Source organism: Stegodyphus dumicola, chromosome 1 (genome assembly GCF_044657685.1).
Source record: "Stegodyphus dumicola isolate Sdum_Otavi_A_Nest chromosome 1, ASM4465768v1".
Classification (NCBI taxonomy): Eukaryota; Metazoa; Arthropoda; class Arachnida; order Araneae; family Eresidae; genus Stegodyphus; species Stegodyphus dumicola.
In genome coordinates, this window is record NC_140768.1 from 261,759,285 (window position 1) to 261,903,463 (window position 144,179).

The 144,179-nt window shown below is 31.9% G+C and overlaps 2 protein-coding genes across 3 annotated transcripts; one reads left to right on the plus strand and one right to left on the minus strand.

Moving 5' to 3' along the window:
• Positions 1-390: 390 nt before the first annotated feature.
• Positions 391-32,840, minus strand: tral (LSM14 family protein trailer hitch). Its single transcript, XM_035370028.2, has 8 exons — positions 32,438-32,840; positions 31,777-31,940; positions 14,219-14,360; positions 8,557-8,760; positions 8,316-8,450; positions 2,969-3,077; positions 2,720-2,892; positions 391-1,145 (listed from the first exon to the last, which is right to left on the minus strand). The coding sequence occupies exons 1-8, from the start codon at positions 32,553-32,555 to the stop codon at positions 997-999; spliced, it is 1,194 nt and encodes a 397-aa protein (XP_035225919.2). The 5' UTR covers positions 32,556-32,840; the 3' UTR covers positions 391-996.
• Positions 32,841-33,118: 278 nt separating this feature from the next.
• LOC118198363 (transcription initiation factor TFIID subunit 4-like) lies at positions 33,119-120,820 on the plus strand. Of its 2 annotated transcripts, XM_035370026.2 has the most exons (18): positions 33,119-34,294; positions 60,517-60,630; positions 71,353-71,496; positions 74,631-74,714; positions 80,653-80,772; positions 85,509-85,589; positions 85,700-85,819; positions 90,678-90,767; positions 92,119-92,244; positions 97,790-97,915; positions 98,012-98,196; positions 98,278-98,447; positions 99,411-99,541; positions 99,767-99,892; positions 101,248-101,304; positions 111,117-111,233; positions 111,360-111,404; positions 117,578-120,820. In XM_035370026.2, the coding sequence occupies exons 1-18, from the start codon at positions 33,143-33,145 to the stop codon at positions 117,683-117,685; spliced, it is 3,096 nt and encodes a 1,031-aa protein (XP_035225917.1). In that variant the 5' UTR covers positions 33,119-33,142; the 3' UTR covers positions 117,686-120,820. The 2 variants fall into 2 exon arrangements, with proteins under 2 accessions (XP_035225917.1, XP_035225918.1); XM_035370027.2 differs by lacking the exon at positions 60,517-60,630.
• The last annotated feature ends 23,359 nt before the right edge of the window (positions 120,821-144,179 follow it).

Consider the following 144,179-nt stretch of genomic DNA (forward strand, 5'->3'; position numbering starts at 1 on the left):
GATTAATTTACATAATCACAGAAGATGATATTTAATAGAATATCGGCAATGCTTGTCCATTCCAAATTAATAATAATGTATAAATTTACATCAATTGAACCTGTTAATAGTTAAACAAATGCCCATTACTCTACAGAAGTGTCAATCAAGATTTATCAAAAATAAATCATAGCCAAGGAAAAGGATTGAGTAATTTTTTGAAGTGATAATCAATATCTTTCTAACTAAGCAAAACTGCTAATCATTGTATATTGAAATATAATACCAGCTGAAAACTGAATTAATATGCTTATGTAATACTATACTTCAGTAAAATATGCAACTGAATACGTATTCAAACATACCTCTCATCAAAAATGTATATATACATTGACATGAATGACAAAATCATAATTGCATAAATAATTTATTTAACAATAGAAAACAAATCTTGGTCATTCTGTGCACTTCTATTTTACATTAATTTTACATGCACAATATCTATGCAATTCAATCATATACAAAATAGTTGAGCAGATGCTTACTCTTATTTCTCAGCATCTCATTCCATTAATTGATGCTTATTATTCTCAGCATCAAGTTAAGTTTAATGATAAAAATTTATAGACATTTTTAAACATTTTGTATTTAAAGAACAGAATGCTCAAATAGCATTTAATGACTGAAATTTTTTTCAAATATTTCCATTTAGGGAAAAAGCCAACTAAAAAAATTTCGTTGTAAGAACTGTTTAAATTTTTAGTAGTCATTCTTGACCACTCAAAGAAAGCTTATTTAAAACTTTGAAGGGCTAATGATAACAAACAAGTCTCAAAAGTATTTACAAATATATATATATATATATATATATTCCATAAATCTGCACATAAAAATCTAAAGCTCATGCATTATGCAAAAAAGTTTCAAAACCAGGAAAACTAAAATATTCCATAATGATTTTTAAAGACTAAATGTTCTTAAATTTTATACAAGAGAAACTTGTTCATGCAAAATATGTTAACCCCAGACATTTACTGATTTTACATCAGGCCAATCATTTTCTTTCTCTTTTTCTACAATTAATTCTATAACTGGGATTCCTTCACTTTTGCTATCTTCAGTTATCAGACTCACTTCTTTAATTTCAGGAATTTCATCAAAGGTAACTAAAAAAAAAAATAGAGTACATGAATTTCTTCATTTAATGAAAAAAAGAATTAGTCATTCATATTACAGATCTCTGACAAAACAAATGCTTGTATAAATTAATTATCACAGTAGTGGGAAAAAAACCACCATTTACAGTACTTACATTATACCATATTTTCTCCTTTAAGCAATTTTATAGTCTGAAAATTGAAAGGGAAAATTATGCCAATCATTTAATTTCTGAAGGATGTGGTTACAGCAAGAACATAAATGAAAAGTAGTCATGGATAAACTACACATAACTACCACAATATTATGTCTTTAAAAGAAACCTATATTCCAATAAGAATATAAAATAATATTAACATTATAATAGCTAATTAAATCTTCATTTAGACTTCCTTGAGACATGAATCTCATCCATTCTTCTAGTTGTCTCCTATACTTTATGCTTCAAATCATAAACAGAGAAGGTAAATGTGCTGACGAGTCAGAAATCAATGACAAGGTCAGATTGTGTTTGCTTCACTGTGAGTAATCGGTTTTCATATTAGGCTGGCAAATAAAGTTTAATGCACTAAACCCATGCTAAACATGGACATGCAGGATGAGGTTTTGTACATAAGCATTATCTAATTGTCTTCATTTAATTTGTCCAACACAGGAAGCATTCACTCAAGTTAAATATTGCTTAGAACAGCAAAACTCAAGTTTTAAGGTTCATGGACCTCTTACAAATTGCAAAAGCAACACATTGAAGAATTTACAGATACGGAAGGGAAAAAAATTAAACAACAAGTCAAAAATGATGATTGTGAAATGACACAGAACTGGATGATTTTATTAAGCAGCCAACGGTGAAAGCAACGATAGTGAAGAAGAGTCTTCAAGATATAAGAAGTTAAACGAATTTTTAAGAAAGGTGCAGGTACCATCTAATTTTGTAATCAAGATTCACACAAATGAAGAAAGAAGGCATGATAGACATTGAAAACTTCGCACTCCTTACCATGAAACTTTTAAAGAGTTGCATTAGTCATTGTTCAAAGCTAAAATCAATTACAATATTTCTTTAATTTATACTTTTATAATAATATACTTCTATATATTCATATACTTTTATATTATAATTTGTACTTTTATAATAAATTGAGTAATAAACCTTTTTCCCCCCATAGAAAGTTAACTTTGTAGAAAGAAATTTTACGTACACATAATGTGTTAATGACAATCATTTTATATAATTGCAGTAAATTAAACCATTTTATAAAACTGCAGCAAATATTAAGTCTGCATTAACATACAAAGCTTTTAATATAATTGATCTCAGTAAATCCCTTCTAAAACAAACTATTTTTAAATCAATAAATTTAAAAGTTTAGTATTAATTGTCAATACATATAATTAGACTAATTATTCTTAAAAAAGGATAATATATATCACAACTTGCACGCTTAAATACAATCAAAAATTAAAACTGTACTTTTGCAAATCGAAGAAAAACAATTAAAAATTCTATATAAAAAATATTTTTGAACCATAGTTATTAAATAAATATAAAATTTCTATTTAAAAATAAACATAAACTTACCAGTTTTTTGCTGCCCTTCATTAGATCTATTTGAAACTGGAACACCACGTCCTCTAAGCCCTCGACGCATCCCTCCTCTAAAACGACGCCGTCGGAACCACGAATTGCTTGCTAAAGTACCAAACGTCTCAACATTTAATTTCCGTTCATTCCTCCAATCATATCGAGGCAAACTGTAATAAAATGAAATATTTATATTTCAAAACTTTTATCAAAAGAATTTCTTAACACAATAAATTACAGTCTTACCCCTTAATTCGCTGAGTAGCTTCACAGCTAATATCATCAAAGAAAGATTTATTTTTGTCGTATCCAGGAATATTTTCTTCAAATGCTGAGAGAGGTTCTATTGTATCATCTAATAAAACATGAAAAAAGTTAATGATTTTAAAGACAATTGAGAAAACTAATCTTTTATAGTAATGTCAAACAAGTCATATTATAAACACAAGGCTATCCAAATATCAAACACACACTTTTAAAAATTGGGAAAATTCCAAAAGGAACATCAATGGAAAATTATTTCAATGGATAACATCTCTGTACAATTAATTTATCACTTAAAATTTCAATTGTAGTTTATGTTGTTAGCTTTAAAAGCCATTTATTTTCTACAAGATAAAAATAAATTTTTCCAAAAGGGGGAAAAAAGAAGATTCAGCATTACTTCACAAGGCATTCTTATGGAAACGCTATTAAATCACTCAAAAAGACCTTAAATGTTTGTGAACCAAACAAGTCCATGATTTTACTTTTGCTAACCTGACTGACAAACTGTAAACCATAAAAAATTATGCAATGTCTCCACATGCCTCTTCCAAGCCCCGACAAAAATGGACAAAGTCGGGAATAAACATTAGCAATCACCAACAAAGAATATGAGAAAGATGGTATCACAATCAAATTTACACATTGCAAAGTTATGCTCGATCATAAAATTTCATTTTGCTTGGTAGAAACTGTTCTCAGTCTTGCACCAAGCAAATTTTTTTTTAAGCTAACAGCATAGATTACAATTGATATTTCAAGAGATATTAAATCCTATCCATTAAATCCAAGAGGATCCTATCCATTAAAACAACTGGCCATTAATATCCATTTTGAAAGTGATATATACAACTTTTGGATTATCCTGTAATAAATCCAAAAGGTTAACATGAATGTATAATATCGAAGAAAATCATGAAAAACTGAACCTATGTTTTCAACAACGATTTTTCATACCATATATATATATTTGATCAGCTACATCAATAAGAGAAAATGAACATTCTAAAATTAATCCAATTTTTTCATATTTAATGCATCAAATACCAACTTGAAGCAATAAGTTTCAGTACTAAATGACAAATGAAATACTTTTATATTGCATAGTATAAATACAACAGTAATTTTATCACAAAAAAAAAAAATGATAAAATTCACATAGCAACTGTGGGACAAATCTTAATTTTTAAAATATTCAAGATATGTATATGAATAATGACTAAAAATTTCCTGGCTACTGGGTATTCACATTAGCATTTCCTAAAATATGCATTACATAGCATAGATTTGCAATTTAGCAATAAAAATTAAATGTAATGTAATTTAATATACATAGTTATTAATAAATTACATTTTTATAATTATAAAATTTTATATAATTCCATTATAATTAAATTACATTTTTAATCAATTAAATTTTTGTACTGTAATTAATGACATTTGAGATCAAACTTTCAATTAACATGGTAACTGGATATGCATGTAAATTCAATGTCTAATAAAAAATTAATTCATTTAAACATATACCGATGTTCTATGAAGAATATCAGTGAATGTTTAAATGTGTAACATGTTTGCAATTAATAGCATGTTTTAAAATTTAGAAAAGTAGACATGCTGCTGCTCATTGGCATTAAAAAGTACTTTTAGAACACATTTTCTAATATTTAAGGAACTCTAGCGTAACGGAAAATAAAAAGTTTAATTTCCAATTTGGATTTTAGAACAGAATTATTTTACAGAGCACTTTTCGCATAAACTTTAAAGGGAGACATAATTTAAATTTGAAAAATAAACCAAGAACATAAATAAACAAAAAATCCTAATTTGTTAGTATGTTCAATATTCACATAAAATGTCAAAAAGTTTAAAATTGTGGAAATTTTTGCTGTGATAAAGTATTATATTTTTAGAGAGCATTTAATATTTTTCAGTATATACACTTTAGTGCAACTTACAAGACATTAAGAATGATATATTTATTATGCCATGTATTGTATTTTTTTCCTTTTAATTGTTGTATTTTTATACAAGGGAAAATATTAAATCTAACCTTTGAAAAGCCAGCCATATTTATTGAATTAACTGAACTTATTATTCATCAAAATCATTAGAGATTACTAGAATGGACTTTTATAGTAACTGTAATCTGAAATTAGACAATTTTTATACACATATGTATGGAATCTATTCTGCATTATTTTACAGTTATAAGAACTACATGGTTAAGCTTTTGTAATAATAGATATCGATTTCGCAGGTTCATCAATTGTTGATTCTTCATTAAGCAACTGAACAACCATAGTTGTCAGGATGTATTTTGTTCAAGGATCAGAGTTATAAAGAAAATGCAGGAGGAGAGGAAGAATAGAGAATACCGTGTTTGATTGCAGAACATTTAACAGTTAAAAAGGATGGATTTTATTTCTAGAAATTAAGTTTTAAATAAAGAGCATAGAAAAGAATGGCTAGTTCATACAGCTTTTGCACCTGAAACAGAAATGAGAAGCGATGGCGTATTTATGGTAAATACTGAGCGTGGAGATGCAATTCATAACACACAAATTAGTGTTTAAAATTTGAATAACCAGCATTTAAAATGAACTATGTGTGAAAGATGGCTATAATATGAAAGAGACAATGTTATTGTTGTATGCATTTTAAACTGAACAATAAAAAAATTAATACTTACTCAATTTTAAAATAACAGACAAAATGAGCGAATCTTAACATAACGTTCCCTTCTTTTTAATGCATGTTTATAATCATTTCTTTATCCATATGCTAACAGAGATTTCTATTACTGTTTCTAAAATAATTATTGGGTCATATTAAAAGTCTCTGCGGTTTTTGGTACAATTTTTAACAAACATTTTTCTTTATTGGAAAATCAAGTACATATTGATCATTATATGCGAGGTACGGGCAGAGATTTTTTTTTTTTTTTTTTTTTTTTTTTTTTTTTTTTTGTCGCCAAGAAAGATGCCTGCTGCAGTCATTCACCAGCAGATTTGTGAAGTTTACAGAGCTACTACCATAGCGAAGTGTATAAGTGAGTCAGACTTCAAAGCTGGCCGCAACAATGTTCATGACGAGTCCTGTCGTCCATCTGTTATCACATATGATGGAATGGCTTCAGTTGAAGTGAAAATTCTCGAGAACAGACTGTTCACCATAAGCACTCTTTCAAACGAATTTCCTAAACTGTCCAACTCAGTGCTGTACAAGATTGTTTCTGTTAAGATTTAAGAAACTGAGTTTCCGTTGGGTCCCTAAACTCCTAACTAAGGACCACAAAAACAAAAGATTTGAGTGTTTGCTGAATTTTCTGACTCGTATCAGGAAAAAGGTGGCGCATGTTGAGTCGGATCATAACAGGAGACAAAACGCGGGTTTCACATGTCACGCCCAAATAGAAACGACAGAGCATGGAGTGGAGACGCACACATTCTCCTGTAAGGATCAAGGCCAAACAGACTCTGTCCCAGTGAAAGATCATAACGTCCATGTTTTAAGTTAGGCATGGCGTTTTGTTGGTCGACTTCATGCAATGTGGAACCACCATAGATGTGGTAGCCTACTGTCAAAACCTGCGAAAGCTACGCAGAGCGATTCGAAACAAAAGACTCTGCATGCTGACAGAAGGAATTTTGCTGCTCCATGATAATGCAAGGCTTCACACTACACTTCAAACCACAGCTTTATTGGATTCTTTTGGCTGGGAAGTTTTTGACCACGCCCCCTACAGCCCAGACCTTACACTGAGTGATTTTCATCTTTTCCGCTATCTCTAACATCATATCGGTGGCAACCACTACAACGATGACAAAGACATGAAAACTGCTGTGACCTTGGTTATCGGAGCAGGCGGCAAGTTTCTATGAAAACAGTATTCAAAATCTAGTTATTAAGATATGATATGCGATTTTAAACGAACTTGGCAACTATGTTCAAAAATAGATAAACGTATATAGAATCTTGTTTTAAAATAAAACCAGCTTGGGCTTGTTTTAAAAAAAAAATTTGGTTTTTGAAAATTTTCTTCCATTTGGTTTTTATTATCAAACGGCCTTTACTTAAAAATATCCCCCCCATCATAGATTATTTAAAAAATAATTTTGTAACTTATACTTACACCTATATTATATTTAAATAAATATATGCAAGTTTGTTATCTTAATTTTGACAAAACAACTTCACTCTCAGTACTTAAAAATTAATTATTTTTATTTTCCCTTCTCTAGCAATGCATTAATTTGAAAATACGCTTTAAATGTTTTTCCGGACTCTCTGACCTATGCTTTTTTTTCTAAATTTCACCAATTGATATTTTAGTTTCTATTACAAATTTCTTTCTAGATGTCGTCCACCTTCTTTGTTGTTGAGCAAACGCACTAAAATTTTTCTATTCTTTATTTTTCAATACTTTAATGCAATCTTCCAAAGATATTTTGTTCTTCAAAATATCAATGCGTTCTTGTTTATCTTTACACTTAGGGCATTCAGGGATATTGTCATTTAAGTCATTTACATTGTCAGTTTTATTTCAAAATCATTCACATTTGATTTATTGTAATCAATTTCGTTCTTTGAGCTTAATTTGTATAGTCTTTCAAAAGCACTTTGCATCAGTTTTCTCTTCTCTTGCCTCTGATTTCTTGGTGTTAGTTTTCTGCACATGATAAATTTATTTTCTGCACAGCATTACATTTAAACAGCTTCTTTTGCAGCAATCCAAATAAGCAATTTTTCATGTTATCTTCATACTCACTGCATAGAAAATGTTTACTCCAAATTCCTTTTCAATCTTTTTTTATACTTGCTGGCAAAGTCTGCAAAATATACATTTGAAGCTTGTTTTAACAGTTGCCTCTAAGTGCACCAGAACTGTAACCTCAATCCAAATTGTTTACTTGTGGTTTACATAATAATGAATATAAAAAAGGCAAATTATTTTAAAGCCCACTATATTTTTCCACACCTTATTGCTAGATTAACAAGATTAGCTTATAATTCTAAAAGCTTCATGAACATTCATAAGCTACAGTTAATTTTAAATTTAATTGCTCTCAACATTATCCTTCAAAGTGATGATTTTTACAAGAACTTTGATATTTTTCTTAAATAGTTTTAGAAAAATAAACGTGAAAATTAATTTTTTGTAAATATTTAAAGATAAACTGGATGCATAACAATTGAGATATAATTAAAGAAAATACTAAATGGCTAATATAAAAATTATAAAATTCTGTATGCTTTAGAGATTATATTTAAGCAATTTTAAGCATGCTTATCGGAAACATTGAAAGAAAACTTTTATACCATTTACCTATCTTATGCCTAGCCAATTTGCTTTCAAGTTCTTGAAATTCTGCATTAGCTTGTTCAAAATCAAATTCTCCATCAAATTTTAAAGTATCTATATTGGTAGAGCCATTTCTGCTTCTGGTATTACGTGGGATATCTATATAATAAATTAAAAAATTTACAGTTTTAAAACAATTCATAATATACTAAAATAAATCATTATTAGACTTTTAGAATAATAAAAAATATTATGCAATCTTTACTTCGTCTACTGCTTTGTTGACGACGGTTTCCTGGTGGTAATCTTCTTTGCTGTTGAAACTGCACTCTATTATCACGGTTTCTCTGCTTTTCTTGATTTCTAGGATCTCTGTACGACTGATTCTCATCTGTAGAACCTACAGATACTTGAACACCTGCATCTATTGTTGGACTTTTCCTCTGAGAAGGTGTTGCAGATCGAGATCCTTTTAAAATTACAATTATTCTTAACTGAAAATTTAAGTTTGTAACAGCTATTGTTTGGTTTCAAAAAGAATTTAAGAATACAGAATGGCAATTCCAATGTAATTTAAACTTCAAAGGTAAATTTTGTAACACATTAAAAATATTAGATACATTTAATTGATAATCAATATAAGGAGATGAAATATATTATAGCAAGTAGCAACATAATTAGCATTAGAAAATTTTTAAAAAATTCTCGATATATTTTGCTTTGTGAAAGTAATGGATTAAATTTTTACTTCATCAAGTTAAATTATTTAAAATTTTACACATTACCTTCTTTATAATAAAATACTTAAAAAATTAAAATAAAAAAAATCAATCAAAATTACAAATTTTAAACTGTTATATGCAAATATTATTTAATAACAAGTATCGTTTTAAACATTTTCGGACAAAGACATTTATATCCTCTTACGACATAAAAAAGCTGGTATTTTTCTATCAAGTACTTGCTATACAGTTTAGCAGGTTTTTAAAATGTAAGCACAGAATTAAATGTGTTAAATGAAATGCACACATACACATATATACTTCTAGTTTAGTAAAGCAGTTAACCTCTTGATTAATATATACCATTTAAACTAAAACTGAAAAACTTTAGTACCGTCACTACATATTACAGTGAATATTTTGCCATTTGCACAACCCATTAGCTATTTGTATTAAATACACACACATAAAAAATGTTAGATCAAAAATTGGGCATTTTAATTATCAAAATTTAAGTTACAATATTTTAATTCTAAAATTTAATGCAACATTTGTGCCTGTTTAAGAGAGATCGTTTCCTTATGTCTAGTCTTATTTCACTTGATTTTAACCATAAATTACAATAACTTAACTTTGTTCTGTCTTTATTTTTCAAATAAATCCTTGTTAGCATAAATAGGTTAGGCAAAAAGGAAATAAAAATTTAATAGCTTTATTTTAAATGCCTTTAATTTTTTTTTTTTTTTTTTTTTTTTTTTTTTTTTTTGGGTTCAGACAAAAGTTAACAAATGTTACTTTTTAAATCTTCAGTTTGGAGTTTGATTACAGGAAATTTCTATCAACTGTTCTTTTTCTTTGCGAGAAAATTTCAGGTACATTTGAACAAAATAGATTTCTATTCCAATTTCCTTTTTCATTATTCTTGGGAAAATGCATATTGAAATTATTTATTAACGAAAACCAATGATTTTTAATGTCAGATGCTAATTCTTTTATTTTCAAATTATTTTCAATCAGAAAATTTTCTAAAAGTAGTAAAAAGCTTAAAATACTATCTAGAGCTAATAAAATTTATTATTAGCTCGGGTTTTCTTATCATTGCATTTAATTTACCTGTAATTATAAACAAATTAACACTTTGTCCTTGTAATCCTAAATTTAACTTTCCAAAAATATCAGCTAAATATGATAAACATGCCAACTACACTGCTGGTAATTAAAATTGCAACACCAGGAAGGAATGATCTGAGAAACATCAAAATTACAAGAAAGGAAGAAGAGGTTGGGATATGCCAATGATTAGCATTTCAGCGCATTTAGATGACGCAGGAAGGGGAAATGAGATCTGAAGCACTGCATAAAAGAAAAGTTGTGCAGTAGATTTCTTATTCGGAAAGCACTACGCAAGGTTGGAGTTTGCTAAGAATATAGTGTTATGCCTCAAATAAAAAGAAATGGTTACCACCAAGTGTCAAAATTTGATACAGGCAGGATTGTTGCCTATTGAAAGTGTAGACTGTAGTTCTGTGATATCGCTTGTTGCAATGGTAAACATCCAACCACTGTCATGCGAATATGGAATCAGTGGGTTGCTGAGTGTTGTACTGAACGCCATGCAAAATCTGAACGTCCAAGAGGTCAGATTATTGCAAGGTCAGCACTGGGAAAAAAAAAAAAAAAAAACACATTCACATCACTGACGATTAGTCAGAAAATAGGCATATTTGCAGCACACCCAGTATCTGCTCGTATGGTGTGGATGTTTACAGCAGCATAGACTAACAGAACGACGACCATTACTTTGGCTTCCTTTGACAATGCAGCACAGAGATGGCTACTCTGGTACTGCGTGGCACAATGTCGTCTTTTAAGACAAGTCCTAGTTTTGCATGCAATATTCTGATGGCCATATACAAGTCTAGATTCTACAAGGAGAACACACATCGCCTGCTCGCATTTGATATCGGCATAGGGGCCATGCACCTGGTGTGATGGTTTGGGCAGCCATTCGATACACGACACGCACATCTCTAGTTCGGATCGATGGTAATTTGAACACAAATTGGTACACTTCTGATGTCCTGTGGTTGTACGCTATCTTAGAAACCATCTGGCCATTGATTGCGGAGAGACTGGCCCCCACCCCTCTGCACCTAATATGGTTGATGAAGTGTGGCATAGACTTGAAGCAGCATGAAATGAGTTGCCCGTTTCTGTCACCCAAGCTCAGTTTCATTCCATGCCTAACCAAGTAAGGGCTGTTTTAGCTTCCAGGTATGGCAACTGTTTCTACTAATTTTGCACCCATGTAAACCTCCAAAATGCTTACAAATTTAATAATTTTATCTTCATGCCATAATGATTACATACAATAAATACCTTTTTTGTATTTGCTTTCCTTGCACAGGAATATTTTCCTGTAAAGCCTGAGCTCCATCACTGCATAAGGCAATGCATTTATTCCAAGGAATATCATTCCCAGACATAAAATTGTCAATTACTTTGAAAACTTCATTTGTAATTATTTTATCATAAAGTTATTTACAAAATAAATACTCTTTGGCTATTTTAGTTTGAAGTTTATCTTCTTCGAAAGGTATGTAAACTAATAATGAACAAAGTTCATAATATCAGTACTTTTATCCACTAGCAATGAAAAATACTCACTGTGTTTTATTTTTTAAATAAGTATCTAATTTTATTAAATTTGTCATTTCATCAATTCATCGACTTACCATATCATTTGATAATGGAATGCGATTAAGTTCATTAACCACTTTTTTGTTGAATAACGTTAAAATAATATCTTTGATAATGTTTTCTCCAACACCGTGAGCCTGCCCAGTCTTGGCAATTCTTAGGCTCACTAGGTAACTAGCTTTCAGAGCTTTTTAAATTGAAGTAACAAAAACCTTTTAGTACTTATTTACCATTTTGAATGCTGACAATTTGCTCTAAAATATTCTTCAGGTTTATTTTTTTAAATTGGCATGCTTAGATTCAAGATGTCTTAAAGAAACAATGTTTCATATTTTGATTGGATAATTCACCACAAACTAAACACACAGGTTGAGGGTCATTCCAAGTAAACCCAAATGATAACTTTCATTATCTTTTCTATAAACAATTTTTCTTTTCAGTATTCTTAGTTCTAGTAGATAGTCCTGGATTCATCATCTGTGAATCATCACTTTTTCACTTAAACAGTCCTAGCAATTTTTCCATTTTGTAAAATTTAGGTTGGTTTTATTTTTTCACAAATATTTAAATGCACAGTATATTAAGAGTTCTTAAAAAACAAATGATGATATTCTCAAATCATGTAGAAAAGCAAGGAGCACAAAACAGGAAAACAAAATACCTGCTGTTAGAGATAACAAACAGATGTAAAGAAAAAAAGATTCCAATTCAAAATAGAGCAATACGAGCCCAAAAATGGTGACATCATAAAGTGTCAGTGTGCTAATAAATTGATCAACTCTAAAAAAATTAATGAGATACTATTATCTTTTATAGGAACTTATTTTCATTTCCTATTAAATACAACATCCATTTCTATAACACCTTTTAAAAACATTTACAACAAATTTTGTTATGTCTATGACTAAAGGAGTATTTAAGAAAATTTTGCTGGAATCTGAGCGACTGTTGACCTTGAACAAAGCATAGATCGCATAAATTTACGAGTCTTGGAGAAAAAACTTAAAAAAAGATGTTGGGGTATTTAATTTTTTAATTTAATATTTTTAAATATTTTGTTCCTTTGCCACCTATTTTCTTCTTAGATGCCACCAGTAGTATGCATACCACTGATTGAGAATCGCTGATTTAGTCCCTAGATGACAATATCATTGGGCCTTGCAATGTGTTCCGTTTCTCTTTCACAAGCACCAAAAAGTGTGCATAACAGAAAAGAACCCCAAAAGACTTTAAAAGATTACATAATTTACCAGAATTTTACGTGAAAAATTCTTAGAAATGTTATGTATCTAATTAAAAAAGAAGTCATTACTTTCATTATGTTATACAAAATTTATTGCTAGTTAATATAAAGAATTTTTCTCAAGAATATACTCAATATCTAACAAAATTTTAAATGTTTAAAAAACAGCTTAAATTTTAAATGTACTTCCAAGTAACTGGCAAGCCCTGAAGTTATCAGTTGTAATAATTAATACTTATAGTACCCGCTCGATGCATTTATTTTAATACACTTTTAAAGCCCACCAGCAGCCAAGCAGTAAAGTCTCTGAACACTGGTAATTTGGTCAGAGGTTCAAATCCAGCGAATGGGCTGGCTTCATACGATTTTTTGTGGGTTTTTCCCATGTGCATATGATTTAGTTTCCCTTAGAATGTTCTCAACAAAGGCATCCCACCCCTTAGGCAGATAACACTCGGCTTTGCCATAATCAAATAAACCAAATATACTTTTACATATTCCAGTTATTATCCCAGGAAATGATTAGATTTGGATATTTGAATATGGCAAAGGACTTTAGGGCTATCTGCATAATAGGAGAGATGCCTTCATAATTGATTTTCAAGTGAAAAACTTGCTCTTATTCATATTACACAGAGGAAAACCACAAAACCCAACCATGCAATAAGCTCATTCACCTGGACTTAAAACTACCAGGTTCAGCTGTCTTTAAACACTCAGCTGTAGGCCTTTCAGAAGAACCTCTTAATACATTCAATTAAGTTCACTTACAGATTATTAGAATGGTTAAAAAATTCTTAACCAATTTATATATATTCTCAATACCTCCTGCCTAATAAATGTCTCCTAAATTACATGCATTTCCTTATTTCAAGAGCTTTTCATAACTTAGTCATACTTGCAATGGGATTTCAACCTGTCACACACTTACAATAATGCCCAGTTCAAGTTATTACTACTATTTTTATGCATGGTTAATAAATATCCATGCTAATTCTTCTGAAAAGTTAATTTTTATGAATTAATCTGCAAGAGTTATGAAAAACATGAAAATCTTAAATCATTCAAAATTAAAATATAATCTTAAGATACATTCTTTAAATTTACAAAGTAAAATTAGACATTTATAATATATAGCTTTACAATCAGTTTAGCAAAAGGTTCTCGAGGAAGATATACGAGGAAATGAAAAAATAAGCTTATTTTCAAATATGCATTACAGAAATTATAAATCAAGACTTAAAAATTTTTTTAGTTGTTACCTGTATAATGACTTTGAGTCAAAATTGAAGATATATGAGGAAAATTTGCTTGCGAAGGAAAGTGCTGAAATGGAGGTATACCACATAGCGTTCCAAAGGGTTGTCCAAATGATAGAGAATATGGGGATATAGGTGGGGAATGCTATGGAAATTTACAACACTTATTTTAATGTTCAAAAACAAAACATATTTATAAAGCTTGATTTATTGTACATAGATATTTAAAGTTATTAATTGCTTAAAATTTATTTCCAGCAAAAATAAAATTGATAGTGCAAAATTTGATGTGCACTTATGCGATATATGAAGCTATATCATTTGTTAATCAACATACAAAATCATACCACAAAATACATGAAAGCAATTCAACTAGATTTAACAATGCAATATGTTTTTACTTTGAAATAACAGAAGATATTTTACTCAGAAAATATTTACTCTGATTTACTTATTCAAAAATCCATAAACAAGATCTAAAAGCTTAATATTAAATTTCATTCAAGGTGATTTCTTTGAAATTTAAATCAGCTTGTATTTCAAGAATTCTACAAATCCAATCTAATGAACATTTCTGCCCCAATATCATCTTCCAAAACCAAAGAAAGCTTATATTTTCAAACTCAAAGCTGACATAAAATGTTTCTAAAGTTCAATACAAACATGAATTATAACAAAAAATTGGAATTCTTGGCACAGAAATCCAATCTTGGAAAAACATCAGTTTTTTTAGGGAACATGGATTCTAATAAAACAATGCGTCCTTTCCTAGCTGCACTACATTGGTGGCAGCAATGTTCCATGATGTCAATTAAATTGTCGGTCAGTGAAATGGGAAGCAATGACCAGATACGAAGTAATCCTTGTTTGAGATCATATAACGACCTTGGAGGAGGACTTAAAGCAGCATCACGTCTCCCAAGGTAGTCCCAAATATGCTTTATCAGATTCTGGTCTGGAGATTCAGCTGGCCATTCCCTCTGCTCCATAAGGTGACCCTCAAGATATTCTTCAGCAACCTGAGCTCGGTGTGGTCACACATTGTCATCCATCAGAAGAAGTCCAGCACAGCAGCATATGGGCAGACATATTGATCAAGGATCTCATCTTGACATCTCACATCAGTCAAAGTTTCTCCATGAAACACATGCAGGTCAGTATGACCAGAGAGAGATCCCAGCCCAAAACGTCATTCCACCACCTCTGTAACTGTCTTTCCACAATGTGGGATTAATTTCATCTGGTGAGTTGTTCCTTCCAGATCAGCAGACTACCTGAATCACTCTCCTATGTAATCTGGACTCGTCTGTGAAGAGAACAAACACCCATTATTGACTGGTCCTGGAAACGTGTTCTCTTGTCCAACATTAAACGGGAACCTCTGTGTCTTCAGGTCAAGGGGACACAAACAACTAGTTGTCTTACATACAAACCTACATTGTACAGGCATCTGCACACTGTAATAGCTGCCCACAAAACTGTAATAATTGAAGATCAACCCTCGTGAAGAAAAATTGTAATTTTTGCATTTCTCTCCAATTCCTACATGAGTATTCATTTTTATAAAATAAAATTTGTACTTTGTTACTGTCATGCATATAAACTGTGAATTGAAATGTTGCTGACATTTTTGTATTGGTGAGCTTTAAAAAACATGCTGTTTCTTAACTTTTAAAAGAGAGTGTATATTGAATTTTATAGTTTTTCATGAATTCGTACAACTTTAAAATGAACATATTTCAGTATTAAAAATATTAAATATAGAAATAAATCCAGAATTGAACATTTTACTATAGAATTCTAAAAATTTTCAATAAAGGATATATAGGAAGTTATTTAAGAAGCAGTACAAGTATGTATAACATTTAATGTTTTCTGTAAAGAAAAGAATTATTAAATATATGCATTTTGAGCCTATAGAAAATTTCATTATTACAGTCAAAAGTCGTTAATTCGGACACCCATAATCCGGAATGATCTATAATCCGGCCATCAAAGCTAAAAACTTTCTGCGCATGCACCGCGTTGACACATGCGCATAGGCGTTTACGCGTGCGCGTAAGACCTTTTACGTCTGCGCATATGCGTGTGCGCAAGCGCAGAATACATTTTCGCGTGCGCGTTTTATGTATAACGGACGGTATATGCTAAAATTATCCAATTATCTATTTCAGTTAATGTTGATGATTGCGTTGTTCCTTAATTTTCGAACTGGACCCGGCTTATTTTTTGCAGACTGTAAGAACAATACTATAAAAGTAAACTTGAACTTTCGATTATGTCAAATAGAATTTCCGATTCTGGAGCTCCCAAAGGATCGTACAAAATGAAAGTATGTTTCCATGTCCATCAAACAAAAAGTGGAATTGCTGCAAAAAATGGATAAAGACATGAAGAATATGACAGAGAGGTTAGTGACAACGAAAAAATTTCGATTGACAAGTTAGTCGGTATTCTCGGCACAGCAATTAACGGGACTTGAACAGCGGAACTTTGTAACTGAACAAGAAATTATGTCTGTTTATAGAATTAAAGAGAAAGTATTATCACATAAAACGAAGCAAATTAAACAACTTACATTGAAAGAAATGTTTAATAAAGTAAACAAATAAATATTAAGCTCTTTTTGTAAATTTTGATACCCTTTAGATCATAATTGTTCTTTATTTCATAAATTACGGTTTCATATTTTTAATTTTATAATTTCTGCATGCCATCTTACGAGATTTAAACTGATGATCTATAATCCGGAATCGCCGAAGTCCCGACAAGTCCGGATTAACGACTTTTGACTGTATTACAATTTGAAAGATATGATATCCATAATTTGTTGAAATACAGAATACTGGAATGTCTTAACATTTTACCGACCACTAGCGGTTCAACAGCATATGCACGTCTGTCTGGCTTCAGATTCTCCCTAATAATAAAATGCAGATGATATAGCAAAGGGCAATTGTTTATTGCCATGGCTACCAATTGGTAGGCTATTTTTAGATAGCCCAGAAAAAAAAAAAAAAAAAAAAAAAATAAAGTAAATAGGCTATAGGTCGGTAGTCGTTGGTGAAAAAAAGCAGATTAATAGGCTATCAGTCAGTAGGCATTTGTGATAAAAAGCCGATTAATAGGCTATCGGTCTGTAGGCATTGGCGTAAAAAAGCCGATTAATAGGCTATCGGTCTGTAGGCATTGGCGTAAAAAAGCCGATTAATAGGCTATCGGTCTGTAGGCATTGGCGTAAAAAAGCCGATTAATAGGCTATCGGTCTGTAGGCATTGGCGTAAAAAAGCAGATTAATAGGCTATCGGTCTGTAGGCATTGGCGTAAAAAAGCAGATTAATAGGCTATCGGTCTGTAGGCATTGGCGTAAAAAAGCAGATTAATAGGCTATCGGTCTGTAGGCATTGGCGTAAAAAAGCAGATTAATAGGCTATCGGTCTGTAGGCATTGGCGTAAAAAAGCAGATTAATAGGCTATCGGTCTGTAGGCATTGGCGTAAAAAAGCAGATTAATAGGCTATCGGTCTGTAGGCATTGGCGTAAAAAAGCAGATTAATAGGCTATCGGTCTGTAGGCATTGGCGTAAAAAAGCAGATTAATAGGCTATCGGTCTGTAGGCATTGGCGTAAAAAAGCAGATTAATAGGCTATCGGTCTGTAGGCATTGGCGTAAAAAAGCAGATTAATAGGCGATTAGTCAGTAAAGTGTTAAAATCAAATTTGAAAAGTAGAATTAGATAAAATATTAATGTTAAAAAGTAAATTTTATAGCTTAGTCTCCCTAGCTAAATTTAAAAAGTAAGCATTCTAAGGATACATTTCCCCTTTACTAATTAAAAAATACCAAAAAAAGCTTCTAGAAATTGAAACTAAATAGGCAATAAAAATTAAGAAATATAGCTTTAAAATAATACTGATTGATAAATTTGTGAATATTTATGGACAAATAAGTAAATTTAATTTATTGTAAAAATTATTTTATTTAATGATTGCAGTAAAATGTACAAGTATCAGACTTGGAAAGGATACTAGCCTGTATTCACGTTACACAGGAAGAAACATGGAAATATTATATACAGGGGTTTGTATATATTTCTGCATACTGAAATTAAGTACTTTTAAGGACCATTAATGAAAAATTAAGGACCTACGAGTGAATGGGAACTGAATAAATTCAATTAAAAATATAATTTATGCCTGAACTTCACTTTTGTAATTTCATCCTAAAACAAAATAGATAAGTAGGATGCATTGTTATTAAACATGACTTAATTAACATAATTATTAAGTCTGAAGATAATATATATGAAATTTATCAAGGAGCATTATATATTTTACACTTATAAGAATTGAACATATTTGAAAGGAGATAAGCGACATTTTATTTACGTTTTACTAACAGTTTTATGTTGATTTTATTTTATATCTCATTTTGTCACATACTTGCTCAGTCTAGAGCTTTAGTAAATAGTAAGCAGATCTTATGTCAAGCGGCATAGGTTAAAATGAGAACTAAAATCATAATCAGCATGATTCACAACAAAAGCATGGCTGTTGTCACTGCTGCTGCTTACCTAGAGAAAGACCTACTAATCAGAACAAACCTGAAAGGCCTGATGTAGGCACTGTTGGCAAATTTTGAAAGTTAGCTGGGCTCTGTCCGACACCATTAGTGCCGTAGCTTCGTGTAGAATTCTAGGGGTTTGCGACTCGGTTAATACACATTAAGGTTCTAATAACCAGAGGTGATAAGTTGTTTTGCATTATTTTAAGTCTCGCTAGATGCGAAGACTAAGTTTTACATGAATTTTTACGTTTTATCTTGTGGCTACGATAAGGGTTAATGAAAGGCAATAACTTGCTTTAATATGCAGAGATAATTTTTAAGGGCAAGCAGTTAGTTATAAGTAATTAAATTAGGTATAAGATAGCCTTAGTCATTACGGATTTACATGGCCACTATTAAATTAAATTTATTTTTTAATAATATTTGTTAAAAAAGGCCCTATTAAAATCCCAATCTAATAAAATTTCAGTTTAAAATACATGCAATTTATGACATTGATTCTTAAACGATATTTAAATAATTACACATTAAAAGCTACAAAACATTTGTTTTGTAGCAACAATACTCAACAAAATATTTATGCATCTTTTTAATTTAAAGCCTTCCCAGACATTTTGGCTAATTTATACAGATTTGGTTCTCTTTAAGCACCTTTTCTAACAATTAAAAATTTGTCTCAATACTCAAAAGAATGTTCTCACTAGTTTCTGCTTGTTTTTATCTCCTAACTTGTCCACAATGTACCTATGAGGGTTTATTTGATCTGCAAAAGTTAAATAGTCCAAAACACATCAACAGATATAAAGCAAATGATCATTATGCCTGAAAGTAACTACAATATCCACAAAGGTTTAAATAAGATTCTTATTTAAAAAGAACTTGAAAAATAAAGGCATGTCCTTATGCTAAAATCAATTACAGCTCCTAGTGATGTAATAAAACAAGAAGAGTCAAATTCAAACTAAAAATATAGATTAGTGATCAATATTTTAAGACTATACAATTTAATTTCATTTTAGGCTGGCTCAATAACTATCATCATAAACTCAAATCCGGCAACGGTAATCCAAGACAAATAATTACAAATTATTAGAGCTAGCAGGAACTAATGCAGGGAGCAAGTGGAGATCAGAAACACACTTTTGCCTTACACTCCAAAAATCTCCGTTTAAAAGCTAAGTGATTTACATTCTGGTGAGAAAATGGAAATGGGAAATTATAGTAAGGGCTGAAATTGTAAACAATTGGGTAATTTAAATAATAACTGTACATATCTTTGAAGAATAATTCTGCTTTTCTTTATGTATTCAGTTTCTTTCTTCCACTTTTCCTTTTCACTTTAGAATTTTTGGATTTAATTAAAGATTTCTGATATTCTAAATAAACTAAATGTATTTAAAATGTATAGAAAAAGCTGCTAATTTTATTTTATTTTTTAGTAATATGAACAGCTGGATCTTCTGTTCTAACCCATGGCCTTACATTGAAAACTTCAGCCTGAAATTCCATAGATAAATTTTTCTAACATACACTGAAGTGACAAAAGTCATAGTCGCTTCTTAATATTTTGTCAGTCCTCCTTTTGCCCAGCGAAGTGCAGCAACTCAACGTGGCATGGACTCAAGTCGTTGGAAGTCAACTGCAGGAATATTGAGCCATGCTGCCTCTACAGACGTTCAGAATTGTGAAAGTGTTGACGGTGCAGGGTTTTGGGCATGAACTGATGTCTTGATGATGTCCCATAAATGTTCGATGGGATTCATGTCGGGCGATCTAGGTGGCCAGATCATTCGCTGGAATTGTCCAGAGTGTTCTCCTAACCAGTCGCAAACAATTGTGGCCAATGACATGGCGCATTGTCATTCATAAAAATCCCATCGTTGTTTGAGTACGTGAAGTCCATGAATGGCTGTAAGCGATCTCCAAGTAGTTGAAGGTATCCATTTCCAGTCAATGATCAGTTCAGTTGCACCAGAGGACCGAGTCAATGCCATGTAAAACCACCACCAGCTTGAACAGTGCCTTGTTAACAACTTGGGTCCATGACTTCATGGGGTCTGCACCACACTTGAACCCTATAATCATCAGCTCTTAACTGAAAGCTCATAACTGAAATCGTGACTAACCCATCAGCTCTTAACTGAAATCGTGACTCATCTGACCAAGCCAAGGTTTTCCATTCGTTTAGGGACCAATCGATATGCTCACGAGCCCACGAGAGTCGCTGCAGGCGATGTCGTGCTGTCAGTAAAGGCACTCGAGTCTGTCTTCTGCTGGCATAGCCCAAGGAAGACAAATTTCGCCGCACTGTCCTATCTGACACGTCCCTCGTACGTCCCACATTCATTTCTGCGGTTATTTGATGCAGCGTTGCTTGTCTGTGAACATTGATAACTCTATGCAGACGTCGCTGGTCTTGGTCGTTAAGTGCAGGTGGTCGGCCACTGCACTGTCCATTGTGGGATGTTATGCCTGAAATTAGATACTCTCGGCACATTCTTGACACTGTGGATTGAATTCCCTAACGATATCCGAAATGGAATGACCCATGCGTCTAGTGCCAACTACCATTCCACGTTCAAAGCCTGTTAATTCTCGTCGTGCGGCCATAATCACTTCAAAGCCTCTTCACATGAATAACTTGAACACAAATGAAAGCCCTGCCAAAGCACTTTGCATTTATACATTTTTTACACGATACTACTGCCATCTGTATATTTGCATATTGCTATCCCAGGACTTTTGTCACTTTATTGTATATGGTTAAAGCATTAAAGACTAATATATATATAATATACATATTGTATTTACTTGTGTAATAGTCTCACTTTTTTGCCAATTTTTCATTGTGAAAGTCTAGCTGCGACCACTAAGCAGGAGAAATCTACTACACAATGTGGTCCACTTTTGACTTTTTTCTGCTTGAAATGGGGGCGCAAGTATTACGCAAGTAAATACGGTATATTAGTTAACAAAGCTACTGGCAGAAAATACTACAACTATGCAACCACCCAAGAATCATATGTTCAAATAATAGATTCAATATTAAGTTCACCTTGATGTAATTGTATAACTTAAACTGAATAGTCATTTGATATTTTCCCACATTCAAGATTTAATTACAATAAATTAATCATAAATCTAATAAAATACAAGATTCAAGTTATCATTTAATAACAAATATTAAAAACAAAACTGACAATGCCCTAAATATAAAATGAAAGAAAGCCGAATCAAAATTCAGCACAACAGCAGATTATGAAAATTATCAAGTAACTAGTAAATATTTTATAGAAAGGTTTACAATAATTACTTAAAATAAAGGTAGATACAATGTTCACTACTTACTAAACTCGCTGCTTAACTCTTTTTAAACAGGCATCCCATACATGCATTCCCTATGAACGTCTTGCAGCCAGGCATCGCACCTATACATCACTGGAGAATGAGCTTAGGGGATGGATGAAGAATCCCTGCATTTTAAGCTGAACCATTTTTTTAAAGACCACTAGATGGTATCCTGTGTTCATTACTTTTTAAATGAACATAGTTTAAAAATCCTGACCCTTAATTTCATCCCATTCTGCTCAACTTCGGTGTCAGCTGTTGTGGGGAAAAAGGGAAAGTAGTATACTTAAACAGAGCTCTGTTCTAACTCACCATGTGATATAAACATTTGCGTTTCCGATATCCCTTCAAATCTTTTTTTTTTTTTTTTTAATTACTGTGCAAGGTCTTTTAAGATTACTATGTATGGCTCTGTTACGTTGTACATTGCTTTTGGATATATTTTGCATATTTTTTTTTTTACTTTGGAAAGCCTTGACTTTGATTTATCATGAGAAAGTCTTATTTAATCAGAGGAAGGATAAACTCACATGGTAAATGAGCCAATTAATGACATTGATGAGAGCGGTGATTTATTTTCTAAAGAGTTAAGAGAGCACTAGCTCTAGAGGTTCCGATACAGACATTTTATAAAAGACCAAGCTCACCGAGTGCCTTTCCACTTCCAGTGAAAAATTTTGTTACTACTTGTCTTTCCTATACACTGTTTTTATTAATTTTAAATTTTATTAGAGTATTTTGTCAATTAAAAGTTTGAAATAATTGGAATAACACTTCTGAAAATTAATTCTCAAAGTAAGCCCTTTTTTAACATATTTTCATGTAAAAGAAAGGTTATTAAATGCTAATTTTAAAAAGTACAATAGTTTAAATAATAATCTAAAGCGGAAGCACAAATTAAGACATTAGGACTTGAAACTTTTGTGCGTTTGTTTTTCTAAAGTTAAGCTCAGTGACACATAACTCCAGTTTTAAGGAACAATTCCTTTCAGCTCCCATCCACCCTGAGCGAACGCCTGGATTAATTAACTCAGTTGCTTATTACATTCAAATTTCCAGGAGCAAAATTAAATACATACTAATAAATAGAAAAATCGCCATTATTAAATTCAAATTGGCAAAAGACTGATCCTTCAGCACAAGAATATCTTACTTGCACCTATCAAAGCATTTTCTAGTGCAGGAGTTTAATATATTGCAGACTGAAATTTTATCATTCAGATACGCAGGACTTCAATAAAATGGGTTTGACCAAACTTTTCCCATTCCCCGGTCTTTGTACCAGTGTGTTTAGTTTCTTATGAAGTTTCATTGGCAATATTGAGACAGTTATATGAAAGTGTTAAAACAAAACAAAGAACAAAAGTAATGAAGTGGCAACTTGTTTCAAATTCTAAGGAAAACTTTTGAAATGAAAGGTTGCTGATCATGAAAGCTACTAGGAGTTCTATGAAACTGAGATGAAAAACTGTTGTTGAATGATATAAAACAAAGAGAATAGTTCTTTGTTAGAAAATTTCATCAAAAATTTAAATGGAATATTTTTATAAACAATTAAAACTGAATTTCATAATTGCATACTTTAATTTTAGCATATATTTTTAATTATTTTAAGATTAATGATCGAGTTAGTAGTTAGTTATTTTACTTAATAAGTTTAACACTGATGTCACAATTTGTAATATAGAAATCAGTCGCCTAAACTCGTATGTTTAGAAGAGAAGTGATTTTAACAAGAGGCGAGTATTAAAAAGAAAAGATCCAAAGGTGTCTAAAAAGAAATAAAGAAACTCCTAGTAGCTTTCATGATCAGCAACCTTTCATTTCAAAAGTTTTCCTTAGAATTTGAAACAAGTTGCCACTTCATTACTTTTGTTCTTTGTTTTGTTTTTAACACTTTCATATAACTGTCTCAATATTGCCAATGAAACTTCATAAGAAACTAAACACGCTGGTACAAAGACCGGGGAATGGGAAAAGTTTGGTCAAACCCATTTTATTGAAGTCCTGCGTATCTGAATGATAAAATTTCAGTCTGCAATATATTAAACTCCTGCACTAGAAAATGCTTTGATAGGTGCAAGTAAGATATTCTTGTGCTGAAGGATCAGTCTTTTGTCAATTTAAATAAATACTAATAAAAAATACTAATAAAAAATTTTATTTGAATTATTATGCAGGAAAAAAATCCATATAATAAGAGATTAAACTTATTAGAATTTATACTCTCATTAATTTGGCTTCCAACATGACAAAATTCAAAATTAAAAAAGATAAACTTATGCATTACCATTAAACTGAAGAACTTTTGAAAATTTAAATAGTAGTAATTTAATTTCTTCATAAAAGTAATTTAATTCTTTTCATGCTTAAGTTATACAGTACAAAGTCTCCAATCCAGACATCCATTATCCGGAATGATCTATAATCTGGACCTCAAAGCCAGAAACTTACGCATGCACATAAAGCCAGTAAAGCGTTTACCCATGCGCGCTTCCGATAGTGAAGAAAGTAACAGAGAACATTATTGAAAACGAAAAAATTTATTAACAAGATAGTCGGTATTCTCAACACAGCAATTACAGGACTTGAACAGTGAAACTTTGTAACTGAACAAGAAATTATGTCTGTTTACAAAATTAAAGAGAAAGTATTAGCACAAAAAACAAAGCAACTTAAATAACTCGCATTGACAGAAATGTTTACTAAAGCAAACAAATAATTATTCAGCTTTTTGTAAATTTTGATATTTTTTAGATCATGATTGCTCTTTATTTCATAAATTACAGTTTCATATTTTTAATTGTATTATTTCTGCATGCCATCTTACCAGATTTAAATTGATAATCTATAATCTGGAAAAAACCCTAATCCAAAATCGCCGAAGTCCCGAGGAGTCCGGATTACGGACTTTGTGTATATAAATATATCCAGAAATAATTTTCTTAAATTGTTTTTGTATTCAACAGATTTAAGACTTATGCATGATTAAGTAATTGCTGATAACCTGAAAATTGTTCAAATTGCTTACATATTTACATATCTAGTAAATATTTTATGGGTATGATACTGATGCTTATTTCAAGTCAGAATTACTTATATGATAAGTTAATGCTTACTGCATGCCAAAATTTGAAATAGTTTTAAGAGTTATAATAATTGGATATTATTGATTTTTCAGATTATTTTGCAGATTCTTTTTGTATGATCATTAAAAAATGAATCTTTAGTGAAATTTCATCCACAATAACTTATCTTTTCATATTGTTTATATTAGTTTTTGCTTTTGATATTTTAAACGTGAAGAACAGTATGCAGTCCGATATCCAGACTTGTCTGGACTTCACAAGATTCTGGATTTTGGATCATTGGTTTAAATTTAGGATGATAATACACAGAAATTATAAAATCAAATATTAAATAATTGTTTATAAAATAATGAAGCATTTATGACTTTGGGAATCAAGATTTAATAAAAAAAAGCTTTGATTTATAGATGGAAATAATTTCTAGTTCAGTTGCGAAATTCCCCTGTTCAAGTCCTAAAATTGACGTGTTGAGAATTCCCATTAAACTGCCAAATGATACCTTTTCATTTTCAAAAACGTCTTCAAAAACAAAAAACTAAAACCTCCAGTGATGCAATTGTAAACTAGAATGCCGATAGTTCTAAAAATCCATTAAGTTACCAATTGACATGGAAAAAAACTTATTAATGACTATAATGGCATATGTTTGTAATTCGGAAAAAAAAAAAAAAAAAAGTCCAGTTTGCATTATTATTGATAACAGCAAATCCATGGATGCAAACTCTCACTTTCAAATGTCACTAGATACACCTGCAAAAGTAGCTAAAAAGTCTCTAAATTTAGAAGGAATTTTGCTAAAATTAAAATATATATATATAACACATTTGCTTTTGTTACTCATCACTTTTTAAACTAAATCTTCATAAAAATATAAAAGTCCCAATTTTTCTGCGGACCATCAAAAAGTGTTTGCGGACCACTGATTAGCGACCGCCGCTTTAATTAGTAACGAGTATTCTGTAATCAGTATAACAGCAAACAAATTTCTATTGTAAGATTATTCCTATTATTTGTTCAATGTATGAAGTTGTATATATACATCAATTTATTGTATCAGTATCATACCATAAAATATTTACTCAAGATGTAAATATGCAAGGAATTTGAACAATTTTCAGGTGACCAGCAATTACTCTAGAAATGTAATAAGCACCCACAACTTCTAAGTTAATTTATGACGAGCATCCTTTTTAACCATGTTAATAAAATAAATATTAAATTTACTTCAAGGTAAAACATTAAAACAGCAGTCAAAAAATTAAAAGAACGTCTCATCTGATAATTCGGGAAAGAGTGCATGCATTAAATTTTTAACTAAAATAACAAATTTAACACAAGAAAAATTTACTTATAAACTTATTTTAGTCAGTTGTTATAAAACAACTGACTAAAAGAATTTTATAACATTATTTCACCATTTATCAAAGAGATCAATATATTTCCTGCCTGAAAATATCTGGTTGTAATAAAAGTTTTCTGATAAGGAAACATTCTTAATAAAGTTAGGGGGAAACACGAAAGCAATACCTTCAGTACAGGCAGCAATTAACACCCAAATCTAACTTTCTGCCAAAGTTTGGGTAGTTTTTTTTAAAGGTTTTTGGTCCCGAAACTTGGAACACTACTCCAAAAAACAAATCAACCTCATTTTGGACATCCTGAGCAGAATGGAAGATCACATCAGCAAGACATAACTGCAGGCGGGAAAAACATAGAAGTTCGAGGAACCAATATTGGAGATATGTGGTGGGTGTAGCAAAGGATCCTATTCAAGTCCATACAGAGTCCAACTGGTGAAAGTAGACACATTCCATCTTGCATTACCTTGATAGAACCTTATCTTTTTACACCATAACTCAGTTCGATGTTTTTCCTTGACAGCAGCATCAACATGGACTAGCATCTCGCTATACATCTTACTGTCAAGAATTTTACCTTTTTCCATATACCATTTGTTTACAATACCACAGCAATCCCATCAGATACAAAGCCTGATCTTTTTAGTCAAATTGTGCCTTGCAATGCTGCCAATGGGTTTACTGGGCTGCGACCAACACCTCTTTCAGCCTGTGTTGTTGAAGTAAATCCACTTTTCATCACCAGTGACGATCGGATCCAGAATTTCATCCTTGCATCGATATTCAAGCAGATTAGTACAGGCTTGAAAATAACGTCTGTACTTATCTGTTTGAGTCAGTTTACACAGCCCCCAGTGGTTGAATTTATACATTAAGTTTACGAGATGCATAGTACAATAGACATGGCACTAACATTTAACTCCTTGGCAAGCTCTCGAGTGATCACAGGCGAGCCTCAACAAAATGTGTAGGACGGCCTTAGCGTTAATATCATAATCTTTGTTTTTTAACTTTCGGAACCAAACCTTCACAGTGTCATATGATATAACATTAGTGCCTCAAGCTGTACGCGTGATTTGGTAACATTCTGTTGTGAACGTTTTGCAACAGAACTGGAAAAAAATGACTGTTCTAATCTGGTAGTGTGATAGTTTCATTTCGGACAACTTGTACTTAACGATATTTTTTTTACAAATTTCACAATACAAATTTTTAAAGCAAGTCTCTTTCAAATGCCGAAAATCATTAGACAAAATATTATTATTAAACACACCAATACAAAATGTTTATGCAGACTATATTTGAGGTGGCAGGAAACACTTATTAAAATGCAATATAGTACAAAATCCGAAATCCGAGCGTCCATTATCCAGACCTCAAAGCCACAAACTTATGCATGCGCATTTAATGTGCGTGTCCGCTACGCATGTGCGCTTCCGATAGTGAAGAAAGTGACAGAGGTTATTGAAAATGAAAAAATTTCAATTGACAAGTTAGTCGGTATTCTCGACACAGCAATTGCAGGACTTCAACAGTGGAACTTTGCAACTGAACAAAAAATTACGTCTGTTTATAGAATTAAAGAGGAAGTATTACCACCAAAAAAACGAAGCAACTTAAACAACTTACATTGACAAATGTTTACTAAAGCAAATAAATATAAGGCTTTTTTTTTTTTGTAAATTTTGATATCCTTTAAATCACGATTGCTCTTTATTTCATAAATTACAGTTTCATACTTTAATTGTATTATTTCTGCATGTTATCTTACCAGATTTAAATTGATCTACAATCCGGAAAAAAACCCCCAATTCGGAATCGCCGAAGTCCAGATGAGTCCGGATTACAGACTTTGTACTATACATTATACATCAAATTTTTTCCATTTTCACTCACTTATGCAAAAAGATGTTTCTAGCATAACTTTCAAAAAGTTCTATACAAAGTTCACTGTTTTATAGTTTGCCATCCCAACAAATATATATCATAATTTATACCATAACCGTTTTATTGTATTACCTTTTTTTTAACACCTATTTTAGCATTATACAATGAAACAATGTTTTATTGTTCAGGTTGAATAACTTATATTCACAGTATATGATCAGTTCTAAATCGTACGTTGCTATTTCATTAATGGCCGATTTATAAATCCTTCTCTTTTCCTTAATAACAGACTTTACATAACAGTTTCTAAGTAAAATACTACAGATGTGTTGAATATTTCCTCAATAGATCTTTGAAAGATGGCTACCATAATTAGAAAAATGTTAGAAACCATCCGAAATCAATGCTTTTATTGAAAAACCCTCATTTTTCAGAATGAAATCTTCGAGATGAAGCATGGAAAACACATTACACCAATTAAAAGATTTTACAAAATTAAAGTTGAAATAAAAGGGGTAAATACAATAAAATGGTATTGACCAAGAGCTGTCCTATTAATGCTCTGTTAATAGGACAACTCTTGGTCAATACCATTTTATTGTATTTATCCCTTTAGGTGTATGGAACCCTGTAGTTGTATGGAACTTACCCTGTAGATGTATGGAAATTCTAAGTATAGGCTCATTTTAAAATTATTTTGCCACATTGCTGTTGAACTGAATTTTATGGTTCAAGTGCAAAGGGCATGATAATAAATAAAGGTAACATACAAAACGTTAAAAAAAACGCCTTTCTGGACGTAATTTAAAATCTGAAAACTTTCAGATTATTTTTTTAAAATTTTTAATTTAATTTATTATTTTTTTGGTATTCTTTTAGCAGTAAAACATGTTAATTTTTCCTCGTACGATTTTTACTTTCTATGAAACATGAAGAAAAAAAAATAGCCCTAAAAATTCTGAGTTGTTGATATTATTTTGATCTAGAAAACTTAGTACTTCTATTCTTATCTGCACCCTAGATGGATTAATTACAACTGGGAATGAATATACATGCTGAACAGGCAGTAATGTGCTGAATAGAAGTGTAAATAAGAAATTAAATCGGAAGTGAAATGAGAAACGTGTCATGAAAAATATTATAATTTAAATTTGTGACAATACTTTATATGGCACTTATAGTTGTATTGTCTATTTCTTGAACTTTTCTCACAACTTTTAATATATAACAATCTAATATTAATGCATGAGTATTTGATAAAACATTACTTCTTAGTATTAAATAATATTAAATATAACATACTTTAAGCCGTTAATTGTGTTATTTAACGCCAACTCTAACAAAATATATAAATGAATGAAATAAGGTCTTTTTGTGCCCGGGAACAACTGACAATCTCGTGTCCCTTCTGTTTGCCAAGAGTGGAAAATATTTCAATCTAAAAATCAATTGGGCGTCCACTGGATGGTGTCCCCTCTTGCCCCCTCTAGCTATGACCCACACTAATAACTGCAAATTATTTCACAAATATGAAACATTTCTGGAAACAGACATAAAAGAAAATTTTAATAACTATAGTAGTTACAAATTATTACAAAAAGATTAAAATGACAACTATTGCAACATGTAAAAATGAAAGCCAATGTTATTTTTCATAACCAAGTGGTAAAGAGAAAAATTCACAATTCTAATTTTAACGATTGAACCATATACTGCAAAGTAAAAGATCTGAAACATTTTTTTTTTTTTTCTTACAATCCGTTGAAGCATTTTTTTAATACAGAAAGCAAATACGACCATAAATTCCACACGACCCTATTCTCAAAAACTTGATTAATAAATAAAATATATAAATAACCTTATACATATTTTATTTCTATTAGTCAAATTTTTGACAATAAGGTTTAATATGTACTGACAAAAAAATTTAATATTTATGAAGCATTATTTACTATTATTATAAAAGTTCATCACATGTTTTTCTATATATAAAATAAAGGGGGAAGTGCAGAATCGCCCACTGCTTGGCGCGTTTTTAAGAATTACACACACTTGGTAACCATGTACACATCGACCTATTTTCACTAAAAAAAAAAAAATCCCAGAAATGCACAAAAATAGCATTGCGCACTCTCTTGACTTCATCCATGTACATATTGACCTATTTAAAAAGTCAAAGAAAATTGACAAAAATCTATTTCTTCTTACTCTTGTAAAAAGCACCAAACAAACACCAATCAAATATGTGGGCGATCCTGCACTTTAGCCAAATAAAGTTTTAATGCGATATCAAGTCAAAAACACTTCACTTGTCTGAAAAGTCAGGGTTTTTTTTTTTTTTTTTTTTTAAGGTCATTTATGAGAAGCCATGTTTACATTTATTAGCTTGATATATATAATTAATTCATTTATCAAATGCTGATTAAATTGTTAAAGAAAATAAATATTTCAAGCAACAAAATACAAATTGCTTACAAATTTCACAAGATTAACAGAGCATCACGGAAACAAAAATTCATAGTTCATATTCCAGAAAGCATAAAACTACGACAATAAAAATAACTGAATACATGCTTTACCATTTTCAGGAATTCATACTCCAATTTATAAACATGCAAGAAAGAATTCTTACGAAATTTCCTACTTTAGATCATCCGAGGAACTAAAGGACTTAAAGACAAGACCTAGATGAATATTTTTCAAGCATTCCAGCAACTCTTAAAATTAAATGATCAAAAACATTCTTAGAATGTCCCATAATCAATCCTAGCATCATTATTAAATTACCTGCTTATGTAAAAGAGAAATAAATATTTTTGCTCTGCAGCATAATAAAGATATTGAAATAAAATTATATTTTAGAAACACAGACATCTGAAAATGGACATTTAAGAAATTCCTTCCTAATTACCAGATTCTTTTCTTCAGAATTTCCAATAAAATACAATTTTAAATAAAAAGCAAGAAATATACTTTAAGTACATTTAGTTCATTAAAAATTAATCTTTAAATAAAATTTAAATATTAAATACAGGAAAAATTGAACTATTAATTACAATATGCAATAGATTTAAAACAACATACATAAATGCTACATTGAAAACCATCACAAAATATTAAAAGAATTAAATAAAATCATTTAAAGGCAGTCAACTGAAGACCTAGTTCCTCAGTAAAATAAAATTTCGACTGAAGATATCGTACGCAAATGCATACTAAAAGTGATTTCAAACACGAGATTTGATTGTTTGGTTGTTTAGGTATTTTATCTATTATCATACTATAATTACAGATAAAATAAAGCTTCTACTTACCTGGACAATCGCTGGATCATGAGGGAGGGTATGGTGAGATTTTGGTGCCTCACAAACATGAAGGTCTTTAATATCACTGGCACGAAAGATAATATACTCATAAATTTCATCTCTTGGAGCCACTGGCCTATCAGTAGGGCGACCTTCTGTACCAAATGACCTTACTAAATAAAATTTTAAAAAAAGGAAGGGGAGATATCTCAAAATTCAGTTTCCACACTAATGGTAAAGGTACGAAAAATAAAAAGTACGTTTGAAAAAAAGATAGAACAGTTTCAAATTAAATTATATTCCCAAAGAAACAAAAAGGAAGGGAGTCATGTAAGAAAATCAAGAACATGTACTTTCGTTTTTTTTTTTTTTTTTTTTTTTAAGACTGACTGAAAGTCCACGTGTTTAAAAAAAACTACTGAATACTTATGCGTTTATATACAATTTTAGAAATTATTTAGTATCAATATTCACGTTAGTTATCACGTTAGTTCATTACATGTTAACTGTTAGTGAAGTCAAGCTTAAGCAGTAATACGGATAAACATCATTGAAAATTACCAACAAAGAATTCTTAAAACATCCCAGAAGAGAGAGAATATAACTCATCATTACATGTTCTAATTTATTAAAAAAAAAAAAAAAAAAAAAAAAAAAAATTAAAGGTTACCTTTAGCTAAAGCGACAGTGGACTCTTTGGTATCGATAGTATATAGTATGCCTTCATATCGAATTTCCGACTTCGAAATTAAACTTATTTTACTTCCCAGGTATGGAACTGTAGTCATGTCGGAAGAAATAAACTAGCTATTATTTCAGCACAATTACCGCACTCCAAATCTATTGAAAACAATTTGAGACGTCTGAGCCAGCCTTTTTACGTTGTTATTGCAGTTTTTGCTGCAGTATTATGCAAATTTCGTTTATGAACATTCAGCAAAAATTTAATATGTGAACTTGTTACACATATAAGCATGTATTAAGGTTTTAAAATTTAAAAAAACATTTTTTTTCCTAAAGTAGTACAGTAAGTAAACTCAAAAACTACATTCGAATACCGAACCAGAATGACGCAATTTTGACGTATTGCCAATCCGATCGTACAATTTGATGCCATGCGATTTAAAAAACATTGTTTTTAAAAGACAGCTTCATCTTATTTACAACTCTTCTAAAATATTTAAGGTAGAAAAAGTTTTAATATTTTTATTTAGAGAACAAAGTAATGAATTTTTTACCTTCATTACACTCCTTTACTTTAGCGCTTGTTTCTCTGTCTTGAAAACAAACTTTAACTGCACAAATTTAACTGTAAGCCCATGATGCTTTGCGAAAGCGCATGCGCTTCTTATTTATTACTTTAGTGCTGTGGAAAATGGCGACTGTGAATTCAGTGGAAGATATGCTGACTTCCGCAGTGGATGAATCAGCTGTTACTGCGCTTGTCGGCTCATTAGAATCCCAATTAGCATCCTCAAACATTCAGTTGTCTAGTCAAGATGTAAATACAACTTCTGTAACTGTAAATCATGTTAATAATGCTGTACTAGTCGATGACAATGTAACACGGTTGCTTGATGGACAAAAACAAGGTGTCATTGCTGTAAGTCAGGCCGTATCTTTGATAAATGTGGGCAAATCTGCTGTTTCTGCGTCTCAAATCGGAGATGCAAGTGCTTCTTCTACTGTTACAACTAATACAAGCAATGTTCTTGCTACTTTACCTGGTGCATTACCAGCAAGTGGTTATATTACACAAGTTACAGGATCTCAGCAATCTTTCTTTTCTCCTGTTAGTGGAAACATTACTGTAAACAGGTCTACGAACAGTCAAGAGATAAAAGTGGTGTATACATCTCAGTCTGTCGTTTCTCAAATAAATTCCACTTGCACAATAAATACACGGAGTAAAACTGCTGCAGCAGCAGCTGCTTCGATGCCAAACGATAGCCCCAGTAATATGGGATTGATCAATGTTAGACCAAACCAGACACCTTCCATGAGTGCAATATATGACTTAGCTAATGTAGCATCACAGCAGTCTCCGATAGTTACTTCCAATACGTGTAATACTACTAGTACCGCAACTACTTCACAGGTTCAAGTAACCATTGCCAATGGTAAGCAAAATGCCACAAAATCTGTGCCAGATTCCAAACTGACTGACAAAAGTGGGAAACCACCTGTAAGCACACGTTCTCAGGATACTATATCTGTACCAAATACTGTTGTTCAAACTACTGTGATGCATCAAATGGGCACAAATGTGATACAAGTAAACAATCCGACAGTTGTATCAAAAGGTCTTGTAACAACTAGTCAGCCTGTTAGTGTTGTTTCACAAGTTGTTACTAATCCAAGTCTTCTCACACCTGGTGTTCAAATTGTAAATGTAAATCCTAGATTGGGAGTTCAAGGATTAGCTGGCCAAAAAACATTAGCACCTCGGGTGATGCTTGCTACAAATCCTGTTAGGATAGCAGCTGCCCCACAGATTCTAACAGCTCGAGCTGGTGTGGCAGGACAGGTAAGATGTTGCATTTATGATTATGTATATTGCTATCTGAGGGAGCTTTATCGTAACTTTCTATTCTTTTCTGTGCTGCTGAAGAGCAGCTGAATGAAGAAATGCATTGATCTTGCAAGACCTACTCTCCTTTTATATTTCCATTTCGGTGTTTCTGTTTTGGCATTAATTTAAAAGAAATTCGTATTTTGGTGTTCTCACATTTAGTTATATTGTTAATAATAATATTCTGCATTGTGCTTACATTCATATATGTCTGCATTCTGTATCCATATTCCCTTTGCAACACATATTGAGTAAAATGCTTAATTTTACTGAATATTTTGAAGTTAAAATTTGAAAAATATGTGAATCTGTATAGTGTTCTGTAACAGTATAATCACTTTACGAATGCATACCTGAAATGTGCATGTGGGCAAAAAATGTGCTGCGATAAATGTAAAAAAATATTGCTAACATTGTATTTGCCCAGGGATTATGTCCACATATGCGCCAGACATTATTGGATCTGCTGGATGAATATCTGTATTGATGTTCCATCAACATTGTGTTTTGTTTACTTGTGTTATTTCATAAACAAAAATTATAGGTGATATTCTAAAAAGAGGGCTACAGGCTTTGTTTCCATAAATTTACATTACTGGTCTTGCAGATACTTTCAGCTATAAGTTTTTCAAAATAAAATCAAGAATTTTGTTGTTTGCAAATGTTGAGTTCTTGGACTATTATATCAGCTCTCGAGCTTTCTTGTCTTTTTGAGTAGTTTAGCTATATTTCTGAAGTGCAATGCATATGTGCAAAATTTCAGCTTTAAAAGTTTATTTAGATGTACACAAAACTAAAAGATAAGAATAGACTATAATAGTATAAAAGATAAGAATAGACTAAGCTGAATGAATGATCTGGTAGATTTTTGTGTCCTTTCAAAAATAATCACTGCAGAATGAAAGCATTCGAAAGCAGTGTCTTTTCCTGCAACGAGTAGGCTCCATTTTTTTCTACGACCCTATTATCACTTATCTTGTGCAAGGAATCTGGTAGAGTTAAGAGATAGATCTTTGAAAACTGGTAGTGGCTCTTTTTGCCAAGAAGTTGGCTATATCGTTTCAGCACAAATGCAGCATACAGGACTCGTTATAAACTCTATTCTTATTTTATTTAAGATAGTTCTGCAATGCATAATTTTAGAGTTGTATGTAGAAATGATTTTCAGAGCAAATTTTAAATCTACGAAAATAATGGCTGTTATGAACTCTACTAAAGTGAATTTGTGTTGATGACTATGCATCTGTTGAAAGACAATGTGAATAATATCAATCTTATTATCAAAATCAATACAGGGAAACCTTAGATCATTATTCATTCTTGAATATAATTCATAAACTGAAAAAAATTTTCTTCATAGTATAGTTAATTGGTTATGGCAAAGCAACTCGAGGGCTATCGAGTTACCTCTGCATATGGAAGGGCATGACTTTTTAAAGTAAACTGGCTTCTTTCCACCTTGAAGCCAAGAGAAGTTCACTGGGATATGAACTGGTTTTCCTCATAGAAATTAATATAAAATTAATTAATCTGTCTCTAGAAGATTGTATTGCAAAACCAATGAAATTCATTAAATCTAAACTTATAGACAAAATTTTACACAGTACTAAAGATATAAAAAATAGAAAACTTGAATTAAATTTTACTGTATCTCTATGAAGTTAATGGCATAAGTAGAAAAAAGTGAGAAAGTTGAAGATACATAAGCTGCTGTTTAAATAAGCTGCTTGCTTGATACATAAGCTGCTGTTTAAATAAGCTGCTTGCTTGATACATAAGCTGCTTGCTGTTTTAAAGGGAAATCCTATTTCATAAAAATTTTAGGCAGCTGCTGCCTTTCTGTAGTTTTTTCTCTTTCTCTTAACACCACTCTCCTCTACTTAAGAACCACTGGGCATTAGTTGTTTTAAATATTTGTCTTCTGTGATATGTTTTTTTTTTTTAAGGAAGCCATGGCATTATTGCAAATATTTGTGCTACTGTTTACTACACCAGGATGATAATATTCTATAAAACTTTGCACAAATTTCACAAATCATGTTACTAAAAACATTCCCCTTTCTTTATTCTTCTGATACTTCCTCCATTACATTAACTGTATTTTGGAATGAAATTTGTTGCCAGATTACTTGTTTGTATCTAAAGAAATTGCTTTTCATTTCGGAAATTTGTTCACGAGGGTTCCACTGTAGTATGTATTCCATGTGGAATGGGAAAAAAAAAAAAAAAAAAGCTAAAAATACCTGTACCAATTTCATCTTTAATAAATAGTCATGTTTAAAAACACTGAAGCCATAGATGACCTGACCGACCAGCGTTTGTGTAGTAAAGTTGTTGAATGCTAGTAGTTTGGCTAGGTTTGATTCCAAAGCTATTCATGGCTGTTTTCAGCATGGACATTTTCATGGTTGTTTTCATGTGTAATGTGGATACAGGCCTTCTGTGAAGACATCTCTCACTTTAGACAGCTTTTGAATGGTTTGCCGTAATCAAATAAACCAAATTAGCTTAGATAATCTGGGTGAAGATTTCTAGTCGCCATTAATATGTCACAGATTTATTCAGAATTTATTTCCTTTTCATTGATGTATAAATTAAAATCTAAGGAAAAAACTTAAATTTCATAAATGATATTCATGAGGAGCAGCAGAATCTGATTCAACAATACTTTGTCATTTTTGGCAATCAAAGCATCCTGAATCCCATCACTAGAAGTTTTAGCAAGTTTCTGATAAAGTAAAACTCTTCTTTTCATCTCGGGTGATATGTAGCAGGCAGGTGTGTATTTTTTACAACTGTAGTGAAGAGTTTAGTTTTGAACATTTTCATATTTTCTTATTACTATTCATATAGCTAGTAAGTCATCTGTAAATCCTAATTATACCTATAGTGCAAAACAAAATAAGTAACTTTTCTGAAAAATGAGTTGCTTTTGTAAGTGTATTATAGAGGAAAAGAATCTTTCTCTCATTTCTCTTTTTGATCTATGAAAAATAGAGATTCAGCACAGTTTTTTCTCTAGTATTATAAATATTGTAAGTGTATATACTCTAAATAAATTAAAGAATGCATTTTGTGGGAAAAATTCCGAATTGCATTTTGTCGCTGTAGGTCAGATAACGAACCAGCCGTATTCTTCACAAATCATTCCTTTTCCATTCTGATTGTTATATGCTTAATATGCCAGTTTAGACAAGATTCGACTTACACTGTGGCCTTCATAACAGTTTAATCGCCTAATCTTTGGAATATGGTAACAGGTAGTTTGGCGACATTTTGGTAAGGCGATAAAGGTTACTAGCTAGGACTTTAGCAGTGTACATGGATAAAGTCAAGCGTGTGCACAATGCCATTTTTGTGCAATTCTGGGATGTTTTTTTAAGTGAAAATAGGTCGACGTGTACATGGATGATACCGTGTATGTGCAATTCTTAAACACGCGGCAAGCAGTGGGCAATTCTGCACTTTCTCCCAATTTCGCACCTAATCTTCGTCATGATTAAGCACTTTTGTGCCATAAAAGTTCTAGCATAAACGTAATTCGGCTAGTAGATTGGGTTAATCTTTGGATTATGGTAACTTGGCGAACATTTGGCGACCAACTCTGCTACAGCAACCCTCTATTTTTTTTCGCCGCCATTTTGTCTTCACGAAGTAAAGACATGTTTCTTTTCTTTTTATTTACTCAACACTTTTTCCAGCAATCTGCTAGCTGAATTACACTTATGCTAGAAATTTTATGAAACAAAACTGCTTAATCATGACAAATATTAACTGCAAAATTGGGAAAAAGTGCAGAATCGCCAACTCCTTACCGCGTTTTTCAAAATCTCGCATACACAGTAACCATGTACACGTCGACTTATTTTTACTTAAAAAACCATCCTAGAATTGCAAAAAAATGGCATTGTGCACACTCTTGACTTAATCCGCGATGTTTTCGGCTGTAACTTTGTTTATGGTCATTTCATTGTCTGTACTTCAGTTCTGTAAACAGTAAGTGCTCTGCATTAAGAATTATTCAGACCGCCTTAATATTACTCCTTCCAATAAGAATCATCTGTAAACAGAATAAACTTGATTCTTTACTCAAGATTGCACCTGAAAAAAATTTTGAATTGTCATTCTTTGAAGAAGTCATGTCTAAGCCAAGAAAAACTTAATCCAAGAAACCCTGTTACCATTTACTTCAGCTATTAGCAATATTTATCCACTATACCTTTCATATGTTTAAAATCTACAAAAGTAGCCTAAACTGAAATTAAGTTATCTAAATCATCTGTGGTTAAACTATTTATTGGACCCATGAAGCAACTGCTTAAAGCCAGTTCGTCGTATAAGAAACAGATTGTTTCAAAATGTCATTAAATTCTGTGACTATTATTCTTTTTATAATTATAGCTAAATTGCTTGAGGATACTTGCTCAAGAGCTTTTTGTAGAATTTCCTGATTTTCCTTTTGTACCATTTCAGCTTTATGCCAGTGACATTAGTTTATCATATAGTATTATTAACCCTTTGAAGGGCACCGGTATATAATATATACCGGTTGTTTGTCAATTTTTTAACCTCTGAAAAAATGCTAATTTTTCTACACCAAAAGTTATAATCGTAAGTGTCTAGTGTTTTCTTTCGATTCTAAATGGCAACATCACCTATGAATGCTCAATATTTTACAGTTATGAAATTAATATACCTCGTTCCAAGGTATCATGTTGGAAGATTGATAAATTCTATTTAAGGGAAAGAAAAAATTCAAAATCTGCAAATATATCACGTACACATGCTGAATCTTATATATTTAGTTCATTTCAGTCAGAAGTGATAATTAACAGATTATGCGATTTTAAAATCGGTATATAACATATACCGGCGCCCACACTGAGGGTACCATGCCAATAGATGGCAGCACCAGTCTTCTCCTTTTCTACTCTGTGACATAACAGAATTCCTTTATTATTATAACAGTTTATGATATAATAATTTTTCATGATTAATTTATAAGTCTTTTAGGATTAAATATTATGATGTTCATGGAGGAATGGGGAGTTTACTGACCCTGCGCTAGGACTGAATACAAGTATATTTATTTCATTTATTCTTTGTGTTCTCAGCTCAAGTTTCATTCGTCTGTGTTTAGCTAAAATTTTTATTTCAGAACTTATCCCTTTCCCAAAAGAAAGAGTCATCCATTTCAAAATTGCCCTCTGGAGTCAAAACTTTACACAATTGTGGGGATTAAACCTGGCATGCTAGCCCCCAAAAGACACCTGTTGCTTCCTGTTTTCCAAAATCCTAGAATGCAAGAAAATGAAAAGAGGTGATTGACAACTAGTTTGTCAGGAGTCAGGCCTTCTTCCCTTTGTGAGGTGTGATAAGATCACACAAAGGGAAAGCTCACTTAAAATGAAAATGTACTTAAGGTCCATCTCATAGTGTAATCACAAAATCTGCTGGTTTGAAAGCATGCTTTTATTCTTTAGGGAAATTCTTTTTAATTCTTTGTTAATCCCAGATGAAAGACTAGAGAACACAAGAGAAATTTGCCCTCTGGTTGATACAAATAGGTTGTTTCTGAAATAAATTTTCACAGTTGGTGAAAGGAGAAAAAATATTTATAAGGCCCGTTTTAGATGCAAACTAAAATTTATCCAAAAGTTGGAAAGGAGCCCCTATGAAGCCAAAGGGGTTGAAAATCAGAATAAGAGCTTTGTGGTGTATCAAATAATAAAATTGTTTAACGCCACTTCTTCCTGAACAAAAAGATATATTACAACCTATATTTACAAAAAATAAAAAGAGGACCCTTACGGTCCTCTATGATCTAAAGTGTATGTGTGTAGAGGGGAGGGCGATTCTTCGTATCATAGTATGAAGCATGGTTTTTTTTCACATATTATCTAAAGCATAAAATACAACTTTAAAAATGCAACATACTTTCTCAGCTGAGTCGGTCGTAGTGCTTCATTTTTCAATTTTTTTAATTTCCGGCTGAGTTACATCTGCTTGTGATATTATACTAGTTCGGTTACAGCATGATACGATTTACACATGCAGTGTTATATTTGCTAAATTTTTTTTATAAAATAATATTGAATTTAAATCAAGTTGAAAAGCTTTTTACCCATATTTTATATAAGTATGTTCAGCTGGGTTGCATCATCAAAGTGCATAAAAACATAAATTTTATTTTTAAAATTTTAAATTTCTGCCGAAATTAAAAAAAAAAAAAATTGTCTTTAGATTTACATAACTATATTCAAGCACTCATCACTACAGACGCACATCAAAAGTACCCAAAATTTTTTAAAAAAACAAAGATTAACAATTGGCAGCTACCTGGAAAAAAATGTCCTAGAGGGGCACCGGTATAAAATATATACCGGCTCTCAAAATTCAGGATTTCGCTCTAGATTTTTTTAAAGTCTCAATTTTGTGTTCTTAGGGCCCATAAGTTATAGTTCATGCAAAATTTTACCACAGTTTAAATTGTTTTATATACCACCCCTCAAAGGGTTAAAAGTCTTACAGAAACATGATCACTGTTTCTTAGATTTTTTAGAACTTTAGGCATTTGATGTCAAGATGGCCCTTTAAATTTTGCAAAGCTGTGTTATGTTTGGTTATGGTAAAACTAGAAATAAAAATCTACTACTTTACTACTCTTTGTTATAGGAAGCAGATTCAGAAATATATGTATATGTATGTATGTTAAATGTACATATGTATTTTTGTGTATACACACACAAATGTATACATAAGTGCATACTTACATTTCTGAATCTGATCCTGATAACTTAAGAATACCAAAAATCATTTTAAAAAATTTGGTTGTTCATTACTGTACGGGTAGCCGTTGGTTTGTGTGAGAAAAAATTGCCAAGTGGTATTGGTTGTTCATGTAATGTGGAAGTCCGCTGCATGAAATGAGTTAGTTAATCTTTGAATTATGGTAGTTTGGCAACCAACCCTGCTACCGCAACCTGCTAGTTTTGTTTTGGACGCCATTTTGTTTTCATGAAGTAAAGGCTTTTTTTTTTAACTCAACATTTTTTCCAACGATCTGCTAGCCGAATTACGCTTATACTAGAACTTTTATGGAGCAAAAATGCTTAATCATGATGAAGATTAGATGCAAAATTGGGAGAAAGTGCAGAATCGCCAACTGCTTGCCGTGTTTTTAAGAATTGCACATACGTGGTATCATCCATGTACACGTAGACCTATTTTCACTTTAAAAAACGTCCCAGAATAGCACAAAAAATGGCATTGCGCACATTCTTGACTTTATCCATTTACACTGCTAAAGTCCTAGCTAGTAACCTTTATCGCCTTACCAAAATGTCGCCAAACTACCTGTTACCATATTCCAAAGATTAGCCAATAAGTTTTTACAGTAACCCTAATGTTGGCAACACTAGCCGTGAGGAAAATTGTGTGATGTCACCAAATGTGTTGTGATAAATTGAGATTTTGGCTATTTGTAATAGTAACCCTTTGGTATGGACCAGGGTTTTTTTTATTCTTATCATTCTTCAATTGCTTTATTATCTTAATAAGATAATTGCAATTATTATCTTCAATTGCTGTGTTTGGTTGCCCATGCATTGCTGGTTGTATTTTGACGTGTGTACCATAATTTAAGTATGTCTAACGTTACGACTATAATTTTTTACTACTGGAAGGCATACAATTGCCTTTCAGATGAATGCTTTGGATACCTAACGGTAAATCATAGTCTGCAATTTAAGGAACGTGGAGTGCAGTTAAACGCAGTTTAGCCAGGAGGAAAACAAAGGATGGCTTGGACTATTATTTGGCCGATTATGTGTGGCACAAAAAGGTCCATAGGGGAAAAAATCTATGGCTTCCTTGGATGCTATTATACATATTTATCTGCTATTAACAGCAGATGAGCCGAAGCAACCAAAAATTTGAGTTGCTTATGTAGAGGATGGAGGAGATGGTGGTGGAGAGCATGAACATATGGACATGAAAAAAGGTGTGCTAAAAAGTTGATGTTTGATTTATTTATTCGTCTCTTTATGTTAATTTTTTATAAAAGATTTGTTGTTTAATTTTTTATATTAGGAAATATGTATTTTGGTTATTTATTACTCTCTGTTTCTGTATTTCTGGTTATTTGTCTTTGTGTTAAGACAGCAGCAAATTTTTTCTGGTTAATATGATAGTTTCAACTTCGTTTTAGCTTCCTTATTTTGTTTAAGTGAAAATAGATTTATATGTACATGGACAAAGTTAAGGCAGTGTGCAATACCTATTTTGTGCAGTTCTCTGATTTTTTTTAAAGTTAAAATAGGTCGATGTGTACATGGACACCGAGTTTGTGGAAGTCTTTGACTTATTTTGGTTTTGTGTGGTGGGCAAAAGAACTAGCACCATCTTGAAATTGGTGCCAATCCTTCCTGGCCCCAGCATTGGCGTCAAAAATGATGCGATTCGCAGAGGGGTATTGTAAATTTTAACCAAAAAGTTTTTAAAGAAAGAGATTACACAAAAGCTGGCCAGACTAACTTTTATTTATTTTTTTTTTTTTTTTTTTTTTTTTTTTTTTTTTTTATGTTTAAAAGTGCTTTCAAGTCTGAATCTCCCATTGGTGAAATCCCATTTTGTTATTTGCTAAGATTCCTTTTGAACTTCAGTCTTCCTTCATACCAGTAGAACTCAGTTCTTCAAGTTATTAAACTTAAAGAGCTTTTCACTATTTATTCTATAATTAGTGCATTAAAATAGTTATGTTGTTTATTTTATTTTATTTGAAATGACTGCCATGCATTTTTCCATGTCTTAATATCTTCAGCATTGCTTTGATTCTTGCTCAAAACTGAAATTCGGGGCTAACCTATGCAATTAGTGATGGTTGGTTCTTTAATTTTAATATAAATTAGGAAGCATAACTTGCTGATTTTGGCAATTTATAATTCCATATTAGCTGAGTACCTATTATCTAGTAGCTGACTTGATACTGTCTCTTTGTGTGTAAAGTATGAATTCATTTGCTTATCAAAATATAATAAACACTTTGCTATTTGGGTTTCTTGCTCTAATAAGATCATACAAAATTTTAGAAATATTTAGGAAACCCTGTAGTCTCCAGTATTGAAATTGATTTCATAGATTTGTGGAATCTAGTTCTCTTCACTGTCATAAAATGTAAGTGGATTAACTTAAGTGTTAAACTTTATAACTTCTCGTGAAGTCTTGAAGATGAACACAAAAAGGAAAGGGTATATAAGACACTTTTATTGAATATAATATAATTTACAGATGGCATGGACTTACATGCTTACAAGCACCGACCACTTACAGTGAGAACTCAAAAAATACGTATAGTACAGGACTACAGAGTTCAATTTAAAGTTAAGCGTGCAAGAATGCAAAGCTGATATTCAAGGTTAATGGCTGGAAAAAATAACAGCATACGTTCACAATAGTGAAACCATACTCTGACTAAACTTTTTGCTACATCAGTTTAAACACACTCGTTCATTCTAGTTAATTTACATCTTGGCGAGGAAACATATAGGAAATAAAAGAAGACAGAAAAGACTAATAAATTTAAATAGCTATTAGTAAAAATAATTGAAACCCTCCTGATTATTCTACCTTATTTTTAGAAACTTTATGATTGGAAGTTTGTGTTTCACATATTTAAGGAAATAAAGCCTATAATCCTTTTTTTCGTAAAGGTCAATATAAATTTAAAATTGGACAAAAGTCAACCCTAGATTGACATAAGTTTTTGTAGTTATGAGCATTTCAAGGCAAACAACTATGGTCTCATATCTTCAAGAAGCAGAATAAAATAATTCATTAACTCACTTTTCAAAAATATGTACGAATTAATTAGGTAAGCACGAATCTGTCTTAAAAAAGGTACAGTACAGAGGGTGTTTACACATCTTTAGAATGATTTTGAAGGCGTTTAAAGAGTCGACCCCCCCTGGTCTGATAGCCTCTCTCTTTTTTTTTTTTTCAACTATAAGTCTGCGTTGTGATTTCCATAATAGCGGCTTTTCTTGAAATTTCCAGGGTATTGATTTCCATTTCTCTTCTATTACTTTTCCTCACCACTTATGGGTTTGTGCTTAGGAAGAGCTCTTTTCAAAAAGCTAAAGGCACAATAGTCCTTAGGTGAAATGTGAAAGCACTTCACAGGAATGTGTTGAAAATGTATGTATGCAATACTTGTGTTACTCTTCTTTTCAGGGAATGCAGTAGTACTTTTCAAAGTATAAATTGTTGCTTTGTCTTGATGAAGTTTCAGTCTTCTCTCACCGAGTTCTTTAAAAGTTGGGTTAAAAAAAATTGAATTTCTTCTGTGAATATTGGATTTACAACTTTCTCTTGATACAGTCAAAAGTCGTTAATTCGGACACCCATAATCCAGAATGATCTATAATCCGGACCTCAAAGCTACAAACTTTCTGCGCTTGACGCATGCGCAGAAGACCTTTATGACTGCGAATATGCGTGTGCGCAAAATATGTTTACAAATGCTTGTTTAATGTATAACGGACGGTATAAGCTAAGCTAAAATTATCTAATTCAGTTAATGTTGCAGATTGCGTTGTTCCTTAATCTTCAAATTGGATTTGGGTTATTATTTTTTGCAGACTGTTAGAGCAATTTTATAAAAGTAAGCTTGAACTTTCGATTATGTCAAATAGAATTTCTGATATATATTTACTAATATGTAAAGGATCTACAAAGTGAAAGTATGTTTCGAAGTCCATTAAACAAAAAGTGGAATTGCTGCAAAAAATGCATAAAGGCATATCCTTTGTTTATCTAAACTTTGTTTATCTTTAACGCCGCAGCGCGCAATGAATTGGAAGTTGATCTGTCAGCACTATCCTTATTTTCAGGGCAGATGTTTTTATTTTATTTGGCTTATAATTTCTTACTAAATGTAGTATTTCATCTCGTTGTACTCCGTCTTTGATATGATATAAATCAAATTCCTCGTCATTATAATTCGCTTCCAACAGCGAAGAAAGTGACACAGAGGTTATTGAAAACGAAAAAATTTCGATTGACAAATTAGTCGGTATTCTCGACACAGCAATTATAGGACCTGAACAGCGGGACTTTGTAACTGAACAAGAAATTATGTCTGTTTATAGAATTAAAGAGAATGTATTATCACGTAAACATTGAAAGAAATGTTTAATAAATTAACAAATAAATATTAAGCCTTTTTTTTTGTAAATGTTGATACCCTTTAGATCATAATTGTTCTTTATTTAATAAATTACGATTTCATATTTTTAATTTTACAATTTCTGCATGCCATCTTACCAGATTTAAACTGATGATCTATTATCCGGAAAAATCGATAATCCGGAATCGCCGAAGTGCCAACGAGTCTGGAGTAACGACTTTTGACTGTAGTACTTAAGAGTAGATTTTAACATTTTTTTCTCATTCTTAATTTTAATTTCTCACTGTAACAGAATCCTACAATAATACTTAACTGACATTTTCTTTGCATTGATGAAAGTAAATGTGTACATTTTTTTCTTTTTTTTCAATAATAAATATACCTTTTAAAAAAAAAATTCCAACCATATAGGTAAATCTGTGCTTCAACAAGAGTCGGAAAGTATTTCCATTTATCTCCTGCTAATAAGTTTTCGTACAGGGTTCTACAAATTATTCTCTGTTGAGCCACAAGCCTCAGCAAAAGCTAGTGAACATTGTATATTTAGCTTTTTTAAGTTGTAAATCTTGATTTATAATTTTATTTATTGTTTCTATAGATGCATTTAGAGACTTTGCAATTGATTCCCGAGTCGGACAGATTTTCTCTTGTTGCTTAATAATGTTGCTTATTTTGCTCTTTGAAATTTTAATACTGTGCATTTCATAACATTTTTAAATTATGGATGGAAATATTTCTCTTTGGAAAGTGTAAAAATATGTCCTTCAATCCACAGCTTGTTTACATCTCACGTTTTGAAAGAAGAATTTATTTATTTTACAAATGCCAAACATTAGTGTTTAAACCATTAGTTCATTTTAACAATGTCCTCATACTGACAAGGTGCAATACTGTTATTTAAATGTTCAAAAATCATAGGCTGATTAGAGTCGCATTAAAATACAGTTTGGGGAATCCACCACTCATTCTGTAGAGGTAGTTAAATTTTAAAATAACAGTCGATATTTCTCATTTCAAATAATAAGTTGTTGCCAGAAGTATTTTTCTTAAGACATTTGCTTTTTTAAAATTCTTTTATTAAATCATTCTAAAATTGTGTAAACATCCTCTGTGTTAATTATGTATATGTTATCGGCAAAGTATGAAATGTATACAATGGCCGACAATAGGCAAAGTTTGAAATATGAAAATTATTACATACTTTCCCTAGGCATTGTATATAATACTTAGGCATTCTATAGAATGATAAATGCTCTTTAGGCTAAGTATGAAAAAAAAAAAAAAAGGTTATGGTAAGGCTATCATTTAAAAGATGTTCATTCCTCAAAAATACAAATGTTATTTTGAAAAATTTATGAAAGAGTGGCATTAAAAACTATTATTTGAAGTATGTAAAAAAACGATAGTGGGATGATCTTGATACAACATAATAAATGGCTCTAGTGTAGAATTCGGTGCCCCTTTGATTTGCGACAATTTTTTATTATTATTATTTTTTTTTTTTTTTTTATTTTGGCGATGAAACCTGGTTACCATGATAGTTTTAAGTTTTAGCTTCCTGATTTTATTTAAATGAAAATAGATTGATGTGTACATGGACAAATTTAAGGCAGTGCGCAATGCCTAGTTTGTGCAATTCTAGGATGTTTTTTTAAGTGAACACAGATCGATGTTTACACGGACACAGAGGTTGTGCAATTCTTTGACTTCTTATTTTGGTTTTGTGTAGCGGCCATCTTTAAATTGTACCTTCCTGGCGTCCATCTTGGCGTCAAAAAAGAATCTCCAAAAAACAAGGGGCACCCAGGTGTAAACTTTTACTTAATAAATTTGTACTGAGACTGGGAATCAGTAAGATCTACCTGACAATGAAAATTGAATTCAGAAACAGTCGTAAGTTTCACAACAGTACCTTTTTTAATACCTTTCGTTTTTTCTGACGGGCTCACAAAGGTGTTCAATTTCATTACGTGTAGCGTTTTTGTATATGGATGAAAGTTGTTTCATCATCATCTGTATCCTGTACTCAAATGAGTTTTGTGACATAATACTGTATAGTATTGAGGCTTTCTTTTAACAGGATAAATTAATGTAATTTTATTTTCCCTAAACATCACATCCTGGCGATTCAGTAGCCCCGTAGTTCCCTCTTAGTAAACATTTTGCCCTTTTTACATACATCATTTATCAACTTCTAGTAAGTAGTTGGGTTCTTCGAAATGAAACAGAAATAAATGTATTTTATACTTTGCTGGTTTGTCATTTGGCATTCTATAGAATGCCTAGGAAATCTGTGAAATATGAATCGTTTCATATGTTGCTGGCTAGTTTTAGGCATTATATACAATGCCTAGGTATTCTATAGAATGCCGGATTTCAAACTTTGCAATAACATATATAGTCAAAAGTCGTTAATCCGGACTCGTCGGGACTTCGGCGATTCCGGATTATCGATTTTTCCGGATTATAGATCATCAGTTTAAATCTGGTAAGATGGCATGCAGAAATTATAAAATTAAAAATATGAAACCGTAATTTATGAAATAAAGAACAATTATGATCTAAAGGGTATCAAAATTTACAAAAAAAAAGCTTAATATTTACTTATTTACTTTATAAAACATTTTTTTCAATGTAAGTTGTTTAAGTTGCTTCGTTTTTTTATGTGATAATACTTTCTCTTTAATTCTATAAACAGACATAATTTCTTGTTCAGTTACAAAGTTCCGCTCTTCAAGTCCTATAATTGCTGTGTCGAGAATACCGACTAATTTGTCAATCGAAAATTTTTCCTTTCCAATAACTTCTGTGTCACTTTCTTCGCTGTCGGAAGCGAATTATAATGACGAGGAATTTGATTTAAATCATATTAAAGATGGAGTACATCGAGATGAAATACTACATTTAGTAAGGAATTATAAGCCATATAAAATAAAAACATCTGCCCTGAAGATAAGGATAGTGCTGACAGATCAGCTTCCAGTTCATTGCATGCTGCGACGTTCCCTCTCCCCCCCTCGTAGAGCAGCGTGAAATTGATAAACAGATTTCGGAATGTTAGAACAAAAGTTATGCCTTTATCCATTTTTTGCAGCAATTCCATATTTTGTTTGATGGACATCAAAACATGCTTTCGCTTTGTAGATCCTTTGTTAGCTCCAGAATTAGAAATTCTTTTTGACATAATCGAAAGTTCAAGCTTACTTTTATAAAATTGCTCTAACAGTCTACAAAAAATAATAAGCCGGATCCAATTAGATGATTAAGGAACAATGCAATCTGCAACATTAACTGAAATAGATAATTAGATAATTTTAGCTTAGCTTATACCGTCCGTTATACATTACACGCATGCGTGGACGCATGTGCAGAAAGTTTGTATCTTTGAGGTCCGGATTAACGACTTTTGACTGTAGTGTATTTCTATTTATTACAGGTTTTTTATAGAAATTTGCGATCTCGTTGTAGATATCAGATGCACATACCTTTTGATATGTGCTTGCTATACACTCAAACCTTTTTTTTTTTTTTTTTTTTTTTATGTGTGTGTGTGCAGTATATGAAAATTTCAATCAAATTGGAACATAATTATACGATTATATGACAGCAAGTAAAATCTATGCAGGACTGTAACTTTGCTATAAATTCGAATGTCATTTTCTTGCAATCAATGCCAATTCTGAAAGAACCTCAAAATTCCAAAAGGATCTTCAGTCTTGCATATCTGGCTACTGACACATATACGAGAGTCTAGTGAAACAACAGTCATTGCAAAAACTGATCACCGACTACATGGTAATTGAAAAAAAAAAAGGCTACTCTAAATAAGTGCGAGCTAGCGTCTTCATGTGACAAAAGCGATTTTGTACTAGTTTGCGTATTGTTGGAGTATGAAGGATAATGCTTTTATGTTTTGAAAATTTTTGTATGTGTAAAATGAGTACTTATGTAAATAAAATATTTTAAAATGTTCAAATGTCTATTTTCTAAATCAAATTTTAAAAGGTTTGGTGAGAATCCAAGTAGCTGCCAAGCCTCGTGTCTTGATTTTGCTTGAAAAAGCAATTTCTAGTTATTTCGTTAGCTTTTGATTTATTTTCTACATGAGACTTTTTTTTTTTTTTTTAGTGTGGCCTATATTAACTGCACAAAAACAGGTTTGGGTATACAGTCAAAAGTCTTTAATCCGGACTCGTCAGGACTTCGGCGATTCCGGATGATCTGTTTTTCCGGTTTATAGATCATCAGTTTAAATCTGGTAAGATGGCATGCAGAAATTATAAAATTAAAAATATGAAACTATAATTTATGAAATAAAGAGCAATTATAATCTAAAAGGTATCAAAATTTACAAAAAAAAAAAAAAAAAAAAAAAAAAGCTTAATATTTGTTTACTTTATTAAACATTTCTTTCAACGTGCGCATGTGTAAAGCATACATTATGCATAGTTGAAATTAGAAAATTGCAATCAGAAAACTATTTGTGTATTCGTGATATTTATAATGAGGAGGAATTTTATTTAAATCATATCAAAGACGGAGTACATCGAGATGAAATACTACATTTAGTAAGGAATTATAAGCCGAATAAAATAAAAACATCTGCTCTGAAGATAAGGATAATGCTGACAGATCAACTTCCAGTTCATTGCGCGCCGCGACGCCCCCCCCCCACACACACCCGCAGAGCAGAGTGGAATTGATAAACATATTTCGGAATGGTTAGAGAATTAAAGGATATGCCTTTATCCATTTTTTGCAGCAATTCCATATTTTGTTTGATGGACATCAAAACATGCTTTCGCTTTGTAGATCCTTTGTTAGCTCCAGAATTAGAAATTCTTTTTGACATAATCGAAAGTTCAAGCTTACTTTTATAAAATTGCTCTAACAGTCTACAAAAAATAATAAGCCGGATCCAATTAGAAGATTAAGGAACAATGCAATCTGCAACATTAACTGAAATAGATAATTAGATAATTTTAGCTTAGCTTATACCGTCCGTTATACATAAAACACGCATGCGTTGACGAATGTGCAGAAAGTTTGTAGCTTTGATGTCCGGATTATAGATCATTCCAGATTATGGACACCCGAATTAAAAGACTTTTGACTGTACTACTTTTATGCATCCACGAAATCTTCAGTTGCTTCAGACTTTCTCCCTTTTATGTTTTAGATATCTTACATACAGCATTCTCATTCTGTGTAGGTTTTTATAATGTATGTATACACATAGATACATTATTTTGGTTATAGTCTTGTGTAAGAGCCAGTTTTCCATAGAAAGTCTTCGAAGAAGCATTGAGTGCTTTACCATAATCAAATAAACCAGACTTGCTTGTAGTTGCCATTTAAGTTTCAATTTGAAAAAATTTAAAGTAAATCTTAACGAAAGCATTTTTCATTAGGTATGTTTATATGCATGTTAAGAAATAAGATTGAGTAAAAAAACTATCATTAAGATAGATGGCTTATCACAATATATCTTTTTTTATTTCTAACAATTCATAAATGAATGCCTGTATGTTCTTCAGGGTTAAGCTCTGATGCATTATTTAGATATTTCACAACAGCTCATTGTGAAATATCTTAATAGTACTATAACATAGAAGTAAACATTGGTTAGCTGTAGGTGGCCTTACGTGAGCCCTTTTTAAATATGTGTTTGGTTTATAAGCCCTCGGCCCAACCTTTTTTTTTTTTTTTTTTTTTCTTCGTTATTTATTTATTCCAAGAATAGGACGAGTTTTGCAAGTCACTAGGTATGTTAATTGTTCTCTTTCTGAAAATTATGGTTTCATCTGGTTTTGTTTTAGTTCAATCCAACAATTTGTAGGTAGCGTAAAATTTAAAGTGTTGAAAAATGCTATCTATTTTCAATAAACTTGTTGTTAGGTTGCAAATTATTTAACAAGACAATGGCAAGAAGTCTTGTTATTTAGTTTTCCATTGGAAAATGAAAGATACAGGGTCTTTGACCATACAACATAGTTTAGATTTAATGATAATCTCTTTGAGTGGGAAATCTTGAAGATAGTTTATATAAAACTAGATGTTATATAAAAACTATTTTCAAAAATCATTTCACGGCTTTAGAATCTCCTAGAACAGGACTGGTGAACCTTTATGGATCAACATGCCATTTTTCCTAAAGAAATGTTTAATGAGGCCATAGACGTACCATCAAATAATTTTGACTTAATGATTATTGGGAAAATAAACTAATTACCAGCAACTCAAAATCTTTATTTACTATAAAAAATACAATTATATGTGTAATTTAAATTAAAGTAACATTAGTGTGACTTCTGTTGTTGCAGATTAGATGGCAAATAACTTTAATTTAAGGTTGTAAGTTGTTACTTTTAGCAGAATGCATGCTGAACTCAAATCATCTGCCAAATGGTTTCTAAGTGAGTTTTTAATGTTATTTATCTCTGAAAATAATGACTCGCATTCATGAGTAAATGAAAATATGGTTAAAATAGCATGAGTCAGCTTCTTCAAACAGTTAAATGTGTCTGGAATCGAATTACATGTTGCCAAAATTTCATTATTGGCATTTTTACTTATAATGCTTGTTAATCTTTCTGTTTCAATCAACCAACTTTTTCCTTGTTTCAATATCAATAAATTTTTGAATTGATATTGAACTAGACTGGAAATCAATCAGCTGCATTTCAGATTCTTCAATAAAAAAAAAAAAAAAAAAAGATGAATGAGGACAAGTTCAGTTTATCAAATGAAATCACATCAAGGTACATAATAAACTTGAGCATTTCCGACAATTCTTTGAACTGAGAAAATCTCACTGAAAATTCCTTGATTGAAGAATCAGTTACGGAAATAAATTCTTCAATAACTTTTTCTTCCTCCATTTTGTCATGTACATTTAAATCTTTTATATATATATATTATATATATATATTTTCAAGTTTGGGAAATATTTTCAGTTTTTGTAATAATATTGTTCCTGAAAACATGCAGTTTAGCGTCAAAAGCGAGAATGAGATCCATCATGACAATTAATCGCTTTATTTGTACCTTGAAACTTTATATTCAATTCATTGAAATGTTGGCATAATGTCTTTAAAAAACATCAGTTTTGAAAGCCACATAATATCTAACAACTGTGGGTATTGATCAATTTTCCTCGCATTTTGCAGAAACAGTCTGATTTCTTCCAAGCAGTCAACAAAGTACGTTCCCACGGCTCAACCAGAAAACATTATTATACATCAGTAAGCCATTATACACCAAGTTGACTTCATCCAACAAAGCATCAAACTTTCACTTATGTAAAGCCTGCGATGATATGACACTGGCTATTTTTGTGACTAACGCCTTTACATTATCAAAAGATGTTAAATCAATCTTAGCGCATAAGACTTGTTGGGGAATGATGCAATGGAATTCAAGAATCGAATGTCCTACATCTATTTGAAATAAACAAATGAAACCGTTTTTCCCACCACCACCACCATACTTGAAGCACCATCAATTGTTACTGAAACAGTTTTTTTCAAATCAATTTCTTTCTCACCAAGAGAATTTTTAACTGCTGTACAAATAATTGAGCCCTTTGTAGTTGTTAGCAATGATATTATCGTCTTCAATGACGTTACGTATGCAATATTAAACAAAAACTGCTAAGCATGCAAATTTAATGACATCAGTACTTTCATAAGGACATAGCGATATGAAAGGAGCAGAGTTAATGTCATTTTTTTGTTGATCTGTTACATTTTTGGCCAGTTTGAAGATTCTTTCTTTTATTGTTTTTCTAGGTAAAAGAGTATCTTTGATGCGCTGAATTATTTTCAACAAAACGTCAAAAAGTGAGAATGTGCATGTTCTAACCAGGTGTCCCGTGGATTGTCGCCAAGTTGTTTCATTTATGGTAATTTATTATGACGTGATTGGTTGCGTGATTACGGTGAATTTGACTGATGAAAAAATATTTGTAAGGGCTTCTTTCTGAATTGGATGTCAGGAAGTACATTGCGTATTGCGTGCTTTTCATTGAAATCACTGCCAGTGGTAAACTGGGTCTTTGATGGTATAGAACGAGAGAGCAGAAGGTGTTTTTTTTTTTTTTTTAAGTGGTTGAGGACAGAAGGAAAGAAATTTTGTTGAATGTAATGTAACAGAATTATTTGTAGTGTTTGTATAAACATACCTGCCAACTTTTACGAATTTTTCGTAATTTTTACGAAAATGCGTTTGTCTTTACGATTTTACGATCATATTCCATTTTTTACGATTTTTTTCCTTTTTCAAGTGTCTTTAGTAATTTTTGTCGAAATTTTAGAATCTTTAGCGATTTTCGCCAATTGCATCGTGTTTTACCGACTACTTCGAATCCAGTAACCTGCAGTTTCTCCCAACTCGCCGCTTAACCAGCCAATCCAATGCGCTGAACTTGTTTCTCCCACTCTTTTCTTTGTGGGCGCCAGATTATTTTTTTCGCGTTTGCTTCAGCAGCAAGGGAATTACTCAGCGAGCGTGGATTGTCGCATTCTGCTTTTTTTTTTTTTTTTTTTTTTTTTTTTTGTTTGTTTGTTTGCACGTGCTACGAATTTTCTTAATACGTCGTCGTTACGAAATGAGTTCAAAAAAACCGTATTTTCAATATTTTCGGCTTGCCTGCAAAGCCGAATTTCCAACAATTAAAGAATCCTTCAAAGGAAATAACTATGCATTTTGCAACGTGTGCGTGTGTGACTTCATAATAAGTCACGGTGGAAGAAACGACATTGTGAAGTATGTTAAGTCTAAAAAGCATGAAGTTAATGCTTCGGCTATGACAACGTCAAAGAAAGTGGATGATTTTTTTTTGAATTTGGATGCCGATGTCTTTTTGGCAGAGTGTTTGTTTACTGCATTCCTCATCAAACACAACGTGCCGCTAAGCGCTGCCGATCACGCCGGTCAACTTTTCAGACGGATGTTTCCTGACTCCAAGATTGCTCAGAAATACGCTTGTGCTCGCACGAAAACATCTTCTATTGTGAACGAAATTGCTTGCGATGCACAAAGTAAAACGATAGCTGCACTCCAGAATTCAGCATTTTCGGTCTCAATCGATGGCAGATGGTAAAATCTCCCCTGCTTATCCAAATTCTTAATGATCTTTTGAAAGAACTTTATACTAAGTTTGTAAAACCGTCCATTGTAAAAAACAGTGTGTTGATTCGTGTTGCCTATAACAGTTTGGCAAATCAAAAGGATGGCAATGATCTTATAATTGGAAATCAAACCAGGGAACTTGTAAATTCTTTGAAAGATCATGAGAAAAAAGAATTTTTTCAATGTGTTAGAAAGTACTTTTCCTCAGCCTGTGATTACATTGTAAGGAAGTTTCCTTTGCAAAATGAAGTTCTTTTAAATGCTGAAGTGGCAAATTTGAAACAAATTGAAAATTCATCTTTTGAAAAGATTCGTTTTTTTATTGATAAATTTCCATTTTTGTTAACAATTAAAGAAAATGAATGCCATAATGATGCTTTAGATGAACTACAGAACCACTTTTCTGCTGCACAGTTTGAAGACTTTGCCAGTTCTGGAGAATATAGACTTGATGTCCTCGTTGGTACCTTAAAAAGAATAAAAAGAGCTGATGGAACACCAAAATATGATAGACTAGCAAGAGTTTTATGTGTTATTCTCGTAATTCCACACAGTAATGCTGAGTGCAAGAGAGTCTTCAGTGTTGTTAAGAAAAACAAAACTATGTTTCGTTCTTCAATTTCACCAAAAACTCTAGAAAACATTTTAATTGCTAAATGTTATGAGGAAACTAATTGTTATGACAGGAAATTTTCCAAAGAATTTTTGGCTAAAGCCAAAAAAATGCACTATAAATTCATTGCAATAATTTTTTTGTGTAACATTAAGTTCTTGTTTTATGTTTCCTAATAAATTTTTTAGTTACTACTTAATTGAGATTTACTAATGTAAGTACAATTTTCTTTTTTCTATTTGTATAAATTGTCATTTTTTTAATATCAAAGCATGATATTAATTCTTCGTGTTCTTCTGAATTTTGGAGAAATCTTCTGAATTTTTATCTTTAGAGGTTGGCAGGTATGGTATAAAGGAAATGTGTATGGTTGAACATAAAGATCGTTCAGATGGCTCTGAATGGGTTTGTTGCAAGAAAGGTTTAAATGCTCACGATATAAAGCATTCCATTAGAAAATGAACATGGCTTGAGAAAAGTTTTTGGATGCTATTAAGGGATTTTGTGTGGTACAGACTGAAGACACTGAAATTTCTAAATAGGGTAAGTGGATATTTCCTTTGTGTAGTGCGTAGATGCATTTCCTTTTTTGTGTTCTTTCATTATTTGATTTAAAATGCAGTTTATTGAGATTATATATTTTTTGTTTCGCTGATAGTGTAGAATTAGGTGTTCCTTCGATTTTTAAGTGAAAGTCGATCGATCTGTACATGGACAAAGTCAAGTCAGTGCACAATCCCAAGCTTATGCAATTCTCCTATTTTCTTTCTAAGCGAAAATATATTGATGTGTACATGAACACCGAGTTTGTGCAATTCTTTGACTTGTTATTTTGGGTCTGTGTAGTGGCGATTGTCCAGTAAAGCGGATTCCGCCTTACTGGCCAACTGCCAATTTTCACCGAGGGGCTACCGTCTTTTACAGCCGAGTAACTTGCTGGGTTCATATGACAATTTTGGCCAACATATTTAATCATAGACGTTGACTGTTTATTTTTATCTTAATTCCTTTTGCTCTGGTTCGCTTTTTTTCACAAACAAATTTGTGATACATTTCAAAATGCCATTTTACAGACGATGTTGTACATATCACTGTTCCAGGGCATAAAACACACACCACTTTGTCGCCTTTACTAATCATGCCATATTTCTTGGTCCACCAAGTTTAAAATTCTCTGTTACACTTACTATCTAGCACTTTTTTTTTTCTTTCTGAACTAGCCATGTTAAATAACTGTTAAAAAATCTTAAATGTAATACAAATAAACTAGATAAACTTTTTAAATTATTAGATGTGACGAAGTAAGCGTAAAGAAACTATGCATTATTAACAATTGTAGTCCGCGACGTAACTAAGGCAAGACAATAACAAATAAGTGCACTTTCCACCTGCTGCCCTGCACCCGATGATTCCATAGTGCAGGCTCATTCTTGTCTGATAGCATTACTTCATAATGAACTTTTTTATTCTTAATTAAAATGCAAACCATTTTGATCGGTGACATGCCCAAAATATTGTGTAGCTTGCTATTCGTTCACCATCCCCATCTTAGAAGATAAATTGAAGTGACCGAAGAAAAAAATAATATATGGCAACTTCTGTCATAAATTGGGCTGCATAATTAAATTTACATGTTTTTTAATGTATTTTATATATTTTGTGATTTAAAAAAAATTAACTTCATAGCATTTTTTAACATTTCTTTCCTGTACAGTTATTTGTATTTTTCATTTTTATAAAAAGTAAAACATTTAATTAGACATTGTTATTTTTTCTTTAAAAGATAAAAGTACTATTCTTGAGTGGTTTATAATAAATAGGGCATGCTCCCCATTGAGTGGTATATAATAAATAGCGCATCAACTTACACAACATGCCTAATTAATATCTGTTTCATACTCACTAGTGCTCTATATCTTAGATAAGATTTGCTCATTATCGCTCAGTAATTTTTGAAAGCTGAAGAATTTTGTATTCAAATACAAATACAAAAATTCCTTTTTTATATATGAAAATACATTTTAATGTAAGGCAGGAGTAATACCTAATATATGTATAATTTCAAAATATGTTGAACTAGGTATGTTGTCTGAAACCTGAACGTGTTTATGTATTTTTGTAATGCATATTTAATTCAAAGCATGTTTTCTTTGTTATTAATGATGTGTGTTGCACCTCAAATCAATTTATTTGGTTCTTTTCGATTTTTTTTTTTTTTTTTTTTTTTTTTAAAGTTTTGTTTTGCTGTTAAGCTTGCTGTGTTTAAAAATCGTTTAGCTGCTTTGCTAATTTTAAGCTTTTGTAGCATAAAGTATTTGTTAAAAATATATAGATATGCATATAATAAAAGTAATGCCATAGTAATCTGATAGTTGCTTTTTCTCTGTTGCTGTAACATAAATGCTTTTTAATTTGTTTGTTCACTGAAAGTCAATAAATTACTAAAACATTTAATTTTTCCATTTAATATTTCTTATTCTAACATTTATCCTAAATTGCCATCTTTATTGTTTATGTTTAGTCCTGTATCTGCTAGTTAAAGAGTAAAGAAAATGGCAGTTAATGTAAATGGGAATCTTTCATTTACATTATATTTCTTCTCTTTTTATGCCATTGATTTCAGAGGACAACAACAAATTAATCCCGAAGTAAATAAAATAGTGAAATACCAGTAGTTAGATCTGGGTCAAGATTTCTTTGAATGGGTCATTTGTATGTAATTTTTGAAGTTTTCCTCATATATTTAGTAATTGCAAGCCAGAGATTCTTTGAAGGTCTTCTACAGAGGTATGCGGTATTTATAAATTAGTGTAATCATCTTGGCATTTTCTTGCAGAAGGGGGGGGACATACGAGGGCTATCCAGAAAGTAGATTACGTTTTGGAATAAAAAAATAAACAAAGTATAGGAAACAAATTTTATTATATACAGATGAAAGCCACACTCAAATACTACTTTTCTACATAGTCACCATACAAATTAAGGCATTTATCGTAGCGATGTACGAGCTTGGAAATTCCTTCGTCGAAAAATTCGGCCGCCTGCGCCTTCAACCACTTCGTTACCTCTTCTTGCAGCTGTGCGTCGTCATCAAAACGCTGCATAGCCAGCCACTTCTTCATTGCTGGGAATAGGTGGAAGTCGCTCGGTGCCAGGTCGGGACTGTACGGCGGATGAGGAAACAACTCCCACTTAAAAGATTCAAGAACTTTACGAGTGACATTTGCCGTGTGGGGCCGGGCGTTGTCGTGAATCAACAAGATCTTAGAGCTCAACATTCCTCTGCGCTTGTTTTGAATTGCTCTTCTGAGTTTTTGGAGAGTTTGGCAATACCTTTGAGAAGTTATTGTAGTGCCTCTTTCCAGGAAGTCCACCAAAATTACACCTTTTCTGTCCCAAAAAACAGTCGCCATCATCTTCCTTGCCGACATTGTTTGCATGCATTTCTTGGGTTTTTGGGGAGAACTTGTGTGCCCCCACTGCATTGATTGCAATTTCGTTTCACAGTTCACATGTTTCACCCATGTTTCGTCACCAGTAACGATGCGATCGAGTAAAGAGTCACCATCCTTATGGTAAGCGTCCAAAAAGTTCAACGCTGCAGCCATTCGCTGATTTTTGTGGTCCTCTGTCAAGATTTTTGGAATCCATCTTGCACAAAACTTGTGGTAACCAAGCTTTTCGCTGATGATTTCGTGCAACAAACTTCGCGAAATTTGTGGAAAACTCAAAGAAAGTTCCGTTATTGTGAAATTTTGATTTTCACGGACTTTAGCATCGACGTTTTCGAGAAGTTCGGCGGTCACTATGCTGGGTCTCCCACTTCGATCTTCGTCGTGAACATTGGTTCGGCCATTTTGAAATCTTATGACCCACTGACGCACTCCACCTTCAGTGATAATGTTGTCCCCATACACTTCACGAAGCTGCCGATAGATTTCTATCGGTTTACAGTTTTTTGCAGTCAGAAACCTTATTACTGAGCGCACCTCGCAGCTCGCGGGATTTTCAATTAACGCAGACATTTCAAACCGTCACAGTATCTGAACGGAGCACAGCACGAACCTCTCACTAGCACGGCTAGATGCAGACTGAGCTGCGCAACGCTCTGACCCCAAGATGGCCGCGCTAGCCCCGCCCCTAGCGGACACAGACGGAAACGTAATCTACTTCCTGGATGGCCCTCGTATAAATGGAAAAATGATTCATTGCATATATGTATGCTGTTACAAACTATTTTGCATACTATAATTTTTCCACAAAATCAGGTGATGAACCTACTTACAAATAACTAGCAGAAGTTTTGTGGCAATCATTTTAAAAATTGATTCAAAGCATTTGCTCTTATTAGCAATTTTGTGACAAAACATTACATTTATTAAGAAATTTTTCTGCATATTTTTTTTTCCTAGCCAAATTCAAGTAACAATTAAGTTTTAGAAAAACTATATTGTGATTTGTCTTTCAACTCTCCTGGTTTTACTAGGAGACTCTTTTTTTAATGATACCTCCTGGTATCTTCCAGTTCTTAATTTTTATCCTTTGTTAAGGAACATGTTTTTTTAGCAAAGAGTGAAATTTATTGAATTGATGAAACTTAAAATTGTGTGAATTCCACGCCCTTAATTATTTTGAGCGTAAGTTTTCTTATTCAGTTTTATGTAATCTTAATTTACCATAGATATTTGTAGAACCTTTTTTTTTTTTATGATTCAACCAATGTTTATAAGTTAATATTCATATTTAATTTTGTTTTCATCAACATATGGTATATTATTAAAGTTTAGCCATAATATAGTACATTGTACAGCTACTGCATAGTATTTTTAAAATAAATTTAGAAAGCAACTGTAAAGCAAAAATTGCTAGTTCTGGTATTTAATACTTTTTTTCTTGGATAAAAAAAACATTTATTATAAAATTTAATAGCTAAATTCCTAAGTTTTGGTAAGAAAGCTGAAGGAATTTCTGCAAATTTTCCACATGTTAATTCTGCCTGCAGAACATTCACGAATTCGAAATTTTATACCCAATCTTTATTTTTCTTAAACTCTGGCAAGTTGAATTTATTATATTTTGTTTCAATTATATTTCAAATATTTTGTTATTGTGCATATAATATTTACATTTGACCTAATGCTTTTGCATGTTTTTATTTTATTTATTTTATTTTCATTATTATTTCTGCATGCTTAACTGTGTTATTTTGTGCATGTGTATTTTATTATTTGTTACCCTTTATCATAGAGGTGCATCACACAAAATAATGCTCAAATTAAAGTTGATTACCAACAAAGAGTTGCCACACCCAAAGGTGGCCAGGTGACAGTGCCAAAAGTCATTCCACTTTCAGCAAATAAGGTAAGGAAATGCCATACTGTGTGTGCAACTGTTTTTTTTTTTTTTTTTTTTTTTTTTTTTTAATCTATTTATTTGCATGTTTTCAAGTTAATTTTTAAAAACTGAGGGTTGGTGTGTGCACAAATTGTCACAGAAAAGTAATGGGGACTGGCTTTGTGAAATATGTTTTCATTTATTTCGAGTTACATGGTTTTCTATCTCCATAATTCTTCTGAAATACTTAAAGCAAAATCAGTTTTCATTAGTTCATTATTTTTCTGAATGTCATGGTCTTCATGGTGTCAAAAAAACATTTCATGTGAATTTTCAGTTTGGAAAGTAGGAAAAATTTGCATAGATCTGTAGAATGTGATGGTTGAGCAATTTCTGTGTGAGAGGCATTCTTGTGGTGCAAGACAGTAATCTTGATTCACATTTGCCCTTAAAGAAGGAAATCCTTATGACTAATACTCTGACTGGCAAAAGCAAATCAGTGTGTGATTATAGGGTCCTAACTGTGTAATATTATCTCAAAGTCTTTCTGATCCTTTTAAACTGCCAGACAAGTTATTGCTGTTCTGAAAATGTGTGACAAAGTCTTATAAATATATTATCTTTTAAATAAACCTTTTTATTTGCAATTGAATTTAACAAAAAATACAACTTATGCAAACATTCAGAACTCTGCCACTTGTAGGTATTACAGAAACATAAAGTTGCATTTACAATTTTAAAAGGGATAACACCTAAATTTTGCACAAATCTGGCCTAACTGAGCTGGCTGAAACTTTATTAGCACAATTTAACTTCGGGTAGCAAATGGCTATTGCCAGAATACAGAGCTGGGCGATAAAAAGTAAAGCTGAGAGTGTTGCTGCCAAAAGTTGTTTCTAAAACATTCAAAACCCTTACTTTAACTCATGTGCATCCTGGTGAGCATTAACAAAAAGGAGAATTAATAATATACTGACCCAAATCATAAAAATTGATTAATTAGCATAAAGTAACTTATAGTTTGATTTGCTTTTTTGAGAGGAGTATGTGATGAGCTGTTAATGTGCCATTTCTGGCTTTGACATTTTATTTCGAGATAATATTGGGATATTCAGAATTTGTGTCTGGTTGTCATTTTCTCAAAGAAAATAATTTGTCATTCTATAGGCTTATCAAAATAAATTACTTTCTGTAGGCCTATTCTAGCAATAGCCATTTGCTACCCAAAGTTAAAATGTGCCATTAAAGTTTCAGCCAGCTCAGTTAAGCCAAATTTGTGCAAAATTTAGGTATTATTCCTTTTTTAAATTGTCTTCTCTTCTTAAAAGGAAATAAAGTAAAAGTAAAAAAAGACCTAGTACGCATCTTATGCAGGCTTGATTTTTTAATTAAAATGTCATGATGCAAGTTTAATTCATTGCTAATATTTTTTTTTAATCCTTTGATAATGGTTACTTGAGAACTATTACATTTTCATGTAATTTGCATGTATAATTCTTCCAAAACAGCTGCTGTGTGTCTTTATTGCTGTCTGAAAACATGTACTTCCACAAAACATGGTCTTCAATTGCCCATTTTATTTTTCACTTGCATATTCCATGTGTTTTTCATCAAGCTTAATTACATAGCATCATTTCAAACTAATATTACATTCCCATGTTACAATGAGGGTAAAAAAACTTATACTTACAGTATGTTAATTGAACAGAAAGTGCACATGGCAAGAAGTAAAAGCATATTCTGAAATGTAAGGGAGGTATTATCAACTTTCTCCTCTTGAAAAGTAAGCTGTAGATTTGAAAGCTCATGCACAATAGAGTACAATATCAAAAATCCAGATGCTCAATATCCAAAATAATCTAAAATCTAGACCTCCAGACTACAAGCAAACTTTTTTTTTTTTTTTTTTTTTTTTTTTTTTTTTTTTTTTTTTTTTTTTTAAGAAATATTTTTCTATGCACATTGATATTTTTTCAGTATAAAACACATGGAGAGTCTCTATTCTTAACTTCAGTTTGGCATTTATTAGAATTGAAGAAATAGTAATTTATTAGCAAAAATTTCTATAATCAATAATTTGGCTCTATAATTGCTTTTTTGTTTTACATGCATCTCAAACATTCTACATTGAAATATCACAAATGATTGCATGTTATGTTTTGCTTTCATTTGGACATAACTGTCAAGATGCAGACATGGCTCACACAGTGATGTCTAAACTTTTTTTATAGTATATATTTGTAATTGAATACCAAAGAGCATTGTAATCTTTTATGTTGACTCTATGCTTAGGTATGATTACAGATTTCGGCTAACTGCTCTGCGAAATGTTGAATGTGTTGACGAGGAGAAATTTAACAGAAATTTCTTTCCATGTGCAAAAAATGGATTTTGTAAATGATATTTCAATAGCCATAGATATTTGTAGAAAGATTACATTTAGTGCTATTTGAATTAAGAATAACATAGTTTTTCAGATAAGCCAAGGATCAGCGAGCTAGGACGGCTACACTAGACATAAGACTATAGGGAAGGTGAAATTTTTAGAATTTTGGAGAGATGCTTGTCAGCAGAATTTATGACCTGTTGAGGTCGCATCGGGCCACAAAATGTTTAGCTCCTGCCCTGCATAAGCCTTAAAGCATATATGCGAATTTATTTATTCAGGACTCGGACAAGTCTTAGTATGTGTGAAAAATAGGCGTAAGTATACTAAATAAGTAAACTAGTATAATTCAAGCTGAACTTCGTGAACTTGTGATAGAAGCAAGACAAGATTTAGTGGAATGAGAAACAACTATCTTAAATTGCCAATTTCATGATGCATCACTAACAGTGTATAGCAGATGCTGTACTTCCTTCTTATAGTGACCCCTGAGACTGAATCACTAATAAATCAAGATATCTCGCCACCTGTTCTAATATTAGCATCAAATTTCATTTTTGCTAAGATTTTTTGTATTTGCATTTTTTTTAGTATGTGCTCTCTCTCTCTCTTTTTTTTTTTTTTCTTTTTTTTTTAATATGTGGTTAATTTTTAATTAGTAAATAAAGAGATGATTGCCATATCATCTTCTCAAGAAAGCGGTCTTTATCTGACAAACAAGTATGCAAAAATAGCCACAGCAGGGAATTATGTGTTAATGACTAAACCATTTTGAGGTGCAATGTTTAAAATCATAAAAAGAAGGGCCTCTGTGTTAGAAGTTGGTTTAGTAGTTCCAAAATCTTGTTGGTCAACTGCTATTAGATTTATGTATCCTTGGGCAAAGGAGCTTACATTCATCAAATGATGTGACAAAACAGCTAAATATGTGTGAAAATTCTGCAGTTGAATAGAGCAATTAAATGCAAGAAATGTTCCATACAACTGTTACACGAATATCAGATCAGAACTTTCTGATAAAAGCTTGTTTTCATCAGGTGATGACCATAATACTCACATTAAACATGTAGAAAGTACATCCGAGAAAAAACTTAATAATGCATTGTTTAATGCAAGTGATACTGACATTATCAACTTTTTTCATGGCTATATTATTATGGATAATGACATATTGTTTCCATTTTTGAAAGAGAATGTAATGTGCTAATTGTGTTGTAATTCTGTAAATATTTCTGAGAGAAAACACTTTGGATTATTTTCAGCAATTTCTGTGAAATGTGAAAAGTGCAGCTTTGAAACAGAATTCAATAATTCAAAGTTGATTGGTGAACACAAAAATGTTCCTGAATTAAACAGATGAATTGTATATGCTATGTGATGCATTGGTCAAGGTCTGGAACCTCTGGAACATTTTGTGGTGTAATGGATATAGTTAAACCTGTGACACAGAATGCTTATGACAGAATCTGCAATCATATAAATGCAGCTTCCAAGACTGTCACCAGAGCATGTTCTGTAATAGGTGCTGAAACAGGGTAAGTTTTAGATGTTGAAGTTCTCTCGTCCACTTGTAAAGAATGTGTATATGAAAGCAAAAAATAGCTGGAAAGCTTTCGAAGCGTGGTAAATGAAAATTTTGCTAATTTGTCAGAAAAATCATGTTGGCTCTTCTGGAAAAATGGAAGTTGATGGTAAGATAAAAATTTTTCACAGATCAGAAGCTGAAAGAGGTCTCAAATGTATTAATTATATTGATGACGATGATTCTAGAACATTCTGTTATACATGATAGCAAACCATATGGTGATGAAATTGTTTCAAAACTTGAATGTGTTGGTCGCATACAAAAGAGAATGGGAACTTGACTAAGAAAGCTAAAACTAGACTAAAGATCTAAAATGCTGGAGGATGATAAACCTTTATCAGGCAAAGGAGGACATGTCGTTCATGACGTGATGAACAGACGTGATGAAAAGCTGACTCAATACTATGGGAATGCAATTCTCTCAAAGGCTTTGTCAGTTGATGAAATGCGTAAGGATATTTAGGTGGTTTATTTTCATACGAGTTCAACTGATGCTGAGCCATTATGCATTTTGTCCTGCTGGTGCAGACTCATAGTGTAAATATAAACAGGCAGTTTCAAATGGCTCTGTAGGTAAATTTCATCATAAAGCAACTTTGCCTTCTTCAGTCATGGAAACCTGTTTTAAAAGCTTTATCATGTCCAGATCTTTTGAAATGATACCTTGGTAGCTTTACTCAGAATCCGAATGAATCTTTTAATTCCCTCATATGGCAGCTATGTCCAAAAACTTCTGGGAAACGAATTGCAGAAATTGCTGTATATGAAGCAGCAATTTTATTTAACATGGGTAAAAAGGATAGGGTACCTGTCATGAGACAAATGGGTATCCATCCAGGTATGAATGCAATAAAATCTCAACTTTGCAGTGATATGAAACGTGTAAATACTGCTAAGAGAGCAGTGCAAAACACTATAGAAGCACGAAAACCAAGGAAAAGATCTAACAAGTTTAGAACATCAGCAAATGGATCCAGAAGGAATAGTGTATGAGCCTGGAAGTTTTTAATTTGTGTATATAAATATTATAAACAGTGACAGTGTTTTGTGATAATATTGAAATTATGGCTGTTGACAAAAGTTGTATCTTGTTCAAGAAACTGATTGTTAATATATTTTTATTCTCAGAAATATTTAGAGGATTATAAAACAGTTTGCACATTGCATTCTTTTTCATATATGTGAACAATGTATCTTTATGTGCAAAAATGTATCCTTGAAAACAGTTGACTGTGTCATTATCACTTTCATTAAACAATGCATTGTTCATTTTTTCTCAGATGAAATTTCCTTATTATAAATATAATTCATAATAATTTTGGTTATATTCTGTCAATAACTGTGTTCAAAACGTAAAAAGCATGAAATAGAAATTAGGTACCAAGTAGTATGAGTTAGACTCATAAAGTCAGAGTGTTACGTATTTTTATAGCGATGAAAACTTTATAGGCCTTTATCTCAAAAGTTTTTTTTTTTTTTTTTTTTTTTTTTTTTAATGCTTCGCGCATTGATATTTCAAAACTTTTCAATGTATCTTTATGAAATTTGTACCATAGTATTATCATGTTACTCCAAATTAATTGAACTAATATTGTGGTATTTTAATGAAATGATTTGATTTTATAAGGTATGTAAATATCAAAATATAGCAAAAAATTTAGATTAAATATATATATATATATATATATATATATATATAATAAGGTTACTAGGTTATATTACTAGGTTGTAAATACAATACTAAAAAGACCAATTTTGGTCAAAAACGTTTACGCAATATGCTGCAAAATTAAGGAAATGAAAAAAGAAATTGTAGTTAGCTCAGCAAAAAGTTACCAGGAGCTGTGGCTCCAAGAAAAAGTTCAACACAGTTTAAAAAAAAAAAAAAAAAAAAAAAAAAAAAATGACATTGAAGGGTGAAATATTAGGCTACATGCGAAATAAAATGTAAATTATAAAACAGTAAAAAACCAATCGATGGAACAAGTTAAAACATATAAAAACCAATCAATGGAACAAATTAAAACATATAAAAACCAATCGATTAGAACAAGTTAAAACATATAAAAAGATAAAACATATAAAAATTAAAAAGAGAAAAATGGTAAATTAGTTCAATTCGAGGTCCACCCTGGCTTTTCAAGGGAAATTTCTGGTTGAACGTTGAACCAAGCTAACTCCATTAGTGTTTCGTCGAAACAGACAATTTGCGTTACAAAATTTTTTAATTAATTAACAAATATATATATATATATATATCATAGGAAAATTAAAACTGCATGAATTGCCTAATATTTTTAGTTCAGTTATATTCTCAGACATTCTTCTGCATAAAAAAAGAAAACATTTTTGTACAAAACATCTTGTATATGTGCACACAGATTAATCAGATGTGAGAAACATCATATAATTTAATGTTTATTCTTAAATTTTTTTATTATAATTTCCAAATTTCAAGTATATTTAATTATAGACATAAAATTAATAAATAAAAATGTTGAGTATTTTTGATAAGAATTAGAAAAGTCGCACAAGTTTGAAAAAGGTAAAACAATCGACTTTTGACTCATTCAAGGGTTGTGTGACCCTTAAACAACTTACATTGAAAACAATATTAAATAAGCAACATTTTTGGGAGTAAATTTTGAAATGTTAAAAATGCTTCATTATTTCATAAACCACGATTTCATTTTTTAATTTTATAAATGCTGCATGTCGTGTTATTAGATTTAACCCGGCGGAAGTCGCACCAAGAAAAGTTACTAGAGTGGGCGCGTGGGGTATCACATACCCCAATATTTAAGATGCAATAAAAATAGTATTATTTAGTTTTAAAACTGCTTTTTTTTTTTTTTTTTTTTTTTTTTTGTTGTTGTTGTTGTTGTTGTTCTCGTGTATTGTAAATAGGTGAATAATAATTGGGTTTCAAAAAATTAATTTCCGAAATAATCTTAGAGTTAAAATTAAGATAAATGAAAATAATAAACATCATGCCTCTAAGTTTCTAAGTTTCATTGCATCTCTAATACACCATGCTTATTTTATTTCTTCACACTTTGAATGAAATACATTCATGTGTTCTTGGCACAGAATGTTTTCAACATTGCATTCACGTTCTTCTGTCCTTGGCGTGAGGGAAAAAAAATTTTAACAAATCTTTCATACTTAGTTGTTTCGAATTTCATGTATCCGTTTTAATTCTTCCTCGAAACTTCTGCTTTTGTTTTGCATGCAGTACGTCAATTTTTTGGAAAAGTATTAATCTCTGATCTTTGTTCAATACTTTTTTTCATTAATTGTAATGCTAAGTCCTTCAAAAACAGACTTCTGTTTCTGGTTGGTGGATTAGCAGTTGAATGTAATATAATTCAAGCATTTATTACAGCAACATTCAGTGCAGGAAAGAAAATTACCATTGGCCACCTTCTTGTTATTCTGGCAATTGAATAATTGGCTGACATTTCATCCCCCATATCCACTGCTCCTTTAGTCATATTATTAAAACATATAATTCCTGACGTTTTATTTTCTCCAATAGTATCATCTATAGTATTATCGTTATATAATTTTGAAAGCATAAGAACAGTTTTTCCTTTTTTAGAAAATCAGGAATTAATGTTTTATCTTTTTCGAAACAGAAACAGTGTAGAAAATATTCTTAGTTTCATCTTCAGTTTCCGAAATGCAATCTTCATCGCTTTCAAATATTTCTGTTCGTAGAATCTCCAGTTCGTAGGGACTCATTGTTTTTACCATAATGCTGTTAGAAATGTTTAAGAATTTAATGTCAAGTACTTTAAAATCACTTGCGAGTAGAAATATTTACTGTTACCTTCTAGAAATAAATTTCTGGACTAAATATTCAGTCAGAAAAACACTTACACGGACAGGCGCGTGGGGTGTGTCATACCCCAATTCCAACAAAATACCTATAAATCTTTTTCTGAAACACACAGGCAAAGAAAAAGCGGTTCTGAAAGTCAACCACAACTAGAAACTCAGCTACTGAAAGCAGCACAGAATTTCAGTTTCGCAAGTTAGGAATATTCCACTTTTATGTAGGGTTGGGGTATGATACACCCCACGCGCTTTCCCGCGGGTTAAACCGATGATCCAATACCCTGAAACATCTCAAATCTAGATTTGCTGAAGTTCTGATGAGTCCAGATCTCGAACCTTGTACTGTATCTCATTGCTTTTGCCATACTTTGTAATTGTTAATTTATGTTATTTGTTGCCATATTTGCCAGCGTATAAGACGCACTTTTTTTCCCTTTGAAAATAGGTTTGAAAAACGGGGTACTTCTTATATGCCGATGCTACGTCTTATATGTTGTTTGTGAATGGGTCAAAGTTTCATGAGATGCTGTGAAAACAGAGACAGTGGTTAAATCATATCAAAAGTGTGGCATTTGTAATGCACTGGATGACACAGAGGACAATTTGTTGTATGAGGACTCGGAAGATGATTTAGAAAAGTGACTTCATTTAGTTCTGGAAATGAGTGTCTGTGTTTTGACGAAGGAAATTAAAAGGTGTTCTTTCCCAGATAGATTGGCTATTTGCAGAAAGTATTACTTTGTAATTGTATTACTTTATATTTAAAATACTGTAAATTCATTATAATGATCAGTAATCAAGTTTTATCTTTAAAAATGTGCATTAAAAAGGGTGTGCGTCTTATGTACTGGCAAATATGGTAATTTGAAATGATGGCATTATTCAAATAAATTAAATTTGAAATTATGGCATTCATATTCTCCATAAAACTAAAATATTGTGAAAGTATTTTTTAAATGAGTATGAAAGCTGTGTTTTTGAGATGGTCTTTGTTGAAATAAATTTCAAAGTAATAGGAATTGAATCTTGTTTATTTTGTATGCATTTCAGTATTTTATGTTTTATCAAATTTGTTATATGTGAGGTGAATAACCACAAATCTCTGTTTTATGGTAATGCCACGTTAGGTTTATTAATAGATTTTATTGTCATAAGCTTAATTTGATGGATGCAGTCTTAGTATCTATTCAAGAAAGAAAATTAAATCATTCTCACAAGTGTATCTGAATTATTCGCTTTTCGTATGATCGAATTATTATACTTTAGAGAACAATTTTATATGAATATCCAGCTCATGCTATTATGCAGCTGTAGCTGAAAGTGTTGTTGTGTTCAACAGTGCTACGTTTTGGTTATACGTTCCTTGTTCTTTTCAATTATCTCGCTTATTTGATTCTAAAATAAATCTTAGCTCATTAGAGAAAGTACATCATATGCTTATGATGTCAGGAAAAGCATTTCTCTGGCCATGTCATCAGATACAAATCTGAGATATGTGGACATAAAGTTTTTTATATTTAGCTTCCAGTCTTTTTAAACTGTGTTCCTTTTTTATTATTATATTTTGCCTAATAATGACTTCTGATTACATGAAAGAGAATGTTTGAACTTAACAATTCTTTGATTATATTGTAAAATGCCTTACATGGGGAAAACATTTATGCATTTCGGACTTGTCTTTCTTCCTGTGATTTCTCAGCTCTTGAAGTGTTAGTATCCTCTTGGCTCATGATAAAGAAAACGTAAAGTTACAAAGTTATAGTATTAAAGATCTTTTTGAACTAGAATACACAGTTGATTATATGCACAAATGTTACTGAAAATATTGTTAAAAATATATGACAGACCACTTTCACCCCCACCCCCTCCAAAAAAAAGAATGTTGATTTTGGACTTGGGTAAATTTTTATAATGTAAAAAATATCTCAAAAATTAGTATTTGGATGCTTAGTTCCCTATAGAAATAATGTAATTCCCAGAAATTTGCCTTTTTGGTTTTAATTAATTTGGCTATATCAAATTTATTTTCACATTAAGAGTTGTTCTCTTATGCAGACATACAAAATTTTAATTTCATAAATTTTTATTGAAAAATATAAAACTAAAATTGTCAAGGTTAAGGTCATCATTTTTAATTTGTTTTTTAAACTGCAGCCGTAGGTATATAATCAAGCTACTACGAAATATGATATAAATTTAATCATGCAGTATTTTTCAAACATATGTCATGTGATATAAAGGTAATTAACATGTTGAGCCCAGTGCCTGGGGACTGGCAGTGAACTTTCCATGTGGCCAGCATCAGCCCCCCGGGACCGGCACTGGAAGTTTCATTTGGCTGACGTCAGCCGGCAGGGCCGACAGTATTAAAGTTAAAAAATAAATATAGTCTCAATGAAATGTGATCAAATGTAGTTTTGATGAAATTTATTGAAACATTCTAAAGAAAAATACAGCTTATCTTTACACATATTACAATACATAACAACTTTTTTTTTTTTTTTAACATTTTGTTATCAACCTGTATTAAGCCGATTTTGTTACTAAGATAACCGGCTGAACGAAAAGGACAGCAGATTCAGCGACGGGCTCAACATGTTAAACCTAGTTAATGAAAACATAAAGGTTTAAATTGAATGAGATATGTGTGTAAAAACATAGATACTCATTTAGAAGGTATAATATAATATAGCTAATTTTGAAAGGAAAGTCCATTTTTCATAAAAGGGAATGTTTGCACTAAGATGCTTAATAAGTAGAGGCTGTAATATGTGAGATAAAAAATAAAGAAATTGTTCAGTTAATTAAGGTTCTTGGTAATTGTAGTGAAGCCTTGAATTAAAGCTATGCATAAAATTTATATCATAGAATTTGTTTCTGTTTTATGTTTCTGCTTTGCAAATGCATGTGTGATGGCATTTAATTTTGTTATTTTTAGGGCACAATTACTCTGTCTTCCGGAATGGTCAGAGGTGCAGTATTATTGAAGACAGAAAATGGCCAATATCAAGTTGTTAACATTGCTGGATCATCGAGTAGCCCAATTCCTGGTGCAGCTACGTATCGTCTACAGTCGCTTCCAGTAATAAAGAATTTTCTTGATTTTGTAAACACGTCTAAGTTAATTTACTTTTATCAATGGTATAAGATGAAATGTCAAGGAACTGATGAACTATGTAGTGACTTATGGCTGAGTTCAAACAACTAAGATGTAGACTCAAGAAAGGTTAAAATACCCTTTTATTCACTCAAATAAGAATAAAAGTCAGCCCCTTTTTGGGCTTACAGGAAAGCCACTACTTGGGCTTTAGCTCAGAATAAGAAAATAGAAACTAAACTATCATTAACTAAATGAGACTTAGCCGAAGCTAGACACAGTTAACTAGCGTAGTTGGCATTAGGCAGATATAATATGAGCATAACAGCTTCAAGAGTGACTTAGCCAGCAGGTAAACACATGCTACTAAGGACTCCTAGCACTCTAACAAAGTTAATTGAACCTTCCTTAAAAACTCATTCTAGTAGGGAGTTGTAACTGGAAACACGAATTGATGAGAAAGGATTTCAAAATTAAAATAACTGTTATAAAATTAAAATATACCGTACAATAGTATTGTGCAAGATGGGAATAGATAAAAAAATACACTAAGTAAGTAAAATGATAATGAACGAATTGATTTCGTTAAAACATAAATGCAATAATATAAGTACATCTATTTCTGTGTACTACAATAGCATCACAAGTATCCAAGCATCAATTATCCTATTTATTGGTGGCGCACAAACGGCCAGGTGGTATAATTATTGAACACTGGTAGCTTGGACTAAGTAATTGTTCTCTGTGTAGAAGAACCATTTAATTTTTTTTTTTTTTTTTTAAATTCTGTGTGTTGCTACCTACCTAGAGTGCCTAGCTTACTAAACAACTGCGCTGCTATAATGTGAGACGATTTTCTTTTTTTACATTCTTGGAATGTTCAAGTAACATGCTGCTTGAATCAACAGTGACAGCACACCTTTGAATGTGCGGGGAGCTGCTGTCTTACGATGACAATGGACTGACTGCATCGGTATTTTCATGGTTTTTACTATGTGTAGTGTGAATATGAGCCAGTTTTCCTTTAAAAAAAATTCCCAAAGAAACATTTCTCTCTTCCGGTAGGTAGCTCTTGAGTGCTTTGCTGCAATCTAAATATTCTCTTCCCACCCTCCCGAAAGAAATCCAAACAGTTGATTCAAATTCATTCATATTAAAAAAAAATGGTTGAACAGATATTGAAGAAGATTCTGGGACATGTCCAAAAATAAAAAGAAATTTAAAAGGGAAAAAGTTAGCAGATTAAAAAGTATATATGAATAAAGTTTACCAGTGTTATCATATTCTAAATTTTGAAGAAGTCAGTTGTAGTTATCACTTTTAAAGCTTTTTTATACAACCAGAATGTATTTTATTAAGAATTAATGTCTTATACATTGCCAGCAATATAATATTTTCTAAATCATAGGTTGAAAAACCCATGACGAAATTATTCGAGAAAGAGACTGTGCAGTAAATATGGTTTGTTGAGAAAAATTATTTGAAATCTTCCAGTTTTTCTCTTCCTAGTAATTGATAATATACATAGATCTTATTAACTATTACCCTACCTTGTTTCTGTCTTTTTATCCATGACAGTAAATTATCTGAACCTGCTATGGTTCCACTAAGTGTGGATAATCAAAGTTGTACTATGAAAAATATAGTATTAGTAAAATTATTGTATCAATCTGATTTTTTTACCTTACCCCCACTATTTTTTAAATTATGATTTGAATTTTTTTTTAGCCTTGAGAAAATCTTTGTTTTAAAAAAGGATTAATTGTAAAGTCGCTGGAATTGATCTAATTATCATGTAGAGTAATCAAACTGAAATAGTGCTATTTTTTTATATTAAAATACAAGCTAAGATTTAAATAATATTAATAATTATAATTTAAATAATATTAATTAATATATTAAATAATAATTATTAATGGTTAAACTATACATTATTGCAACCATTAAGCCCCCCGAGCAGAGGTGAAAAAAGAAAGCCTGTCCAAGAAAGTTGTTTTTGTAGATGTGTTCTCTTTCTCCTCCCCCCCTCAGGTTAGGTTAGCTAGCTGCAAGTAAATTAAAATTAAGCATTTAAAAAATAACTATTTTTCCCCCTCTGTAAAGATTTCACAATGAATTTTATGAACATTGATTAAAAAGCAGTATATTTTATGTAAGGTATGATAACTCCAAGTAGGATAATTTATATAATAAATGCAGTTGTAAGAATGATTTGAAAATTTTCCAGCTTTGTATCAGAGAATGTATCCAACAGAAACATACTATTTTAATTTTGGATACCAAGCAATAAAAATTGCTGAAATGGAAGCATATTTATAATTAACACCTTAGCATTAAAAAAAGGAAGCAGAGTTAGCAAGTTAAAAATACATAGAGCATGAATATTTATGTGTACTGAAAGAACTCGGTACTACTATGTTATTAATTGATTTAAAAATCCATAGTTAATCATAGTATGTTTTTATAAAGCTTTAAATTGTTGCAAATTGACTGAGTTAAAACATCTAAGACAAGTTAAACATCAAGTTAATAAGCAGCTACTAAATGCATAAATAGAGTAAGTTTCATATCCATATCTGTTTAGTTCAATCAGTGAATAATCTAAATCAGAAATTGGCATGTATGCCCGATAAGTAGACTATACAATGCTTGTGGCTTGTCTAGCATACATCTTTGTTTGTCTATAGCAATTAGGCAAATGGCTGTCTCTTTTTTTATTTTATTTTATTTATTTTGTATCCTGCTGTAAATAATATAAAGGGTCGCAAAAAAAAAATTTTGGAAAACACAGAATTTTTATATTAAAAAAAAATTATCGTTTTATCCACAAAAAATTTTCTAGAATAAAAGAAATGCTTTTAAATTCAGGATCTGCTCTTTAAATATTAAAAAATTGCCAATTAAACATATATTTTACTATTTCTCTCATCTGATAACATTCATTTGATATATTTATTTTATTTGAGGTCTGGTTTTAATATCCTGTAAAATCATTGCCTACTTTTGATGACTATCCCACAAATTTGTAAATAATACTTATATTTTGCTATATTTAAGGTATTCAAAATCTGCACCTTCTGTAAAATTCAGATGTTTTTATTAGTATTATCTTTTTATAGCCTGGTGCAACAGGTGTTAGAGCTGTCACTCCACAGCAAATTGTTACAGTTCCCGTAAGTGCAAGTGGTTTAAAAGCCAGTCAGGTAATTTTTTTTTCAATTTATTTAATTGCTAATAATTTAAATTTTGAAATTTTACTTTTTTTGTCTTGCAGTAGATTATGTGAGCAAAATGAATAATAAGTTTTATCCAGTTCTTCAGGTGCAGATTTTCTGGGGGGAGATTGTCTTCTTTTGGTGCTGGAATTATCTGAAAAATTAGATAATTTCTGAATTACACTTGCTGTATTTCATGAAAATATATCATCAACATCACACCAAAACTATTATTTTGAAAAGATTCAGCATTTCATTACAAATTAAATATTCTCTAAATAATAGTTCTCTTATATATATTCTCCTCTTGTTTTGATGTAACATAAGACTGTGAGGTGGGGGAAAACGATAAAACAACAAAAAATGCAAACTTGTGGTAATGATGTTTCAAGTAGTGATTATTTATTATACTTTATAATTCATCCATTTTGTTTAAAAAAAAAAATTCTTTAGTAAAGGAAGGTGATATATTCCATATCAGTTTTTAATCCTTAGGCAAATGCATTGAAATAAAAAAAAATAAAAAAAAAAATTCCTAATCAGGAAGAATTCTGAGTAAACAGATTAACACATTTTCTCATTTTTCAGGTTATTGTATATTTTGTGGTCTTTTACCACGTGATATAACTGAAAAGTATGTCCAGGATCATTTTGTCTACATTTTTAAGGGGTGAATTAAAAGTATGGAGAATTTTTACTCTGTGCTTAGTATTTTTCTGTATGAAGTATAATGATTCTAAGCTCCAGAATCAAGACAAGGCTAAGGCAAGTGAAGCATTTGCCTCAGCCTTGTGAACGGCTAGGTTTGCCAGGTTAGCAAAAAAAAATTTTAATTTATAATAAAATGGAAATATAATTTTTCTCTACTTTGAAACATATTAATAAGCATCTTTTAGAAGTATTTTAGATAATAAGGTTATTGTAGTTTTATTTATTAAATTATATACAAAATTTTTAAAGGCATAATATTTTTATATTCCTGAATAAGCATTTTGTTCGCAATGCTACATGAATGACAATCTGTCTTCCATTTATTTTCTGTTGTAATCATCTGCTCTGTCAACTTAGCTCTTCTTAGTTTGCATCTGGCCAGCTTAGTATCAAAATAATAAACAGTAAATTAACTCATAGGTACAAAATTCAGAAGAACAGAGCATTTAATTCAAATGAAATCATAAACTGATGATAAAATAATGATTTCTGTGTTAATGTACCGCAAAGTTTAAATTCCAACATGATAAAGAGTTATTGAGCAATATTTGAAATCAGTGGTGAACATGCTATTCACAAATTTCCTGGTCTAGGAATTCAAGGAATTAAATGAAGGTATTGAACCATGAAGTAACCCAGATAAATAATGTGTATTTGAATTAATCACATCAGCTGATTCTGAACAATTCTGCAATTTGTTTTTTATAACGTTGAGGTGAACAGGAATTTTTAACATGAAAGTTTATTGTTAGAACTGACATTTGTGGATTTATGTTTATCTATGATCCATATAATCGGAGTTTAGTGTAACAACCTGCATAAATGGAATGAGTTAGGGAGTGTCTGTTTTGCTTAGCCTTACTCTAGCTCTTTCCCAAAAGGCATGGTGAAATGCAAATTAGTCCAATTTATGCAGTGCAGTTACTAAAAACAAAATTTCTGAATGCTATTCTCTGAATGAGGAGCTGTCGAGTGTCCTCTTTGATAGACTAAATGCATGAACGCCATTTGAAAGTGGCATTGAGAGGTTAAATAATAGTGTTTGGAAAGGAGATGCATTATATAACTAAGTTTTTACTCCATATTTTGTATAAAATCTGCTGCTTAATGGATGACTCGAAGTTTTGTCCAAAAGTTTCCTCGTTTTGCTCGCTTGAGAATAATATTTATGGATCTGTATTTTGAGAAATGGGCACAGAATTTCTCTATGATACTAAATAGAGGTTTGGTTCTTTTTCCAGCTTCGCAACAGGCATTACTCCATGGGAAATTTTTTTCTGTGTTTGGAGGGAATATTGGGTAATAATAAACAGACCAAGTTTTTGTGCTATTGAGATGTACCTAAAATTTATCTTAATTGCCTACCGTTGTTCATTTTCAAACACTGACACTTCTCTTGGCAATATTTCTAGACTAGATCATGATAATACAAGACTTGTGTATTTTCCGAAGGAATAAGTTTGTATACAAAATGTGATTAATTGTAGGCTGGGATATAACTATATACTTAAAATTGTTTCATTGGGTTGTTGAAATTTCTTCTAAAATCCAACAGATTGGAAAATAGTTTGCTGTAAAATTCTTGATTCTGACATTCAAAATATTTGTGATCAAAGATATGATAAAGGAACAAATATGGCTGGAGTCTAGAAGTCATTATTTGATAACGAAATGATCAGGCCGAATGCATACCTTGTTTGGCGTATTGTCTAAAATGTTATATGAAAAATACTGTTTCTATAAACTCAAGAAGGATTTCCTTCTTACTCTCTCTTTTTTTTCTTTTTTTCTTTCATTTTATTGAGGATCTGTATGTTTTTCATAATTCAGTAAGTAGACGTCTTGTAAAGCACTTATGTTCTTTTTTTAAAACCAGCATGAAATAAACACGAGGATTCGCAATGGATATCAAATGCAAATACTGTCAAGGAATTAAATCCAAAACTTATTGGTAACCGAAATGTATTGATTATTAAGAGTTATCTTATCAAATGATAAGTCATAGCAATGTATTGGAAGTATCTTCAAAAAAGTTATTCCCCCCCCCTCAGGTTATATGCATGAAATTAACCCATTAGTCGCTGGTGTTGCATTGACGCAACGATCAAAATAAATGCATATATAAATATAACTACCTAAGATATTTTATACCAGCAGGTAATTTTGCGTAGGGAATATTATGAAGATTTTTTCTGTTAAAAACTATTTGCCTTCAACAATCATCTTGTTTATAATAATTAATGTCATACTTTAAGCAAAATTTTCGACCGGGTATTTTTGCTGAAAATATTTAACGAAGGAATCGCCATCTTTATGAGTGATCTATTTTTAGTCAAGGTCACCATTTATCAGAACATTACATCAATCAGATGTTTATATTTGTCTTGGGAAAGAAGGGAAAACAGGTGTTGTGCTGATGCAACGTCAGCAGGAAACGGATAATCAATCTCCTTTTTTACTCATTCTTTTCGATGTTCTGTTTCGTGTTCTGGCTGCTTTAAAAATGCCTAGAACAAGGTATCTTACATTAGAAGCCCTTCAAAGATTTTTTGATGAAGAAACAGATGATGATAATGTTAATAATGACCAGAATGAAATTGATATTGTTGTTCTTCCCTCAAAAATTGCAGAAGCAAGTGATGAAGAAGAAGAAAGGGTATGACAATGTTTTGAATAATGATAATGATATTTTACCAAATGATACTGCTGGGGAAGTTGAAATTCACGTAAGAAGTATTCACGTAAGACAGCCTTCTAAAAGCAGTTGAAGTCATACTAAAAAGTTTAAAAAGCAGAAGACTGAAAACTTGAAGTGGACAAAAAAGAAACTATCAGTTATGTCTCAGGAAGAACATGAAGAAAGTAATAGAAGAGAAACTATAAAAGACAAAATACAAGGTAAAACTAGTGCACAGATTTTCGATTTTCTTTTTGGTTTAGGCATTTACTTTCTTCTCGTTGAACAGACAAATATATATGCTCAGCAAAAAAATTGCCCAGAATTTATTGCATCTGAAGCCTATATGAGAAGATTTATTGGAATATTGCTAACAGGATATCATTCCTTACCTCAAGAAAAAAATGTATTGGTCTTTTGATAAGGACATTTCTGTTCCTGTTATACAAGAATCGATATCACGTTTGCAGTACAGGAATATGAAGCAGAATTTGCATTTGACAATAATCTAATTGACAATACTTATAAATATATCACCACATTTTACTAATGTAAATATAAAGTCTCTTTTGGATTTCAGACGAGAAATTGCATTATTCCTTTTGCAAACTCCTATTAAAATAATATAATCTTTGAAAAAAGCCGATTATAACTTTTCATGAAAAAATTGTAGAATGTGCCAGAAATAGATCAGCAACAGGAAGACCTAGTAAATTCAGCATTCAAAAACCATTGCATGGAGATGGTAGACACTTTATCGTAAAGTCCGATGATAACAAAAGACTTCGTTGTAAAGAGTGCTAAAGCCAGACTGTTTATAGATGCAAAGTATGTAATGTAGCTTTATATCATGATTACAATGAAGCTTTTCATGCTTGAATCTTTCAATTGAAATAATCTGTATTTGTAAAAGAAATATAATGTATATTTTAATATTAAATTAATTAGTAGTAAAGTGATTTGTAGATTTATAAAACGTTATACAGCTAAAAATTAATCCTGCGCTCCACTCAAAGGAAACATCACACGAGTACAATCCTACACACTTAAACATCTGTAGTATTATTCCGCTGACGTTGCGCGAATGCAACACTTGCTTTTCCACAGGTAAGAGCTTTTTTTTTTTTTAATTTTATTTTCAATTTAAATTTATGTTATAAATGCTTAATTTAATATTTGTTTTTATTTTCATGAGAAAAGAATCATTCTTTGTAGTTTTGGCGGTTAATGGGTTAAGCATGCATGACAGAGGAGGGGGGTAGATCCTTAGAATAAAAAAATTTAACTAAATGTTAAGTTGCAGCTTGTGATTTTGCATTTCTTTGCAATACCAATGCAACTAAAAAATTACAGATTTTGAGATATGACCATTCCTGACATTGTAAAACTGTCCTCTTCGTAGAAGAGCAGTGGCACCTGTTTTAGTTCAGTACCGCACTAACAGATGAAGTAGTGTCTCAATTACATTCTTTGGCTTTTATGAGTTTCTCAGTCTTTTTTAAGGCACATTGTGACAGACATCATCAATTGCAAGAGTTTTTCCTCTCCCTCTCAGCTGTGTGTGTTTAAGACGTAATGAAAATTACCCTTTGTAAATAATATAATCTTTGAAAAAGCTGATTATAACTTTTCATGAAGAAATTTGTCAGATCAATTTGTCATGCTGCAAATAGCTATGCTTAAATTGCTCTCATTCAGCTAATTAAAAAAGGTTGGTAAAGTTGTATACATTTGTTATTAATTTGCATTTTAAAAATTATGATTTCTGATGCTTCTGAAAGGTTCTGGCAGCTTTAATTACTTTTATGAAGAACATTACAAAGTTCTTTACATTACAAATCTTAGTTCTCCAAAATTCTTCGAATGGTTTAATTGAGAGAAAAGTTCTATGTTAATAAGTCATACACAAATCAGCAGCTGAAAGGGAACACTCTAATGTGTACTAGCAGCCATAATCAGGTGACTGAGGTATGTACAAATGTGGAGTGTAACATTGTGAAAGATGATGGTGTAATGAAATATATCTGCAGCTGTATGCAGCCAGAATTGCTTGAAGTATATACGCAGAAAGGGTTAATTGTCATTATAAAAAAGTGAGTCATGAGTGGTCATTATAAAAAATGGATTTAATATTTTCTCATCAGTGGAAGATTTATTGCAATAGATTTTGTAATGGGACAACCGTTTTGAGGAGTGATCACTGTAGTAAAGGTAGCTTGACGTTTCTCGTGAGTGAAACAAATGCGAGTCTATAATTTAGTTATTTTTATTAATCATCAGCAGATATATGGAAATATATATCTTCTCTTATAAGAATTATTTCAAAGAAGCTAGTAAAAAATGTTAAAATAACAAACTTTAAACAAGTTAAAATATTTTAAATATCATTTTTGACTTAATAAGTAGCTAATTTTTTGTGGAAGTTGCACAGTATTGAAATAAAAGGCTGCTGTAAATTTTACACTTAGGAAATAAGTATTGTTTCTTTTATTTCTTTAGCCTGATATTTTTTTAATGTAAAATTGTTTTTTCCCTTAGGTATCAGTAACAGTCCCACAAACGATTGTTGGTACAATTCTGCAGCAGGGATCTTCACCTTTAAGTGGTGTCAATTCTCGTCTCTCTACTCCTAATTCTGCAAAAACTGGTGTCATAAAGGTATGCTCAATTCTTACATCTGTTTGCTCTAACTTTTGATGAAATTATTTCATTGTTGAAAATCTAAAGTGTAGAAAGAGTATTTTCTGTGTAATAAATCTATAATGAGAATAAGATTATAGGACATGAAAATTATAACCTTTTTTTTTCCCAATATCTATAGAAATCATCAATAATTTTTTAAATTTCCCAATTTTTACTTTTTGTCCACACAGTGGGTTTTAACATGCTGATTTGGTACCTTCATTTGGAAAGAACTTGTCTGATATGAATCACGTAATAGATAAGTGAAGGAAACATTTTAATTTCTTTTAGGAATTCTTGGTACCAGATTTGGCGTGTAATTGTTGATATAGATTTATTTTATTTTGTGTTGACTGAGTATTATCTGAAACAGAGGTCGGCAGTGCAGTGTCCTCGAAGCAATTTTAAAGTGGCTACCATTCAAATATCTTAATTTTAGTAAAAATTCTTATTTTATCTTTGCTTTGTGCAATTAAACTTGATAAAAACTGAGTCTTAATAACATCTAATACTACATAACTAGATGAATGAATTTTCAACTAATAGAAACATTTGGTTCAACACAGAGTGAATCATTTTCTGCCACCATTATCCTCATATGTCTTCAACCATAGCATGTTGCACTCTACGTCCATAACATCTGTTGTCATAAACTTGTCATTTCATGAATTTATATTTCAAGTTGTAACCTGGGTACTCATTCTTCTCTTCGGAATGAATGATAATGAAAAACTAACAATATAGCTTTTGTAACAGGTGGTACTAAAATAATTTCATTTTAGCTGCTTCTTGTGTATTCATAACTCATTTCAGTTGAACAACAATATGCAGTTTTTGTGTGTGTGTGTGTGTGTGTGTGTGTGTGTGCTTACTTAGCTAGCAACATGTTTTCACAAATGTTTTTGCTGTGTAAACAGTAGAGGAATTACTGTGTCACCAGAAAAGAGTTGCTTACCATAGTTAAAGCTATTCAACATTTTTATTATTGTCTTTATGGCAGAAAATTTCATGATTTCAAATGCAAGAGCTGTGCACAAATCATGCATCATTGACCTTTCTTTTAAATTTCAAGAATCCTGAAGGCTAAATAGGTAGATGGCTGCAGAGATTCCAGAATATGATTTCAGGATATGTCATCGGAAGGGATTATCACATGGAAACACCGACGCACTATCATGAAGACTCTGTCCAGAAAGCTGCTGATGTTGTTTCAAGGCCAAAGTGAGTTACAAGCTTTTTATTCTAGTTGTACGTCAAGCTACAACCTCAGCATCAGCTGATGGAGACCCATGGATTGATGAAGAATTCAGAAAAAGCCAAGTGGAAGGTGGCAACATTAAGCCTTTAATCGATTTAATGGAATCTTCAAATAAGAAACCTACACAGGACATTTTGATATGTAGTCCTACAACAAAACAATATTGGTTTTTCTAGGACTGATATTCAAATCCCAAAATCTGGATGTCCTTAGAATTACATAGCAGTCCAACAGAAGGCCACTTCAGAATAATGAAGACCTTGCATAGAATCCAAAAGTACTTCTTGTGGAGTAATGCAAGGGTTGATATACAGAAGTGGTGCCAATCTTGCGATGCATGTGTGGGCGAAATGGACCGAAGAAACGCAGCCAGGAGAAGCTGTAGCAGTATAGTGTAGGAGTGCCTTCTAAATGCATTGCATTCGACATCCTGAGGCTTCTGCCGTGATATGCTGACAGTAACATTCACGTCATTGCTGTCTTGATGTGGCCTGAAGCGTATCCTATCTGTGGTCAAGAGCTGTCACGGAGCAGAGGTAATGAATGATACAGCATTGGATTTCTAGGTTTGGAGTTCCTCTTCAGTTACATTCAAATCAAGGAAGGAATTTTATCTCAGCTGTAATTAAAGAATTCTGCAAGCTACTCAGCATCAGCGAAACCAAAATGACACCTTTACATCCCCAATCAGACAACATGGTAGAAAGGTTTATGCCTTTAAAATGTTCCCTTGGAATGGATGGGAGTTGAAAGGAATTGTCCTACAGGACAGAGATTTTGCATATGTTAAGCCTAACTTTAGAAGGAAAAAAACAATCTTTTTCCTTCACTTTGCATGAAAATATATTTTTAAAAAAATACTTTGAGAAATAATTTTCAGAGCTGCTGTTCAAATTATTGCAAAGTTTTAATTGATAAAAAAAGGGCAAGATTATTTACAAGAAAGAGTAACAAAATCTTTCATGTGAACTGGAAGACAGACACTCAGTGAGCTCAGTCTTTAACAAAATGTTATATGAGAATCTTTAGAAATATCATTCTGTAATTCTGCAGAAAATGAGTCATCACTCTTACTAATGTCACTAATTTGCTCATTTTTCATGTGAGTATATCCTTCATCTGATAAATAATGCTTGTGCTCGCCTCAATAAACTGAAGTTGAGGTTTTCCAAAATAAAAAGGGAAATACATGAAATAAAAGCAATGCAAAACGTAATAGAATCCCATAGAGTAGCCCTAAAAGACCCTGAATAGTAGCAGAAAAATAATTTTAAAAAAAGGATTCAAAGGGATACCAGAAATGCGAATGTTTATATCATCTCGCAAGTTAAAAAGCTGAGTTGTGTTTGTTTACGTTATGCTTTCCTTCCTCCCCCGACACCAACATTATACAGAGCGGGATCAAATTGAAAGTCAGAATCCTTAAACTATATTCTGTTCAAAAGTAATAGACACAGGATGTGATCTAAGGTTAAAAGTTTTAAATGTTCCAGGATACTGGCACAAATATATGACAGCTATGGTGAATGAGCCAGCTGTTGCACCAGTGTGCTATCTGAGAAATGAGTGTGTTTCTAGCTGGCATGTATATGTGATAATCGGCATAAAAGGGTTAATCAAACCAACGCTTAATAACATCTAGCTGGTGGTTTCCAGAATCCAGCAGTACTTGAACGAGAAGTTACACCACTTCTTACTTCCCTGTCACAGTGTTGCCCCCAAGACTGCGGGCCACTCCCTGTCACGGATACTCTTCAGTCATGCACTTCATCTGCTTTGTGATTTCTTATTATTCGCCCTCCAGATGAACCTTCATCACCTGGGGAGTACATTCAAGATCTGTATTCATGATTTGAAGTGATGCTTAATTTTGTCTGAGAGCAAGTCAGTTTGGCAACGGAGAAGATAAAGACCCAATATAACACCAAAGCTACAGGACATCAATTCAACGAAGGTGACAAGGTGTGGTTTTGAAATCTGACTTGATTTGACTTGATTGAAAGGACTTTCTCCCAAACTACAGTCACCTTGGAATGGTTCTTACAGAGTCCTAAACTGGCTGAATGATATTGTAGTTTGGAAGTCATCAAATTCTAAGCCTAAAATCGTTCCAAGCCTGTCGTGATGGAATGACCCTTACTATGACCATAGTGTGTATAATGCAAACGGTATATTAAGACTATGGTCCTGTTTGCATACAAATCTGTAAACTGATACTTTTTTTTTTGTTGTTGTTGTTGTTTGTGTGTGTGTGAGTGTTTGATGTAATATAAAATGCTTGATATGAACTGTGCCAAGAAATAAATTTACATGGGCAAGTCTATTTAACATTGAAGTAAATGGCTCATTCAATAAATTAGCAATATATCGCCAAGCTGGCAACAGTTTTTGGCAACTAATTTTTGTTGCCAAACTTAGCTACATTTTGGTCCAGTCCTTGTATAACTGTAATTGATCATTATATGCAGCTGAAACCATATCAGGCCCTTAGATGTAACTGTACATGCCTTCCAGTCATTTTGAGAAATGAAAGTTACTAGAGATTTTTCAGCAGCAGGTTGAAAACTGTGTGAGCACAGAGAAAGCATCAGAGCTGAATTCGAAGTATTGACTCCAAATTTGAGTATTGAGATATCTGGGAGAACTTTGCCTTTTGTATGTGCTGTACATTGTGTCGTGTTTAATGTTCTTAGTAAGTGTAACTACTGCTTGTGCTTTGTGATACTGAGAAGAGCTGTATGACTTTTTTTTTTTTTTTTTTGAATGTTACAGAACTGTAAATTATTTCATTTTTAAAATAAATTTTATCCATCTATGATCAGGTCTCTGTGCATTTAATCTGTTATGAACCTGTGCCCCCAGCAAACTATTAAATTAAAATTTAAAATAACAAATTTCATTTGAATTTTATTTTCTTAAAATTTTGTCTGATTAAAGTTATTTATAGCTTTTTTCTTCCCTTAAAAAATCAACATCTCTTCCAAAATTGCATTAACAGAAAATAACTAAATTCAGATAAATTGAAAGCTGGGAGATTTGCCTAAAAGTTGGGAGATGAGGAGAAATTAGTCGAGTTGGCATATCTGGCTTAGATGTTTTTTTAATATACTTTAGAACCTTCTCTGAAACAAGTATTTTATATTGCTCCATTAAGTAAAGCATTATTTTATATTGCTCAAGCTTCAATACACAATAATGGAGCAATATAAAATACTTGAAACAAGTATTTTATATTGCTCCATTATTGTAAAGCTTTGTAACTGGTTAAAGGATGAATGTGTTTGTCTTGATATTTATTTACTAAGCAGTCTGATTAGAAAATATATAAATATTTTTTAAACTATTTGAATCATTTGCTGTTTGTAATTTTGATACATGCAAATATTTTGTCAAACACAGTATTTAATTGTAATTTTTTAATAAATTATGGTATTAAATATGATTTAATTTGTAGGCAGGTGTTAATGGCAATTTAACTACTCCTCTGACTGTTCAAACCACAAGTGCCAATAGTCAGCCAAGTACACCCACGCAGGTAGTAATATTAGTTTTCTATGCATCATCCACCAGTTTTGTTGGACAAATGATCTCAAGTCTGTAATGAAACTACTTTTTGAAACTTAAATTATTTCTTATTATATTTAGATGTCTCCGAACACAGCAAAGAAAAAATGCAAAAATTTTTTATCAACACTCATCCGATTAGCTGATGAACAACCAGCAGCTGTAGCGAAAAGTGTACGAAATCTTATACAGGGCATTATTGTAAGTAATAACTTATTATAATTTAATGATTTTTAGGCAATAATACGTGTTGATCCTTTTCTCGATTCAATATGGTTTCATAACGATAATAGTTTGCACAGAAAAATATGTTACAAAATAAAAAATAATGTCCAATTGGGAAACCTGTATCTTATTCTGTTTTTTTGTCTAAAAAGATAGCTACTGATTCTATAAAACTAGATTTTGTGTTATTAAATTAAAAATAAGGGAAAGTTTTTTATATATATAGTACCAAGTCCAAGATCCGGACTCGTCGGGAATTCGGTGATTCCAGATTAGGGATTTTTCCGGATATTATATCATCAATTTAAATCTGGTAAGATGGCATGCAGAAATTATAGAATTAAAAATATGAAATCGTAATTTATGAAATAAAGAACGATTATGATCTAAAGGGTATCAAATTTTTATTAAAAAAAGCTTAATATTTATTTGTTTACATTATGAAACATTTCTTTCAATGTCAGTTGTTTAAGTTGCTTCCACGAAAAATTCAAAAAGTTCTTTTTTATGTCATATATAGTTGATTTTCCAATGCCATACTCCTCGCATAATTTTGAGACGGGTATGCCTGTATCCATTTTTTGCAGCAATTCCACTTTTTGTTTAATAGACATCGAAACATGGTTTCGCTTTGTTAATCCTTTGGCAGCTCCAGAATTGGAAACTCTTTTTGACATAATCGAAAGATCAAGCTTAGTTTTTATAAAATTGCCATAATAATAACAGTCTGCAAAAAAATAATAAGCTGGATCAAACTAGAAGATTAGGGAGCAGCGCAGTCCACTACATTAACTTGAAATGCTTAGAATCAGTAAAGATAATTTTAGTCTAGCTTAATAGCGTGCTTTATACATGTGTGTATTCTGTGTATCACAAGATTGGCGACAAAAGCCAAATTGTTTCATTAAATTTTGTCTTGCTCATATTGCTTACTGAATTAAGCCTGAATTGTATTAGTTATTTACTATACCTACGTTTATTTCTTGCACATGCTTTAAACTAATTCAAGTCCTGAATAAATAAACTCTGATATATACTTAATGCTTATCTAGGGTCGGCAATAAATACCGCCTGGTGCAGTTTCTACAGGTCCTAAATTCTGCTACAAAGCGCCTTTCTAAGTTCTAAATTTTCACCGCATCTAAACTTTGGGTCCCAGCGCTTTCCCTAAATCATAAAAAACTTCTCATTTTTAAATTTTGCCGCTCGGTTGTTCCCCAAATTCCAAAAATTTTGTCTTTCCTAAATTCTGCCGTCCGGTGCCGACATATTTTGCCGCCACTTCTGGATTTATAGTGAATTACATATCAGTTGTTCTTAATTAAAATAGCACTAAATGTAATCTTTTGGCCTATGAGTTTCATTAACAAAATGTATTTTTAGCATATGAAAAGAAATTTTTGTTGAAATTTTCCTCGTCAACATTTCTTAGAGCATTTAAAATTCTATAATCATCACCATGTGTAATGTCAGCATAAAAGGTTGCCATACTCTTGTTATTCAATTACTAATATAAAAAAGAGTTTAGATATCACTGCATGAGTTATTATTGAAGCTGTCATGTATTGATAAACATGCAGTGATGAAAGCAAAATATAATAAATAATGTCTTGCCATGTCTGCGTCAAGGAAATAAAATAGGTGAATGTTTCGGTTTGAGATGTATGCCAAGCAGATACTCAGCTACGGAGCCAAATTATTAATCACGCAAATGTATGCTTACATAATTGTTTTTTCATAACGAGGTATTTTATTTAGTGCATAAGTTAAATTAAGAATTGGAATTTTTAAGTGAAAATCTCCACGTTTTATTATGGAAGGAAAAATCAAATGGGCATGCGTAAAGCATATATATATATATATATATATATATATATATATATATATATATATATATAAAAAGTTTGTGGCTTCGATGTTCGGATTTTAGATCATTCTGGATAATGGAATCCGAATTTCAGACTTTGTACTGTATTTATTTATTTATTTATTTATTTATTTAACCTGCAATCATATAGCAATAATAGAAACTAAATAAGGAGAGAGAGGTTTTAAGTTTTATAGTGCTGTGACAGGCCAGTGCTTTTTAAATCTATATGTTCTGCATATCCTAATATGATTTATAAGAACTGAGTACTGTTGCAGAACTCTTAATAATATAATATTAAACTTCATGTTAAACAGGATCTCTTTTTGTCATACTTTACTATTTTAACTGAAAAACACCTTTTTGAAATAATGTAATTAAGGTGTATATTTATTTTTATGGAATTACTATAGTTTCCTGTGTAAAATCCTGCAATGTAACTCTGTTATTTTTTTATTTTTTGAATTTTAAATCTATTATATCAAAGCTGCATCAGTTTCATAATGTTATTATATTATGTACAGTATCTCGTAGTATAATTAAAAAAATCATAAAATATATTTTTAAAATTCAAGTCAATTTTATTTCAAACCACGGTTTCTTATACTCTGAAGTAGAAGGTTCTTATTTCGTATAGTGTCAGAAAAACCATGCTTTTTATAAATTTTTGTGTGATTTTTTACGATTTTCAAAATAATAATAGTGATAATCATTGTTTTCTTGGTTGTGTACTAGTATTCACCAAGTTTTGAAAAATATTCTGCAAGCCTTAATTAGAGAAAGGATATGTATAAGATTATATATTTGTTAACATTTGAGTAGCCATGATGAATTAGATGCAGTATAACAACCATCTGAGGTTCCAGATGACTTAGGTCTTTTAAAGAGGTTATCTTTTTTCAGAAATGATCGTCAGTATTTATGTTCTGAAAAATAATGGTCACTTTCACATGTTGTTATCATGAGGGTTCTCTGCAATCCAAATCACTTATAACTTTTCTTATTTAACATATGCTTATTTTTCATGCTAGAAAATGCATTTAATAGCTATCTGCAAATTTTAATTGGCTGTAGTATGTTGTGAAAAAATGTACTTTTTTTTCCTAAGGTAGTTAAAAATGAAATAAGTTGTACAGTCTCGCTCTTTTATGTAGCATACAATAAGTCAAGACTCTTTAGTAGACATAAAGGACTTATTGCTGTGTCTAGTTAACACAACAGGAAATATTAGAAAGGTGTAAAAGTTCCTTTTATTCAGAATTCAAATAATTAAACTGAAGGCACTTATTTCCACTAACAAAACCAACCAGAATATACATCCTGACTCAAACGGTAGAATTTTTAAAGTTGTAAATTAGCTAAAGGAGATAATACAAGTTGGGTCAAACCTTCACCAATGTGACGAGCACTGTTATCAAGAATAAAGCAGTGCAGAAGGTAGACTGCTAACATTGAATTTCAACTAGTAATGTTGCCTACAACAGATGGAATATGCTTTTTCTAAGCAATCTAAAACTTCCCTTTAAATACTATCTGTTTCCACCTCGTTTACGTACACATGAACTAATAAAATTAGCATTCTGCCAGGAAAACAGAAAGAGTGAAGTTACAATAAAGATTCGTAACTTAAAATAATTAGTTTAAGATAAAATAAATACTTTTATAAAATGCCTTTAAAACAAATAGCCTTTTGCTTCACACAGGGTTATATATGATTATACGAATAGTTTCAGAACCTGTATTTGTAAAAACAACTTGCATTGAGAAAGTGCTGATTTCATCTGCAAGCGGAAATACCTACTTTGTATTGAAAAATATGAAAATAAGCTATTTTAAAAACTAAGAAGGAAAATAATTTTAATATTGAAGGTTAAAAACTGTTAAAAATAAATATAAAAAACTCAAATAAAATAGCTGAAAAAATTAGGTAAATAGTTTGTTAGTTTTTGATTGGCAGTTAAATTTTGTCATGCTATTCATCTAAGAACTTAAATTTTCAGTTTATTAAGTATCTGAATTTCGAAAGCTGTTCCATTTTTTAAAAAGTGTATTAAATAGATACTTAAAACTAATTGTTTTTGCTTAAAGCAGCATTAGTATAATATCCTGTTGTATTTATTTGCTTGTTAAGCTCATATTCTATAAATTATCTATTTAATTCTCTTGATATGGCTACTTGTATTAATTGTGCCCAGTGCGTTTTCAAAGTCTTCCTCTTTATTATTCTTTTGGGATTTTCTGCTGTTTATTGGTTCTATGTAAGATTCTTTTAGGTATTTCTACGAATTATTGGTTGTGGCTGCTTTTCTCTCTTAAAATATTTATGTACTGTTTCTGAAATATTAGCAGGTAAAAAGTTCATTCATATTTTTATAATTAAAGACTAGCAGTATATGGTATGAAAAAATTCTGAAAACAAGAGAGTTATTCTTTTAAAATTTGTGATAAGTAATGTTCGTTTTCTTTTCTTTTCTTTTTTTTTTTTTTACCTGCTGATATTCTAGAGGTATGAAAAAGTTATTTTAAGGAAAAGTTGCCACAACATTTCTAATTCCGTTTCAGGAATAATACCAAACCAATAAGAAGCAGAAAATCAGAAGGAAAGTGAAGAAGAAGGACATCAGAGAATTTGTAAGGCACAGTATGAATAGCTATTAAAAAGTTCAAAACTCTTAACAACAAAATGATTAAATTTAAAATTAACATTCGGGCAAATAATATACAGAATAAAAGGCAGATTGTTTCTTTGTTGTTAAGGTACATTATTTTAAATAACTATAAAAAGTTCTTGTATTGAATTTTGCAATGAAAATGCGTTAATGTCATATTTCAAAATTATATTTTAACTCAATGCATTGATCTCTCCTTAATTTTATGAAAAAATATAATTTGAGTATAATGTAGTCATATAATTTTAAAAAATGCTTTATAATTTTTTAGCATTAATTTTTGCTATTTTTTTCGCAGGATGGGACAATGCAAGCAGAAGAGTTTACTGCAAAACTACAAAAAGAACTAAATTCTGCACCTCAACCATATTTAGTTCCTTTTTTAAAAGTGAGTTTGCTATGTAAGCTATACTTGAATATTTTTTTTAATTTGTAATTAACAGTGATATTTTTTGTTAAAAAGAAAAATATGCTGAATAAAATTTATGCAACCGTGCTTATTAACAGTTATATTATGCTGAAAAGTTAGTATTTAGTATCACGCATTAAATTAAAATGTCCCTGTGGACCTAAATTCTTATCTGAATGTTTTTTCTTATTATTTATTATGAGTATCATTCTGAGTAAAGAATAAAAAATCATACATCAAACTATCTTATGTGTCAATTCACAGTAACTTCTGACTCTCTCTGAACATAACGTGACAGATAAAATTCTTCATATGCAGCATTTTGTAACTATTAACCATTCCTTAGGAATTGGATATAACAGATAGATCACTTCGCAGGTAAGCATTAAGCAGCATGTTCCAAACTGTAGTCTGTAAAAGGCGTAGGGTGTTAAACAATGCATCCAAAGTTTTATAATTAAAAGAAATAATTCTTCTTAACCTTTAAAATGGCATGAGCATTTTGTGGTTTTTCCATATACACATCATTTTTTAACAGGATGTGTATTTGAGCCAGTTTCCCCCATAAAGTTTATCATGAAACCTCCTATATATGTAATTAAAGAAAGGAGAAAAACTAAAAAAGACCTTTGTGATCAAGAAATTTTGTGCATTGAGATTAGGCAGATTGCCGTTGTGGGCTTTGCTGTAATCTGGGGGGGGGGAATCATCACGATGGTTATTCAAAGGATAATTCCTTTTACTGGAAATTTTTATTTCAATAAATCATTTTTAAAATGACAAAGTAAAAGGAACTTATTTATTTAATTTTAAATATGTTGCATTGTACTTAACAGTGGACTAAAAAGTATTGTTTATTGAATTTACAAAGTTTGGCCTATTATATTGTAAAATATTATGGGCTATAATTAATTAGGTTACATGAATTGTTGAAAATTTGTTATGTTAATTTTGTGATGAGTTTTCACGTAAAAATATTCATTTTCAACATCAAAACAATGTTATATTAAAATTGCATGAAATTAAAGATTATTCTACATCCTTGTATTTCAAAGTGTGGCTAAGTTTCATGTTTAATAATTTTTGTATATCTTAATTACTGAATTTACATGAGATTAAAAAAATATGCAATTTTCAGATTCCATTTCAGGAAGGCAAAAAATAATACTGTGAATATTATTCTGATAAATTCACAGTACTATTTTTTTGCCTTTTGAAAAAAAAATTGATATTTATAAAATTTTTAAAGAAAATGTGAATATGTATGTATTATTTAAAGTTTTTCGGGGGGGAGTGCAATATCTCTCTAATTCTTATTTTTTACTTTCAGAAAAACTTGCCATATTTAAGGCATTCTTTGATCACAAAAGAATTAACAATTGAAGGTGTTCGACCTCCACCACCTGGAGCTCTAATATTGCCACATCCTCATGCTTCAAATTTGCAACAAGTACAGGTAGAGTTAATTCATAAATCTCTTCAACCTCTCAGCTTCTGAACTGCAATAGGATTTATGAATAAATAATGTGTGAAATGGTTCTGTCATAAATTAACATTAAAGGTAAATCTGATTACTTTACTATCACTCATGACATTCTTGAAATCTAGTTTTTCCCCATCTAAATTTGTTTTATCTGAGGAGGAGAAGCAAAAAGATCTTTTTGAACTGTGTTGGCTTATTCAAAAGGCAGGTTTCTTTATATATATATGTAATTAAAGAAAGGAGAAAAACTAAAAAAGACCTTTGTGGTCAAGAAATTTTGTGCATTGAGCTACAAAAATTAGAAAACAAGGTAAAAAGAAAATTCTTAATGCTTCCGTTTAAAAGTCTTATATATATATCATTTATAGTCTATTGTTTTTTAATATTACTACAAAAAGTGTGAAAGTAGGATTATTAATTATGAGTAGTGATATTCATGAAAAGATATCAGCACAATGCCAAAACTAAAATTCTGCAAAACTCTTTCAAGAAATACATTTTTAAAGGTTTCAATACTTTGAGAGAATTGAATTATGGCTCATAATTTTGGTTGCCTAATTGGTACAGTGATCAGTAATAACCGCTTCCTTAAAATTATGGTTGCTTCTTTTAGAAGTCAAACAGCAAAAATCAGTATTATATTTTCAAATTTTCCACAACTAGTTTCACTGGTTTTTATTTTAACCATAATTATGGATTCTTGTGATTACACAGTGTTTACCCAGTGAAGACATCTAAATTCTTTCCTGAAGTGGAAAGTACCCTTTAAAAAGTGGTTGTAGAAAGAAGAGGTATGTGAGACTTGTAGATTCCATTTCTAGACTGAAGCTGTGATTATGCTGGCCAGAATTTTACTATCACCATTATAATTTTGTCCAACACCTAGTGCAGATGCACCAAAGACAAGAACTCTGGGAACAAATATATTCAAACTGGAAGTAATTTCCGTTTAGGAATAGTATATCATAGGACAAACCAAAAAAAAATAACATACTGTGAAAATTTACCTGGGTAGTGTCTTAGTGAAGAAAAAAAATATGAATGAGTTAGCTTCATTTCTTAACACTTATATAATTCCAACATAACACAGTATAATTATACACTTCAACAAAATTAAAGTTACCATCCTCTTGTGGCACTTTTCTGCTGTCCCTTAAAAATTGAGCCATATTGCTCACATCAGAAAGGGTAATCCCCCTTCCTTTTTCACTGACATCCAACACCATCTGTAAGCTTTGGCTCAAGATACAAAATTAGCTTCGCATACAAGGTAAGAATAAAAATATTGAAACACGTCATATCATTTATAATTTTCACCAAAAGTAAAATAATTAAAAGTCCTTTTCAGCATACAGTTTTAAATCTACCCACCTTTTGATTTTTGGAAGTAAAATCAAAAAAACAAATAGTACTATCTTCAGTGCGGGAATATACTTCTTGAGCATAGAGTTTTTGCACAGGCCAAGTTAATATGCTATTTCTAGTTTTCACTTTTACAACTCTTACACACTTATCTCGGCTTGTAGAGAGATGCTGGAAATGAGCAACTGGCCAGTTAACTCTTTTGAGTTTCTGACAATCTACTAATAAAATGTCTCCTACTTTTAATTCACAGTGTTTCTCTCCATGCTTTTGCACTGTCCAAGATACTCCTTGTGAAAACGGCCTCGAAACTGTTCTCGTAGCTTTTGGCAAAAACATTGACGAACCAAGAATTTCTCTCAGTCTAACATATCTAAATCTGCTGTACCGGAAACTTTGATGTCCTGTAAGAACATGGAAGGCATTAATGGTAGAAGGTCCTCAGAGTCATTTGAGATATAAGTGAGTGGTCGACAGTTTATTTTTTTTTTACTTTTCTCCATCACGAATAATGATAAGTATCTCCTCATAATGTATTGAAGCTTATCTTAAGACTTTCTTAAGTAAATTCTTGGTGGTGTGGACTAGACGCTTCCTCCATCCACCCCACCAAGCAGCAGTGGGCGGATAACTTCAAATGTGAAAGCATCTTGAATTCCAGTTATTCAGTGGTAATGGATGCAGTAGTTGTAGTTTTAGCGGAAAATCTTTTACATCAGACACTGCTTTACAATGGATGTAATTGTGCATCTTGCACCAATGATCCAGAATTCTTCTCTAATTAAAACACTTAGTGCTTGTATGCTGACGTAAGAATACTTTAAATGGTAATTTCTGATTAAATAGTCAACAGTGTACTTCCTAGAAGGTAATAAAATTGGGTAGTGAAATGCAAGAATCATCTCGTTTGGTGATTTTTGTTTTTACTCTTTTTAAGCCACTCTGATCTTGCATGATTAAAAGACCATTGATAGAGTCTCTAGTCTCTGGAAAACTCTCTACCTGAACAAGTGAAAGAAGTATGATTTTAAGGTGCCTTTATCTCTGAAGCACACAGGAAAAGCTCTTGATTTACCATCTTCTTTTGGCAATTTTTTATAAATCTCTTTATCCAACATAAAACTCTTGTGATTTTTGAAAATTTAAAGAACCTCTCTTTCTACTTATTATCATCATCTTTTGAAGTTACACTAAAATTTACATTTTAATTTATTCCTTTCCTGCAATCTGAAAAATCTGTTGTTTCATTTGGCTTAACCTCTAATTTTAGCCAGCTATCTGTAGGGTCTTAGCCAACAAGGCCAGCTCCACATATCTAATTCTGAAAACTGAAGAAGGCAGAACCACAGGAAGGTAAATCCATTTTGAGTTAGAATGGTCTGGTTCGTATGACCACTGATTTGCTTTTGCGAAAGTATAAATTTCCTTAATGTGATTGCCCTTAACGGTCCCTCATGCATCATTCCTTTAAATTCAAGACGTGATGGTTGTGGATTCGATCCAGACATATTTTGGGATGTCATCTAATGTAAGCACTTCTGTCACATTATTTGGAAGGGCACATGCTATAAGTTCTAGGCAGGAAGTGGTATAATTTCTTTAAGGGTGCAACTCTCAACCTAGCCACCACAAAACTAACTCCCTCTTCAGTTTCATACCTCAAAAAAAGTACACTGGCATAAGCTTGCTGGTTAGCATAAAAAAAATAAGTAACCAGGAACTTCTCGAAATGCTATACGTTGTGGAATTCTCAACTCATTCAGAATAAGTAATTTATTATACCATTTCAAAAATTTACTTTTAATACTCTCTGGTAAGGGATTATCCCAGTCTACTTATATTGCCCAAATTTCCTTAACAATAACTTTGCAGACAATAAAATAGGTGTCATGAAACCCAAAGGATCAAACATTGTTTGTGGGAGGGATAAAATCTCTCTTTTCGATAAATTTCTTATACAGTCTTATTTTCAATATAAAGTTTATTTTTTTCTCCCCACATAATCCTTAAAACTGGTACGGGATTCTCCAGTGTAGGTTGTGTGCTCAAATCTGTTAGAACTAACTCAACATCTTTCTCTACTGGACCATAGGTCAATGTACATAAGTCTATTTTTGCTTCACTATTTTTGCGCCAGCTAATATTTCAGTAGAATATTTCACAAAATCCATTAGCTCCTTTTCATTATCTACCGAGGTTACACAATGATTAATATAAAATGATATGATTTCTGAGCAGTAAAACTTTGTTCTTTAGGTCTTGTGACAAATGTACAGAAATAATTGCCCTGATAGAAAAGGACTAGGCTTTACCCCGAAAACCCTTGACTTTACCCTTGTATGGCAGAGAAACTTCACCACGTTACCTTTTTCCCACCATAAAAATCTCAAAAAATCTCTTTCTTCTTTTTGTAACTCTATCTGTAGAAATGCTTGCTGGGTATCTGAAGTAATGCCAATACATTTTTCTCTAAATCTCAACAAAATTGAAGAAATTTCTTCTGTCAAATTGGGCCTTTTAACTAAGCGGTCATTAAGGAAGGGCAGTCTACTAACATTACACGATGCGTCAAAAGCAAGTCTTTAGTCGAGGCACTGTCTGGTTTAAATTGTGATGCAGTAAATACTGCTCCTTAAAATTTAATTCGTTCTCTGATACTACTTCAGTTACACTCTCCTCTATCCATTCTTTGAAAATTCTGTCATATTCTTCATATTTATGCAGAAACTTAAGTTTTTGACTAACATTAAATAATCTTCTTACCCCTACATAGCGATTTGAGGGTACTTCTATGTTATTTTCTAACCAAGGTAACTCTACGCAATAACGACCATCTTTGTTTCACGTAAGAGAGTTCAGAAATTGTTCATAGGCAATATCTTTCTCAGCAGCATTGTTGAATTTTGATGAGCATCTAATGTTCCAGTCATCTCAGAGCTGCAAAGATCGGAAATTTTAAGTTTGCGAACAGCTGAACTTGCACACAGAGTTGAAATATTTTTATCTTTGTAATTAAAAAAATCATCACAAACTGCTGTCAACTCTCTTTTCAGCTGTTCTACTTGGCCTGTAAGATTTTTTTCTTAGATATCACTACCAATGAACATTTTGATTTATAGACAGTCTGCTCCCAAATCTGAAAACTAAATTTTGTTCTGTTTTAACTCTTTTAATATAGGACCCCAGGCACCCAAGATATATCCCCACGTATTGTGTTCTGATCTAAAAATTCAAATTCCTGATTCGAATATTTACGAGGACTGGCTGAACATAATTTTACTCAATATTTGTTTTGCAACTTTGGTTCAGTTCTGGCAACCCAGATAAAGTAAGAGCAACATTTATAGACTTCAACAAAATTACGGTTATCATCCTCTTGCAGAACGTTTACGCTGTCCCTAAAAAATTGAGACATATTGCTGTATTGACATCAGTAAAGGGAATTCCCCCTGCCTTTTCCTCCCCCTACAGCCAATGCCATCTATAAGCTTTAACTCAAAATACAAAATTATCTTTGCAGATAAGGTTAAAATAAAAATATCAAAACACATCAAATCATTTGATAACCTTTACCAAAAAAAATATAGTTAAATATCCTTTTCATCATACAGAAGGACGGTTAATCAATTTCACAGCAGTGATTATTGATGAAGCCTGTGTAGTTGCAACAATGGAGTTCTTTAATACAAATCTGAGGATGAATACACATGAAAATTAGTGCCTTATTAATTTTATTAAAGTATTAACTTTGTTACAAAATAGCAGATTTACTTGATTTGTTGCACCTTAGTAAGAAAGTTTAAAATCGAAGGACTTTTAAATATTTCTTTTTGCTTTGTATTGTTGTAAACATATAATTTATGAAGTATAATTTTAGAATCATATGTTGATTTATAATTATAAATATTCAGAGAATTCTTGGTTTGGGGTATGATAATTGTGAAACAAAAATTTTATTGGTGTCATTAGCAAAATGATATTTCCTCGCATGACATTTTCATATCTAAGATTTTATAGGTAAACATTTTCTTAAGTTTTTATCTCATCATAAACTCAGAAAAATAAAATTTCTTCAGTTTTACTTGTGCATTAATATTTTGCTGAAAATATGTGTTCTTTTTTATTATTATTAATGTGTGTGTTTAATTTTTTACAGATTGGCCAAAAGAGGCCGTTAATGCAGCCTGTTTCTCAAGTGCGTCTTATGTCTGGTTCTGGTACATCACTCGCAACACAACTTTTACAGCCAAATCAGGCTGTTTTGAATCAGAGATATGCAGGAGTAAGCATTTAAATATTAGCATTATTTTAATTGCATATTTTATTGTTATTTTGGTCAATATTTGGTTATTATATATTTATTCATTCACTTATTTAGCCCCGTTTGCAGACTAACAACCAAGCAAAGAGCTTGTTAGTTAGTAAAACTATAACTGGGTCATCAGTTGCTGCATCATCTCCTGCAACAGTTACAGCCCTACAATCTAAATTTCCAGTATCAGTTAAGAGTACTTTAATCAATGCTGCAAAAGATCAAGGAAAAAGAAATTTTTCTGCATTAAGGTGAAATATTTACTCTATTTTTTTTTTTTTTTTAATAATTTTAAATGTACTTTCATCTGAAATTTATCAAAATAATTATAGGGATGATGATGATATAAATGATGTAGCTGCAATGGGTGGCGTCAATCTAATTGAAGAAAGTCAGAAGATTTTGGCATCTAATGCAGAAATTGTTGGCACTCAAATCAGATCCTGTAAAGAAGAGAGTTTTTTATTTTCATCTGCCCTTCAAAGGAGAATACATACAATAGGTTTGTTTGTTTATTTATTTATTTATTTTTACCTACTTATTAAGTAGTGACATATAAGAACTATTTCAGAAATTCTCTGCAATGTTTTGTGTTTCTTTTTCTGTTAATACTGCTATTTTAAACATCAACATGGTGCTTAGTTTCTGTGTTATTATTTTTGCCTAGGTTTGGTGTTGCTAGGTTTATGCTATTATTTATAACTAACCTGCTTTTCATTTGCTTGAAAGAAGACTAGTTTTCAGTGATATAGTTTGTATTATTGTAAAGTTCATTAGGTGTTGTAATTCATCAAAGCAGAATATGGAAATTATTTTCTGGTGTAATAAAATGCTTAAAAGAATAGGTAAAAAATTTGAAAATGATGCCACTCATTTTAGGAAAGAGTCAGGCATTTGTGTAGTGCCTTAAATTAAGTCTACATTTTATGTGCCTGTAACATGGTTCTTTTAGACAGATGATTAACTTTCGATAAAGTGGCAACTGATTTTCAGATTAATCATCATATTCTACCTGTGAAATTATGCATTAAAGTCTTGTATTCATTATATCAATGCAAAATCTGACATCATAGCATAAAAAAGTATGCTGATTAAAAAATAGACTAATGGTAATGTTCAGATTTCTTGAACTTTCTTTTGCTTGAATTATATAATAAAGTTTATTTTTTTAATATAAAATCAAATTAATGTTCATGTGTAGTACAGTTACACACATTATTAAAATTCCCGAACGATATATCACGTCCCTTCTTTTGTTTTTCTTTCTTTTAAAAGGAAAATTAATAGTGTTTTTAAACTTTCTTTACTTACAGTAGAATACTTTTTATAAAAATTGTGTGTTAATAAGTAATAATAAAGTAATAATTAAAACTTGCATTTACAGCTCTTAAACCTATAAAAACTTTGCAGTAACAGTAACACTAGTTTGAAGAAGACCGTAATTAAACTAAATTTTCTTTTACAGCTCAAAAGCAAGGTTTAGAAGATGTTTCTCCAGATGTAGTTAATTTAATTTCTCATGCTTCCCAAACTAGATTAAAAACCTTGATTGAAAAACTTAGCGTTATTTCTGAGCATCGTATTGAAAATCCCAAGGTATGTTTGTAAATTGTTTAGTTCTTTCCTGTAAAAATATATGTGTTCTGATAATGTATTAAAATTGCCAAAATGAAAATAAAGTTGAATTGTTGAAACTGTAGACTGTTGTTCAGAGACAAAATATTGAATCCTTTCCAAAAACCTTTTTAAAGTATCTTTGCATAAAAAAAAGTGTTGGATTATTCTTTAATATTAAATTTCAAAATAATTCTGGTTTTCCAGACTGACAGCAGGTATGAAATGACACAAGATGTAAAAGGCCAAATCAAATTTATTGAAGAGTTAGATAAATTAGAAAAACGACGACATAGTGAGCAGGAAAGAGAAATGTTACTGAGAGCTGCAAAAGTAAGTTCACAAGATACCATGTTATCTTATACATTATGTATATGAACAAAAATATTTTGGGATTATTATGGATTCTTATTATTACTCATTTTGCTATAAAAACTTTCTGAATTATAGAAGTGATATTTTATTTCTGTATATTATTTTAAATTTATAATATGTGCAGTACTGGGTGTTAGCCAGCCTATGCGCAGTACTGGGTGTTAGTACTGCCGATATGCCGCCAACAGTCTTTTGACATTAAAATTTACTTTAAACATAGGCAGCTAAATCAGATAGATAGAGTTTTTTTTATTTCTGGCAGTTATTGGTGGCAATTGCATCAAAACTGATTTTTACTCTCTGTTTTCATATGAAATGTACTAAATGAGAAGGCAAGTGACTTCCAGCGAACCATTCTCCTGTTTTTATTCTAGTTTTTATTTTATTGTAGTTGTTAATATTACATTTTTATCATATTGTTGTCATCATGTGTAGTTTCACTATATCAAAATTGGAATATGCGATTTATGCCAACATGCCATATGCTTGGAAATAATAAATTCCTTTTGTTTATTTCTTGTAAATTTAGTAAATGTGTGATGCAGAATGAACAGACATTGCATAAAAGCTGTCCATAAGAGAAGAATTATCCCCCTGCTCCCAAAAAATGAAGTAATGTGCACTTTAAAAAGTTATGGCAAAGCACATAAGAGCTATCTGCCTAAGGGAAAATGCCTTCATGGAAGACTTTGTAAGAGCAGCTGACTCACATACATGTTACATAAGGGGGAACCACAAGAAAAATCCTATTAGCCTGCCTGTTTGCATAAGCTTGAACCAGTGCAAACTACAAGCATTCATTGGTCTTAACCACTTGTCCGCTGGTAGAATGCCTCCTAAAAAAAGGAAGAAAATGGGGGGGGGGACATATCATTCTAAATAATGTCTATAACAGCTTCTAAGATTACCACAACATAACATTCACAGTCATGGTTTGTATTTTTCGTGGTATATATGAGGGTGCCTGTAAATACCTGAGTATCATATTTACACCTATTGAAGAGAAAAGGGATTATGATTTTATTTTATTTCTAAGCATAATAATTTTAAAAAATTCTAAATTCTTTAGAGCGTACTTAATAAATTGCATACATTTTAAAACTCATAAATGTTAAACTGCGTATGTTTTGCAATTTTGTTAAAAAAATTATTTGATTATTTCCATTGCATTCATTTGTTTGGATTATTTGATATGTGCTTTATGAGAATTATTATTACATTTGAATATTTTTATATTGCTGATGATAATAAATATTTAATACCTGTTTTATATTAAATTTCAGTTTGCATATAATTTTTTTCATCTTTCATAGAGTCGCTCTAAACTTGAAGATCCAGAACAACTGAAATTAAAGCAAAAAGCCAAGGAAGTAAGTATAGTAAAAATTAAAAACTATGCTGACAGTGTTTGAATTTTTCTCATATTTTGTTCTTCCATCAAACATATAATAAGAACACATTTAAATATATACTATTTATCTATAAAAAGTGAAGAATGTTAAATTCATCCAGAATTTCTTAAATAAGTTGTGTATCATAGAAAGATAAGGTGTATAAAATAGGTGTTGCAAATATTCAGTATATTTTTAGAATTGTAAAGGATATTCCTGTGTTCTAGAAAATTGGTATTTTAATAAGGAACTATCTGGGTTTCAGCTGTATTATAATTAATGACTGCTGTTCTTTTATTTAAAACTAAACATCTGGATGTTCCATGTTAAATATAATAAAGAAGAGCTACAGTGTATAACACCTTCTCCCCCCCCCAAAAAAAAAAAATCTACAGGCCCTAAAAATGTAGTGGAACATAACCAGGGCTCTGGAGTTGGTAGGGAAAATGACCAACTCCTGAAATTTTAGACTCCAACTTCCTCATATATATGTAAATACATGTGTTACAGCTTAATTTTTTAATATAAAAGTAATAGATGCCACAGAAAAAAAAATTGATGACATTTCACATTATTTTTATTAATTAGCATTTATTATGAAATGGAGAAACTGACATTAGTAATTTCTAAGAAACAGTATAACTTCAGTGAGATCTTCTTTGATAAAGGACCATAGATTGGATTTGATAAACTTCAGAGCTGAAAATAGTCTTTCCATACTAACTTGAGTAGGAGGAAGAGCTGTTAATGTTAGGGCTACTTCTTTTATCTTTTCGGGGTAGATTTGTATAAATTCTAAATGAAAGTCTTGCAAGCGCAATCATATTCCTCTGTTTCTTCAAGGGCTGTGTAGAAATCTTGTTTGTATTTTTTTATTTTTATATCTAAAGGCTCTTGAATCTTTATTTTCATTTGTTTTACCGTAGCCTTTTCAATATCATCCAAATATTTCTCAAAATCTAATTCATCATTGGAAGAGGATGAAAGAGACTCAGTTGCAGTGTCTTCAGTCCGACTGTCCTAATTTGAATACTCCAGTTGTTCTGAGAATAATTTCATTCATAGTGAAAGTTCATAGATGGCATTCTTTGCCTTTTTAATTTGTTTGTCACCCAATAAAATTCAGTGTTTTGGATGTACATATATTGAATGTATACCTAAAAATGGCATCAATTTTGGGAGTTCTTGCTGCCGTTGCTGCTTGTACTATATTTACCAATGAGATTTGTAACTAAGTGAATCAGTTTAATGAATAATGGCAAATATCCTATGCATCCTCTTCCTTTATATTTATTTATTAATATGTCAATAAAATAGAAAATAACTAAATATTTATTAATGTATATATTTCATAAATAAAGATAACTCCATTTGTCCCCCCCCCTTTTTTTTTCTCTTCCAATTCCCTTTAATTTCATTTCAAATTCAAAATATCCAACAAAAACTGGAGTTGATGTGTTTTTAGCAACTCCAAGAGTTCCGTAATAGGCTCAATATGAGTTATCTCCAGTACGTAACCATCCACGAAGATTGAACTTTCCTTCATACATTATTTCTCAAGATTTTTGATGAACTGAATCATCTCGGATTCATTATTAAAACTGGCAACAAAGTTTTCTACGTAGAAGCTATGCTGGAGTTTAGCTATTATCTCCATGTTATGATGAGAATCTTTCATATACTTTTGTGAATGGAATTTTATAACAGCTGTCAAAAAGAAAGGACTGCTGTTGATCCCAAACACTACTCTAGTATGACAAAATATTTTTGTTTTCTTTTCTTTCACTTCATTACACACACAAAAAAAAATTGAAGCCAATCTCTATCTCGAGGCTTTACACTGATCTGTATAAAAGCCTTCTCAATATCTGCTGTAGTAGCAAATTTGCCAAAATCTCAACTGACGAGACGGAATTAGTTCTATCAAATTTGGACCACTCTCCAAACACTGCTTTAGAGAGGGAGACAATTTTTTTTCCTTGTATTTGCATTAAGCACTGGCCGAATTGGCATTAAGCTAGTTTCTTTAATCGCCGGTCTATGTGGTAAATAGAGTCTGTAGCCAACAGCTGCATTTTCTTTAACTTCTTCGATCGCCCTTAAATTGTTTTTCTTCAAGTTTCTGGGTAGTAGATTGTAAATGATTCAAAGCTAAATCCTTATTGGTTAGGAGTGGTATATGATTTTCAGCCCATGGAAGTGCGACTTCATAACGCCTTTCTTCATAACGCCTAGTGATACAGAATTTGAAACTGCGTCTTTGCTTAAATATCCTTTTCCTTTCTTGTCTTCTTTGGGACTGAATCTGTTATTCCGATAACATCGACTCTCCACAGTTCTATGAGAGTAGCATCATTAACAAGCATATTCGTCACTATCATGGCAGAATTAGCATCAATATCTGGATAGGTAGTTTTCCCATTAAAGTCCATCCTAATGATGTTCCAATAGCTACTAGTCCACACGACAAATTTATTGTTTTTCCATTAAATTGCATACCCGCTACATCAGCTCCTATTAACAGATCAATTTCTAATTATTTATCTTTTCAAGGATTAATTCATCTGTCATAATAATATCATTGTCAGAAAGTTCTTTAACACATGATTCCAGTTTGGGAATAAGGAACTCGGAATGAATTTCTTGCTGGTCAAGGACTTCAAAATTGCAGTGATAATCACCATTTATACTGCTTGATCACTTAACTGTTTTGCCCAAACACCGTTTGAGTGCTGTGAAAAGGGACTTTTTTTATTTGCCCATACACCGATCAGGCAGTGTATTTTCCTACACCAATCCACTGATTTTCCCAGCTTTTTCACATATTTTACTTTGCAGTGTTTCTAATGGATGTTTCTAGTATTCCAGGAGAGATTGGATTGTAAAATCAGTTCAATGGTGTGTTTTACCGCTTTTCAGTGGGTGAAGATATTCAGCGAGTTTGTTTGCATATGTTCAGTGTATTTGGCTTTGTGAATAGTATTTCTTCCCAATTTTGTCATGAAATAAAAGAACAGTGGGTGACAGTAAATGGCTCATAACGAAATATAATTCTGATGCTGGATCAGATAGTGAATCTATTTCCTATAAATGATTCTGGTAGTCCTGAAAGTTCTTTATCGGAATTCTCTAGTGATGAGGAGGAAACAGAAAGTTCAGATAATCTAATTCAGGTTTGTAACTTTTGTGAAATGGATATTAGAAATCCACCACCATCACGATTTCCTTTCACAGTCAATTCACTTCTTTCACATTTATTTCTTCTAAATTGTTTTTTACAGTTCTGCAGTTTCGTCAGAAAAAAAAAAAAAAAAAAAAAAGCCAACTTTAAGTTAAAATGCCTTAATTTTGCCATAATTAAAAATTATCTTAAATTAAGAAATGCAATACTTGTAACATTCTGACTGCTGATTTGAATTCAAAAAATCCATTAGAATACAAAATTGTTTATAAAAAATATACTTATTTTTGCTCACAGTATGGTAAGAAAATAAAACAGTTAAGTGGTTAAATATACCCTATATTGAAAATGTTTCTTGAAATGTTCTTTACGGCCAAATAAATTATGAATAAAATTTCCTCCTTAATTTTCTGGTGCTGCATTTTCCTTACCACATGTCTCCTTAAATAAGATTATTAGGAACCTGAAACGATGAATGCACGATTTATTTTTTCTCCATTTATGTCCCGTAATCTCGCATATGGTGTTTGTATAAGGACTTTACATGTACGTGTTCAGTTACTTAACGCTGCATCAGTAATCGCATTTTGTTTCATTCCTGATGTTTTCCTTTTGTTGTTTATGTTCCTTCATTTTTTTTTTTTTTTTTTTTCCCCATTGCACTCTGAAATGTCTGTCCTGACAGTTTTCGCAAATAATTTTGCATTTGCAGTCTCCTGACTTATGATCAATTCTACAACATAAAAACATGATTTTTTTGATAATAATTTTTCTTATCATCTAATATCATATTTAATGCAGCTTTTACATGCTCATTATCCATGTCCTTTCCCCAACCCCACTCCCCCTCCAAAAAAGCAGACAGTTTGTTTATTTTTTTGCAGTTCCTGTGGTGTTGCAAAGTCCAACGGCAGTGGAAATATTGTGCGTTTCAATTAGCAGATGGCAGGGTAGAATGTTTGACCTTACTTACAAAACTTTGCTTTGCTAGAGATATTCTCTCTTTACCCTTTACTTCGGATTTTAGAAAGGTCATTAAAGCAGTAAGTTTATTTGATGATTTACCAGTTTCATGTAACACTTCTTTCCCATGCTCTAATGACATCCTCAGGGAAACAAGATTCAACGTGAGGGTATAACATATATGCATATTTATCAGACATGATGTTTAATGTCTCGAGTACTCTCAGATGAGTTTCAATTTTATTGTACAGTTTGGCGAATCGTGTTGCTTTGTTTTAGCTCAAAGAATTATTCAGAATTAAGTTCAACAATTCTCTCACATATACTTCTATGAGGAGATCCTCTTTACTGAATCGAGCTGTAAAACATTCAGTTACTTAATAATAATTGTCAGTCGACAGGGGAAAGAATTAATGATATCTCTTGCACGCAATCCTTCAACATTGGCTTTAAATAAATACTGAATTTTATCTTCAGGTGAAATTCCTAGATCATTGGGAATTTTCTTATATTGATCGCAGAAGCCCAACCATTCCTTAACAACACCACTGATTTTTTTTTTTTTTTTTTTTTTTTTTTTTTAAATTCAGTTTTTAGCAATTTAACCAGACATTTTTTAATTGTAGCATTAAGAGTACTATACTTAATTCCCTGAATTAGTATTATTCATTATTTTTCAGACCTTAGTTCTAAGCCATATATATTTTTCAATATATTGTTCTACCCTCATATTCCCTATCAAAATTACTTTGAGAACATTTAGGATCATCAGATAACAATTTTATAATTTATAATTTCTTTTTCTACCAAATTAAGCTCCGACTATTTTTCTTCTAACTGCGTCATTGGGATTTCAATTTCTTCTGTATCACATACTTCTTTTTCTGAACAGTCTTCAAATTTAGTAGATATTTGTGAAAAAAATTTGTAAAAAAGTATGTAATTTCTTTGGACCCTCCATTTTTAGCGTTAATAAATAAACATATATTTATAATCATATAATAATGCAATAAATAAATGCCTCATGCCACCCACCCGGGAGGCATTAAATAATGTTTTAGAAGGTCAATAATAAAACATCAAAAGGTAAAACTTACCTTTTTTCTTCTTCACAGTGGGCTCCTGACAAAAGGATTCTGAAATATGAACTCGTTAATCCAGTCTAAAAATGGGAGGCTTCCTTAACAAAATGACATATTTTGTTATTTACATAGAATAAAATAAGAGATTAATTACAAATATGACAAACAGCATTTATTCCTGCTTCCATTCATTATTGACACTACTCTCTCTAATTTATTTTAGTCCTCAGTTCATTTCAGTTCATAGGGAATGAAAACTGCTGAGAGACGGGCTCAGCAATGAAACATATATGGATAAAGTCTGAAATTTGGACTTGTCGGGACTTCAGCGATTTTGGATTTTTACAGATATTAGATCATCAGTTTAAATATAGTAAGATGGCATGTAGAAATTATAAAATTAAAAATATGAAATCAGGATTTATGAAACAATGAAGTATTTATGATCTAAAGGGTATCAAAATTTACAAAAAAAAAAAAAAAAAAAATGAAATGCTTGATATTTATTTGTTTACCTTATTAAACATTTCTTTCAGTGCAAGTTGTTTAAGTTGCTTCGTTTTTGTGATAATACGTTCTTTTTAATTCTATAGACAGACATAATCTCTTATTTAGTTACACTGTTGAAGTCTTGTAACTGCTGTTACAAGAATTCCGAGTAACTTGTCAATCGAAATTTTCTCATTTTCAGTAACTTCTCTGCTACTTTCTTCACTAATGTTAGAGGTATTTTTTGGATATAGAACCATACTGCAAATTTTGCCATTCATTAATTGATTGATGATTGAGAAGCATTGTCATCACAGTGAAATCTTCTTTTATATCATCTTCATTTATTACCGCTTCTTCTCATTTCTTTACAAAATCTGTTAATTGGAAAATTTCACTTCCCCCCCCCCCCCGATATCCGAAAACCTTTAAAATTAGCGGCTATCTTCATCAAATTTAGCTATCCTTCACAATACATATTTGGCTATGCATTATGACCTTAGCATCTAATGACAAGTTGTTCCGTTAAATTTTATCTTGCTTCTATCACGTAGAGACGATTAAGCCTAAATTGTATTAGTTATTTATTATACTTATGTTTATTTCTTGCACATGCTTAAGGTTCAGCTTATCAGAAGCTCTGAATAAATAAATTCCCACATATACTTAATCCTTATTGAGGGCGGGCACAAGTTGTCATATTTTGATAAACATGCAGTGATGAAAGGAAAGTATAATAAATAATGATTCCCCGGTTTGGCGTCAGATCAACGATGTATTTATGTGGAATGGTTCGGTTTGAGATATGTGTCAAGCAGATATGCAGCAATGGTGCCAATTTACTGATCGTACAAATTTATGCTAAAATGATTGTTTCTTCAACAACAAGGTATTTTATTTAGTGTCGAAGTGAAATTAATAATCAGAACTCTCCAGATGTTTTATCATGCGTGGAGGGGGAATCAATTGTGCATGTGTAAAGCCTACGAGAAAAAATGTTGTTGGTGGTTTTGAGGTTCAGATTTTGGACTTTGTATTGTATTACAAAAGTAATTAGTAATATTAAAATCATGATTTTTTAATGCTTCAAGCAATATTATATTTATTACTGCTTGAGTGCTTGCTATTAATATGAAATTCCTACTTGAGTTAGTAATTTAAAAATTATTTGTGTTTATGTAATACTAATAAAATCTCAGGAAACTGTTTGCTTTTTTTTATAATTGCTGTAATATTGTACTGCTTCAAAGTATTTTTAATGTTAATTATGTTCAATTATAACTCATATCAGAAACATTTTCCAGAACTTTAAATCAGCACTGAAGAACTATCTGAATAAAACGTATTTTGCTCATTGAGTGTTACATAGAAGGTGCGCTTAAATGTCTAAAAACCAGACTTTGAGAATTTCATTTCTCACGCATCAAGAGTTGACAAGTTAATTTTCCTTACTCACCTTTGTCTGAAATATTCCCCCACCCCACCCCCAAGAAATAAGTATTAAAACCAGACTGAGAGACTAGCCATAAGAAATCCTCTAAATCGTATGCTTTCTAATATTTATATGCATTGTTATGTATCCAGACTATTTGAAATTTAGACTTACCTGTGTTGTTCCACTATGTTGGTAATGGTCTGTTTGACAGTAATAAAGATGATTTAAGTGTTTTTAATAATGAATTTCATTAACTATGCTATTCAGCTCACTTTTAAACTTAAGACATTTATTTCGTTCTTGTTCCCCGACATCTTGGTCACATATGACATAATGAACTTCACTACTAATGTTTACTGTAAACTTTCATCTGTTTGCTTTCCACACCACATTTCAAATCATGTCATTTGACTAACCAAAAGTTAGCTCTGCATTTATTCCTTAATTTTTCAAGCACCTTAAATTTGCTCCTGCAAATCGGCTCTTTACCAAGAATTAAAGCAGTTGCTATTCATGTAACATTGTTGACAAGTAGTTAAAAAGTTCTTAGCTCAACACATCAAGAAGCACTTTCTCATTTTAGGAAATAATAAGAATTCTATTACCATTTCTTTCTTCCTGTTGACTAATTATAAAATTGCATGTATTTTACAGAAATTAAATTTTCAGCTTATTATTATTATTACATACCTGCCAACTTTTACGAAAATGCGTTTGTCTTTACGATTTTACGATCGTAATCCATTTTTATGATTTTTTTTCCTTTTTCAAGTGTTTTTAGTGATTTTTTTCGAAATTTTAGAAATTTTCGCCAATTGCATCGTGTTTTACTGCCAACTACCGACCACTTCGAATCCAGTAACCTGTGGTTTCTCCCAACTCTCCGCTTAACCAGCCAATCCAATGCACTGAACTTGTTTCTCCCACTCTTTTCTTTGTGGGCAGCAGATTATTTTTTTGGCGTTCGCTTCAGCAGCAAGGGAATTACTCAGCTCAGACTCGGTGAGCGTGGATTGTCGCATTCTTTTTTTTTTTTTTTTTTTGCACGTGCTACGAATTTTCTTAATACGTTGTTGTTACGAAATGAGTTCAAAAAAACTGTATTCTCAATATTTTCGGTCTGCCTACAAAGCTGAATTTCAAACAATTAAAGAATCCTTCAAAGGAAATAACTATGAATTTCCAAAGAATTTTTGGCTAAAGCCAAAAAATGCACTCTAAATTCATTGCAATAATATTTTTGTGTAACATTAAGCTCTTGTTTTATGTTTCCTAATAAATTTTTTAGTTACTACTTAATTGAGATTTACTAATGTAAGTACAATTTTCTTTTTTCTATTTGTATAAATTGTTATTTTTTTAATATCAAAGCATGATATTAATTCTTCATGTTCTTCTGAATTTTTATCTTTAGAGGTTGGCAGGTATGTTATTAAAATTTGCAGTAATATCTTCCATTCATTTTTTACAGGCATTTCACATTCATAAAAATTTTCTGCTGTAGTTACAGATCATAATTCCAATCCATTTTTATCCTTAGCTCTTAAGAAAATTATTTCATATTTTTATTTTTCATCAGTAGCTTGACTTCAATCCTGTCATTCTTATCGCCTGAACTCAGGCTTGTTTTTCATTATTTGTGAAACAGCATCTTTCATTAACAACTGAAGAACGGTTTATATTTAAACCTTCAAATCTTGTCCTGCAAATTTACAAAAATTATGCTGATTCTTGTTGCTTTAACACCTTCAATAATGCATGATATAATTCTGAGTTATACTGACTATTTGTTTTGCATTTCATGTTAGATGTTTTTGAGAAAGAGTATATTTCATGTTAAAGTCGTTATAAATTTATTTCATTCCTGCTGATCCTTGAATCAGGAAAAGAGTGTAAAAAAAATTTATTTTAATCTTAGAAAAATTTTAGTATCAATAACATCAGTGCTTGATTTATGTAGACATAAAGATAAGCTTTCTACTTAGTCATAAAAAATAGATACATAAAACATCCTTGCTTCTCATTTTGTGATAAAAAGGAAATATTTTGCCAGCCATTTGATAATGATTTGCAGCATGTTACAGTGCACTATGCCCATTGGTCGTTTAGCTTCCTCATCGTGTAGAACATTGCCCTGATTGCATGACAGGGGATGACTGACTTTGTCCCAGTTCTGATGGCAAATCCAGGCCTCTTCTACCCTCCTCTACCACCAAACTTCTCGAGAGGACTTTTGGCTCACCTCTATTTTAAATGCCCCCATACCACACTGACACTATGCAGTCCAAGCCTTATCCAAAATTTGAACCCTCAATGATGCCGCAGCCAACATCACTAACCGTGATACCAGTCAGGGTGGCTGGTTTGCAACCTATGCTGATGTTTGTCAATAATCTTAATGTCATTAAATTACAAGATGTGTGATAATCGGGAAGTACAAATAAATTTGTATTTAAGTGACCTTATTTCGATAAATGAAGTTGGATATGGTTTCTAATTTATGGACTAATATTGTTTAAATGATGCAGTAAAAGTCTTGTGAGAAGATTATAGGAGGATGTGGAAGACTTGTCAATGTGATTAGGATGTGATTTACATAAAAAATTTTTAAATATTACATATCTGCTATTTTCTTATACAGATGCAAAGAGCTGAAATGGAAGAAATGAGGCAAAGAGAAGCCAACACTACAGCTTTATTAGCTATAGGTCCTAGAAAAAAAGCAAAAATAGACAATAATTTAACATCATTAAATCAGGTATGTAGAAGAATATTTTTTAATATATTTCTTAGTGCTGTATTTAATATGCAGAATTTATAATAATAATATGTTTCTTGAAGTAACCTTCTTAGGAATAATTATATATCTCTTTTCTCATTATAGGCAAGTCCATTTTCTGGATTAAATAGCAGTTCGTCAAAAATGCAGGTTTGTATTCAGATAAAATTATAAATACTATTTAAAAAAATTAGCTGTTTAGAATAGTTTTTTAATTATTTATTTGACATGATTTTGCTCAGAGGACTGTATCAAAAATCTGTGATTATTCTCATCGCATATGTTCTAAAGGGCATATCGTGTGAACTCTAAATAATAAGATTTAACTGGGAGTATAAGTAACCTGAATGATTGTTTATGATTACCTACCCATGTTTTATTATAATTTTAAAAAATTCTTTCATCTACCCTACTTTATTTTAACACAAAATTCAGGACTTATGAGGTAAGTATATGGAAATAATTATATTATCTTAAAAAAGAATTTAGTTGTAACAACACTTTATTTTACAAATTAAGCAAGACAAAAATTTAGTTATTTTTTAATTTGCCTAAACATACAATCCGCTTATTTCAGTTTAATTACCGTAATTTCCGGAAGAAACGCCGCTGCGTTTACGTGTTTAAAACTTAAATTTTCAGCGGGTGCGGCGTTTCTACCCATGCGGCGTTTAGGTGCACTAAAAATAAAATATTTCCTATGATGGTCATTGTACATAGTTTGGATGGCCTTGTCATTGTGCATAGACTGGTGCTGTTCCCACACAAAAGACCACTCAGTTGCTTTTTGCGAAAGTTATACTGTTTACATTCTTTTCCTTGAACGGACCTACATGCCTTATTCACCCAAAACGAGATCTCAGAACAGTAACATTCTTCCCCCTTTCAAATCAACATTCTCATCAGTTTGAATAGTCTCTCTCCTCTGCTAGTCGATGAATCTTCCAGGACCCATCCTCTCCCTACCCCTGCCTTTTCTGCAATTTTTTTCAAAGGCGGACATGACTCCACCTCCGGTCCATCTCCAGCACAATAGAACTGTCCTGAAAATTCAGTTTGGCCTTCGCGGCTTTTAAAAACTCCATACCTAAAATGAGTGGATTTTGCAAATTTTTTACTACAAAAATTAATACTTTAAGGCTTTCATTCTGAACCTGTATCTTTAAAGATAGTTTTCCGATACATTGACAAGTTTGTCCTTGCGCTGCTATGATTTCTGTGTTTTTATTTTTAAATAATCGAAACCTATTAAAGTTCTTAAAAAAAATATCACTCATAAAATTACCTTCTGCTCCTGTATCGATGAGGGCTTCTACTGGTACATCGCCAACCAGGACTTGTATGGTTGGTAACTGTGAGTTCTTTACGATGACTGTATTTAAGTGTCTTTTTGAGGGTTTTTTCAAAACTTCCGGGATCTGGACACTCGCTTTCACAGGCCCCTCTACTCGTTTAAAGCTTTCCTTTCAACTTCTGCCTTCTGGGTACGCGGACGTTTGTTTTCAAATTTCCTTTTTGGGCCTTGACCTTCGAGCTTCGATGAGTTAGCTTGATAGCTCTTTTCCCCATAAGAGCGATTTGCATTTCTGGTCTGCTCATTTGAAGATTGCCTTCGGATACTTTGAGAATGCGATGCCCCTCTAGCTTTTTCCGCTAATCTGTGATTTTGAAACTTGACCGCCAATTCGAAGAGCTCCTGCAATGTGCTTGGGTTTCTAATTTCGAAGTAGTCTTGAACAGCAGGTAGCATAGCTGTCAGCTTAATTTTTCGCAGAATAAAGTCCGTCAGCTCTTCTATATTCCATTGATAAAAACTATACAGTTCGGCTTCTAGCCTTGCTCGATCTTTCACTATGGGGAAGGCCTTTAATAACGATTTTTTGAAATTTTCAAATGTATATGTATGGCCTCCCAATTCCCCTAATAAAAATTTGCCTATATTCTTCCACCATAGCGCGGCCTGTCCTCTTAGTGCAGATGTGGCGATGGCAACTTTTTGTCTTTCAGGCACAGGATAGAGCTGGAAGTGATTGTCTAGGCCTTCTAGAAATATCGCCACCGAATTTTTTCCGTCGAAATTGACGTTTGGCTTAATTGACGCTCTCATCGTCTGGACCAGGTATCCAAATCCTTCCAATTGGCTTGCCATTTCTTGTTGTTGTCCAGCAACTTCCATCTTTTCGGCCATTTCAGTTCGACAAGTGTTCGGGCGCCAATGTAATGTTGCGCGCTTCCAACCTGCACGCAACAATAGTGGTGACTGCTAAGAACTGGAAAGTAGATCAAAGTCTTGAGAAGGGTTTAAATCCCTTTTTATTCAACTTTAGAAATTACAAATGCGTGCTCTTGACGCTCACAAACTACGCCGACCGGGCGGTAAAATAAAAATAAGAAACTAAGAAAAGAATAGTAACAAGTGACTAACTACGAGGCTCTCTAAACGTAACTAACCTCACCGCGTTCTAAAATACCGCTGATAATTCAGCAAACTTCTGAATATTACGCTGAAAGATTAACAAATTGCCGAGGCAAGCACACAGGCCGAAACGCGTGGTTCTTCAATTTCTAACTAGCCACCTCCACGCTCGTGAAGTAAGAAAGCACACTTTCGAACTCGTTTCCTTTCTATTTAACTCGGATACTTCCGCTGACAATTTGAACCCTTGCGCATTCTACTAAAATTTACATACTCTGGCATTGGCAATTCCAGGGGAAAGTAAGGCTTGACAGGAAAGATAGTTTAAACTTAAAATAAATGTTAGTTAAAATAAATATAAACCCTACACGCTTATAAGCAAAATTTATAGCAAAATGAATGAACATAAATGATTTCAAAGGAGGTATAGCAGATTTATGAAAAGAAAAAATATTTCTATGCGTACTAGAACAACAGTCGGGCAACAATTACCAATGGACTGGCAGGATAAAAAGTCATCTTTTCTAAAATATGTGACAGTTATTATTGACAAAAAAAAAAATTCTTCGGTCACAGATAATAAATATATATGAAACGCCATTAGCTTTCGACTCTCCTGCAAACAGAACTGTTGATAAAACTGGTGCAAAAACTGTATCTGTGTTTATGACGGGGCATGAAAGAACGTCATTTACATGTGTGTTAGCTTGAGTCGCAAACGGTGACAAGCTAACGCCGATGATCATATTTAAATGAAAGACTGTTCCGAAGGGAAATTTTCCTAATGACGTAATTACTTGTGCAAACGAGAACGGCTAGATGTGCGAAACAATTATGCATGAGTGGCTACAAAAAGTTTGGCAGTATCTTATGGGATCTTTTTTCCAACCAAAGGGATTACTGATAATGGATTCCATGTGTGCTCATTTCTTTGAGTCAGTGAAAACCAGATGTCAAAAATTGTCTACGACCGAAGCAATAATTCCTGGTGGTTTGACAAAATCTTACAACCGTTAGATTTGTCAGGTAATAAATCCTTCAAAGTTGAAGTCCAAAAGCGGTGGGAGTGTTGGATGAGTGAAGGATTGCATACGTAAACCAAAAGCGGTAAAATGCGTAGAACATCTTATGAAGAAATTGCAAAGTGTGCAGGAAGTGTATGGAAATCGGTAGAAACATCGTCAATAATAGCAGGGTTCAAAGAAGCTGAAATTTTATCCTTAGATAAAGAGACTGTAAACCAAGAGGATGAATGCGACTATCTGGAAGACTTAGATCAGGATTTACTAAATCTTTTTAATTCAGATAGTGAAGAATCAGATTTTGATGGCTTCATATGATGTATAGTTTGCTGTAATTCGTAAGGAAAATTTAAAATTTCCTTTTGTCATCCAAATTTAATATTTCGTTGTTGCAACATTTTTTATAATATAGTCTGAGTATTAGAAATATGGACTTCTTTAGTGGGTAAATATAAGTATATACGTGAAGGTAAATATATTTTCCACATTTCTTACCTTTAATTTATTTTTGAGTTATGGTTTCATTTCATGCATTTTTCTTAACTGGTATGTCATATGTCAGGACTTAGGTTGAGTTTTTGCATCTATACGGCCCACGACGATGTCATGCGCAATTTAATCTATTGCAGCGTTTCTGTGTAATTTTAATTTTTTTCCCGCCATTTTTCTCGAGTGCTGCGTTTACGCTGATGCGGCCTTTCTTCCGGAAATTACGGTATATTAATAAAGTCAATTTTATTTTCATAATTCCTAAAACTGAATGCTTATAACTCTTTTTTTTAACTTGAACTAAGGCAGTATTTTTTTATTATTATCATTTTATTTTATTTATAATTAATGCAGCATTGTGCACTTGGATTTTTAGAAAAGAAAACTTTGTTATTGTTAAGCATTGACTGATCACAATAGTATTCATCAAACATTAGTAGAGTTATGTACAAGATGTTTCAAAAATATCCTTACTAGTGAAAAGAATTACTAAAGTGAATATCTTCAAACATGGCTTGTTTCTTTCATTAAAACATGTTTGTTTATTTTAGGTAGTTGGGAAGAAATTTCTATGAATAAAAATCTAGTTTGATCCTCATATTTTATATGAACATTTTCATATTTCATAAGTATTTAAAATTTTAATGGGGTAAAATGAAAGGCCAAGACAGAGAATATCAAGTATGGATCAGCTTTGCAGCCATTTTCCTCAAAAAAAGTTCTTCATTTTTATTTGTGACATTCGTAATAAATGCAAAATGTTGCATGAAAACAATCTAAAATTTTGTTTCCGGAGAACTTCGTCAAATTAGTTAAGTTTTTTTAATAAGGTATTTTTCATGCAAGATGGAGCTCTTTTTTTATAATAGATCATAAGTTTAGTAATTACTAGAGTAACAGTTCAAAGAGAAAAAAGCATGAAGTTCAAAGATAGCATCAGCAGTCCACTAGACTTGGGACAGAATCAGATAACATTTGTGAAATAAAACATAGATCATTTATATTTCGTGATAAAGAACATTGTCTTCCACTATCATATACAAGTCGGATACTATGGCCAGTGCATTGAATCATGCCTCTGATCTTTTTGAAAGATATTGGAAACACAGTATGTAATTTTTACTTACAATATGAATAAAATTCTTTACGAACTATGCCATTGTTCCCAATCACTGTATTTTTAGACTTCTTTCTCTGGTATTATTAAATCTGATGGCATTCAACCTGTGTGGTTCTTTTTCTAGATTGTTCAAAGCAATGATACTTTAATTAAAAACACAGTGGCATTCAGGTTGTTATTTATGTATATTTAGTGAAAGAGAGGAAGAAATTGCACATTTAAAATGAATTGGTATAACTTGCACTTGCTTATTAAACTCAGTTAAATTATCTCCAATTTTAGCAGATCTTCAAAATCTCTTATGAATAACGTCTCAACAGCTGCAAAACTATCCAGTTCCAGCACATTTCCAAAAAATGCAGGATAATTGCTTTTCAGCCACTCTGAAAGTGTTCAGAAACTCCAAACAAAACCAATGAGTTATTTTGTGAACAATTCTACGTATCTTTAGAATTTCTGACAGACAGTCTTGCACGCTGGAGATAAAAATATTTCATTCTATAAAGCGTTTCCAATGCTTGCTTTCAAATCATTCAGTTTGTTAATAAAAAATGCATTCAAATTTTACAAAATATACATACAAGTTACAAGTGAAACATAAAATTTGAAATTAAAAATTTTGTACTTCCAGGTGCACATGTTTGCGTGGACAACTATGTTATTCAAAATTTAATGGTTCTAGGTACCATTATTGTTTCACAGTGCAGGAACATGCATACAGATTCTTCATTCTTGTAATTTCTTTGAAAATAATACAGGGCAGTAATATTTGGTGGCAAGAATTTGAAAAGTGATTCGCTGTTTATAGTGGACAACTCTAATTCCCATTTCGAGACTAATAGCCCATTCAGGCTAATGCCCATTTGGCCTTAAAAAGGTTTTATATGCAGCTATGCTTTATAGCATTTATTCTTTTTTCAGAGTTAGTAACTTGCAGGTGTATATTTAGCAATTTAATTTTATGTATTTTTGTGTTGTACATGCTATTAATGGTAATTATTTTCTTTCTGTTTGCTGTTTTGGCTTATGAAAAGTTTTAAAGGCATGTTTTATGTTTAAATAAATATATAAATACAAATAATTTTGAATTTTCAATGCATTTTCGTAATTTATTGACTATAAAGGGTGTTTTTTTTCAAAAGTAAGCAAAATTATCTATGCAAATTTAAGTTCATTATATTTTTCCTTAAAGTAAGTTTTAAAAAGAATTTTATCATATTAGATGAAGAGTGTTAGAATGATCTTCATTAAATTTTTATGTTTTCTCTCCTTTTAGCAACGGCCAAGAGTTAAAAGAGTCAGCATGAGAGATTTGCTGTACTTAATGGAACAAGAAAGAGAAACAGTTCGAAAACCACTATTGTATAAATCATATTTAAAATGACATTAACTTGCTATATAACATATCTTCCGCCAAATAAAAAGGATCTTCTTCCCAGTTAAAGCATTCTCTGTGAAACAAGCTGTGTTCATCTAAGTTGAGCTTTCCAGTGAGGAGGTACATCAGATTCCATCCAATATTAGCAAATAACGACTCACCACTCTGTGTACATAGTTACTGTGAAAAGCAATGACTTCCCATAAGACAATTAGTGAGATGTAGTTTTATGTAACAAAGACTTGTAAAATTCCTAATTGGTGCTTCAGGACATGAAACTTCTCAAGCACTCGTAATACTTTCTAAAGTTTTATACGTGATTCATGAATTTTGTAACTCTTCTGTACATAGCAAAATGTACATATATAAATAAATAACTATAAATAAATAAATATATATATATATATATATATATATATATACATAAAATTTGGCAGCGGCCATAACTATACAATGTTTATAGTAACCATGGAATCATTTCATTATGTAATGAATTTCATTTTGCTGTATATTGCTTGTAATGTATTGTGAAAGTTTTATTTAAAAATAATCATTTTCCCAATTCAAATCATTTGAGTGTGTTGAAGTATATTTTTGTTGAAAATATGTTTTTAAGTTTATTTTTGGCACAGCTGTATACGAGCAGATAAGCCCTAGCACAATTTTCTACATAATTTATGTAAAGTAATTTAAATTATATGAATCTGAAAATGTGTTCAAATGTAATAATATCTCATTGGTTTTCATAGTTTTTGTTTTCTCCTGTGTGGGAAATAATATGTGCAATTGTAGAAGTTTAAATTTTACATCCAGTTGTCCCTGAAAATGCTCATTTTTTTATTTGTGCTATCTAGAAGCATAAAATTTGAATATTGTGATGCCATATACTAGAACTGATATTTATAGAATTATAAGCTTTATAAGATTATACTTTGCCAAAATTTTATGTCTTCCTAAGTAAGTTCATCTGTGTGTTCTAGAATAGAGCCTTTTTTTTTTTTTTTTTTAAATACAAATTTCTAATCAAATGTGTGAATTTTAAGGTCATGCCTATCCTATAGCATAACACAGTATGAAGAAAAGATTTCTACATAACTTATATAAAGAAATATGTCTGGTAATGCTACTCTGTTTCTTTTTTCCCCCATAGTGTAATTTTAATGTAAAAAATAGTAATGTGCTGACACCATGACGTATAAAAACATTTTTTACCACTCCAGTTTCTAATAGTTATGAAAATGATGACAGTAATGTTTTGCTAATAATACCTTCTTTGTGTTAAAATATTTTTAATTTCATCATTTAAAAATTATATTTACCTCTTCCATGTAGACTTTAAAAATTTAATTTTACCTGATTAGTCAGGTAGCCTACTTCATTCGCATAGATTTGTCTTCTTTATCTGTGAAAAGTTGTTATGGATTAGATCCCCCGCCCCTCAAAAAAAGTTGTATAAGCTGTTTGTTTTCTTCTGTAGGTAAAATACTCAGAACTGGTTTTTTAACTTAATTTAAAAGCAGTGTTTAGGTTTTTGTTAAATTTACCAGTTGAAATGATTAACAGAAAAATTAGTTGATTATATCTAATTAGGAATGAGGAGTCTTTATATTTGAAGGTCATATTTGAATTAATCAAAAGACTAGTTGCTTAAAACTTGTGAAATATCTTGACATTTTGTAGTGAAATTTTAAAAAAAAATGAATAATTAATAAACCTAGAATACTTTGGATTTTGCATTTGTGAATACAATAAAAAATTTTGTGTGTAGTCCAGGGCTTTAAATATGCTGGAAATATAAAGCATGGCAAAGTAACAATATTCATCCTTTTCCTGCATTATTGCATAAAATTTGTTTTCTAACCTTTTCTTTTATGATGCTTAAATTTTAGCATCTCTTTCTTTTCCTCATTTAATTTATTCTGATTTTGAAAAGGTTCTGTTTATATTGGATGTAATTTAATCAATTATTTCCAATACTTTCTTATTTCAAAAGTTCAAGATATTTCTTGCATCTGTTTATTTTATGCTTTGCAATAAATGATTTTATGTTGTTTTTTAACTCTGTTATAATTTGTTTTATTATTGTTTCTAATTGATAGGCATTTATCAATCACATGTTGAAATCTCTATTTTATTCACTTTACTTGAAATTAAAATTCTGCACATTTGATATAGAAAAATATATATATATATATATCATCAATATAATGTCTTGCGTGCTGTAGTACCTTTGTTTTTTAAATGTGTTATTAATTTTCATGTTGAAATACCTAATATTAGACAGGAAGGAAAATATTAATAATAATATGTTACTTTGTATTAAAATGTAGGGACAACTAGTAACATTGGTTTTCTGTATGGATGCCACTCGAATGGAATGAGTTGAATATACGTGTATGTGTGTTTGTGATAAACCTAAGTCTTTCACGTTAATATGTCAACAGTGCATTACAGAGCTAAATTTTGTTATATTTTATGTTTTTGTAATAATTTTATTGTTTATGTGTAATGAAGACTTTTTAAAATTTAAAACTATATTTTAAATGTGTTTATAGTAATTTCTTATTTCTTTCGATTATTCAGTTATTTAGTTGAAATATACTTTGGTAATGAGTCAGATTTATTTATACTGTGATTTAACAATAATTATTTTCAGACACTGATTTTGGGGATTTTTTTATTTATTTTTCGCAATAAAATTTGGTTCCTTGTTAATAAAATACTGTAACAAAGATTTGTTAAGTAAATATTATAATTTATGAAAGTTGTTACTTTTTTAATTGAAAAACTTAAAAGATCATAATTTACCTTTAAAATAGAAGAGTGGCAGCCATATAAATATAATGAGTTTCATATTGACAATTTTAATAAAATGCACTTTTTAGCAAAGAGACATCTAATGTTAGTAAACCTGTGTTTTTTCATTCTTTGTGTTTGTGTCAAGAATTTTTAAAAACTAAAAATTTCCTGTCATGTGAAAAGGAAATCTCATGTGTGCCATAATTTGGAATGAGTAAATTCTTTCAAAAAATTGATCCTGTATATTTTTATTAATTATAGGGTATCAGTGATTTGTAATTTATAAGCTCCATGCAATTTTAGTTTATAAAAAAGAGAAATAAAATGAAAATCTGCAGTTTTCATTGCGTACTATATTAAATAAAAATTGCTTTTATTAATAATGTGCTTTCTTTATAGAATTTTTAATGATGCATTTGCCTTATAGAACAAATGAGTATAGAATGCTTTGACATTAAAGTTCTACCTTTATTTAATATGTAGTCCAAAATTTAAATCTAGGTTCATAAATATGTTGTAGAAATTTGTCTTTATGACTTGAATAAGAGGTATAAGCAGAAAATCTGATTTTCTTGTAAATTTTGAAAGAAAACTTTTTAAAAGCCTTGTAACGTCCCCTTCTCTGAAGAACACTTGGTCACCTGCCCTAAAAGAAGGTAGAGAACCCTCTTCTTGCCTTGGCCAGAAGAGGGGAGCAGACTTCCCTTTGGTCGCAGGTGGGAGTAAGAAGAGATTGAGATGTTGAAGAGTAAAGAGTGGACAATGGTTTGTGTGCTCTACTGTAGTAATAAAGTTTTTCTAAAATGTAATCTGTACATAGTTGTATATATAAGTAAATATCTAGCCTAGAGCAGGTCTTGATTATTTAACGAAGTTACAACTATGGTACAGCCTCTTGTAAAAATATGTATTATATGAAAAAAACTGTTAACTATATAGATCAGCTTGCCTGTGTAAAATTTTACATTTTTCTTTGACAGATATTAATATATGAAAATTCTTACAATATATGTAATATAAAAAATATGTAAATTGAAATTATAATTTAAACTAACAATAGCCTTTTAATCCCCCCTCTCTATTCTAAAAATAGTAATGCCTTTCTGCACTTCAGAACACTGATGTCGTAGCTAATTCAAAACCTGAAATCAAAATTTTGAGAACTGAAAATTTCTCTTAATAAGCAACTTCAACCACAATCTCTTGATAAGCTTTCATGTTGGATAATTGCACACTTTAGCTTCTGCTTCTCTTTGTGTTAAGACAGTATTTTGCTCTGCTCTCTTCCTATCGCAACCGTATCAAAAATATAAATGCTCTTGTGGTAACTTGAAAGTCCATTAGCGTTGGAAAATTCAATAATTCGCTGAATAATGTAGGTAGAAAGCTAAAAAACTGGCACACGAAAACTGTGCTCTTTATAACAAATTTTTAACATGTTCGCCATCATCAACAATACCTGTAGTCGAGAGAAAATGTTGTGAACAGTACTGTACAGCATATCTGTAGGTATGGTGAGAAATTATCATCAGATGTTTTTCTTTAGGATCCCTAATGAGTCGTACGATCGTAGTAGACTCAGCAGGCGATCCTCACAAAATGATGCCTGCAAGAGATCTTTCAGATGTTAAGCAATGTGGGGTAGAGTGCCATCCTGCATAAGTCACCTTTCAACAGGTGTTTATTAAACAGACTAGGAATGATGCAATTCTGTAGCATCCCATGCACCTGTTACAGTGATAGTTTGAATAGCAGAACCACCCATTTCTTCGAAGAAAAAGGGTCTGATCAAGATTGAAATGATAAATCCACATCACACCATAGCGAACACCCAAAGGCGAAGATAGAAAAATGACAAAGTCTCCCACTACAGCTCATTTCATACACCAGGGGTTCCCAGACTTTTTCAGTTGATGGTGCGTGTACAAGTTTAGTATTTTGTCACAGCGCGCTACTCGTGTTCAAGGTTTGTGCTTTACAACCTGTTTACTACATAGTGTCATAGCAAATCACACTTCATTAAATATAACTGTATATTGATACTAGTGACCAAGCACAATCTAAGGCTCATATAAGTATATATTGAATTGATACACAAGAAAATTATATTATTAAAGAAAAATTCAATGGGACGGGTGAGCTTGCTGGTCTCCACAAAGTTTTTCAAAGCGAGGAATAAGACTTGACACTGCCGTTCTCATTTCTTGCTCCACATTCATCTTTGAACGATATTTGCTCTTTATTGGAGCAAGAGCTGAAAATCTGGTTTTGCATAAATATGATGTTGCAAAACGAATGAGAATCCTTAAAGCTTTTGGACTTAAGAGTTGGATATTCATTTGTGATTATTATGTAAAACTCCACCAAATCGGAACATGTGAATTTCGCAAGAGAGTTTAATGAGACTCTCTTCTTGTGGAGCTTGAGCATGGAATGAATTTTGGACCACAAATATTTCTCGATATTTCCTCAAAGTAATTTGCAAACCATTCAGTGAGCTTCGAAAAGGTGTTCCATTAAAGGACATGCCAGTATTTGAAAGACAGTGAGCTCATTAGAGGATGTGTATTTATGCAATTCGAGGAAACAATCTTGACCACTGTCCTCATAAATTTTTCTTTTCTACAACTGCAGTTTTCTTCTAAATGTCACAATCTTCTTCAATAGTTTCAAGATGTGCATATTATTGGGTTGATGAGGCAGATTCAAGGTATTCACTTTGTCAAATATATCACAGAAATATGCCAGTTTTAGTAAAAAATCTGGTTAGTAAAGTCAAAGTATTTGGTGTTTGCATGTCCTTCTTGCATAAAAGTGTGAATTTCTTGATGTAGCTCGAATGTGCGGGATAAGACATTTCCATCGTGAACTGTAATATAGCAGGGGCTGTGTGTTCAGCTCCCGTGCCCATGCAAGGTTTTTTTAATAGTTTGTCTTTCAGCGGCCTATTTTTTATGTAGTTTACTACGTCTATGATACTTTCCAATACCAAATTCAATTCACAGCTCTTCAACTTCGATGTAAGTGCTTCCTATTGGATGATTCAGTGGGTCCACATAGCATGAGGTGCTTTACTGAGAATAAGAGCTTGCAATGCTCCGTACTTGCGAGATATTGATCGAGGCCATCAGTACAGACACCGATATATATGTCTCATAAAGGAATGAAAAGATAAATTACCTGCGTAATAAAAAACAAATTCGATACTACGGAAGGCAGAATAGAAAAAGTTTCTGCGATGGAACAACAAACTGAAGAAAGAGTTTCTACCGTCTAACAACAAATTGAAGACGGGGTTTCGTCTGCCGTTAAAGAAGTTGACACTCTAAAGAAATTGATAGCGACGGCAGGGAGCAATTATAATGGTTTTAAATTTTTACCCATGCCTGCTCGTCCCTACCTATTGGATGATTCAGTGGGTTATCCACATATGTTCCCGAAAACCAAAGGCTAGATTTCGAAGCTTCATCTAGCGCTTTGGAAAGAAGTGTTTAAAAGATTACAGCAGGCTCCAATTAAAATCCCGACTACAGAAGGCCACGAAACACTCCTTGAGCTCGCAACGGCTGTTGAAAGGCTGTTTCATTTCGTCTTTTCGGAGTTCCCGGTAGAAAGAAGCGTTCCTACAGTACTTCATCGATGGCATCCAGGATCGTCAAATACAGAAAGCTTTGCGAATGGCGGGTGTCAAAGATTTCAAAAGCGCTGTAGTGTAGGCCAGCAAGCAACTCGTAGCGACCGCCACCCAGTCAGAGCTGCGCAAGCCCAAGAAGCAGTGAATCCAGTGATGGCTCGTTTAAATGATTTAACCAGACAAGTCAGTGCTTTGATACGGAATAAGACTGACACTAAAGTGCTGAAACCGCGGCGCTGAGGGCCACGTAACGAAATAACTGCAGAACACCCCAGCGTACGGAAAATAAGACAGACCATTCAAACAGACACGTCAGTGCCTGGAGACAGAACAGGAGTGCAAGAAACTATCTCTAAATCCTCTCAAAATTGATAAATGGATTGCGGTGGTGAAGGCCACGTATGGAGAAAATACAGAACACCCCAAGGGAATGAAAATAAAATCATTTTCTAGCAATGACGCAGGAAACAAATTAGTGTCCAACTCGGGGAGCAGAGTTTGAACGGTGATGAAAAACTCAAGATTTCTGTAGTGAGTGGCAACAATAATTAACTCCTCAATGGGCATATCGATGAAGTTTCTTGCAATGTGACCATCGACACAGGAGCCAATGTTACAATCGTTCGGAAAGATTTTAAAGATAAAGATAAAAATAAAGTTTAAGATAAACTCATTTGGACGGCATCTTGCGTCAAACTCATTGAATTTAAAGATAAAGTTTAAGATAAACTCATTTGGACGCCATCTTGCGTTAGTGATAAAACCGCAGTTGATGGGACACATTTGGAAGTGCCGCTTACCATCATACGGCATATGTGGCGGATATTACAAATCCTTACATATTCGAATTGGACTTTCTAAGCAAATACAATTTTTTCTAGGACTTCAAAAGCAACAAACAGCTTTCAGCATCTGAGGACATCATCAGAAGGGATCCTCACCTGGAAACGCAAACGCGTTCTCTCGAAGACCCTGCTCAGAAGTCTGCCGATACCATGCTACTGTCGAAGAGAAACACAAGCTGCTGAGTCCGGTTGAACGGCAAATTACAACATCAGCATCGGCTGATCGAGACCCATTGAGTGATGATGAAGTCAGGAAATCCAACTAGTTTAGAACTGTGTTAGCTTCGGCTAAATCTCTTTAGTTAATCATTAGTTAGACCTTATTCCTTACATTTTAAGTCCAAGGGGAGGCTTTGAGAAAGAGGACGACTGTTAAATCTTTATTTTGAGCAAATAAATGGTAATTACTTCTTGAGGTTAGGTTTCTGTTATTGTACTTTAGCGATTATTCGCATACCAATTCACTAGGTTTCTCGGCATTACATTTAACAGGATAAAAGTGAGGAACTCTAACTTTGCAGAGAGTTAGTTCAAAAGCGCTTCTACTGGAATAACGCATAGGATAACAGGAAAAGTGGTGCCAAACGTGCGATGCCTATGCGATACTTATGAAATCCAGGTTAATTCAAAACAATTTCTTTGAGATTCATAAATGTGAAACAAACTGACACTGAAATAATTAAATTCATATAAATTTGTTTTATTTTATTATTATTTAGTTTCTTTTGAAAAGGATCTATTGAAAACTTTCATTTTAAAAAAATGTAACCAGTGACTATTTTTTAGGTAATTATCTGCTTTTAATTTCAATTAATGGAACTTGGAGATGCACTAAGCTGAACAATCATCTAAATCAACCTTCCCTTAATTAGCTGTCACTTTTGACATGTCGCTTTTCACTCGACTTTTAATGCTAATGTAGATATATAATAGAACCAAATTAGCAATCAGATACTAAACAAATATAAACACATCTTAATCCCGCTTTTTCCCATATATTTTCCTTTTCTTCCTAGCGCCTACTCCTCACATGATATTTACTTCCGTTGGCATAATGAAATGTCGCCATATCCTTAAAAGAAGCCAAGTTGGCACAACCAAGGCTGGTCTCCGAACAATAACCGCATTATTTTTATCCCTATTTGTTTAGCATTTTAGATTTTCGATTCCATAAAGTTATTTCATTTATTGTAGCTGAATCAAAAATAACATTTTTCAAGTTTACACAAAAACAATCTCCCCGCCCCTAAAATCTTCTAAAAATTGATAAATGGATAAAAGTTAATATGTGTTTTTTAACTGAAATTAAGAATTATTTAAAATTTTAAAGTACGCAATTAAATGCTTTTAAAAAAATGAAATACTATTTGCATCAAGTACCAGTCTCCTGAAATTAGCTATTTCAACAACTGGTATAGCCAATAAAAAATGTGTGAATTTCTGTTTTAGTGTATTACAACTTAAAGCTGAAGGTAAAAGATACTAAAATAAAATAACTTTATTTTCTGTCTCTAAAACATTTGTATATGAAATTATTCTTTAATAAATTATGATAATATTGTGAATAAATCAGAAATATCACTTCTCAAAGGAAAAAATTGGAAAGTACACCCAACAGCTTGGTAATAAAACCTAAACAAATCCTTGAATTATGCAGAAACATCATTTTTAAAAGCTTAAATGTTATACACACGCTTTTAGATTTCGAAAATAATTTTCTGTACATAGTAAAATTTGCATATCATTGTAGGGTTTATATTTATTTTAACTAACATTTATTTTAAGTTTAAACTATCTTTCCTGTCAAGCCTTACTTTTCCCTGGAACTGCCAATGCCAGAATATGTAAATTTGAGTAGAACGCGCAAGCATTCAAATTATCAGCGGAAGTATTCTGATTTAAATAGGAAGGAAACGAGTTCGGTGAGATATTCTTACTTAGCGAGCGCGGAGGTAGTTAGCGAGAATTGAAGAACCCCGCGTTGCGGCCTATGTGCTTGGCGGGAAGTAGTGGTAATTGTTCCAGTGAGCTTCAAGTCTGCTGAATTAGCAGCAGTATTGTAAAACGCGGTGAGTTAGTTATTTTAGAGAGCCTCGTAGTTAGAATCTTGTCTTTACTTTCTTTTCAGGTTATTATTTTTATTTGACTGCCAAGTTGGCACAGTCTGTAAGCGTCAAGAGGACGCAATTGTAATTTATTACGGTGAATAAAAAGGGACTTAAACCCTTCACTAGGCTCTATCTTTTATACAAGTTTTCACAGTCACCTCTTGGTTGCGTGCAAGTTGGAGGCGCGCAACGTTATATTGGCGCCCGAACAATTATCGAACTGAAATGGCCGAAAATTGGATGGAAGCCGCTGGACAACACCAAGAAATGACAATTCAGTTAGAAGGATTTGGATACCTGGTCCAGACTTTGAGAGCATCAATCAAGCCAAACATCCATTTCGACGGAAAAAATTCGGTGGCGGTATTTTTAGAAGGTCTAGAAAACCACTTTCAGCTCTACCCTGTGCCTGAAAGACAAAAAGTTGCCATCGCCACATCAGCACTAAGAGGACAGGCCGCGCTATGGTGGAAAAATATAGGCAAATTTCTTCTAGGTGAATTTGGAAGCCCGACGTATACATTTGAAAATTTCAAGAAATCGTTAGTAAAGGCCTTCTTCATAGTGAAAGATCGCGCACGGCTGAAAGCCGAGCTATATAGTTTCTATCAACGGGATACAGCAGATTTGACGGACTTTATTTTACGAAAAATCAAGCTAACGGATATGCTGTATGGGAAAAAACCCGATGCGGAGATTATTGAAATAATATTACCAAGATTGTTACCCGCTGTCCAAGACTACTTTGAAATTAGAAACCCAAACACATTGCAGGAACTTTTCGAATTGGCGGTGAAGTTTCAAAATTGCAGAATAGCGGAAAAAGCGAGAGGGGAAACATATTCTCAACATACCCGAAGGAGGGAGGAAACCAGAAATGGAAATCGCTCATATGGGGGAAAGAACTATCAAGCTAACGCATCGAAACTCGAAGGTCAAGGCCCAAAAAGAAAATTTGAAAATAAGCATCCGCGTACCCAGAAGACACAGATTGAAAGGAAAGCTTTAAACGACTAGAGGGGCCTGTGAAAAGGAGGGTCCAGACCCCGGAAGTTTTAAAAAAACCCTTAAATAGACATTTAAATACAGTCATCGTAAAAAACTCACAGCTACCAATTATACAAGTCCTGGTTGGCGATGTACCAGTAGAAGCCCTCATCGATACAGGAGCAGAAGGAAATTTCATGAGTGAAAAGTTCTTCAAAAAGAATTTTTATAGGATACGACTCTTTAAAACCAGAAATACGGAAATTATAGCGGCGCAAGGAAAAACATGTCACTGCATCGCGAAATTATCATTAAACTTACAGGTAAAAGAGGAAAATCTCAAAGTATTAATTTTTGTGGTGAAACACCTGCAACACTCTCTTATTTTAGGTATGGACTTTTTAAGGGCCGCGAGGGCCAAATTAAATTTTCAAGATAGTTCCGTGGTGCTGGAGATGGACCAGAGGGTGGTGGAACCTGTGGAGACACCTGAATTGGACCTTAGCCATTTGAATGACCAGGAAAGTAAAGCAATACAGCAAGTGGTGAGTAATTTTTCTCATTTGTTTTCAGAAAAACCAGGAAACTGTCAAATCGTGACTCACAAGATTCAATTAAATGCCGAAAAACCTTGTAGGACTAAACCGTATCGCTATGATAAACAAAAAGACTTAATCATCGAAGAACATATTCAGGAGATGTTAAAGAATAAAATAATAACGCCCATAAATAGTGAGTACGCGAGTCCAGTCGTACTATGTAGGAAAAAGAACGAGTTTCCTCCTTCAGATAAAAGGGCTTGGAGGTTTGCTATCGATTATAGAAAACTAAATAGTATCACTAAATTTCCAGTTTACCCTTTGCCGGTTATAGACGAGATCATTAGACAGATCAAATCGACAAGATATATGTCTACTTTGGACTTAACGTCTGGCTACTATCAAATAGCTATGAGACCCGAAGATATACATAAAACCGCGTTTATAACAAAATCGGGCACTTATGCATTTTTACGCATGCCCTTTGGGTTGTGTGGGGCCCCATCAACATTCCAGAGAGCTATGGACATTGTTCTAAAGCCTGTCCTAGGAAAATCAACTTTAATTTATCTAGATGATATAATTATAACGAGTAGTACGTTGGAACAACACATTAATGACCTCGAACAAGTTTTTAAATTATTAAAAGAGGCCGGTCTTATAATTAACGCCTCAAAATGCAAGTTCGCAACTAAAGAACTTAAATATCTCGGTTATAAAATTTCGCAAAAGGGTATAGAAACGCAAGATTCAAAAATAAAAGCTATTAAGAATTTCCCACCGCCCAACACCGCCAAGAAACTTTCGTCTTTCCTTGGATTATGTTCTTACTATCGATCTTTCATAAAAGATTTCGCTAATATTGTTGAACCACTCTTAGTAATCAAAAGAAAAAAGAGTAAATTTACGTGGACAGCGGAAGCTAACACAGCTTTTGAAAGATTAAAAGAAGCGCTTATTAATGCCCCTGTTTTAAAATTCCCTGAGGGGGACGAAAACCTGGAAATTGCGGCAGATGCGTCAGACTATGCGGTGGGTTCGGTTCTTATGCAAAATAACCATCCGCTGGCATTTTTTAGTAAAACATTGAATCAGACACAAAGGAATTATACAGCTACAGAAAGAGAAACATTAGCCGTATTAATGGCTGTACACAAATTTCGAGTTTATTTCGGCAAATCGCCAGTAACAGTCTTTTCGGATCATGCGGCTGTTGGTAGACTTTACTCGGGAAAAACCTAACGCCCAGGTTAATAAGATGGGCTTTAAAACTCCAAGAATATGACATCACAATAAAATATAAACTGGGTAAGGAAAACAATGTAGCTGACGCATTTGCTCGTATAAAACTGGACGACGAAGGAAATGAACTTAAATGCGCTGTGTTGACTTCAAAAATTTTAGATTCTAGAGATACGGTTATTACTGAACTGAAAGCTGATCCTGAATTTGGAAATATCTATGCTTATTTGAAAGACCCCGAAAGCTTTGAGCACACAGATATCGATGCGATAAGAAATAGAGCAAAAATCTATGAAATAATAGATAATTTATTATTCTATACGAAAACAACAAACGAAAATCTTGAGTATAAGCCAGTCATCCCAGCCTCGCTTCGATTAAGCATTTTGAGGGAGTTGCACGAAAAAAAAAACAGCGGGCCACCTCGGGGTCAGAAAGACTATAAAAAGGGTACGCGAGGCGGTATATTTCCCGCAATTATACAAAATAGTAACGGCGTATGTCAGGTCCTGCAATCAATGTCAGTTAATAAATGATATTAATTACAGCCCGGCCGGGTACTTAAATAGCATTCGCGCTACATTTCCGAATGAAATTTTAGGCATAGATCTCCTTGGTCCCTTCCCCCAGAGCGAGTTAAATAAAAATCGTTTTCTTTTAGTAATAGTAGATCATTTTTCAAAATGGATAGAAATTGTTCCACTTAAACGCGCGTCAGCCAAAACAGTCGCAGATGCATTCTTACACAGATACATTTTAAAATACGGTGCACCGATAAAAGTCATTAGCGATAACGGAAAACAATTCATTAGTCAAATATTTGAAAACATATGCAATGGACTTGGCATACGCCATATCAAAATGGTTCCGTATAGACCACTGGCTAACATAGCAGAAAGAGTTAATAAAAACATAGTAAAAATAATTCGCAGTTACGTGAGCACACATCACAAGCGCTGGGATGGCTACATAAATGAATTAGCTTATGCTTTAAGAACGGCACATCATGATACTACGGGAAAAACTCCAGCAGAATTATTTTTAGGCAGAAAGTTAATTACGCCTTTAGATAAATTATTCTTTGTGCAACAAAGAGAGCAGGAGTTTAAACAACAAGATGTGCAAAAGTTGATTGATCAGGCGCTTAAAACCTCGGATACGGCAAGAAATAGACAAAAGTTATATTATGATAGAAAACGCCGTGAAGCAGATTTTAAAGTTGGGGATAAAGTATTGAAGCGGAAATTTTCCTTATCAAGTGCCCCAGACAATTTTATGGCAAAGCTAGCTCCAAAGTTTGAAGGCCCCTATGTAATTCAGGAAATCAAAGGGGTAGTATTATATCTTAAGAACGACAGAGGGGAAATCTGTAAAGCAAGTCCCGACCAGGTGAAAAAATACTATAATCCAAATGATTTTGAAATCCTTAAAAGTTTCTTGCAGGACTCAAGTCTAAACGAAATAGAAGGGCCAGAGACTGCAACAACTATTCCACCACCCAAGAAACGGAGAACTGAAGAGAGACCTAGCACTTCTACAACCCGAACGTCGGTATCAAAAAGAAAAAATGATTTTCAAACTCCGGCGTTTAAGAAAAGCAAAAATACAGATGAACCGGGTAAAGAAACCGTGGTAAAGACGAAAACATCACCTACAAAGGATGGCAGGAGAAATTACACATCAAGGAGAACGCGCACACGGCCACAGAGTCAGGTGCCAGCAAGGCCGCCGTTCCGGAAACTGAAACGCCAGCAGGAGGCACAAAAATACGAGGAACAGAAGAAATTCAAGAAGGACTCCAGACCGGAGGACGTCAAGACCAGCCGTCCCAGGCAGAAACGCAAAGGCCAACAACCAGACGATTACTCCGTCAAGAGGCCAGCATGTAGAGGACGCAAAAGAAAGAGCAACGTGGACGACACTCGGAGATCAATAAGGAGAAGATTGACATCCATGAAACCTCTAACTTAGGATCAATTTTGCCAAAAACGGATGACGGAGTTTCAAGCATCGAAAACTCAAAGATAAGTTAAAACCTTCTATAAATTTTTTTCTCTTTTGTTCCGAAATGTTATGCATAAGTACGAAGTTCTATGTTTTGACGAAAGTCAATATGTCTCGGTTGAGACTTAGTTTTGTTTTACTTTATTTAGCTAAGGCAAAAGTATTATTTTCTTTAAGTGTAAAAGCTAAAAACAAGCATTTTCTGTTGGTCGAAAGACTAATTCTGTTATGTTAAAGCCAAAATTTGGCCGAAGATAAAAATAACTTCGTATTCTTGTATTAATAAGAATTTTAGTTTCAGTGCCGCCAGCTTGGCGAAGAATGAGTAAAGTAAAAATTTATTTTCTCTTATTCATTTTATGGTAAATTGTAAAAAAGCATATGTATAAAATTTTGTAAATGTATGTAAATACTTGAAGGTTATGTAAAAGTAGAATTTAGTCTAGAAGCATAAAATTGTAGATGCTAAAAGTGAATGCTTAAAAGCAATGAAGTCAAAATTTAAGTAGTAAATTGTAGATAAAGTCATGCTTTAGAGCGAAAGCCTGCATGTTTAAAGATGAATGAGGGGGAAGTTAGAATGAATATGTTTTGTAGGGTTCTCCACCTACATTTGAATTTTTAAGAATATTAAAGTAGCTCATTGAGTTGTAGAATGTCGAGTAAGGTGTGTCTATTTGGTTGTTGAATTCTAACAAATCATGGTGGTTAGGGGAAGTGTTGTAAGACTAAAACACGAATTTGTCCGTTTGACACCACACACGGTGGAGAGCCAGGGTAAAGTTAAATTAATGCTTGAAAAATTGAATGAATGTGAAGTAAGCAATAACTAAGAAAAACGAATCGTTAAAAACAAAAATTTATTGTGTCAAGAAAGTGTAAATTATAATGTATGTAGAAAGATACTGATACTTATTCCTTCCAGATGCTGGAAGGAAAGACCAAGATTGATTGATGAAGTCCAGGAAAAGTTGCTGTAAGAAGAAAGCTTTGTAACGAGCAAAAGAATTTTAGTATATAATTGTTACATAAGATTTTTTTTTTTGTGTAAACGAGGCTTTCGCCAGTTAGTTCAGAATTAGATAAACTTACAACAGGTCGTTTGTAGGACCTGCTTCCAAGTTTTCCAAATTCTGGCAGCGGCAAATGTAGGGTTTATATTTATTTTAACTAACATTTATTTTAAGTTTAAACTATCTTTCCTGTCAAGCCTTACTTTCCCCTGGAACTGCCAATGCCAGAATATGTAAATTTGAGTAGAACGCGCAAGCATTCAAATTATCAGCGGAAGTATTCTGATTTAAATAGGAAGGAAACAAGTTCGGAGAGATTCTCTTACTTAGCGAGCGCGGAGGTAGTTAGCGAGAATTGAAGAACCCCGCGTTGCGGCCTATGTGCTTGGCGGGAAGTAGTGGTCATCGTTCCAGTGAACTTCAAGTCTGCGGAATTAGCAGCGGTATTGTAAAACGCGGTGAGTTAGTTATTTTAGAGAGCCTCGTACTTAGAATCTTGTCTTTACTTTCTTTTCAGGTTATTATTTTTATTTTGACTGCCAAGTTGGCACAGTTTGTAAGCGTCAAGAGGACGCAATTGTAATTTATTACGTTGAATAAAAAGGGACTTAAACCCTTTACAAGACTCTGTGGTTTATACAAGCTTTCACAGTCACCCTTGGTTGCGTGCAAGTTAGAGGCACGCAACGTTATATCATCTTTATTACTTTAAAACAAAAATTTAACAATAGTGAGGCATTTCATTATAAATTTAACATATTTTTGCGTGCGTAAGGTTTCGTAATAAATTGAATGCACAAGTCCGATGAAAAGTGAATAAAATTTATTATTATCACAACAAATAAAACAAAATTCTTAAATTTCCTCAGATATTCTTACAGTATTGCATTATCTCACAGTAGTTGTCTTTTAAACTATCAAAACGTTTAACATAACTAATTCAAAATAGAGAAAGCTATAATCCGATTTCACCGCGAATTCTCTTTTGTTGTCAACAACAACAGTTTTCTAAATAAACTTATAAAACAACTGAGATAAGAGGTTTTGATCCCGCTTTATATAAGCTTTTTAAATGCATTCTGTTATTTCCTCGCTTTTTTCCCGAAAAGCAAAAGCGTATAATTACCAGATATACAGTTCCCAAAAGTGTTCGTACACTTATGATTTTCATTGAAATAGGGCTCTATCCATTAATTAAAAGTAAACTTTCTGAATGAGATTTTAATAATAAGATCTATAATCGTAACAAAATTACATGAAATATTTTTAAAATATACATGAAAACAAAATTACATGAAATATTTTTAAATTTGTTCAAACCTCCTTGTGTATCTGTCTCTTTTATATCCTGTATCTAAAAGCATCTCTAAAAGAGCTCAGGTGAAAATAGGTGAAGTCAGAGCTGATGCAATACACACAGATCGTATTTTATTCTCCAGTATGAAGATGTAGAAACATCTTTTTACTCGTCTTCTGATAACAATCTGGAAGGAAATGAAAGAAGAATAGTGTAGTAGGACGTGTGGGAGGAAGAAAAGAGAGTCAGGTCAGTACCTTCTACATACAAAGCTACGGCACGGCTGACACTACGTCACTAAAGTCGTCTCATGGACCTTATAAGAGATAGACTAACCCAGTGGGCGGGGCGCGCGTCACCGACATGTCGGCAAGAAAGAGTAGGGACGATCTGGTTTACTTTAACGCTGAAACCTATGGCGTTTGTATCACATAACTCTTTTTAATTATTAAATGTGATACGTTGTATAGTGATAAGATTATGAAAGCCACAGTTTTTTCCAAATAGGATTTAATATATCTCATTAAAGCACTTTTTGCTGCCTTTCATGCATTTTTTCCACGCGTAATTCTTGTTAAAACATCTCTACTTTGGTAAAACGGTAAAACTCTAAGCACAAAATTTATAAACTTAATTTTGCGTAAAAATAAAGTGATAGTACGCGATGCTTTGAAATAAATAAGGTAAAATTAAACAAGATCTGATAATTTTTTTAAAATTTAATGAGCATTTTCAGGCAGTGATTTTCCAAACTATAACATTACAAAACGATCATATTTATTTGATTATATGATCATTAAATTATTAACATTAAAGTGGGTTAGTTATTTTAATTATTCATAAAATTCGGAGCATAAAATTTTCTGAGCGTAATGAAGGAAAAAAAGATAAAATAAAATCTAGAAGCACTCTTTTTTTAAAGTTTTGTGTGTTACCTATATTTATTAAATATCATGTTCTTCGCCCGTAAACCACATACATTTGAAAACAGCATATCCGTACAGTGCTCGCTCTAAACTCGCTGAGTTTGTTAATCAAAAATTCGTTAAAATTTTACAAAATGTGAAATAGATTAAAACAAATTCGAAATTCGGCCGTCCAGATGCCTATGTTCGGGTGGAAGATTACATTATTCAAAATTCGATGGCTCTAGATACTGTCGTTTTTGTCACAGTGCGAGAAACATACATGTATTAATGCATGGGCTAATAAATTAAATTAACAATAAATAAAAAAATCTTATGCAGAACTAAAAATAAATTTAAAAAATAATCATTATAAAATACAAGCAAAATTAATTATTACGGTTAAATACAATTTTAATATTAGAATTAAATGTATAAAAATTATTAAGGAGTCAAAAGTGTTTATCACTATGATGTATTATGAAATATAATTGAAAGCTAAAAAAATATCCAGTCCTGAAAGCATGCAATAGCTTTATAATTATTTGGAATGTTAATTATGCTCGATAAATATGCTACATTTTTAAAAATCAATCTCAATTTCAAAAATAAAAACATGTAGAAATTCTAATTTGTGAAATGAGGCACTACAACCAGCTTTTTCTTGACAATTATACACGCTGCAATAGGCAATCAATGTAAATTTCTGGAAGTCGTCCCTACTCCTCCGGATCTGATGAAGGTGACAGCCGGCAACGCCTCAGACAAGGGAGAAAACCCGTTTGGGTTAGTCTATTTCTTATAAGGTCCATGAGTCGTCCTTATCTACAGACAGCATGGTTGCTACATGAAGCCACTTATCGCTGTTATTCCCTTAAGACGAGAGAAAATGAAACATAGTCTTCCCCTTGCAGAAAGCTTATATCATTCGGTTTTAAATAAATAAATATGTATATCCGATTTGCCCTTTATTGACTGCATTTCCTAATTTCAAATACGTATCGTAACTTTTCTTAAATAATTTTACACTTAAAATAATAGAACAGAAATTGATTTAACATACTTCAGATGGTGATAATAAAATACATGTTTAAGATCTGGCTGTTGCTGGTTTGTTTTTTGAATATATATTTTACTAAATATCCTCTTCCTTAATAAAAAAAGGCAACAATAATTCATAATGACAAGTTAACAGTCGATTAAAGCTAAAATCCCTAATCCTAAATTTATTAATCATCTTTTATTTTTGCAATATCAGTTTTTAACAACATTTGCTATTTACAGATATTTGTTTAGCAATTTTCCGGTTTTGATCTTGTTCACTTCACTGTAGGATTGAATTTCGTAACATATAATAAACCTGGAGTATAATTTGAATACTGTTTTTGAGCAATATGAAAAATACTGTTACGAATTTGGTATTTAAATAGCTAATGTTATTTGAAGTTCCAAGTTCCGCTGGATGCGCCGCTGATTAACTTCCACAATTTGCAAGTTTTGTTCCGGCTGTCTGAGTTAGTTGCTATAGAGCGCAGAAAGTAAGAGAATGCGTGAGTGAGACCTAAGTCAGGATTGCAGATGTTGAGAGGGCGTGACTACCTTGTCACGTGAGGTGTGAAGAAGTCGTTAATAAATGTTATTTGAATTATAAATTAAATGGTTTTATTTCCTGCGCAGTGCAGCGCGTGTCGAATATTAAAAGAAAGTTAAGCCGGAAAATTGAAACTACAAGAGCGCGTGCATTTAACATTTAACCCATCAACGACCCCGCCTCTCGGAACGAAATGCTTTGAAAACGGTCGCGTTGTCAGACAACAAACCCCTCCGAAAAAATCGCTTTCGTTTTCTGAAATCTCTCTAAGATGGCCCAGCCTAAGGCAGTATGTTTGCTTCCCCTTAGTGTGATGGATAAGCCATAAAATTGCCTCCCCGGTATTGAATGGCTTGCGTTTCGTTTCGTCTCCCTCCTCTTTCTTTGTACTAGTAGCCTGTAGACTTGTTTCTTTTAACATGTGACGGCCGAATTTTCCGAAATCTTTTTAGAATTTTAGCTTCCAAGCTTGTAAATTTTCAATTATTCGACATGTTTTATTGGGCAGTATTTTAAGAAAGATCATTATTTATTTTGTTACACAATTTTTTACTATTTACTAATCTATGTTATTTAGTTTTAGTAGGCCAATTTATTTTTGGAAATTAAATTTTAATCCATTCTTTTACCGACTATTTTCATCACATTATAAGTCCATATATATTTACGATGAGAATACAATATTTATCAGGAATTTTTGGAAAATTTGGCATACGTATTTATATTTTAGCGTTGAATTTTTTCCACAAGTTGTTCGTTAACAGTCGAGCTCATCCTCGTAAACGCTTGATCTTTTCAGCATGGAAATGGCAAACAATAATCTTCCAAATATTTTTCGGGATTCTATAGCAATTTCTAGAATTTTGGCGGTTTTCTACAAATATTTTGGGTACGTTTAGCTATTATACAGTTGCTACTAATGTGGAATTTAAAGCCAAAAATGTATTCCTTCGTTGATTTGAGAGATCGCATTTCGAATTTAAACGGAAGTTTAAATGAATTTGATACAATCTTAGCACAGACTAGAAGAATTATTTCTCTGTGTTGGATGGATTTTTCTCACCTTTCTGCATTTGATAGATTAAATGCATAAAGCAGACACGCACAAATAGAATTTAAATAAATTTATTTAAATGAATTTCTATTTTCATTTAAAATTTGTCACTATTAGCACCTCTCGCAGTTTTATGCAATCATAGGATTTTCCGAATTCTATTAGGTCGTTAACATAATTTCAAGGTCGAATAGAAAAGTGATAATATGGAAAGACTATGTCTTAAGTACCAATAGCCAAGTATTTGTAATTAAATAAAAATAAATATTGAATACCAGCCGCTTTTTTATTTATTTTTAGTCATATAACAAAAGATAAACAAGAATACTATTACATCTAAGAATTATTTAGTAAATTATTTTGCTAATGTTATATGAATGATGAAACACGGTAAAAATGTTTTAATGATTGAATTCACCGTTAAAAATCAAACAAACCCCAAAATTCCTTTTTCCCAAAACTTCGTAAAATGTTTTCATTAAATATGATTTGAATAAGTTTTCCAATTCTGTTTTGAGTGATATAAATGAGGATATAAATATTATTAAATTAGGATATAAATATTAGGATATAAATTGTTATTAGTAATAAATTTTGTATTATAACTTAGCAGAATATCGTTTACCGTTAAAATTTATATCTAAAAGAATTAAATTTTGTAAAAGAATTTTGTAAAAATTTTGTCTAAATTTTGTAAAAGAATAAAAAATATAATTAACTGTTCCATTTTGTCCTCTATGCATCTATTTATATAAAAAAGGAATCTGGCTAGGGAATTTACGACTTGTATATGAACTAAAAATTGGTATCTTGACAAAACTTGTCAGAGCATAAAAAGCGTATATTCTGTGATATTAGTGCATTAATCATACTTCTGTATCCGTAAATGCAGTTTTTAATTACCAGCATAAGTATCATAATGGATTTTACTAAAACGACGAAAACTGAATGCATTATCAAAGTACGGCTCTTTATCCCGTTAAGTATTGCTTGGGTCGAAACCAACACGAGTTTTATTTTTGAAATATTATTCCAAATAAAACAGGAAGCGTTAAACTATATGCATTTTAAACAGTTTTACTTTTTTATATGCATACAAATTTTAAGTAGCTTTAAATTGTACTTCACTTCTGAAACTTCTGCGGTATTATTTTTAGAACAGATCAAGGACTTTAAAGAACAAGTACATTTTAGTAATATGCAACGTTAATGATATAGTTCAAATGTTATTGAACAACTGTACGATTTGTAACTGGCACTGGAAGAAGCAAAATTTATCTACAACTTTCCCTTTCTTCCCAAATTCGTCTGATTAGCAAGGATTGAATAGATAATTGTAAACGTCTTTGCTAAAAGTAATAATAATCGGGAAGAATCCTTTCTACCCCTGCCTCCTGGGAAAAGAAAACGACTTGGAAGGGAACCGGACCTCCGCAGGCTAACTGACACTAAGGTCTCCAAAGACTATTTCTAGTCAATAGAGTTTTTTCATTGTAGAAATACTCATTATCTAGAGTTATCTTTTTTTCTAGCCATTGTAAGCTACAGATATAGTGGGAAAAAATTCTCATTTTACATAATTTTCGGATAATTACATTTTACGTTAAATAATTTTAGATTTTGATTAACGCAATCGATGAATAGGGCAGAATAATAGTTTGTTGTGTGTGTGTGTGTGTGTGATTATGGCAAAGCCTCGAGGGCTATCTGCCTAAGGGGAGATATGCCTTCGTGGAGGACTTTCTAAGGGAAACTGGCTCGTATACACGTTACACATGGGGAAAACCACGAAAACACCCATGCAGCCAACCCGTTCGCGGGATTCGAACCTCGGACCGAACTACCAGTGTTCAGCGACTTTACCGCTAATAGTTTGTTGTAAACATTGTAAATTTCAACGTTTTTTTAAGTAAAGATTTCAAGTAAACCAAACCAAAGATTATTAAATTAGTCTTATAATGTTTACTGTTTGGTTTTCAGTGTTCTGAATTTGCATTTTAAAAACATAATTTAAATAATCTTTCTTTACTCTAGTCGCTTTTAAAATGTTTACCTATGTAAACACTTACTAATGTTTAATGTAGCAACTTTGTATGTACTTAACGAAAGACTTAGAGGAATTTATAAAGAAAACTAGTTCACATGGAAAAAATCATGAAATCTTCCTTACAGCCAACGTATTGACCAGAAACGAAAACCAGGTCAAAATACTTATGATCATCTCTTTTATCCACATAGCCATTGGTAAACTTTTCAAACTTATACTTGTTCTTATTGCAGTTATAAACAGAAATGTGAACACTCAGATACTGCGCTTGTTAAAGTTAGTACAGTCTGCGGCTGATTCTATATCTGAAGAGGTGTTTTCGAAAAAAACTTGAAAGATAATAAATTATGTTACCTGCTGAGTCATCGAAATATTATATATTTGTTTATTGAAACTGAAAATTTTATAATTTTCTATAAAACTGCAATGGAATTATTGCATTGAATCAATGGAATTATTGCAATGGAATTATTGCATTGAGTAATCTTCAGTGTGATGTAATTAGTGTCCTAAATATAAAAGTATGTAAAAATCAAATTGGAAATTGCAGCAAATCAGTCCCTAGAAATATGCTATGCCTGTATTAATCTAGTAGCAATCAATTATTCATGAACATTATACTCGTAGTATGCATGACATATAACAGTTTGTCAGTAGTACAGGAAACAATTTCGATATGCGTGCCTTTTCTTTTAACATTGTTTTTCTCTCGCTACTTTTAAGATAAACATATAACTTGAAATAGTTTTTCTTCCTCCAGCTTTCACTTATTTACTTCTTAAAATATCTCCACTAAAATCAGAGTGATATTATCAACGATTTTTCTTTATTATATAAATATAAAATTTATCCTTTATTATATAAATAATTGAAATGCTTAAATTTGACATTCTAATAAATATTTTATAGTAACTCTCTGAAAAATTTAACTTCTTTTAAAATGTATGAAAATGAATTAAATCGTGTATTTTTTTTCAGTCTTAATGATAATAAAATTTTAGAATCATCAGTTATATATCCGTATTGATTATGAGAAATTATCTCATTCTTCTTTGAGCTGGAAATTGCTCAATGGAGCTTCTTCCAGCTAGAATTTGAACTCGGGGTGTAAGTGATAGTAGATCGGACTATCAGTCGGAATGCCTGTGGTTCGTATTCCGCTGATAGGATAACGGATGTTTCGTGTTTTTTTTTTTTTTTTTCCCCTCGTAAAAACGCTATGTCTCTTCAATGCTCTTCAATGGCACCCCAACGAAAACATGTCAGACGATAATTCGTTAACACATGAATTATTCCGACAGTGCCTCGTGCTTCTTCTCTCTCGCCCTTTAAATGAAACAAATAATAAAGGAATTATGTCATTCTCACTATCTTGTTATAAATGGAAGTCCTTCCAGCTAGAATTTGGAAGACCCCCTTATTAGAAGCACAATGAGGGCACTGCTGAATTTTCGCATTTCTTGCTTCGAAAAAAATCCAATGTCTCTGCATGGTATCTTTCTGTTTGTGCAGCATTCGAAATTATTCCGCTTTCGCAAATTTTTCAAATTTACTTTTTCTTGCATCGTTTTTCCATTTGTCGTATATTGATAGGTGAAACAATGCAGATTTCTGTCTATTTTCTTAAGTTTTCGTGTCGGCAGAAAAATATACTGTCGCATTTAAAATTGGTTTTAATGCTGAAAATGATTTGATTGTTTGGTTCTATTTTTCCTTTTTCTTCCTTTAAAGATTTATTTTTCTTCCATATACTTATTTATTTATTACATTTTAATCTAATAGTCTCCCAAAAACTAAAGCGATAAAAAAGTTCTTTGATTCCAAGATAAAAGAAACTTTCATTATGCTTTGAATTTCTTCAGCAATCTTTCACCAGTAGGATTTATTTTCTTCTTTCATCTACTGATACTATGTGATTCTATATCTGTATATGTATGTGTGTGAGTGTGTCTAATGGTTTAATTGATATATATATGTCATCAATGATATATATATGCATTCATATTTTAGCATATGTATATATTAGAATGCATTCATATTTTAGCATATGTATATATTAGAATGCATATATATATATATATATATATATATATATATATATATTTCATTTTATAATTTCATTACACAAAAATTTTATACCTTAGGGAGTATATCTTTTATAGTAGATTTTGGGAAAGCTTGAATTTTGAGTGAAAAGGAAAGTCAAGATTTCTACTACTTTACCCCGTTCAGTGCTTTCTCTTTTACTAAGGAATTAACATCATAGGAGGGCTGTTTTTGCCCAAATGTTCGGCTTTTGTGGAAACGGTTAGGGGAAACCGGAAAAGCAAGAAATAATTTTTCATTCATGAATTGACATCTTCAAGAAGCATTGACTCTCAGTTAGTAAAAGACAAACATCTGGAAAGATGTATTTAAGCATAAAATGGTTTTCGAATCCAAATAACATTAATTTAGAGAAATTTTTGTGGATGCAATATATAATATTGAGATAAAAGTATAAAAGTAAGTAAAAGAGGGCGATGTAGAGTGATTTCACTGTTCGACTATTCGATACTCTATTCGACTATGTTAGAGAAAGGCCTCAAACATAGGCTGTGTGTTTAGATTTGCTAAATTTACTAAAGCACACAATATCTATCTACCAAGATAGAGATATTCTACATCCGACGAGCTCTCTAAGAAACACTTACAAGCATTTAGTTTACATGCTGAGAAAAATTATAAAAATTCCATGCAGTTGATCTATTTCGTCGCTCAAAATAGAAGCCAAGAAGAATCGATAGTGTTCTCTGGCTTCAGGCACCTAGATTTTTCACTTTGATTTTGGAACTAGAAATATAATTACAAATGTCTCTACTAGGGGAGATCAAAATTCATTATTTTTTCACACATGTAAAATCTGGTTAAATACGTTTTCTCGTTTATAAATTACAGAAGATTTTTCAATAATTCCTGATATTTTAAAGGAAACTTTTGATGTATTTGTTTCCTGTAACACGTCTAAATAATCATTCATTACAGCCACACTAATTTTAACGATCTGAAAATTAACAAATGAGTTGAATTCTTTCATAATTATAATAAAAAACTTAATTTGGGTTTAAGATTACCTCAGAAGTGAATTTTTTTTATTTCTTAATTTAGATGCCTTACAATCCAACAGTTATTTCCCCTATTAAAATACGGCCATATTAGTGGCCGGTAAATACTGGTAGTTCGACTTAGATTTACACCCTGACGAACGAATACGATGGCTGAATGGTATTTTCCCATGTTTTTTCCTATGTATAACAGGAATATGAGACTTTTCTCGTTAAAAAGTCCTCTATGAAGGCATCTCTTTCCTTAAAAGCAGATAGTCCTCGTGTGTTTTGCTGTATTCAAGTAATCCTAACCTTCAAACTACGGCACCTGTCACACTAAATCAAGATAAAAGGTTTCTAAACAAGATTTTTAATCGGTCTGCGGGTCCCAGTGGCCAAGCGCTAAAACCGCTGAGTTGTGGTAATCCTACATAAGTTCAAATCCTGGTGAACACGCTTGTTCGGTGAAGGTTTTCTACGTTCAATGTGAAGGAAATCTAGTTTTCCTTAGAAAGTCCTCCCTGATAGTTTCCGTCCTCTTGCGCAGATGCCAATTCCATTAAATTTTCAGCATTAAACACAATTGTAATTCTTTCTTTTTAAAGAAATCTCAGGGGAAATAATTGTAAACGTCAGATTCAGTGCGATTATGAATTATTATTTTAAAGTAGTTAACATTTTGAGTGGGAAAAGCATTTTTAATACACTCATAAACAACCCCTCCTCTAAATTGGCATCAAACTGTGTCAATTTCTACAACAATCTATATAAATACGTTTCCAAAAAATTCTGCTAAAATATTAAAAGTTGTATTTGTAGAGCATTTATTAGTTAGATTTGTGACTACCTACTCAACTTTTGTTTTTCATAACCTATAAGGTATTTTCTCCCGCCTTCTTAGCATACCTTCGTGGTGTAATGGTCAGCACGCACGGCGTGTATTCGAGAGGTTGGTGGTTCGAGTCCCGGCGAAGGCATTGCTCCTATTTCACATGTCCTGCTTCGAAATAACCTAATGTTTCTATAGTGGCACCCAAACCAAAAAAAGTTGGTGGATGATGATTCTCCGCCGCAAGGATTTGGCGATTCGGTCCCCTAATCCCCAGTCGCCCTTTAAAAGGGGGAGTATATACGGTATTTTCTCCCGCCCTTTTAGCAAGCCTTCGTGGTCTCAGTACGCTCGGCGCGCATTCGAGAAGTCCGTGGTTCGCGTCCCGGGTAAGGCATTGCTCATTTTTCATGTCTCTTGCTGTTAAAAAAAATGTAGTGTCTCTACAAACCTTCCATTCATCAGAATAGTAATAAAGTTATGAAGCATAGGGGGTAGGGGGGAAGGCATTTTAAAGAAA

What these genes read in the sequence shown, in the direction of transcription:
- tral (XM_035370028.2), bottom strand. Translation starts at nt 32,555, where the DNA reads ATGACTACAGTTCCATACCTGGGAAGTAAAATAAGTTTAATTTCGAAG. An exon ending in ATGATCCAGCGATTGTCCAG is followed by an intron (nt 14,361 to 31,776) that starts GTAAGTAGAAGC and finishes AAATTTCCATAG; the next exon opens with CATTCCCCACCTATATCCCC. An exon ending in GCTACTCAGCGAATTAAGGG is followed by an intron (nt 2,893 to 2,968) that starts GTAAGACTGTAA and finishes ATTTTATTACAG; the next exon opens with TTTGCCTCGATATGATTGGA.
- LOC118198363 (XM_035370026.2), top strand. Translation starts at nt 33,143, where the DNA reads ATGGCGACTGTGAATTCAGTGGAAGATATGCTGACTTCCGCAGTGGAT. An exon ending in AAGGAGAATACATACAATAG is followed by an intron (nt 98,448 to 99,410) that starts GTTTGTTTGTTT and finishes TTTCTTTTACAG; the next exon opens with CTCAAAAGCAAGGTTTAGAA. An exon ending in GCAGTTCGTCAAAAATGCAG is followed by an intron (nt 111,405 to 117,577) that starts GTTTGTATTCAG and finishes CTCTCCTTTTAG; the next exon opens with CAACGGCCAAGAGTTAAAAG.